General features: G+C 37.2%; 1 pseudogene; it reads left to right on the top strand.

Moving 5' to 3' along the window:
* The first annotated feature begins 83,594 nt into the window (after positions 1–83,594).
* Positions 83,595–84,375, top strand: LOC149218569 (potassium transporter 7 pseudogene; annotated as a pseudogene).
* Positions 84,376–144,179: the final 59,804 nt, after the last annotated feature.

Here is a 144,179-nt window from a genome sequence, read left to right on the forward strand (position 1 = left end):
AGCAAGCCAAAATGCCACTACTATTTACTTTTATGCATAATAATGATTGTGTGCAGCTTGTTATTCATGCCACAATCCATGGTAATCAAACTATTTAATCTTTATTATGCCATGCTTTAAATTTCATGTTGATAGTTAGAGAATAAAACCTGACCAAACTATTTAATCTTGGCAGATCATTAGATAGGTAGAGTAAATAAAAGGAGATCAACTATTTAATCTGAGTCCTAGGATGTAATAAGGTTAGATTTAGTTAGTTTACTATTGTAAAGAGAAATGAAAATGTTTTACAAGGGTTTGCTAGCTCAAATGCACCCTAATAAAGAGAAGTGAAAATGGTAGGATGAGTAGATGGGTAAGTAGAAGAAAGGTTGCAGAAGTATGATGATTGATTAGACAAAATCATATTTATCATTCACATCATAAAAGTTCCAGATATCAATGAACAATCAAGCATGCAAATGATTTACAAAGTTAGTTAATTAACTTCCCCCATTCATTTTACCCCTTTCTTTTACTAATTTCCCATTATAAAGTTCTAAGTACTTGAAAACCCTAAGTCAAAGAGGCTCAGAGAATTTCTTTGACTTTTGGAGGGACCGGACCCTCGGCTTAATGACTTAAGGATAACAAGTACCATATTCCCCCTACAAAAAGTCATTCCCCCTTCAGTTCATTCATTTTCCATAATAATACTCCTTTCCTAAGGTTAAAATACTTTTACCTAGGAAAAGTATTTATCCCCCCACATAAATCATTTTCATATCAAAAACCCACAAAAACACCTTATCCTAAGTATTTATGTTAATATTGGAAAAGCATTAAAACGTGAAAAATCATTTACTTAGGGTATTGTGCCCCTTTCCACTCATTTTATTAATTACTAATTTTATTTATTAAATCTCGATAAAAACTCATTTCCCCGTATATATTTAACTCCTACATATAAGTTAACCCTATCCTTAGTTTAAATGTAAACTATAATTTCACCCAAACCCTGAAAACCCACTAGCTAATCGGTCTGTGATTAAGTTAGGCAAAAATGTAATTAATCCCTCCGCTTATGATCCCGATGCCTTAACCTTGCCTTAATCCGTCATTAACTCAAATACCGCCACACTTAATCACCCATCGAGCCACCCCGGTAGCCTATGTGCAGCTTCCCCCCTTGATCATCATGCGATCATCTTCCTTCACATCCGACAACCCTTATCCATATAAGGTTGACCCGACCTTCGAACAATACCCGCCTGATAAAGTTATTTTCCGTCGGGCCCCCAATGCTATGTGTCGTTCAACGTATGGAATCAGGTGGCCTCCCCCCAATACCACCGAGCGCCCAAAAGCGATGCAATGGAAACTATTTACCTCCCACCCACTACGCGACAAAATAGTTATTGTTCGCCCCGCTACATGACAAAATAGTTACTGTTCACCCCGCCACATGACAAAATGACCACTGTTCACCCGTACCCGCCAAAATTGACTTTCACGCATAAAACCAAAAATCCCCAAATCATTTGTTTTTATCGTTTTTTCAACTGTAAAGCTCCATGCATGCACCTGCGAACATTGAAGCTATCAACCTACGTCCAATTGCACCCTAAAGACTCCACAGAGCACCCAATTTTCTTTCCAACCTACTTAGAGCCTTTTCAACCATTTGCAGTTGCCAGTCACCCTATTCAGAGCCAGTTTTCCTTAATTCCAGGTATATAAACCATAATTTACTGGAAAACCTTGTTAATTTCAGAACCAGTTACTGAGTTTCCTTAGTTAAGGTAAAATATTAATTAAAGAAACTCTAGCAACTCAAACCTACTCTGTACTGAACCACCATTGCCCTAGAACACTGAAAATCACCTCCTCCATACTCAAATCCACAAGAACTGAGAATGGCCGTCCCAATTGCCATGGATGTGAGACCCATTTCTACACCCCACTTAGATATAGACCACCTTTCCCTGGCTGATAGGGATTTCCAGATAAAGGACACCACTATCTATGAATCCCCACTCAAAGTATACTGCCAATGTAGGGATAGATACTTGAACCAGGCTGATGAAATTGGTCTGTGGGAGTCCAATTTGCCTAAGTACCAGTTCCCCAAAGTCCACATTTTTCCAAAAATTGTACATTATTTCCATGCCAACTATGTCCCTAGTCAAAGAGCAGTCATGCCCACTTAGATATAGACCACCTTTCCCTGGCTGATAGGGATTTCCAGATGAAGGACACCACTATCTATGAATCCCCACTCAAAGTATACTGCCTATGTAGGGATAGATACTTGAACCAGGCTGATGAAATTGGTCTGTGGGAGTCTAATTTGCCTAAGTACCAGTTCCCCAAAGTCCACATTTTCCCAGAAATTGTACATTATTTCCATGCCAACTATGTCCCTAGTCAAAGAGCAGTCATGTCCCCTAACCAGGCATTTCTTTTCGCCATCACCGCTGAATCTATAAATGAGATGCTACAACTCTAGCCTGGCCAAAAATTGACTCCCCTCTCCATTGGAGACCTGTTGGACTTATATCCTAAACTTAGCCCTACAAGATTGGCTCAAATAATCCAAACCTTCATCGTAGAAGAGAAGTATACCCCCAAAGAACCCCCTCCATATGTAGCAGCTTTATTTTCTCCATGGGGCAGAAGTATTGTGGATATGATATCTAGAGTCCTGGGTTATACCACCAGTGAATATATTGATGAGATTATTTTAGCCTTCATGTCCATATACACTCTAGGACAGCCTCCTGCTATCATATATGACTGTGCTCAATTCATAGCTGACAGGATGCATGAACAGTTCCTTAGAATGAGTAATGAGAGAGTCTTCAAATACTCCTCGGTCTTGTATCACCTTTTCCTATATTACCAGTTAGACAAATTCCCACTTTCCTTGCAAAATTTGGACACCAAGGGCCAACCAAGATCAATTATCTTCTGGACCCCATTGATTCATCAACATCCCTCCCCCTATTCATACAATGAATTCATTGATTCCTTTGTCCACCCTATGATGACCATGCTCACTAGAACCCCTCCACCAAGAATCAGTCCTGAAATCAGGAGAGTCCTTCATCTAAACATCAATCATTAGGTGGGAGATTGGTACCTATACCAAAACCACACTGAAATCAGGATTTATGGCTGTGAGTTGGCCCCATACAAACTACCTAAATACCTCCCAATGAGGTTATTTTCCCTGGAGTACTACAGGAAAATAATAAATTCAGATGAGGTAAAATTTGTTAAAGCCAAAAAGAAAGCCCAACTCAAGATCAAAGACCAATTGGGTCCCTTTATTTGTAATAGCAGAGAAGCTGGAAAGGAGGCAGACCTAATCCTTCAGAGATTAAAACTGAAACAAAGCTTCATATGGAGATATGATCCCTTGGACTTCATCTACAAAAGAAGGTAGAAGAACAAGATGGCCCCCTATATCCATCAGCACATCCCTGAGATAGAAAATTATGCCAACCAATTGCAATGGGTGGAAAACACTTTAGAGGACAGGGATAATGCAGAAGTTTTTGTGGAAAACACATTAATTGATCTAGAAAAAAAAATTGATGAGGATTCTTTCCTACAGGTGCCAGAACAGTCAGATAGGCCAGAACAATCAGATAGGCCAGACGAGTCAACTAGGACAGAATCATCAGAAGTACTAGATCTCTAAGAGGTGCCAGATCAAACAGAAATACCAAAGAAAATAGATAAACCATAAACCACCATGAGTACCCCTATAGTTCTACAGACTCCCCTAAATGACGATAAACGCCTCAAAAGAAATAGGGAAAGGGCCACTACTTCAGAAAGAGCAACATCACAAGCCTATGCAAAGACAAGCTAGGCTAAGAGACAAAGAGTGAATCATGTCTCTGAACGGGAATATACAGAGGAGACAACTGAGGTTACAACCACAAAAAGAGATATGAGCAGGCTTGCCACTCCATCTGGAGGCATCCTAGAACCTTCCACATCACACACCCAGATTTTGGAAAGGTAGCAAAGTGTTGAGGTATCCCCTTTTAGAATTCTAGCGGATAAAGACCAAGATATTAAGGAGAGATACAAAGAAATAAAGGCTAGAAATGAGAGGTTGAAAGCTCAAACCTATGCACAGTATCTGAAAATGACCCCTACCAATCAAACAAGGATTATGTCAACCTTTGATGTCAAAGAGGAGAAAATGCAGATGACCTTCATCAAGCCAACCACTCAGTAGCCAAGGACAACAATAGATTTTAAGAGGATGGATTTCAAAGTACTGGTAAGGGATATTGATCCCATTGACCAAATTGAACTGCACAAGCAAACATGGGATATGGTATACTCCACATTAACAGGGAAGGCTGTCACTTCCAACTAATTACAGAACTCCCTGAACAATATATCAACCCAATTTCAGTTGGAGAAAGCCTCCTCACAAGCTAAAGGTAATAGAATCAAGTCCTTAGAGGACTTAGTGATTAAATTGGGACACAATCCCAAAGATGTAAAAGCTACAGCGCAGCTGATCAAGAAGAAAAATGATGACATAGATGCACTCAAGAAGCAACTAAATATACCCCAGCTACATCACCCACAGACACAGGAAGTCCTAGAAGCACAACAAGGACATGAAGAGCTCATGGACTTGGTCCTGAAGGTAAACGATCAACTCAAGGAGATAGAGAAGGAGTTGGACACTTTAATTCAGTCGAAGCAAAGTGACTTGGCCACAACTTCCAGAACTATCATCCCCAAAGTATCAACAACAATTCCTTCAACATTAGAAGCATCATTGGCACCTACAGCTCCACTTGCCACAACACTGCCAATTACAACCGAGTCCACTACAACAATAGGTACATCAACTGAGAAAGGAGAAAAACTGGTAAAAGCTATGGAGGAGATGTCGATCCAGGCTACAAAGCTCAAAAAGTTTAAGGTGAAAGTGGAAAGTTTGAAAACTGACTGTAAACTTGCCCAAATTCAGAAAAGAGAAGAGACACAGAAGGCACAAAGGATGGGTGAGAAAATCAAAGTCCTGGAGAAAGATTTGACACTACAGAAACCATTAGGACAGACTAAAGAGATGCTTTGGGCCAATATCATTGACTTTGTCAATGATATTTGGCCATCAATCCAAGTTATATTTGAGCAGACATAATTAGTGAAGATAGCCACTAAAATTGTCCAGAAAGTAAGAGAAGAATTAGGAGACAAACCTGAGGATGAAAATCGACTCATCCACTTCCTAAACAGCAAGAAGAGATATGAGCTCAAAGAGCTTAACATAGAAGACAAGACTAAATCCATTCTAGATATTAGAAAGGTTCTTTCCAAAAGAAACCTCATGCACAACTTAGAAGAGAAGTGCCACAACATGCAAGTAGCCATTGACAGGTTCATGGCTAAGTTTCAGATTTTAAGGGACAAAGGTCTTCCCAGTCCCATGGTCATCAATGACAAACTCATGACCCAGTTGGACTATAGTGATAGACTCAGGAAATTTGCCAAGGAACAAGCCAGCTCTTCAGATATTAAAGCTTTGCCTACAGGCAAATTATTTAATGATACATTGGAGAACCTGTTTTTCCTAGAACATGAGGTAAAACATTTATTTCTCACCAAGCCCAATTTTTCAAAATACATAGAGGGAGATGAAATATATAGAAGAATGGTAAAAATAAAGTTGCATGAGGCAGAAAGGTGGGAGAAAATGACAGATTTACTATGAAAATGTTTTACATCAGAAAGTTAATATAATAAATTTGAAGGAAACCAGGTGAAACAGGTAAAAGACAGATCAAAATGGTCAAAGAGTAAAAGAGTCAAAGAGTATTAATTAAAGATCAAAGTAAAGAATATTCCAGCACAGAAATACCACAACTAGCAGCCAGCTTAAAGAGCTCAAAACTCAATAGAAACAGCTAGCAACACCACAATAAAAGGGACAGCAAGAAGTAGTTCTACATCTGTCTCTATCTTCATGCATGAAGATATTTTATTCCCTAGATTAAATCTCAAATTGTTATGAGATATTTTGTAATTATTTTTTGTATAAATGCTTCACATTTTGAAGTATGTAGGGTGGATTCCAAGACATTTCTATAGACATTTTCTCTCAAATCAGAGTTCTATTGTATCAATGAGTGGATTGACTTGCTAGATCAAGGAATAAAGATCACATATTTTACAGGATTCTTGTGTAAAGAGAAATACAAATAAGTATTCTCTCATGTTCATTGTTGTTTTTTCTTATGTTTTTTCATAATCTTACTTGTTTCTCTAAAAATTGAAATGTATAACAAGGAATGATATTTCAGAAATTGCTTGAGTGCACTCTATCTTGACTATTTTACATTCTGAATGTTTTCTCCTAAACTATCTTAGCTAGGGAATTCTTAACTACTCCTTAGCTTCCGTAGTTTCCTCTCTGGTCTATCGCAAAGGATTCTTAATTTCCCTTTGTTCGTGATCACACTTTGTTCTTCATTCTGATCCCGGTCCAAGGATTCTTAAGTTCCCTTTCACCCTGGTTAGAATCATTTCACACAATTTGCCTAAATATTTGCATGTCGCTTTGCTAGCCTACCCTATGAACATTCCCTTTAATGATCTGATCTAGTTATGCTATCCATTTATTAACTCCATAGCCCAATGGCTTGAAGACCTAGCTCTATCCATCTACTCCAAGAATTCCACCGCCTTACCTTCAATCCAAAATCAAAACCCCATGAACACTAAGAACTAGCCTAAAATCTGATAAAAGCAAAGCTAAATTATAAAGAGAGAGCCTTCTCTGGACTTAGGTTGGCTAGAGCCTAAGCCTAAAAGATTGGTTTGTGGTTACCTCAGTCTTTTCCTTCTTCTGATAACTTCTAGGGAAAATTTCTGAGTGATAACAGACATGTGGAACCTCTGATCTGTGATACACTATGGGTTAAGGACCTGTAATCATCGATTGTGATTTGTGATATTGCGATCATTGATTTCACTGACCCTTTGTACTGCGTTTTGAATTCTTTTTTATCATGGATATGTCGTGCCTTGGCCCTTTGAATTTTGTGATTGCCAGTTTGATCAACTCTCCCCTACTGTTGCTTTGCTAATAATCTGATTTTGATTGCGATGAGCCTCCCTTGGTCCTTTCTCTTTGTTTTTTAGCTTTCAAAGGGTAACTTCAACAGGCCTTATCTTCTAATCCAGAAGTCAAATTTTAGACTTCCACATACCGTTGGAAAGCTTGCTCCAAAGATTATGAAAAGGAGAGGGTCTGATTTAGATTTGAGATTCTCTGTTGCTTGAAAAATGGATTCAAAATTCAATTTTATTTGGCACTTGGGACAATTGAAAACTCGTAATGCAGTGAATGACAACATTAGCTCCAACTGGGGATAGTGTCTTGTCGGCAAGGTGATGACAACTTGCAGACTAATATCCTTCACCATTGGGCATGTAGTGAGAAGTATAATGAATCAATACAACCAAAAAATCTCCATGGGACTTTATTTCTTGTGGGTACTTTCCTCATCAAACTAAAATGTATGAAAATAAAAATTCTAACAACTGTAAACTAAATGCTCAGCTAGTGAGTTTATTTATATACATTCCTACTTATGCACAGGGCTCAATTCACCTAAGTGATTTCAACCCTCCAATGGAGCCAAGACAACATTTGGGTGCTGGACCTAATGCCTTCATGCTGCTGAAATTTAAAAATTACAACCAACATGCACCATAAAAAATCTTTGGACAAATTTTTTGGTATGTTCCCCACCTTGGTATTTGATGCTTAGCCCTTTTGATATCCTTCATGAACATTCTAACGGGTTTGGGTTCTTGATAATGAGTAGAAAAAATGTCCATGCACCCCATAAGAGCTTTAGACCAAAGGTTTAACACGTACCTTAGAATAGATGTACACTGTTGCAGGCCCAAGAAATATACCATGTAGTCAGCGACTGGATCATGAAACTGATGAGGAAAATTAGTAGTTGTTTCCCTCTCTTGAAAAATTTTCATGGATGAATCTTTCTACAATAGGTAGACATAGATCTTGCTTTTCTCATCAATTTTTGTCTCTTCTTGAAAAATATGTCGCTGGAAGTCCTCTCTCCACTTGTTTGTAGGTAGATCTCTTTGATAATCTGTGACAATCTCATCCTCCTGAGAATCGTACGCATCATAAATAGGACGAGATTCTTGAACTTGTGCTCCAGTTGAATGATGTGCATTGTAAAATGGAGCCTCTTCTTTTTGTGCATATTCCCATCACTGGAACTACTATAGTTATGCATTGATTGAATTCCCATCGGAGTCATACTCATCATAAGAAGGAGAATCATCAAATTCAATTGAATAAGATCTCTGAGGGTTTATTTGCAACTCAATGATGTTTCCTTCTTTTCTTTCTTGATGACTGGGAAATGATTCCAGATGTGAGTGTATATCTTCTTGGAATGGAGTCTCACAAATATCTTCAACAAGATCATTACCCTCAGGGATATTTTCTACATCAAAATATGTACAACAATCTTCAAACATAGCATTCGGTGGATATGATATTTTGCAATAAAGATGGAATGCTTTATGAAAATTTTTTAGGGAGGATAGGTTTCACGAGGTATTGCACTGTACCAAAATCTAAAATCTTCTTCTAAAGAGTACAAGAACAATTTCATTTGCGCACATTCAAAATAATACCCTACTTCTCCTTGAATTCATGAAAATACTTAAGGTGTTGGTTGTAATTTCTATTTGTGTTTCCACTAAATCTAGGCAAGTATCTATTCCATTCATTAAATGAAGGGACATGACTGGGATAACCAGCAACAGAAGAAAAATTCAGTGGGGAAAATTGGTTGGCTAGGAATGCAAGAATGGCCATTTTGAAAACCCCCTAGGTGAGTGATCTCAGTTTTAAAGGTAGGGAAATCTTTCGGCTTTTTTAGAATTAGAGTGAGTATGGGGTTGTTTGAAAGCCAGGGTGATCAAATAGAGATATGGATAGTGGAGTTGCCAGGATATTTACCATAAAATTCAAACAGTGGAGTCACCAAGGTGAGAGATCTTCAACCCACACTGCCCTTGCTGACCTAACATAGGGAATGTAAAAATGTGTCGTACCCAGGGAAAAATATTCTAATTTGTTCCTCGACAATGACACTAGAAATATGTTGTCGATTTTAATGAGACCTATAGTAGCAGTGCTTCAGGGGACATACAAAGCTTCCTAGAGACATCCTCTAGGTTGGTTGTAGACCAGTTCCTAGGACATCTTAAATAGAGGAGTGTATGGAATATTATCTCTGAAGGGGGTTTGAGCTGCACTCCAATTGTCACGTAATTAAAAGAGAATAAAGGGGGTTTCATTCAATAGTCTATCATGCAGGTAAAATCAAGCCAATACATGGATCAAAATGCTTTGGGGGTAAATCGGGCCAACCTCAAAGAAAAATGTATGGTTCTGGTGGTCGACACAGAACAATAGGAAGCTTTATATTGAAGTTGTAGTAAAGTTAAGAGGAGGAAAACAAGGAGGGAATTTAATGCAAAGGGTTATAAATAGGAAAAAATCCTAAGTAGCAATGTGCCAACCGAACGGTGGAATTTGATACATAAGGTTGTAAACAACACAAAATATGAAGCAACAATGTTCCAACAGAAATATGGAAGAAAGAGGAGGTGGAAAAGTAGAAACATCAAACTTCTTATTTAGCTTTCATACCAAGTATAACATGGGTACCTCTATCACCAAACTGTGTGAGTAAATATGTGCTCATATAGGTACTGCGGGTTAATGTAATAACACAAGTAAATCTATAATTACTACAGCTATTGTAGGCTATTGAATAAAACAAATAAATTTGTAATATAAACAAGTACTATTCTCTATTTAGCAGCTTGGATAAATCCATGAATTAGGAAGAAACTGACAGTATCATTACTCTATTCAGAGAATGAAAAACATATATGAAACGAGATTATAGAAGGGAAAACATACTGCACATTGATCTATGGTTGGCTCCAGTATTGCAGCAATAATGCTGCAACTCCTGGGACTCACTTATTTACTTTTATCAACCCGGTAGTTCGTAACAAACTTGGAAGCGACGGTGCTATATGCACAAGTACTAGCTCTTGCCGCAGGCTGTCACTGGATCAGCTGGCACAAGTCCACTAGGAGCTTAAGCAAACTTCTATGAGCTCTTATAAGAAGCTTTTAACGGTGATGGACGAAAGCTAACTCAAAGGAAGCTAGTCTACTTGTAGAAAGAAGATGAAAGTGGAAAAAGAATGCAAACCCTAGCAAACCCTAGTTTTATAGACTAACCCTACCGGTGCAAGAAAAGAGATGAAAGCAGTGGAAATGGATGCCATTGACTTCTAGAAATGTAGAATGCATGTGACTAAGCTACTCTTGTAGTGAAATATGCAAAGGAATGTCTTTTTGTATTTTTGAGTAATCTTGTAGAATTATTATGCATGTGCTTAACTGTTTTGACTGTGCATAGGTTGATTGATGGAAGGAAATGGTGAGGGTGCTTGCAGGAGGTTGGGAAGGTGAGAATAGGGTCTAATGGGTTACTAACACCCTTCCAGAGAGTTTCACTATGATTGGATCTCGAAAAACCACTCTCGTGATCTTCTACAGGAAGTCCGCGAGGGTTCTACAGGATGTTCCAAAAGGAGATTTTGGAAGGTTAAAGGTGGAAGAAAGGTGGAGAAGTGGAGATGGAGGTTGGATGAGTGTGCGAAGAGGTTTAGAACCTGGAAAATGACGCTGAGAAGTGATGAGGATGGTTGGATTTGTTCAAGGATGGATAGAGCAATGTTGCACAAAAATATGGAAATTAGGTCAAAGTGAGAAAATGTGGCAAATGAAGGGTAAGAATCTGAGTTAGGGGATGGAACAGGCTGCACTGATGGCAGAAGGGTAGGTAGGGAGGTATCACAGGTGTTCTGCACACTACTTCTTGAAACTGACCAAACAAAGACCATGCAAACCAAATATCTAGCTATTCTAACCTAATTTGACCTAGGAACCAGCACCCATGATGAACAGAAATTCATTGGTAGAAAATTATGTAAAATAACTTATGAAAACCAAGCAGGAATGGATCTAAGCATGTAATAACATCTGGTATCAACTTTTTCAACTGAGAAACTAACACTATAAATTGCATGAAGAAGCAAAAATAGTGTTTTTGTGGCAGCAAGGACACTTGGGTCTCAGCTCATGGTCCCAAGGAGGGAGAGGTGAGATCCAGGGTTGCTTGATGGCCTTTTTCAAAGATATTTTTTGTTGTCAACCTACCAAATCACTCTGAACCATGAAAAGCTCTTTCAATCATCAAAAATGACCTAGATAACCAAGCAAAATTCTAATCTCCTCACAGAAATTATTTTATGAAGACAACAAAAAACATATATACACAGAGGAGGCCCTGGCGCTTGGGTTGGGCCCAACCCCAAGAGCTACAGGCTCCTAAAAAGAAGCTCAGAACTAATGCAACATGAAATTGGTTTTCATTACTCAAAAAACAACCATGTCCAAAATGTGTTACAGCAGAAGCTCCAAAATGGGCTGAGAAACAAAGCAACACTATAGTGCGAAATACAAATGTTCAACAAGTAAACTACGAAGGCTGGAAGCCTTCCTACTTATGCACTATGAGGTCCTCCAGCAGTCCTCCTTAATTCAAGCGGCTTGGTTGCTCAAAACTGCAAGTACTTAGCCACTTTACAAAAGCTGCTCGGCTGCCCTTGGAAATCAACTTTGGTGGGCTGCTGAACTCCGAGCTGATGGTGGAGAACTCGAGGAAGGGGCCATTTAGTGCAGGAGACACCCTTCCTATGAATCCTCAGCCTTGTCCCCTCGTATTTGGCTATCAAATGGCCCATAAATGCTTGACCTTGGTCCAAAAGTTGTCCAAAAATCTGCAACAAACACGTATTAGCCTTCATGGTCAAGTGACTATTCTCATTCATTCAATTAACATAAACATACTTCAAAAGCATACATAAACTATGAAGAATGGTGGATTAATGGAGAACAATAGGCAAAATGAGCCCAATAAGTTACCCATTTTTGGGGCTCATCATCACCCCCCTACTAAATGGGTTGCTCATCCTCTGAGCAACTAATCCAGCTCATCATCTTTGATTGGTTTGACTGCCTCTCTCACATCCCAGGCTTCCAAGGTGATGTCTTCTTCTCGGTCATGAAATCCTGCTTTTATTTCTACTTCCTCCCACTACCTGTGTTCTTCTTCTTCTTTGACTCCTTCCAGCAATCCTAAAAGCAAGGGAGGACTGAACTTTAGGCCGATCCAGTTGGCCTGCAGATTTTGCATTGATTTTTTATAGAGGGGTACCCTTGCTAAGGCCTCCCTCATCCTGGTTGGGGAGTGGTATTCTCTTATTTTCAAACTGTGGGGTAGTGTGTTCCACCTCCTTGTGCAAGCATGAATGCAGTTATCCCCCAACAGTCTTTCCATGTCCTCAAAGTGAGCAATGGCTTGAGCTTGTCGTTCAATGTAATCTGGTAAAACCTGAGGGTTGTTGGCCAGGTGTTGATGGGCATATATTAAAGCTGATGTATCCTTTGGTTCTGCCCTGATCATGAGTGGTTCACTTAGCTCCCTGTTCATAATATCCCGAATCTCTGCTGCCCTCTTTTCCTCATGATTTAACCAAGAGGCCATGGCCATAAGTTGCACATCTCCCAATGTAGCATTGGGGTCCCAAAGAGTCATGTTTGGAAGGGCCAAGTTGTGTAAATAGAATTCGGATAACTTGGCCTTATCTTCTGCTGAGCTGCTATCACACAAAGTCATGAATTGATGGTAATTTTGAAATGGAATGGTGCCCCTTTGGGCCAAGGTGTTAATCTGGAACTGCAACCATTGATATTTAAGATATAAGGCATATGACTTGGTAGGTTGCCTACACTACAAGGCCTCTACTGCCCAGCTGGCCATGCAGGCTAGTTGGGCTTCCTTTTCTTGTACATGTTGCTTTAGAGACTGTATTTCCTCTGCTGCCTATGACTCCTTCTCCTATAGCTATTTTGTTAGTGCCTCAACCTCGGCCTGTAGCCTGTCCACTCTCTACTATTCATCAAAGGTTTCTTTGTCTGCTAGAGGCTTTTCCTGTTGCTATTGTTCTCCTAGAATGGAGGGCTTGTCTTCCTTATGAATTCCCTGTAGTCGTAGCTACTGTTTCAGCAGCTCGTTCTCTTCCTGTAGTTTGGCCCTTTGACTGCTTTCCACATGCTTCACCATGGCCAATTCTCCCCTTGACTCCTTGAGTTGTTCTTCTAGGTGGCCTATGTCTGCCACACCCTTGGACTTGGCAATCCTCATCCAAGTGTGAGTCCTAATTCTTTCTTCTTCCAGTGCAAAGAAGAGTGACACTGCAAATTTCTAGGGAATTATTTTCTCGGCTTCTAACAGGTTATAGTATGAGCCCAAGCTGGGCTGAGGGATTGGTTCCAATATTTCCTCTGTCTTTTCTTCTTCCCGTGATTGTTTGGCTACCTTTTCCTCCAATTTCTTGGTCTCTTTTAGCTTAGCCCGAGTTTCCTGTAGAGATTTCTCAGCTTCCTATAGAGCTATCTTTGAGTCCATTGTCTTCATTCTCTCTCTCTAGGTGGAGTTTTTTGGGCTTCCTCGTTCATAGGTGACGGATATCTTTGAAGGAGACTCTTCTTTTGGTTTAGGTGTTGTGTCCTCAATGACAATTGGCTCCTTTGACTGCGGCTAGGCTCTACCTACTTTGATCCGTGTGCTCGTTCTTGCTTTAAAGTACATGGAGGTTTGCCTCTTTCTCTTCCCTTTTTGTTTTGGAGGTGTTCTTAAGGTGGCAAGCACAACTGCTACCTCCCTTGCCAATATTTTAGGTGATTTTCCCCTTTGCTGTTCTTTTTCCATGCTTCCTGTAGAAGTCCCCGTGTCAACTGTTTCTGTCTATATTGCGGCCATTTCAGGATTTGTCTTTCCCTTTTGTTTCTATGTGTCTGCTTTGGCTATGACAGCCTTCATTTGGGGTTTTTCTGCCTTCTCTGCTCTCCTCTGCATTCTCTTTTCCCTTGGTGTTTGTGTTGTTGTTTCTTCCTCTGTTTTAGGCTCAACAATCTGGCCTTCTCCCCCTTTTTCTTTCTATCCTTATTGTGCTTGAATGTCCTGTGTTCCTTCACCATTGGTTTTCTTACCTTCTTCAGTGTGTTCTCCCTCCTCACTGCTGGATGAGGTGATGTCTTCGGCCAGAATTCTAATATCATCATCCAGGACATGTTTCGGAAGATTTCCCAAGATATGGGGATAGTGTAGGTGTGCAGGGAATCTTCCACTAATAGCTTGATGAGCCCATGATGTACCAACTGATCTGGGATCCCTTAATTCAATTTTTTACCACATTCAATTCGTGACTGAAGAAGAAAATAGGGAATGCTCAGCTTCTGGGCTGGAGGTGAATCAATCCCATGCCTTGGTTCACACAACAACCTGAAATGATATCCATAGACAATGCTAAACCTCCCCTCACATGTAATGTAGTTTATAGTTTGGAAACGGACCTCACTCCAGAGAGGAGGCAAGATGGTTCTCCTAACCCCATTTTTGTCTTCTACAAGATGTTCCTCGGGTAGGAAGAATGTTTTCTTGGCAACTTGGCCCAATGACATCTCTTCTTTGCTCCAAGGGAGCCCTAATGGCAGACCAGTAACACGACTAATGAGCTCAGGGGTAAGTTCTAGGGTCGAACCCCTAAAACTTACTGTGGCCTGTGTCTTTGATTGAGGTCTCACGGACATAAAACATTCCTCTATTATCTCCTCGTCATGACCCCGAATTTTGTCAAAAAATTACATCCAATTGGCTCAGGTGAAAAGGTCTACCACCTCAGGATGCTCGTGCAATTTGCTGGTGTCTGAGGGTTCTTTCCTTATGAATCCCCCTAGCATGGTGAGAGTGCTTTTTTTTTTTTCTTTGATCAGAAAAAGGAATGTTGTTTATGGTTTTCCCCCTGAACTCAAGAAGGGATTTCTCGGGTATCAATATTAATTAGCAGCTATTCCCTGGTTTTCAAGACTGCTGTTGCCCAGATCTCTGCTACCTATTTATGAAAGGAAGAATTTCGTTTCTACAGACAGGGTACAAATCTCAATGTTTCTTCTCAGCACATATACAGATATACAAATTCAAAATTTTCATACACAGGTTGGCCCCCACAGTTGCATATCTTCCCTACAGGAGAATTTTAAAAATAGGAACGTGGAGGAGAATCTAGATGCAGAAACAACTGAGAAACCTAGTGCAACACGCAGGCAAATGTTTTACTCCCAATCCCCAGGAAAATTTTTCTCTGGTTCCCTAATCTGATACCATTCAATTCATCACATTTTCAAATCATACCATGCATAGAAGAGTTTTTTGAGCCTACCTCGGTTGGAGCTCCAAATTCGATGAAGAGAAATCCCAGGCTTCTCTGCTTCGAAAAGCTATGCAGGCTTTCTTATACAACCCTTCCTATAGAAGACTCCCTGGTTCCTGTAGAATGTCTCTATGCCTCTAAGTGAGCCGATATTTGGGAGATTCGCGAGAACAGGTAGAAAAACTGGTGGTAGATGACTGGTTAACAGTTTTTGGAAGCAGAGGACGTGTACTTTAGTCAAGGACGTTGCAAGTGCAAATGAACAGAGGGTGGTGTGAGTTTCAGCCGAGCATCTTTTAATTGCAGCGTAATTCGTGGTGAGGAGATGAGGTGGCCAAACCAAACTGTTGATCCAACATCACAGCCATAATTTCTCTACGTGTTTCTAGCTGCCATCACCTTCCCTCTGCCGTTAACCGCCGTCACCACTGCTAGTCCCGACGATTTCTCCCTAAATGGACACTCCACACGTGTTTGTTGCACGTCTCATTAGCAATTTTGAATGTAACTGAGCTTGTTCGGATCCCACGAGGCTATGTAACTGGCCGAGGGTGGCCAGTTGACTGGCCACTGATCCCATTCTATCCGAACCATTTCCATAGGCATGCAGCTTTTAAAATATAGTTTACGCAATTGACGAATGAGTTTAGGCACTTACCTGTGAGGTCACAGCCGCATTGTGCGAACTTCGGGTTTTGGAACCATTCCTTCGTTTGCTACTGCTTCCTGCATAGGTTTTGGAACCCATTCTTTCATTCGTTAATGCTGCATGCACGTGTTTCAGAGTCCATTCCATTGGTTGCTGTCGCTGCATGCTCAAGTTTTGCTTGGTTTTGTCTGCTGATGATGTTTTCGCATTCACGATGAGCTCTTTGCATGTCTCCTTTGCTATTTTTCGGCTGTCCTCGTCTCTACAGTATGTCTTCCAAAGGGATCAGCTGCTACAGGATTCTTGTAGGATGTCCTGTAGTTGCTTCTCCTCCTGGGATGCAAGCTAAATGAGCAGGGCTATACTACAGATGAGGGATTCGGCTGATGAGGAGTCCAGATGGAGATTGATAGGTAGGGAGAGAGAAACACCACTGCTAGATTTGTCACTCAAAGTTCTTGCTGGCAGTATGAGGAAAACAGGGTTTTTTTTTTGTGTGACTGTGCAGGAATAAATAACAGAATGGGTGCAATGGAGGTGTAAAGAGATGAAATAGGGTGATGTATGGTGATGGATGTAAACTGGGGTGGTTGCAGGCCTAGCAGGCAGATTCCAACCTTCAGATTCCCTTCCACGATCAATTTTTGCTTGTCTGGAGGTTCTACAGGATCTTCTTGTAGAAGATATAGAACTTCCTGTAGAAGATCCAGAACTTCTTGTAGAAGGTGAAATCTTAGCTTGAATGTGATCAAATCCTAGGAAAGGGGGGTGGTCATGGAGGAAGTGTTTGTGAGGGATGCTTGCAACCTGTTGCTAACCTCTGTCCTTGTTTTGCACAACCCTACTAACCTGCAATGTCTTCCTTGCACCCTGCAATTATTCAACAGAAATTAGGCCTATTTCCATTTTTATTTTTATTTTTGGTGAGATAGCTGGGGTGCCTCCAGGAGGTTTTCACCCTCACTGTCTGCCCTGGGTGCCTCTAAGAGGTTTTCACCCAAGGATATCTTTATTCTTTTCTGTTTTTTCTTCTTCTTTTCTTCTTTTTTTTTTTGATGATCAAGGTGTGGGTGGAGTAGAGACAGGGCCCTACTCCACTACCAACACTAATTTATCCAGATTTTCAATGAACTCCTGTTTGGAAAGGGGCTTCTGGTAGATTTTCAATCAATTCCTATTGATGAGCATGGGGATGGCTTATTCATCAATGGTTTTGATAAGGACTGAACCATTGTCGTTACATTTCTCCATTGTATATGGTCCCAGCCACCTTGTCCTCAACTTCCCTTTGAAATCCTTGTATCTTGAGTCATATAGCAGCACCCAATCTCCTGGCTGAATTGCTTTGCATTAAGGTGTCGGTCATGCCATAAATTTCTCTGGAGTTGAACTACTTCTGAGTGGAAGAGGGCCTACATTCTCTGTTCATCTAATCCATTCCGCTGTAGTAACCTTTCCTGTTGTGCATGGCTAAGATCTAGGTCCAGCTGAGCTGCCAACCATAATGTGTTGTACTCGAACTCTATGGATAGTAGAGCCTTCTTCCCGTAGACTAGCACATAAGGTGTGAAAGCTGTTGTGGTTTTCCAAGTGGTATTGTAAGCCCAGGTGGCCTCAACCAAGCGATCTACCCAATCCTTTCTGCTGCTGCTCACCACCTTAGTCAAAATTTCTTCTAAAGCCCTATTAGTGACTTCCACCTACCCATTTCCTCATAGATGATCAGGGTTGGAAGTTCTGTGCTTGATCTTGTGATGAGCGAGCAGGTCTTCAATCAGGTTAGAGGTGAACTGACTTCCTTGATCTGTGACTAATTCTCTTGGGTAGCCAAACTTGTAGAAGATATTTTCCCTTAAAAACTCAACGACTTTTTCTTCTGTCGCTGCCTTGATTGCCTTTTTTTCTGCCTACTTTGTCAGGTAGTCAGTGCACACAATGATGTAAGACTTTTGCTTTGAAGGAGGGTTGATAGGACCCACAAAATTCATGCCCCACTTCTCAAATGGCTTGAAAGTCACTTGAGGTTGGAGGGGCATTTCATCCCTCAGAGTTGGTTTCCCCATCCTTTGAGATCGGTCAGATTGGCTGATGTATCTTCTGACATCTTGATGAAGAGCGGGCCAATAGTAGCCTGCCTGTAGAATTTTGAAGGCAGTCCTTTTTGCTGCAAAGTGGCCTCCACAGGGTCCATCGTGACATGTTAAGAGAATGTCAAAAACTTCCTCCTCCCTAGCAAAACGCCTCAGGATATGATCTGGGCCGAGTTTGAACAAGTTGCCCCCAATCCAAGTAAAGGGGGCACTTTTCCTCACAATTCTGCTCTTCTCTTTCCAGGATAGGTGTGGAGGGAACTGTGCTGAGACCAAGTAGTTTTCTATATTAGCAAACCATCGAGAGAGTACTAAAATAGCAAACAGGTGTTCATCTGGCATTTGGTCATCCACCATCCCTTCTTCACCTGTAGGCAAATCTAATCTAGACAGAAAATCAACAATGACATTTTTCTTTCCTAGCTTGTCAACAATGGTTAAGTGAAATTGTTGTAATAAAAGTAACCATCTAATGATACGAGCATTCACATCAGCTTTATTCATCAAATACCTTATCGCAGCATGATCAATGTGTACAAATGTGATCCAGATTTAAACAGGAATGCAACAAATTATAGAGATAACCATAAATACAGAGATGATATAACCATAAATACTGAGATGCAGCAGAAATAATACTTCATTTCATTAATGGAAAATACTGAAATATGCTTACAACCAGAAATGGAAATAAACCAGCTAGGGCGATGGTAGCTTATCTCTGAGAAGAGATGTGGTGGCTACATGCCTCTGAACTGTTCTGAACCATGTTACAATGAGGCTCGAAGGCCTATTTATTGTTGAGAAACAATGGAAAACCCTTCACATCCCGAAACCTAACCCTAGAAGATGAAACGCCAAATTGTGGGCCTCGTTTGGGTAAATTGGTACATCAATTTCCCGGGGTCGTAACTTTGGCATACGATCTCCGTTTGACGTGTACGATAGCTTGTTAGAAAGATCTATACAAGTACTACCACTCTCAGAGGCAACATCGGTCCCATGGACCGATGTTGCCCTAGATTCCCAAAAAAACTTCGTTTAGGGCCTCAAAACAGCTCCAGAAGTTCAGGACCCGAAAAACTGCTAAAAATAGTAAACTGTGCTACAATTTAGGAAACTGAAAAGACTGAAAGAGATAGTGGGGGTCCAAATGGGATAGGTGGGTGGCCACCAACATCCACCTGGATCATTCCTCCCCCCTTAGGAAGCAATGGCCCCCATTGCGTTGAGTTCCTCCATCTGTTGAACTTGTCCTGCAATCTCTGATGTGTCCAGTAATGGTGGGAAGCATGGTCGACGATGGTCCATATTGAACACTTGGTGCAGGCAAAGGAATGGAGGAATGATGTGCTCCAAAGCATTGTTCCCCACAGCCTTGGTATTGCTGTAAGGACCGTGTCGGAGTGGTCTGAGTTTCTGATGGGTTCTGGTAAGGCGTTCTCTCTGCAGGTGCAACCAGACTTTGTTGCCCACCTGAAACTTGTGTGGTATCTCTGTGGGTGAGGAGAAGTTGTTCCTGTGTTTTGTCATGACCGTATCCCTTTGCTGCTGCTGCTGCATGGAGGAACCCTTTGCAGGGGTCATGGATGTAGCAACGATGTTCCCCTTACTTTGGGAGTGAACCAAACAGATAAATTTCCTGGTCTGGGAGATGAGCTTGCTACCTTTCTTAGCAGTGATCAAGGATGTGGCAGTAGGTGGGGCTACCTCCGGTATCCTGTATAATGAATTATTTAAAGAAATAATGACAGCACGAGGCCTTGACTCATACACAGCATGTCGCCTCCACAAGTATGGTTGGCCTAATACTACATCACAAACATCCAGAGGTGTAACATCACACAATACCTCGTCTGTGAAGGGCTTGATGCTGTAGGGAAGGCGGCACTGCTGGCGAACTTTGAGATCTCGTCCTTCATGAAGCCACCCGATACTGTACAGCTGTGGGTGTGGTGTAGTTGGTAGGCCCAACCGCTTCATGACCTTTTCTGAAACGAGGTTCTTTTGGCTGCCACTGTCGACAATGAATTGTAGCAGTGAACCCTTCACCCACATCTGTGAGTGGAAAAGACGCTCCTCTTCCTCTGGATTTTCGGGCTCATCTTTCTGGATCTTGGCGGTGGCAACAGTGGCACTGGGATCCGCATCAATGATCTTCTTCCCTTTGCCATTCCCCTTTTCGGGTTCTGGCTTAGGGTCAGAACATGCATCTGATTCGGAAGCCTTCAGCTCAGCCACCAATGACTGCTTAGTCCGACACTCACTTGTGTTATGAGTGGGACTCTTGTGGAACTCACACCACTTCCCTGTGTCCTTCTTCGGCTTCATGGTGTTGTTCTTTTCTTGCGGCTTCGACAAGTTGTCTTGGGTCACCCTGCCTTGGCTTTGTCCTTTGGGCTTCAGATTTGCAGATCCAAAGTCTCGCTTCTTCTCTTTGAACTTTTGCTCGATTTTGACAGCGTATCGGTATGCTGTGCCGAGTGAGGGGATGTTCAAAAACACCATCTCTTCCTGGATGTATCTGTGCAGGTAGCCACGGTATTTGAGTACCAAATGCAGCTCAGAATCTTTGATACCCAACTGTGTGCGAAGGGTATGAAAAATGTTTGTGAACTCCGGCACATCTTGGTCTCGTCCCTGCCGCAGTGTGGTCCGACAAGGTAGTACTGCTCCTTGATGGCATCCCGGAAGTCATTCCAAGTGGGTGCGGCTGAAAATAGTGAGCCTGTACTTTCATCCTTCTGCTCGCAGTAGGTTTCCCACCAGTCCTTGACGTGGGGGGCTGCTTTGAGAAGAGCGAAAACAATCTTTTCCTGACTTGAAAATTCGTGAACAGAAAATTACCCATCTAGTATATTTAACCATTTATCTAGGGCATCTGCGTCTATTTGACCCTCGAAGATGGGGATTTCAATATTAACTTGTACCTTAAATGGTGTGGCGTTTCCAGAGTCGCTGTTGGAAGCCGATGCGTCGCCTCTGGGTAGCCGCTGAAGGATCTGCGCAAATCTATCCATCATCGCGTTCCTTTGCCGCTCGAGCGCTTCTTCGAGCAAGATTTTGATAGGATCTCCTGCCCCCTCATCTTTCTTCTCATCCGCCATGGGAGGCCGTCGGGATTTGCGAGGCTGGTCTTGCAAAGGTTCGACCAGTTCAAGCCCTAACTCCTTATATCTCGACCTCGTTGGGGACATGCAAAGAAAAACAGAGAAAAAGCAGACCGCTCTGATACCACTGATCCGGATTTAAATAGGAACGCAACAAATTACAGAGATAACCATAAATACAGAGATGAGATAACCATAAATACTGAGATGCAGCGGAAATAATACTTCATTTCATTAATGGAAAATACTGAAATATGCTTACAACCAGAAATGGAAATAAACCAGCTAGGGTGATGGTAGCTTATCTCTGAGAAGAGATGTGGTGGCTACATGCCTCTGAATTGTTCTGAACCGTGTTACAATGAGGCTCGAAGGCCTATTTATTATTGAGAAACAATGGAAAACCCTTCACATCCCGAAACCTAACCCTAGAAGATGAAACGCCAAATTGTGGGCCCCGTTTGGGTAAATTGGTACATCAATTTCCCGGGGTCGTAACTTTGGCATACGATCTCCGTTTGACGCGTACGATAGCTCATTAGAAAGATCTATCCGAGTACTACCACTTTGGGAGGAAAAATAGGTCCATGGACCCGTGTTGGCCTAGATTCCCAAAAAAACGTCGTTCAGGGCCTCAAAACGGCTCCGAAAGTTCAGGACCCGAAAAACTGCTAAAAATAGTAAACTGTGCTACAATTTAGGAAAATGAAAAGACTGAAAGAGACAGTGAGGGTGCAAATGGGATAGGTGGGTGGCCACCAACATCCACCTGGATCAAAATGTTTGATAACCAGTGATGTGGTGTCTGAACTTGTTTAGGGAATGGACTATAGCTAGGAGCTCTTTCTCAGTCACAGTATAGTTTAATTCTGCCTTGGACAGGTTTTTGCTGACAAAGTATATGGAATATGGTAGCTTCTCTTCAACTTATCCTAAGGCTGCCCCTATGGCTTTGTTCAAGGCATCAGTGTGGATGTGGAAAGGTAGGGCCCAGTTTGGACCTCTCAGGATTGGGGCAGTTACCAACTTATCTTTCAACTCATCCAAAGCCTCTTGGTAGTTGTCAGTCCATTTAAACTCAACATCTTTCCCCAAAAGACCAAACAATGTTGAGGCTAGCTTACTAAAATCTTTGATGAATCTTCTATGGTATCCTGCTAAGCCTAGAAAACTCTGAACATCTCTTACCTTCTGAGGAGGTGGAACCTTTTGGATGATAGCAATTTTGTTAGGATCCACCTATAATCCTTGCTGAGAGATTGTATGACCTAGCACGGTCCCTTTAGTCATCAGGAATTCACATTTTTCAGGACTGAGGGATAGGTTCATCTCAATACACTTGGTTAAAACTTTTCCCAGGTTATTCAATGCTTCTTGGAAGTTGGACCCATAAGGAGTAAAGTCATCCATATAGATTTCTACCGAATCATGAACCAGCTCAGCAAATATGCTCAGTACTACTCTCTGGAAAGTTGCAGGAGCGTTGCATAGCCCAAAGGGAAGGACCCGTTAGGCAAAGGTACCCCATGGACAAGTGAAGATGGTCTTATCTTGGTCCTCCGGGCTGATTTGGATCTGATTATACCCGCTGAACCCATCTAGGAAAGAAAAGAACTTCTTCCCTACCAGCCCATCTAGCACTTGATCTATGAAAGGCAAAGGGAAATGGTCCTTCTTGGTGGCTTTGTTAAGTTCTCGATAATCTACACAGATTCTCCACTTCCCATTTTTCTTGGGCACAAGCACCAGAGGAGAAACCCATTCATTGTCCGAGATGGGGTAGATGAATCCTGCATCCAACAACTTTTGTAATTCTTCTTTAACAATGTCCTTAAGGGCTGGATTCATTCTCCTTTGAGGTTGCCTGACTGGTTTACAATCCTCTTTAATGTAAATGTGATGGGTACAGACCGACGGATGGACTCCTTTCATCTCCTTATAGCTCCAAGCGAAAGCCTCCAAATGGCGGTTTAATACGCTACATAGCTCCTTCTCCTAAGAGGGAGATAAGTATGAGCTGATCTTCAAGGTTCTTTCAGGGCCAAATTCCACATTCTTAACTCTGGGAGAAGTCGAATTAGCCACATAGAGGTCCACTAAAGCTCAGGCTTGGGTACCTTCCACCAACTTCTCTAATGGCAGCACACCGGGAGGTGGATTTTGAATCAAATTCTCAATTAGGTCATCCTCAGTTTGAGGACCTCCCCGGGTGGCTTCCATTGTGCACATTGGTGCAGAGTAGACTTCATCCTCATCTTCCTCCTCCAACCAGAGAGGTAAGTCATGTTCTATCAAAGGTTGGGCAGGAGGGTATAGGACTAGTTATTTGGACATAGGCACATTCTTCATGGTCATGCTCCCAGCTTGACAACTAATGTAAGCATCTGCAGTAGCTAACCGAGGCCTTCCCAAACTGAGGGGGTATCCAGTGAGTTTTTCCTTTGGCTGAAGGACCAAAAAGTCTGCAAGGTACTCCCAAGAATCAACAGAGACTAGGACATCCTCCACAATCCCTTTGGGAGTCATGGTGGAGCGGTTTGCTAACTGCAGTACTGTCGAGGTCTTTCTTAAGGAACTCTGAAGGTTGAGCTTGAGCATAGTGTCCCTAGTCATCACATTTATGGCAGCCCCTAGATCGATCAGGGTGTGGGGGATTATGGTGCCATTGATGTGGACATCAACTACAGGACTCCCAGGATCCAAATATTTTGGACAGATTATTTGCCCCAACATCAGATCGGACACTTGTCCTATGACATTGATAGTTGGGGCATCTCTCTTGCGCCTGCTTGGGTGCCTAAAACACTTCTCCTTGATCAATTTGTTGTAAATTGGTACATCTTTTATAGCCTAGAGAAGTGATATTTTCACACACAACTGTTTAAGTTCTCCCAGAAGTTCGGTCCCCTCTAGGTTTGGTTGCGTGGCTACTATTAGTCTCTCAGGAAAGGGTGGAATGGTTTTGGGTTTACTTTCCTGTTTCCCTTCCTCATCGTCCAAGGGAGGAGGTTGGCAATCTGGAAGGACCTTTCCAAATCATAGGTTGATCTCGTGAATCTCCACAACATAGGTAGGGCATGTCGTCTCTCCAGTGTATACCTGCTGGGCCTGTCTATTGTTGGGGTTCAGGTTCGGTTGAGCAGGCATCTGAGGTTGTCTTGGAGGAGCAGGAGGTAATGGTTGTGGTTGAGCAAGTGGTGGAGGCAAAATAGCGGGAGGAGAGTTGTATTGGGGCCTCCACCCCAGTTGAGGTGCATTCCACTGAGGTTGTGGCTGAGCATGAGAGTGAAATGAATGAGCAGCAGGTTGAGTATGGTATTGAGATGGATAAGACCAAGGAGGAGGTGCAGACTAGGAAGGATGAGCAGGGGGGCCCCAAGAAGGCATGTGAGTGGATTGGTTGGGGTTGTAATAAGTTTGGGATGTTCCTTGCATCCCCTGCTGGTAAGGTCTAGATCCATGAGGCCTCCTTTGGTTGAGTAAGTAGAGTGGCTCAGTAGCCCCTTGGTACATGGGTTTAAGTACGGGTAAGGTTGGGCACTGGTTTGTGGGGTGGTATTCCTCACAAATGAAACATACCTCCATTGAGTGCAATGGACACTCATTCTTAGGATGCTTCCTTGTACATCTGGGACAAAAGATGGCCAACGCCTTCTCAGCTTCCTCTTTCTTTTGTTGGATTCGGAAGGTATCCAGTTGCATGGCAATGGTCTGTCTCATCTCACTTTTGAGGTCTTCCATCTAATTTGCAAACTCATGCTTGGAGAAGGTAGGACTAGCTGAAAGTGGATTCCTCCTTCCTCTTTTCTGGGCTACCCTAGAGTGGTTTCTAAACACAGTCTTTATGTCCTCATAAGGTAGTTGGTAGATTTCTCCTCTAGCTAGCAAATGGAGGGTATCTAGAAGGTCTTTAGGGACTCCTCAGAGCAGAACTAGCTTCAAAGATTCGGGGTCTAGTGTGCACCTGGCCCTTTTATAACTAAGTTGGAACCTTTCTTCATAATCTTCTAAAGACTCATCACTTCCCATGGTCATCCGAAGGATCTCTCCATTCGTTTTCTTTGACCTACAGTAGTCCCAGTATTTGCTGTTAAAGGCTTGCTGCATCTGAGCCCAAGCTGTGATATTGTTTCTAGGTAACCCCATGAACCAGCGTAGTCCTGCATCCTTGAGGGTAGAGGGAAAGAGTTTCAACTTTTTCTCATCTTCTGCATAGTCATAAGTTCGACAAAGGATAGCAAACTCAAATAGGAAGGTATCAGGGTCTTCAGTGGTTAATCCATGGAAGTGTGGTAGAGCTGAGGGACTTACGTTTTTCATTTTCATGTCCCCATTGGTCTCTCGGATCGGAAAGGCACCTTCTATTCTCTCCTCATCTTCTATACCGTTTCTGTGTTCAGCCATGGTCTCAAGACGAGTGTTTTCTTGCTCTTCTTCTGTTATAGGATCTTTGTATATCTCTGGAGGTTCACCTATAGGTTCTTCTGGATAACGACGACTAAAGAAGAGAGAAGGGTGACTCAGTGATGTGGTGGGGGTGTTGGGTAAGAATTTCCCTGTATTGTCTCTATTCCTACAAGGCATGAAATGGAATTTTTTTGGTGGTGTTTTGGTTTTTTTCTGCTTCCACCTGCAACTAACTAAAATATATCTTGCTAAAACGAAATTGCAGAAATGAAATGCTAAGCTACGCTTGCAGAATTGAAATTGTGGAATTGAAACGCTAATCTATGAAAGCAGGAAATATCTAATCTATGCTTGCTGAACTGAAATGAAAGTAGAAAATGTCTAGTCTACTTTTACGGAAATGAAATTACAGAATGGAAATGAAACAACTACTCTACTCTTGCTGAAATAAACTACTTCACAGAAGATTGAAGTAGAAAGTAGAAGAAAAGTAGCAATCACAAATACTCCGACGCTTCCCTGGCAATGGTGCCAAAAAGATGGTGGGCTCTAGTATTGCAGCAATAATGCTACAACTCCTGGGACTCCCTTCTTTACTTTTATCAGCCCGGTAGTTCGTAACAATCTTGGAAGTGACGGTGCTATATGCACAAGTACTAGCTCTTACTGTAGGCTGTCACTGGATCAGCTGGCACAAGTCCGCTAGGAGCTTAAGCCAACTTCTATGAGCTCTTAGAAGAAGCTTTTAATGGTGATGGATGAAAGCTAACTCAAAGGAAGCTAGTCTACTTGCAGAAAGAAGCTGAAAGTGGAAAAGGAATGCAAACCCTAGCAAACCCTAGTTTTACAGACTAACCCTACCGGTGCAAGAAAAGAGATGAAAGCAATGGAAATGGATGCCATTGACTTCTAGAAATGTAGAATGCATGTGACTAAGCTACTCTTGTAGTGAAATCTGAAAAGGAATGTCTTTTTGTATTTTTGAGTAATCTTGTAGAATTATTATGCATGTGCTTAACTGTTTTGACTGTGCAGAGGTTGATTGATGGAAGGAAATGGTGAGGGTGCTTGCAGGAGGTTGGGAAGGTGAGAAGAGGGTCTAAGGGGTCCCTAACACCCTTCTAGAGAGTTTCATTGTGATCAAATCTTGAAAAACTTCTCTCGTGATCTTCTACAGGAAGTCTGCAGGGGTTCTACAGTATGTTCTACAGGATGTTCCGAAAGGAGATTTTGGAGGGTTGAAGGTGGAAGAAAGGTGGAGAAGTGGAGATGGAGGTTAGATGAGGGTGTGAAGAGGTCTAGAACCTGGCAAATGAAGCTGAGAAGTGATGAGGATGGTTTGATTTGTTCAAGGATGGATAGAGCAATGTTGCACAAAAATATGGAAATTAGGTCAAAGTGAGAAAATGTGGCAAACGAAGGGCAAGAATCTGAGTTAGGGGATGGAACAGGTTGCACTGATGGCAGAAGGGTAGGAAGGTAGGTATCAAAAGTGTTCTGCACACTACTTCTTGAAACTGACCAAACAAAGACCATGCAAACCAAATATCTAACTATTCTAACCTAATTTGACCTAAGAACCAGCACCCATTATGAACAGAAATTCATTGGTAGAAAATTATGCAAAACAACTTATGAAAACCAAGCAGGAATGGATCTAAGCATGTAATCATATCTGGCATCAACTTTTGCAACTGAGAAACTAACACTAGCAATTGCATGAAGAAGCAAAAATAGTGTTTTTGTGGCAGCAAGGACACTTGGGTCTCAGCTCATGGTCTCGAGGAGGGAGAGGTGAGATCCAGGGTTGCTTGATGGCATTTTTCGAAGATATTTTCTGTTGTCAACCTATCAAATCACTCTAAACCATGAAAATCTCTTTCAATCATCAAAAATGACCTAGATAACCAAGCAAGATTCTAATCTACTAGCAGAAATTATTTTATGAAGACAACAAAAAACATATAACAATACATAGAGGAGGCCCTGGCGCTTGGGTTGGGCCCAACCCCAAGAGCTACAGGCTCCTAAAAAGAAGCTCAGAACTGATGCAACAGGAAACTGGTTTCCATTACTCAAAAAATAACCATGTCCAAAATGTGTTACAGCAGAAGCTCCAAAATGGGCTGAGAAACAAAGCAGCATTATAGTGTGAAATACAAATGTTCAACAAGTAAACTACGAAGGTTGGAAGCCTTCCTACTTATGCACTACGAGGACCTCCAGTAGTCCTCCTTAATTTAAGGGGCTTGGCTGCTGAAAACTACAGGTACTCAGCCAATTTACAAAAGCTGCTCAGCTGCCCTTGGAAATCAACTTTGGTGGGCTATTGAACTCTGAGCTAATGGTGGAGAACTCAAGGAAGGGACCATTTAGTTCAGGAGACACCCTTCCTATGAATCCTTAGCCTTGTCCCCTCATATTTGGCTGTCGAATGGCCCATAAATGCTTGACCTTGGTCCAAAAGTTGTCTAAAAATCTGCAACAAACATGTATTAGCCTTCATGGTCAAGTGACTATTCTCATTCATTCAATTAACATACACATACTTCAAAAGCATACATAAACTATGATGAATGATAGATTAATGGAGAACAATAGGCAAAATGAGCCCAATAAGTTACGCATTTTTGGGGCTCATCAATCTGCTTGGAATCACTGGGGATTTTAACTAATACTTGAAGGGAACAAATACCAGTCCATTACATTCAGCAATGTATGAGTCAAGTCCCTCATTAAAAAGAAACTTAGAACCAAACATGGAATCGCAGAATTTGGACCTACGGGTGCAAAATTCTTGAACCTTTGTTAAGTGTTTCTCCCCCTTATTTATACAGAGAAAGGGGGCTTTGAATCAAAAATTGCAAAATATCTCATCCAGGGCTAGCTGTCTGATTGACTAGATGTCTCGGCCTGTGATGGCTCTACCGCCCAAAATGATTACAATCAGGATTTGATCCCTTTCTTGAAAATATGGAAATTACAGAAGTAATAAGGAAAAGGAAAAACTAAAATATGATGGAGGAAGTGTCCCTCTGTTGTTCCAACAAAGGCTCAGTCAGGCCACGTCTCTATCACTGTGCGTCCCTCTAGCTGCTCAGCTAATTTGTGTCACTTTCACCTTAACTACTTGAAGCATTCGTTATTTAAAATTGGGAGTGGGCAATTGTCAGTTTCATGGTGCAATACAAAAGGAGAGGAAATCTGGGCATTACCTCATCTTCCCTCTTTAATGAGCACCATGCTGGATCATCGAGTCTCCCTAACCTTCGATGTCTTCATTTACTATGTATACGTCGACCCTGGTTTCGTGTCATAGTGGGCCTTTCTGGGTCGACCCATACCAATTTACTCCTGCACCAACTTCATTCATTGCTTCAGATTCCAACCCATCCACCTTCAAAACCTTGTACCATACTTTATGACAGTGAGACTTTTACTCTTAAAAGTGCTACAGAATGACAGGTTTTGATGCTCCTTGGCCCCCTTTGGTTTAGCCCCTGTGTATATTTCTTCTCATATAATCAGGGGGTTGTGACTAGGTGCTTAGTCCTCGGGTGCTAGGGCCTTTGGCAGGAGAGAGTGAGAGGATGGGTAATTTTTGTAGGGGGCATGAGCAGTAAGTGGTAAGTGAGGCGGGGGGGTGCAAAATAATATGAGAGGGAAACGTAGTAGTGGGGTCCAATGGGGAAACCAATTTTTCAAACCCCCCTCCAATAAAGGCAGACATGGTGGGGGGGATGAAAAGGCTTAGGAGCCATCGATCTGGACGGATTTAATCTAGGCCGTCTAGAGATGGGGGATGTTTAAATCACATGCAGTCTTTGAAAGGGAGGGACCTGACAACGCATTAAATTTATTTTATAAAATATCGCATCTGGGAGAGTTCCAGCATATCGTAATCACAAGCCAGAGACTTTTAGTTGGAGTAGAGACCCTTTAAATTCATTAATCACCGATCTACGAGAATGTCCTTTGGTGATGTCATCAATGCCATGTGGCACTTTTTGAGTGGTGACATGTGTCACCCAGATATGCCCTGATAGGACCCCTAAAAATGCCAAATCTGTGTGCCACGTGTCCTCCTTACCACCACGTCATCACCATACTGCCACATCATGGTAATGTTAGCTACCCTGTGTCATTATCAAATCCAATGTTTCTCTGCCATGTGGACCCCTGAGGAGAGAGAAAAAGGCCTGCCTACCCTTGGTTTTGCAACTGATTTCCTTTGTAAAATACTTTTCGGCCCTCTCAGTGCTTTAACACTGAAGGCACAACTCTTAGAGGTTTTGGTATTATTATCAACCTTCAGTGGTTTCATAATCCCATATTCGGTCATTCCCTACAGTACTGGTGACCACCGATTTCCATTCTCGCTCTAGACCACTGATGTGTGGAACCTCTGATCTGCAATACACTATGGGTTAAGGACCTCTGATCGCCAATTGTGATTTGCGATATCGGTGATCGCTGGTTTCATTGACCCTTTATACTGCATTTTGAGATTTCGTCGATGACTGATATGTCGCGCCTTCAACCTTTGAATTTTATGATTGTTGTTTTGATCGAATCTCCCCTGTTATTGCTTTTCCAAGACTCTGATTTCGATTGCGATGAGCCTCCCTTGGTCTTTTCTCTTTGTTTTCTAGCTTTCAAAGGGTAACTTCAACAAGCCTTATCTTCTAATCCAGAAGTCCATTTTCAAGCTTCCACATACCGTTGGAAAGCTCGTTCTAAGAATTATGCAAAGGAGAGGGTATGATTTAGATTTGAGAGTTTATCTAGATTGAAAAATGGCTTCAAAATTCACTGTTATGTGGCACTTGGGACAACTAAAACTAATAATGCAGTGAATGACAACATTGGCTCCAACTGGGGACAATGCCTTGCTGGCAAGGTGATGAGAACTTGTAGACCAATATCCTTCACCATTGGTCATGTATTCATAAATATAATGATTCAATACAACAAGAAAATCTCCATGCGACATTATTTTTTGGGGTTACTTTCCTGATCAAACTAAAATGTACGAAAATAAAAATTTCTAAATATTGTAAAGTAAATGCTCAACTAGTGAGCTTCTTTATATACATTCCTACTTATGCACAAGGCTCAATTCACCTAATTGATTTCAACCCTCCGGTGGAGCCAGTCCAACATTTGGGTGCTGGATCTAATGCCTTCATGCTGCTGAAATTTAAAAATTACAACCAACATGCACCATGAAAAATATTTGGACAAAATTTTTGGTATGTTCCACCACCTTGGTAGTTGATGCTCAGCCATTTTGATATCCTTCATGAGCATTCTAATGGGGTTGGTTTCTTAATAATGAGTGGAAAACATGTCCATGCACCCCATAAGAGCTTTAGACCAAAGTTTTAACACATACCTTAGGATATATGTATATTGTTGCAGGCCCAAGAAATATACCATGTAGTCAACTGCTGGATCATGAAACTAATGAGGAAAATTAGTAGATGTTTCCCTTTCTTGAACAGTATTCAGGAATGTGTTTTTCTACAATAGGTAGCCATAGACCTTACTTGGCTCATCAATTTTGGTCTCTTCTTGAAAAATATGTCGCTGGAAGCCCTCTCTCCACTTGTTTGTAAGTAGATCCCTTTGATAATCTACAACCATCTCATCCTCCTAAGAATCATACACATCATAAATAGGAGGAGGTTCTTGAACTCGTGCCCCAGGTGAATGATATGCATTGTAAACTAGAGCCTCTTCTTTATATGCATCTTCCCATGACTAGGACTAATGTAGTTCTGCATCGCTTGACTTCCCATCAGAGTCATACTCATCATAAGAAGGAGAATCATCAAATTCAACTGAATAAGATATCTGAGGGTTTATTTGCAACTCGGTGATGTTTCCTTATTTTCTTTCTTGACCACTGGGAAATGCTTGCTGATGTGAGTGTATATCTTCTTGGAATGGAGTCTCACAAACATCTTTAGCAAGATCATCACCCTAAGGTATACCTTCTACATTAAAATGTGTGCAGAAATCTTCAAACATAGCATTTGGTGGATATGATTTTTTGCAATAAAGACGAAATTCTTTATGAAAACATTTTAGGGAGGATATGCTGCCACGAGGTATTGTTCTGTAGCAAACTCTAAAATATTATTCTAAAGAGTACATGAACAATTTCATTTGCACATATTCGAAAATAATACCCTACTTCTCCATGCATTCATGATAATCCTTAAGGTGTTGGTCCAAACTTCTATCTATGTTTCCACTAAATCTAGGAAAATAGGTATTCCATTCATGAAATGAAGGGACATGATTGGAATAACCAGCAATAGAGGAAAATTTCAGTGGGGAAAGTTGGTTGGCTAGGAATGCAGGAATGACCGTTTTGAAAACCCCCTAGGTGACTGATCTCAGTTTTAAAGGTACGGAATTATTTAGGTTGTTTTAGCATCAGAGTGAGTATGGGGCTGTTTGAAAGCCAAAGCGATCAAATAGAGATATGGATAGTGGATTCGTTAGTATATTTACCATAAAAATAAAACAGTGGAGTCACTAAGGTGAGAGATCTTCAACCCACACTTCCCTTACTGACCTAACATAGGGAATGTAAAAATTTGTCATACCCAGGGAAAAATATTCTAATCTGTTTCCCGACAACGATGCCAGAAAGATGTTGTCGCTTTTAATGACACCTGTAATAGCAGTTCTTCAGGGGACATAGAAAGCTTCATAGAGATAGCCTCTGTGTTGATTGCAGACCAGTGCCTAGGACATCTTAAATAGAGGAGTGCATGGAACATTATCTTTGAGGGGGCTTCAGCTGCACTCCAATTATCACATAATTAAAAGAGAATAAAGGGGGCTTGGTTCAATAGTCTATCATGTAGGTAAAATCAAGACAATACATGCATAAAAATGCTCAGGAGGTAAATCGGGCCAACCTCGAAGAGAAATTTTTGGTTCTGGTGACCGACACACGACAATAGGAAGCTTTATACTGAAGTTGTAGTAAAGTGAAGAGGAGGAAAGGAAGGAGGGAATTCACTGTAGAGGGTTGTAAATAGGAAAAAATCCTAAGTAGCAATGTTGTGGCCGAAGAATGGAATTTGACACATAAGGTTGTAAACAACACAGAATCCTCAGCAATGATGTTCCAGAATAAATATGGAAGAGAGAGGAGGTGGAAAGGTAGAAACATCGGAGTGCTTATTTAGGTTTCATACCAGGTATAACATGGGTACCTCTATCACCAAACAATGTGAGTAAATCTATGCTCATATAGGTACTGTGGGTTAATTTAATAACACAAGTAAATCTATAATTACTACAGGTATTGTATGTTATTGAATAAAACAAGTAAATCTGTAATATACACAGGTATTGTTCTCTATTTAGTAGCCCAGATAAATCCATGAATCTAGGAGAAACCGACAGTTTCATTACTTTATTTCAGAGAAGGAAAAACATATATGAAATGATATTATAGAAGGTAAAGCATATTGCACACTATAACGCTTGGAATCATAAGGGAGTTTCATTAATACCTGAAGGGTCCAAATACTAGTCCATTACATTCAGCAGTGTATCAATTAAGTCCCACATGAACAGACAACTTAGAATGAAACATGGAATTGCATAATTAGGTACACTGCGGGTGCTGAATTCTGAAACCTTTGTTAAGTGTTTATCCCCCTTATTTATATAGTGAAGGGGTGATTTGAATCAAAAATTACAAAATATCTTAGCCAGGGCCAACTGACTGATTGACTAGTTATCTTAGCTTGTGATGGATCTGCTGCCCAAAATGATTACAATCAGGATTTGATCCATTACTTGGAAATATGGAAATTACAAAAATAATGAGGAAAAGGAAAAACTAAAAAATATGGAGGAAGTGTACCTTTTCTATTCCTATGAAGGCTCTCGATTAGGCCATGTCTCTATCATCGTGTGTCCCTCAAGCTACTCAGTCAGTTTCTATCACTTTCACCTTAACTGCCTGAAGTATTTGCTCTTTAAAACTGTGAGTGGGAAACTATCAGTTTCGTGCTGCAATACAGAAGTAGACAACACCTGGGTAGTACCTTGTCTTCCCTTTGTAAGGATCACCATGCTGGATCATCGAGTCCCCCTAACCTTCCATGTCTTCATTTACTCTTTATTCATCGACCTTGGTTTTGTGTCATAGTGGGCCTTTCTGGGTCGACCCATACTGATTTACTGTTGCACCAACCTCATTCAGTGCTTGAGCTGCTGAAATATCCACCTTTAAAACCATGTACCATACTATTGGGGCTTTATGGAAGCAGGGCTTTTACTCTTAAAGGCATTGTAGAATGACAGGTTCCTATGCTCCTTGGCCCCCTTTGGTTTAGCTCCTATCGACATTTCTTCACATATAACTGGGGGGTTGTGACTAGGTGCTTAGTCCTCAGGCGCTAGGGCCTTTGGCGGGAGAGAGTGAGAGGTTGAGTGGCTTTCGGAGGGGGGGATGAGTGGTAAGTGGTAAGTGAGTGGGGGTGAGAAATAATATGAGAGGAAGATGTAGTGGCGGAGCCCAGCAGGGAAACCACTTTTTCGGACCCACCCCTCCATCGATAAAGGGAGACATGTCAAGGGGGTCGAAAAGGCTTGGGAGCCTTCAAGCTGGGTGGAGTTAATCTGGGTCATCCAGATATATGGGGTGTTTAAATCACATGTGTTATTTGAAAGGGACAAACCCGACAACCCATTAAATCTGTTTTATAAAATATTGCATCCAGGAGAGTTCCCACATATCATAATCACAAGCCGGAGACTTTTAATTGGAGTAGCGGCCCTTTAGCTTCGCTGATCATTGATCTATGGAATCTTATTTGGTGACATCATCAATGCCATGTGGCAATTTTTGATTGGTTACACATGTCACCCAGATATGCCCCCATAGGACCACTGAAAAATGTGAAATCTGCGTGCCACGTGTCCTCCTTACCACCACGTCATCACTGTACTACCACGTCATGCTAACGCTAGTTACCCTATGTCATTATCAAATCCAATGGTGCTAGTCCACGTGGCCCACTTAGGAGAGAGAAAACAACTCGCCTGGCCTTGGTTTTGTAACTGATTTCCTTTGTAAAATGTCTTCAGCCCTCATGACGCTTTCACACTCAAGGCACAACTCTTGTCGATTTTAGTATTATCAGCTTTCGGCGGTTTCATAACATCGTATTTGGTCATTCCCTCCAGTACTTGCGATTGCCAATTTCTAATATTTCTCTAGAACACTGACATGTGGAACCTCTGATCTACGATACACTATGGGCTAAGGACCTCCGATCACTGATTGTGATTCACAATATTGGGTATCGCTCATGCCGATTTCACTGACCGTTTGTACTGCATTTTGAAATCTCGTTGATCACATATGTCGTGCCTTGGAGATTTGACTTCTTCGATCAATAGTTTGATCGACTCTCCATTGCTGTTGCTTTTCCAAGACTTTGATTACAATTGCGATGAGCCTCCTTTGGTATTTTCTCTTTGTTTTCTAGCTTTTAAAGGGTAACTTCAAGAGACCTTATATTCTGATCCAGAAATCCATTTTCAAACTTCCACATACCGTTGGAAATATCGTTCCAAGCACTATGCAAAGCAGAGGGTCTATTTTAGCTTTGAGAGCTCCTGTGGCTTGAAAAATTGCTTCAAAATTCTACTATGTGGCACTTGGGACAACTGAAAACTCATAATGCAATGAGTGACAATAACGGGTACCAAAGGTGAAGCACAATCACTAAGAACTATCAAAGTGGTTGAGGAGGAACCATTACAAGAACCTACTATTGAAATTAACAAGGACATAATGAACTATGGAGAAAACCAAGAGAAGGATAGAAGAGAAGAACAAAAAAATTTGGATACAATGTTGATTGATGAGGCAATCAAGTTGTTGGAAAGGATGTCAAGTGAATTTGGGAGCGAAGTGTTATTTCATTTAACCCAAGTAAATGATGTTGATAGGAGATTTGTGGAGAGTCTCATAAAGTTTGTGAAGAGTGAAGAACGACATGAGGAGTTGATGGCTAAAGTAGTAAATGAACCCACATTGCCTTATGATTTTAAATTTGACAATTCCTGTATAGTTTCAAGTTTTGAGGAAGATCGATAACCATCTATCCTTGTCACAAATATAGAGGAAAATAAAAATATGAATTATGTTACAAGTAAATAAGATGTAGGAGTGATTTTACAAATAAATGGGGAAATACATTACCATAATCCTATGATGGCTGAGAATCAGAGAAGACAAACTTTAAATTCTATTCAAAAATAACTTGAGACAAGATTTTCTGAAAAAGATCATATGATGAAGGCTCATACATAGTGAAAGAAAGAAATTTCTAAAGGAGAATTGCATAAATTTTTTAGGACAGAGAATAGAGTGAAATTAGCTCTTAAGGACAACCAAAAGGATGACAAAGATGAAGAGAAATGTACAAACGTAGTGCTCATAAGGGATGACGAAAGTTTTATGTAAGAGGAAGAAGATTTAGAATTTGAGGAAGAAGCAAAGCTCTTAGAAAAATGGTTGGCAGAGGACACAAATGATGAATATGGAATGAAGCTTACAAATTCCATTCAAGATCATTTTACTGATTTGTGTGAGGAGTTGAAACTTCTTGAGAAAATATTAGTAATTTAGAAAATGAAGATTTATCTTGTAAATTTGAAACTAAAAGAAAAAGAAACTATCTCAAAAGAAAACAATGAAGAAAATTTGTAAGGCATGAGAATTTTGTTTTGAAGCAAATGAATAAACCTGATTTTTTTTAACAGTCTTGTAACTCTTTTACACAAGGAATATGGGCATCAACAATTGAGAGATGAAAGTAAATTTCTGCACTCGAGGACAAAGTTAGATGAGGAAATTGATAGGTTGTTGATGTTGATGAAGAAAATGATTAGAAGGCACAGCAAAAGGAAAAGGACAACCAAAAACAAAGTACAATTGATTGAGAAACTTTGCAACATAAAGGCAAGTGGACGAGAACAACATAGGAATTGGAAGATTGTATAAGTGAAGGAAACATCAATAGTAGGATAATAACACGATGATATTGGCGACTAGTTACATCATAAGTTTTGTTATCCTAAGAGATCTAGGAAATGATGGAACATGACCAAGAGGGCATGAATTTTTCTACTTTGGGAATCTAATCCAGGAGAATCCTTACTTCCAAATCATCAAGTCTTTTGAGGACAAGTGAAAAAGAGGGGAAAAATTCCTTTATGTAATTAAATATATGCTTTAAGTAATATACAAATATTGATAATTAGGGAAAATAGAAAAATAAAATATTTGATCTCTTCATTAGGGATAGTTAGAGTTACAATAGTTATTCATTGAGTCTTAAAAGAATTAGTTAGTGATGAGAGATTGTAGGGGATAAATCTCATATATAATCTAAACTAAATTAGTTATCATTTTTCAAAGTTAGAAAGAAAACATTGCAAGACTATGGGCATTAGGAAAATAATAGACAAGGAGGAAGTGTGTGAACAAGAAGAGGGCCAAGGTTTGCATTCCTGCATTGAAATCCAACCAAGTATTAATATGTATATCTGAATCTGGTTAATGAAAATCATTTTTCTATGCTCTTAGATTGTGACTATATTTGTATATTCTTGACATAGCAATGATTTCCTTTTCATTGTTAGGTGTGGAGCTGCATTGGACCCCAGTTCATAATGTGGTGGCAACGCCACCTGTAAATGTGCGCCACGAGGGAAGAAAAATGGAAAGAGGAAAGAGCCCAGGATATCACAGTAAGTCAAGGAAAGGAAGATCCAAGTCTAGATCAGGGATAGTGTGCTGGAAATGTGGGAAGAAGGGACACCTGAAGAAAGACTGCAAGTCTTAGAAGGGAAAAGAAGGAGACACACAACACGAAAACAATCATGAAGTGAATGTGACATGTGATGTGTTGCAAGATGCTTTGATTCTTTCATCAGAAAATATTATTGATGCCTGTGTGGTAGATTCAGGGGCCTCATTCCATGCCACACCTGATAGGAAACATTTTCATGATTATGTTCAAGGAGATTTTGGTCAGGTTTGATTGGGTGATGATAAACCCTGTAAAATCATTAAAATGGGTACAATTTTCATGAAATAGAAGAATGGAAATCAATGGCTATTGAAGGAGGTAAGGAACTCCAGATCTGAAGAAAAATCTAATTTCAACAGGGTAGTTGGGAGGTGAAGGCCGTGTGATTACTTTTACAGATAAAACCTAGAAGGTCACTAAAAGAGTTGTGGTAATAACAAAAGGAGAAAAGGTTGGTACATTGTATTTATGCAATGTTATTTCTAATTTTGTTAATTCTTTAACCTCTACAGGAGAAGATATGCCATGGTGGCATCATAGGCTTGGGCACATGAGTGAGAAGGGGGTGAAAATTCTCCACTCAAGAAACTTGTTGCCAAGTTCGAAGCATATTGATTTAAAATTCTGTGAGAATTGTGTTTATAGGAAACAGAAGAGAGTCAGATTCCTTAGAGTTGGGAAAGAAAAGAAGAGCGAAAAATTAGAGCTTGTGCATACAGATGTATGGGGACCTTCTCACGTATCATCTCTCGATGGCTCTCATTATTATGTTACTTTTATTGATGATGCAACAAAAAAACTTGGATGTATTGTATTTGAAATAAATCTTATATATTTGATACTTTCAAGAAATGAAAATCTTTGGTTGAAAATGAGACAGGAAAAAGGTTGAAGTGACTTAGATTAGACAATGGAGGTGAATATTGTAGCAAATAGTTTGATAGGTACTGTTCAAAGAATGGAATTCACAGAGAGAAGACAGTTCTAGGAACACCACAAGAAAATGGTGTTTCAGAAAGGATGAACAAGACAATCATGGAGCATGCAAGGTGCATGAGATTGCATGCAGGATTGCCTTTACAATTTTGGGCAGATGTTGTAGATATTGTTGTTTATCTAACAAAAAAAGGGCCTTCAAGTTCCTTTGGTGGTGGTATTCCAGGGGAGGCATGGACAAGTAAAAAGGTAAACTACTCATTTTTAAATACTTTTGGTTTTGAAGCCTTTGTCCACATTAATAAAGAAAATAGAACAAATCTTGAGGTAAAATCAAAGAAATGTACGTTTATTGGATATGGTGTTAATGATTTTGGTTATCGATTTTATGATTATGAAAAACACAAAATCATTAGGAGCAGAGATTTCATATTCAATGAAAAGTTTTTGTATAAGGATCATATGCAGGAAAAGAAACAGGAAAAAGGAAAACAGAGAATACACAATGCTTGATGAGATCATAGAAAAAGTGAAGGTGCCTAAAAATCCTAATGATCAACAGCCAGAACAATAACAACAACCATGACAACAACAAGCACTTAAAATTCTTGAAAGTGGTGTTAGAAGATCTACCAGGATAAGGAGACCCCCTAAACGACACTCTCCTTCATTATATTATGTATTGTTGACTGATTCTAGTGAACCAGAATGCTATGAAGAAGTAGTTGTTACAAGTCTATTTGGCTACATCACTCCTGACAATCAAATCAGTACAATTAGAGCTCATCAAACCCTAATTCAGTTGCTACATGCCCTAGACAAGTCATCAAATTGAATGCTTTCATCCATGGAATTTTCCTACATTGAAATCGTGCTAAAATGCCTCCTTGGGACACCGGCGTAACCTTTATCAGGGGTAACTGCGTTGCAGAGTAGGTAGCCTCATTCAGGCCTGTAGTGTAGTACACTTAGGCCCACTTTGACCTGTGTTGGGTGAGGATGAGCAAAATTGACATAGGATTCTAGGAATATTCCTTGATTATAGAGCATCCTAGAAGGATGCCCAGCTCTTATCTCATCCTATGAGGTAGACTTTGGATAGGCTATGGACCAATTATCCCCTTGTCCTCTCATCCCTCTTTCCATGGAAACTAACTCCAATTTTGGAAAACCATTCAATACCCTATTTATGACAAAACCACCTGCATTTCCCTATAAATTGACCACTCATCATAGTGATCAGAGGCTGGAATTTGAAGATTGTAGAGAAATATTATTGGTTTGAGACTTGAGTTCATTGTCAAGTAATGTTATGCTGCTGGATTGATGTGATATTGGTGTGATGAGGGTTTGGACTGAAGCTGGATGAGTGACTCGGGATCGAACTGCATTATGTGTAACTCTTTCTACAATCAATAAAGTTATTTGTTCCTTTTCCCATATTCTTGTTCATATCTATGATGCATATATGTTTCAATGTTGTTGATTCCATTTGTTTATAGTATATAGATCATATTCTTTGATCATTGTCATCTTTTATATCTGTTGATAGGTACCAATTGAGTGAATTTAGTTTGAGTGAGAGCGACGAGAAAAATTCAAAGGAGATTAAAGGAAGAAAAAGATCACAAGTAGGTTCCTTCATCTCATCTATCTATTGCAGGAAAAGGTCAAATCACTTTCTTTCTATTCTTATTTTAGGGAAGATGTACTTATTCGTAGGTACCTTCATTCCTGGTAATTTACACTTATCATATTACATCCTAGTAGACTTTACTTGACTTCATTGATCTCTTTTTAGTTATCTTGAAGTGCTTTTTGGTCAAAAAGTGTGCTTAAATGTATCCTGATTGGGCTCTCTAGCACCACCACAGTGTTGGTCTTGACACAGTGCATTGCAGAGTAGCCTTAGATTAGAGACAGTGCTCTATAGTGCATTATCTCCCACTCAGGGCTACGCTGATACTTGTCAAGCTAAAAAACCCATATTTTGCTTGGTTTTTTCCAAATTTGCTTCTGATGTTGTTTGTTGAACGATTAATGTTTTCTATGGCTTTGAAATCAATTTGAATTCCTTCTCCTAGCCCTAATTTGACATTGATTGTTTAGTGTTTCTTAATATATTTCTTTATCATTATCAATTCATTTTCAAAGTTAGCTTAGATCGATTAGTCTTTTCTGAAAAATAATTGTCGTAAAGTCTTCATTTCTTTGAAAAGAAATTTTCGTAAAGTCTTTGTTTCTTGTGAAAAGCATTGATTGATTGTTTGTGCATTTACTTTCCTTATGTTCATTTAAACATTAAAGGAATGAAAAGAAAAACATTCATAATCCATTTAGAAGTTTGTGTGTGCTTGTAGGAATGGTATAGGGAAAGTTGCATTAGATGTGCTCTATGCTCTTTGTTTAAAGATTATGACTTCTCTATCCCTTTTAGTTACGGTTTTCATTGTTTAAATCAAATGAAAACAATGTTTCTCATTTTAGTTGCATTCTAGGAGTTTTAGAAACATCACGCGGTGAACCTGAAAGGCAAACTTTTAAACAAGATCAACTAAAATTTATCTCAATTAACCTAATGGAGCATTGTATCTTAACACAACATTTAGAGGTCTCGGCTAGAGACATGTTCTAGCATCCTTAAACATAGTATCTATTGCTAATGGTCTATGATGCATTCTGATTGTGATACCTCATTCCACGTACTTAAGTATATCATAGCTCATCCACGTACTTTCGGGTATATAGGGTGGTGTTATAGTATGAAAACTATAAAGTAATGCTCTCACTGTGCAATTTCGCATTAGACAATGCTAACATGGATTGGGCATCCACGTACTTTCGGGTATATTTTAGAGGACTACATTAGGTTGTTATCTATCCATAGGTAACCAAGTCAGTCGCCTTGTATACTGTAATACATCGAAAACAACATTCGGGAAGATTGCCTGCACATATGTTAAGTCCTTGGCTTACTGAGGCAGTATATTACAGTTCAAAGTTACTTGGTAATATTTTTGCCTAGATTATCCCTCTTTTGTTTTGTTATGTTATTTTAATTAAAATAAAATTAATTGACCACAGATAACATCCTCCATGTCACTCCTTAGTTGATCTTAGGTTGAGACATATGGCAACAACTCCTGAGTCCACTGATCAAGGAATTCGTTTTGATGGTAATCCTAGTCCTTTTCCTCTTCTTGGAAATATGGTGCTCCTTATATGGCTACATTGTCCCTTCCAGGACTTACCATCAGCTTGCGAGTATGGTTGTTCTCAACCTCCTTGGCCCCACAACAGAATATTCCTACAACTAGACAAAATCAACCTCCAGTTGATCCTAAAGTTGACCCTTTATCTTCTCTGTCAGTTGTTTCTTCCTCCCCTTCTTCCTCTTCACCTGGTGAAAGTATTAACACTAGCAGTTAGGTAGATAAGAAGAAGAAGAAAGGGAAGAAGAAGAAGAAGAAGAAGATTCAACAGGGGGACAACCAAGCAACCATTTCTTTGAATGCAACTTTTGAAGAGAAACGATCCGATAAGCCTCACAAACTTTGATATCCTTGCAAACTTTGTATGGGAGACCATATTCTTCAAAATTGTTCTAGTATTCCTCAGATATTTGAAGAATGGTCTTCTCATTCACATAATCCTGTGTCATCAACTTCTGGAGATCATGCTAGTGACACACCATCAACTAGTGGTAGTAAAGTTCATGGAACTAAATGGTAAAGTTAAGTTTCCTTGTAGGTTATGTGAAGGGAATCACCCCATTCACCTTTGTCCCTATCTGGATGAAGCCCAAAAATTGTTGGATAATTGTCATGCTTCTTCATAGTGACTTCCATTTGGTTACATGAGACTCTCCCTTAATACCTCACTAGTTGATGAAGTGACTGACCCAAATCAATCGTTGGTCAAAGCCACTCTCTTTGAATGTGAATCCCGTGAGTCTATACTTGACCAATCACAAGTCAAGGAAACAGTTGACCCGATTTCACCTTCAGTTAATCGTACCTTTCCCATAGAGAGTGAGTATGATACCACTCAGGTTCTTTTTGTTTATTCATATTCCAATGAGCTTGGAGGCAAACCTCCTATTTCATCAAGACAGGAGGAAAATCCTCCCATTCTCGTAACTCAAGGGGCTAATTCTCTCGTTCTTATAGTACCCCCTCCAAGTAGTCTAGTCACTTCCTTTGATTGGAATCGACTGGCAGGATGTTGTCTTCCTTCTTATGTGCCTTTCGAGATCATACTATAGGTTTATAATATGATTGTATCTTGCACTATTATATATGAAGATGCATCTGTGAGTATCCTTTCCTCCACCACTTGGCAAGCGCTCGGTTCGACACCACTTGTGCCTATTACCCAGAATCTGTTGCCTTTTAATAGAGGAGCCAGTCAACCATTAGAGATCCTTCCTCAGTTACCTATTATTTTGGGAGGAAAAATTGCATATCTCAATGTGATGGTAGTCCCAGGCCCTTTAGATTACAATTTACTTCTTGGGCGCGACAATGTTTATGACATGGGAGCTATTGTTTCAACACTCATTCGAGTGATGTGTTTCTTGCATGAAGGTAAAATTGTGACTGTTGACCAGCTTTCATTCCCCGGTCCAAATATGGCTTCCAGTCAACCATCTTCCCTAAATGGTCCTTTTGTCCCAATGGTATATTCCCTGCCACAGGTCAATTATGTGGCAACCCGTTCCATGCCTACATCAACTAACAATCAATTCTGTGATGTTTTACATTATGTATTGGGGGCATTGGAGCTAGATCTCTCTAATGGATTCCTTGCTATGTATCCCTTCCAGAGAATTGTTCTCCCATCTGATGAGAACCTCTTGGAAGTCATGACCTCTTATGGGTCGTGATCAAGGAATCAAGAGCATAGTTCCTTGTATTGTGTCAAGCTCGTTAAAAAATGAAACAAGGAATATGAGGACAGTTCTTTTACTGTGTCAACCTCATTAGAAAATGAAGCAAGTCCCAAAGCATAGTTCCTTGTCTTGTGTCAATCTCATTAAAAAATTAAACAAGAACCCCTATAGCAAAGTTCCAATTCAAGTCTTTGATTAGATCTTGTAAAATCCTAGCGAGTCTTTCACTTGATCTCCTAATTGAACCTTCATTCGATCCACCTGATAGCCAACCACGAGTAGTATACTTAGGTGAATGTAATGAAGCTTGGGGGGCATCCACCTAGAATTGAGTCATCATGTTGGGGGCATATAAACCAATTTGAAGCATAGTTTTTGTTTCAAGCTTGTGTAAAAATGAAACTGAATCCAAGCATAATTTCTCGTTTCAAGCTTGTGTAAAAATGAAACTAATCCAAGCGTAGTTTTTTGTTTCAAGCTTGTTTAAACATGAAACTGAATCCAAGCATAGTTCCCTATGGTTCAAGCTTGTGTAAAAATGAACCCATCTCTATTTTAACTAGTGTGGAAAAGGTCGGGAAAAAATCAGGATTAAATCATTAAAACACGATTTTTTTGGCTGGTCAATTAAATCGGCCAATTTTTTGCCGATTTTTTCCCAGTTGAAAAAGTTGGGATTAAATCGGGACTTTTTCCAAAAAATTGTGAATGAGGTAGTTTATTTAACAATTTTTTAATATATATTTTTTTTAAATTGGGATTTTATTGAAAAAGTCGGGATTTTATAAAAAATGATTTTTTTTGTATTTTTTTTTTTTTTATTTTGCCAACTTTTTGCTGATTTTCTCAAAAAACTCCTGACTTTAATGACTTTTTCAATTTCTGGACCCTTGCCGATTTAATCCTAACTTCGAATTTTTCCACATTGATTTTAACCCTCGTGATTTCCATTCTATCATCCTCTTCCGTCAGATGAGCCTTGATTTTTCTCCTTCCATCGTCACTATCGGCTTGGCCGATCATACTCTTTCACTTGGTTGTTTTACCCCTTTTGAAGAACAATTGCAATGAGTGGTCTTATTATCTAGCCTCTTCACATAAATCAACATGTTTTGATAAGTTCCAACATCACCAGAACTAGATGCTATCCTAGACACCAGTCGCTATTCTAGACACCATTCATTCCTCTAAGTGGAGTCCTCTTTCAAACTCTTTTCCAACTCTTTAAACATGAAAATATTGCCAAGTGCTTGTCCTTTTTAGGTCATAAATGGATTGGAAATGACATCTACTTAGTATAAGTTTAACCCTTTTCCGAACCGAGATAGATTACTTATGAAAAAGGAATACGTTGATCGAACATGGTCAATAGGTTCTCTCTTGTATTATTTACACTTTTTCAGACTTGAGAGAAAAATTTATGAAAAAAAACTTGTGGAGTTTTCTTTTTGTCCCTTTCAAACTCTCTAATCATGAAAATGACTGAGTTCTCATTGTCGTTAAACTCCTTAAAGCATCAAATAGCAACAAACTTGTCCATCATGAAAAGACCGAGTTTCACCTTCGCTAGACTCATTAAAACATCACATAGTGATGGATTCACCTGAAGGGTGGAATTATATTACAAGCATATGTTATCCTCCTCAAGCTTGTTTAAAAAAATAAAGAGGTACTAGTCAGCAATGACTGGGGAAAATGGGAAAATGGATAAATCACTTTGTCGTAGCAAGTCGCTCTTGAACATGACACTTTCACTTCATCTCTATGACTATTTGGGTTGGGTTATCTGCTTGATGGTTATCATACCTATGTTCTATCACACCATCCAACACTTTGGTTTTGGGTCAATGCTGCTAATTCATTCAGTGTCCCCTCCATGTTCAAGAGAAGTCACTCAGTAAACTTCATCCTTTGCAATACTCATAAACCTTCATTTTTGTGACCGCCATTCCTTAACATTGTGCCGTCAATCACATTCTATCTTCAAAATCATTACACTTGTTTTGTGTCATTGATGGGGGATACATCAAGGCCCTCCTGCAATGATTCACTTCTTGTCGACATGAGCACATTACCCAGGAAGTTGAATTAGAAACACCCTTCTGGTACCTTGAGACTTGCATACATCAATGGAAAGTTTCACACTTATAGCGACACGTTGACATCACTGGCCTTCAACCAAAAGACTTTGTATGGTGTTCAACATTAAAACATCTATTCACACCATGCAAAATGTACTGTAGTACCTTGAGAATCATTATCATTATCGGTGATTTTTCTTGCATGTGTTAACAACTTACATCATTGGCTAGTAATCAGATGGTGTCTTCCCATGTTCGACTTCAGATCACATTTTCTCATGGTTAGACTCGTACTTGAGCGAATGATTGGATGAGATAGAAGACCCGGATCTAGTTTCATGCATTTGGGTTGCGATTTTAGGAGAGAACTAAATCATCTGTACGATGGCTTTACACAAATGGTCATCCAATCATGGGTCTATATCTGTGGACGACTATCTAATTTATGTACATGTAATGAAAAGTTTATATGTTGAGCATGGGTATGCCTTCCATCAACAATTCATGAAAAAATCAAAGATATCATGATATTATGTATTGTAATCGATACAGGTCATTGTCCGCTTCAAATCCTCCTCATCACATCATAAAGCATGTCACTCAACATTATCATTTTCGACTTCATGCTTTAGGGGGAAACTATTACAGGTCAATTAGGGCACATCACTCCCAATAATTAGATCAGTACAATTAGGGCTCATCAAACTCTAATTTAGTTGCTACATGCCCTAGACAAGTCATCAAATTGAATGCTTCCATCCATGAAAGTTTCCTACCTTGAAACCCTACTGAAATGCCTTCTTGGGACACCAACATAGCCTTGGTCAGTGGTAATTGCACTGCAGAGCAAGTAGGCCCATTCAGGCCTGCATTGTAGTACACTTAGGCCTAGTTTGACCTACGCTGGGCGAGAATGAGCGAATTTGACATAGGATTCTAGGAATATTCCTTGATTCTAGAGCATTCTAGAAGGATGCCCAGTTCTTATCTCATACTATGAGGTCGACTTTGGATAGGCTATGGATCAATTATCCCTCTATCCTTTGATCCCTTTCTCCATGGAAGCTAACTCTAATTTTGGAAAACCATTCAATCCCCTATTTATGACAAAACCACCTGCTTTTCCCTATAAATTGATCACTCATCATAGTGATCAGAGGCTGCAATTTGAATATTGTAGAGAAATATTGTTGGTTTGAGACTCAAGTTCATTGTCAAGTAATGTTATGCTACTGGATTGATGTGTTATTGGTGTGACGAGGGTTTGGACTGAAGTTGGATGAGTGACACGAGATCGAACCGCATTGGGTTTAACTCCTCCTTCTACAATCAATAAAGTTGTTTGTTCCTTTTCCCATATTCTTGTTCATATCCATGATGCATATATGTTCCAATGTTGTCGATTCCATTTGTTTATAGTAGATAGATCATATGCTTTTATCATTGTCATCTTCTGTTTCTGTTGATAGGTACCAATTCAGTGAATTTGGTTTGAGTGGGAGCGGCGAGAGCAATTGAAAGGAGATTAAAGGAAGCGAAACATCACAAGTAGGTTCATTCATCTCATATATCTATTGTATGAAAAGGTCAAATCACTTTCTTTCTATTGTTGTAAGTGCAACTACCCACTTAGGGAATATGTGCTTATCCATAGGTATAAATTCCATATAACAGTAGTGCAGGTAGAAACCAAGAAGAAGTGGGAGCAAGCCATGAATGAAGAGATGGATTCCTTATCACATAACTAGACTTGGGACTTAGTCAGGTTGCCTGCAGGTAAAATAGCATTGCAAAATAAATGGGTTTATAGGTTGAAGGAAGAAGATGGAGGTAGAAAAAGGTATAAAGCTAGACTTGTGGTGAAGGGGTTTGCACAGAAAAAGGGTATAGAATTTGATGAGATATTTTCTCCAGTTGTTAAAATGACTTCAATCAAAACTATTTTAATTCTAGTAGAAATTGAAGATTTGCATCTTGAGCAGTTAGATGTAAAGTCAACCTTTCTCCATGGGGATTTGGAGTAAGAGATATGTATGCATTAGCCATAAGGACATGAGGACAAAGGGAAGGAGAAACTAGTGTTGAAGTTGAAGAAGAGCTTGTATGGCTTAAAACAGGTTCCAAGGCAATGGTATCTAAAATTTGATAGGTTTATGTTTGAACAAGGTTATACTAGATGTCACTCTGATCATTGTGTTTATCTCAAAAGGAAAAATGATGGCAACTATATTATATTGTTATTGTATGTAGATGACATGCTTGTTGCAGGTTCTAACATGTAGGAAATAAATGTGCTCAAAAGAAAATTGGTGAACTCATTTGCAATGAAGGATTTGGGTGTTGCAAAACAAATCCTTGGTATGAGAATAACTAGAGACAGGAAGAATCGAAAATTAACATTGTCTCATAGTGAGTACATAGAAAAGGTGTTAAAAAGATTTAATAGGCACAATGAAATACTAGTTAGTATACCTTTGTCTAGCCATTTTAAACTAAGGAAGGAAATGTGTCCCAAGACTCAGGAAGAAATGGATTATATGTCTAAAGTTCCATATGCATCAACAATTGGAAGATTAATGTATGCAATGGTCTGCACAAGCCCTGATATTGCACATGCAATGGGAGTTGTAAGAAAGTACATGAAAAATTTAGGAAAAGAAAATTGGATGGCGATGAAGTGGATTCTCAGGTATTTGCGAGGTACCACAAATCAAGCATTATGCTTTAGTGTTTCAAACATTTCTTTACAGGGATATGTTGATGCATATATGGCAGGTGATAAAGATAACATGAGGAGCACAACAGGGTATGCGTTTATTGTAGATGGAACAACTGTTAGTTGGGTTTCAAAACTACAAAGTGTTGTTGCACTCTCAATGATGGAAGGAAAGTATGTTGTTTCTACAGAGGCTAGTAAAGTAATGATTTGGTTGCGAAGGTTTCTGGATGAATTGGATAAGAAGCAGGAGTTGGGCAGGTTATAAAGTGACAGCTAGAGTGCCATACATCTTGCAAAGAACTCTACATTTTATTCCAAGATGAAACATATACAACTCAAGTACTATTTCATATGGTCAACGTTGGAAGATGGACAGTTGAAGCTGGAAAAGATACATACTAGCCAGAATCCTACAGATATGTTAACAAAATTTGTAACCAGGGAGAAGCTGAGATTCTGCTTAGTTTCAATTGGTCTTCAAGTATGAGGATGATGATGAGAAACAACCAGTTCTAATGTGGAGTCATTGTCCAACAAATGAAGCAGCGGTGGAGTTGCTATAATTAATCTCCAAGTGAGAGATTTTTGGGTGTGGAGCCTGATTATCTTCTTTATTCAGAGGTATCGACACATTGGACCCCAGTTCATAATGTGGAGTCAACGTATCCCATAAATGTGTGCTGCCAAGGGGGTCTAGAGGGGGTGACGACGATTATTCAGAGCCCCCCCTGGGAGGGGACCGGGGATGGCGCCCCCGAAGCTAAAATAGATGTAAAATTGCCTTTGTAAAATCTTGTAATTTCGTAGTCAATGTGGGTCATTCATTAGGCTGAGATCTGACGGTAGAAGTTATGTTTAATTTACGGTTTTTTCCCCTAGAAGGAAACCCCTCACTATATATGAGGAAATTGTATTGTGTCTATGTAGATTTGTATTCTGAGCGAGAAAGAGAGAGGAGTTTGTATGAGAGTGAAGAGGGGATTACAATGGATCTATTGTGGGTTGTATCTCTTCACTTTTCTGGATAATGTAAAAGGAAGGAATGGCTATTTCTCCATGGACGCAGCCCAAATTGGGTGAACCACGTATATCTGTGTCTCGCTTGTTTTATGTGTTTTGTGTGTTCATATATCTGCAATATTTTGTGTGTTCCATTGTTCTGTAATATATAATTTTCTAACATTCATAAGCAACACTCTATGTAGATATTTTTCCTATATTGGAATTGTGATGGTATCTTGTAAGGAAAATTGATATCAAGTTCCTAAAGTCTAACTTTGTTGTTGAATATGGGTTTTACTAGTATGCATTGAGAGTAAATGAATACCTTGTGAAAAAACTGTATGAACAATCTATGTCAATCAAATTCCACATTGAATGTGGTTTTGTTGCGTATTGACAAGTTAACTCAACCGCAACGTGACAGAGTTCAAGAGTATAACAACCCTCGGTTAAAGTTTCAAGTAATAAAGGACAATAAAGGAAAAAATAATACCAACATCATGGGACACATATTCCAAGTTGAATGGAGAGGGAATTAATTAAAGTGGCTATCACTTGTGGTTTATTGGATATGGAAATTGCTTGGGCATTAGAAAAGGAAAAAGGCAATAAATGGAAATTAATTAAAATAATAAATGAAAATATTATAAAAGGAAGATGAAGAGACAAGAATATGCACACAAGGGAAATTAGAGAGAAAATGAAGGAAAAGGAAAGGAAAAGGAAAAAGGAAAGGAAAAGGGAAAAGGAAAGGAAGAGACATGAGACATCAATGATAAAAAGGCATTTGAGAAATAGTCAAGAAATTTTGGTGAATTTAGCTTTTGATCACTTTGAAAAATAGAGCTATAGGATAAGAGAGAGATAACAAGCACATTGGGATAGGGAGGACTCAAGCACGCAAGAAAAGGACAAGAAACTGAAAGTAGGGGAGTGAAGGACAATATGAGAGGACCGGCTACAATAGGAACATTTTGTAGGTAGCAAGTTGCATGTTTAATTTCCTTGTTGGGGTTTGAATGCATGGTGCATGAATATGGTTATTTGGTTACTTTGTTGTCATTGGCATGGGATTTTCCTATATTGACAGTGGTTTCAACCTTGCCTTTCCATTTCCTAAATAGACATGGTGTGATGAGACTCATTCTTGGTTGAGCTTTGGATTGCTGGAATATTTTGGATTCGGTTGAGGTGGTCCTAGGAATATCCCAAGGGTTGGGGATGGAAATATTTTTCTTTGGGAATCCTTTGATAGGTTGATGGAGAAAACAAAATTCCTCTAGGTATAGTGAAGAAATTCTGAGGCATCCAAGCTTGTGTTGGTTTGGTGATTTTTGGACCGATTTAGGTGAAATCACTGTGGTTGAGGGTTGAGGTGATTTTGCCTCTAGATTCCCTAGTTGGTTTTGTTCTATTTTACCCCATGAGATCCCACATTCATGGTTGAATATGGAATGAGGTTGATTGGCTGAAAGAGAAATTTGGTTCAACGGAATCTATGGTTAGGTGTTATGTGGAAGTCCTTGGCTTGGTTAGCATTTGCATATGTTATTATGTATTGATTCTTAATGAGATTAATGATAAAAAATTCTAGTTTTACATATGATTTTATGAATGGTTTCTCATGGTTATATTCTGATTAAATTTTGGCTAAGTGCATGATATATTTCCTATTTTATTGTGTGCTCTTGTTGTGGATCCATTCCACAGTTTAATGAGTTATTAGGTACTTGATGTGAATTCATACGGTAATGTATGTTGTTACATCTAGTAAAAGATGGAAAAAAGCCTTCTTGATGATTCTCTTATGAAACGATGCATTTATGGCCTACATGTACAATGACTGCAAAGTGTTTGTCTAAATGATTTTAATGTATTTGGAAAGTTTAAGTAGGAATTTATTCAAGAACTAGGAGTAATCACTCATATAGGTGATTAAGGTGATTCTGGAGAATTTTGTGTAGTTCTGGGCAGTTGGCTTGGAACTGATCCTAAAAATATGGATTAGGGTTTCTAGCCACACCTTCTGAACTAGGAAATTTTGGCTACAAATGCACAAAGGACGGCATTTGCATGCGGCTCGAGCCCTCTAGCCACATGCACAACTTGGAATGCATGTGGTTGGGCTATGAGGTCAGCTAAAAATAAGTTCCAACTCAGGGTTAGATCAGGAGTAGATGTTGTCTGACATCTGCATGATTAGGTGTCCCTCAAAGGTATCAGTAAGTTTTTGGTTAGTAGACCCCACCTCCATAACTGGAAATTGTATGTCAGGTCATGTCACAGTAACTATGAGCTCATGTTTACCCTGGCGAGCTTGTAAAAGAAAGTAAATGTGGTTTGAAGTGGCATATAGTGGTATTGGAGCAGTTACGGTCCCTGTAAACCTTTCGCTGGTACGAATGTTATATAGTGGTATCTGAGTGAGGTTTATAGTATTGGATCTCGGGTTACATGCAGATGGTTATGGATATTATGCATGAAGTTATTGTTATAGATTTGAATTATTGATTCATGCATGATATTGAATCCCAATGTTGATATATTATTCCTATATATATATATATATATATATATATATATATATATATATATATATATATATATATATATATATATATATATATATATATCATGCTAAGTTGAACTAACTTGTGTAGATGAGATAGCCTTCCCTAAGATACAATGAGGTATGATTTTAATTATGTCTTCTATTTGGTTTACCTAACAAGGTATGTTTGCAAGAAATAGTGTTGAAGAATAAAGGGAAATTCTATGTAGTTTGATTCTTCTTGACTTGGTAACAATTTGTAGAGTCTTTTTACTTTTCTTGTGAGCTTAATATTCTTCTTCTTATTATTAATGCATGTGTGTGTGTACTTCATCAAATTTCTACCAAAAACATAAGAACAAGAACACACGATTTTGGCTCTCTGGCAGGGCCAAAACCTCTCTTCTCTTGAGAGGAAAACCCTTTAGTAAGTTTCTCTTATTGAAGCTTATTATTGATTAATGCCAAACCCTAGACCCTTTACTAGAATTTCCTCCAAGAACAAGTCAATTCATTTCTTCTTTCTCCACTTTTTTCCCCAACACTTCATCCTCCTCCTTCTGACACTTCATTCTTCTTTCAACTATTGGTAAAATTTGTTGCACTTGTTCTAGATAAGATTCTTATCTTCTATACATAAAGATATCCTTCACTTATGTATACACCTTCCTTGAAATGAGATCCTTCTTGAGATGTAGATGTAGACTGAGGTGACTATACAACAGCCCTAGATTCTCTCACGTGTGGGAAGTTTACTAGATGTTGTATACCCTTCTCTCCTTTGCTTGAGTACCCTTATGCTATGCTTGAGTAGGATGCATTGTAGGACTAGATTTAACCCCAAACAATGAGAGATGGTTGACTGTTTGTTTCTGTTGTCATAATTGTAGGGACAACCTTTCTTTCCGCACACGTGTGATTGTAACTAGCCCTATAATAGTCCTCCTAGGCTTGGTTATGTATCCTTCGTCTTCCCTACACTTGGAGACCTCTTCTTCATCCTTCGTTACCCTTTACTTGCCTATTTACTTCACATATTTAAGAGATATGAATGCATTGTCTTTGGAGGAGTGCAAAACCTCTATATCTAGAGGACTATCCCTCCTTTAGGCCGACTTGAGGGTCGAATTGCTATTTGTAGGCTGACTTGCTATCTTTTCTTTGGATGGATTCTTTGGTGTTGTCACATGCTTGGAGGAGACTTGAATTTCCCTGGAGGGTTATTCTTTGACTCTTATACAAATGTATACATGGTGTAACATGCCCTGAAGGTCTTCAACATTTTCTTTTGACCATTTGACTCACCTATATCACTTTAACATGTGCTAGACCTATTTCAATGAGCAAGAAAATCATTGACATATATTATAAAAATAATATTTCTTTTCTTTAATAAATACAAATATCAAAAGTAAATTTATGAAGACTGAACCTAGTTACATCTCCTTCAAAAAACCCTCTTCACTAGGGAGGTATTCATACAACATTACAAGGTGTTTGGCTATGTTTCAAGCTTCAAGAATTCACATAAGAGAAACCTTATTGATAATCCATTTGTAATAGCATCATAGTAACCAACATTGTCTCCACAGCAAGGCCTTGACTAGCAGCTTTATCTCTCAATAGATCAAAGCATAATGTTGGCGAACCAATGACTTATAGACACATTAGTCATTGTCACTTAAGGTACATACCCTCCTAGGTGTTCACTGAGTATTACCTTCTAGGAATATTCTTGTCTTGGGTTCCTAGCCCTCAAAGAATATTGGTCCTCTTGCCTACTCTTGTCTTGGCCCTACAAATCCTCAGCGAGTATTGGATGCCAAATGATTACCCAATCCTCCCATTATTTCTTCCCAAGTGAAGACAAGAATGTTGTGTCAATCACTTCCTCTCAACTCAAGAAGACATGCCCAAATATCCTATCACAATGTACTTGTCCAAGTTCCTTTGTAATTGGGAACTTGTTATAGCTCCCTCTTAGCTAGGGACTTGTCCATTCATCAACAACTTCTTCTTTCTGGGTCCTCCAGCTACTTGAGCTCCTTCCTTCCTTTGATGTCATGAAGTATTTGTTCGAACTTCTTCTTGGTAGGGCACCATCAGTTGACCACTTTCCTTCCTACTTTTCCATTTCATTACTTCCTTCGTGGAAAGTGGACTTCTTGTCATATATCAGGTTCTCTTGTCATATGGTTATTTCTTTTCATCTTGTCTATGCTTCCAAATACTCTTCACATGGATGCTTCTTTGTACTTTGTTCTTCCCATGCTTTGATCTAGTAGCCTTTCATGACTTCATCCTGATATTGCTTCAACATTAAATAGTGCTTTTGTTGGATGAACTCTTCATCATGACATATTTGTAGAGTAGAATCAGTTATTTGCGCCTTTCATAACTCCAAATCCTTCATAGGTGTCAAGGGTCCTTTGATATTTTTCTTCCTTTATAAGATTTGTCGTGCCTTCTTTCGGGAGATCTCTTCAAATTATTTCTTCAGATAATTATTCTTGGTGATCATGGTGTTATTGACATGCATATCTCTTTCTTCATTTGCTTCTTCTTGAATAGATTGATCAACCACCCTATGCTCTTTGTGGGAGCACTTCTTCATTGCTTGCTCCTAGTGCTAGTCAACATTTCTTCTACACTAGCTTCTTAGTTAGCAATATTATACTCCTTATGTGAGTATTTCCTTTTGTTGGCCTTCATTGCATTGTAGTACATGCCTTTGAGCATGTCATTGGTGAAAGAGATTCTTTCCTACTTGATCAGGTTATAGAAATATTCCCATGACTCTATAATATACATATGATAACATGACTAAAATTTGATGCATACATACCTTATCTTGATTCTCGTTTGATCATCCTATCTTCATTTGATTGTCCATGCTGTGGTCCTTCTCGCTTCATCTTAGCTTGCCTACATATCATCATTTTCTTGAATCCCATGAATGGGACTCCTAATGAGACATCTTCTTCTTATTATGAATCTTATTTTGAATATTCCATCATAGGATCTTGAAGACCCTTACCTTGCAAATGTGTCTTTCCTTTTGATGATGTAGGTCTTCTAAGATTGTTAATCATGATAATTTTTCTTTCATTGTGGATGAGGTCCTATACTAGGTTTTCTCCTTCTACATGAATATCTTGAGCTATATCTACCATGCTCCTATATTCTAGAAGATATTTCTAACCATGCATTTTGTTCTATTTATAAATGCTCCTTCTACATGAGTATTTTGAACTCTATGTACATAATTCTTCTAGATTCTAGAATATGTTTCTAGCCATCCAATTTTATTCTATTCCTACATGCTCCTATACTACTCAAAACTTTGAAAGAAGAATTTAAGTAAAGAATTTGACATAGTCATAGTAGAGATCTGAAGGATCTTCCTTATTTTGCTTCTTCTCTTATTCTTTCACCTCTTGAGTCATGTGAGCTTCTTCCCTTTTTATTTTGTTGCAGTTTTACTTTTTAAGTTTAGGACGATTCCTTTTGTAGTGTCCATATTCTTGGCATCCATAGCATTGGATTTTGGACATATCTTTGTTGTTTATTCTTCATGGACCAAATTTGCCAATTTTTCCCTTTCTCTTGGCCATGGTAGCAAATGCTTGCTCCTTTAATCCCACATCTTCATTTGTTTTATGTCTTGTTTCCTCTATCTTGCATACAGACCACATTTCACTTAGTGGGGTGGCTTCCTTCTTTCCATATATGATTGATGTGAGGTTTCCACAATCCTCAGGTAGATCATCGAGTGATACAATTGTCATTTCCCTGTTAGACATAACTTCCCCTAACTCTTAAAGTTAATTCCTCATCTCAGAGATATTCATGAAGTAGGGAGCTATTCCTTCCTTTGATATCTTCATCTTGTACAATTCATTTCATATAGATGGCATTTCTCCAACTGTGGCTACCAAGAATAGCTCTACTATTTTGTCATAGATTTCTTTAGATGTATACAACTTGGAGACATAAGGAATGAGAGAGTATTTTATGGATTCTATTAGGATCCTTTGGGCTCTTGTCTTATCCTTTTTCTACTTGGATAAGGCTTGCATTTATTCCTTAGTAGGGATAGCGATATTCCGTTTGATGTCTTCTAGAAGTTAATTCTCCTTGAGAAGTAAATCGGTCGTCTTCTTCCATGCAAAAAAGTTATTGGTACCTACTTGTGGAGTATTGAAGAAGGTATGTTTTCATTGACTATTTTGTCATCTTTTCTTGAGAACTCGTAAAATCTTTTCATCATGAACTAGGTAGATAATGGGAAATCATGACAAATCTATGAAGATTTATATGTAACCTGAAAACGCTAATAATTTCCATTTCTTATGCAGGAAAAGGGAAAACCTAAAGATTGCCACTCCAAAGAAAAAGAGAGGGCCAAGCTAACCACTGTCCCTTTGGCGGGGAACCATATCCAAACAAGACGATCTAAATTAAAACATCTCAGCCAAGGAAAGGAAAAGGAGATATCGACTCGGTGTAAGAAAACTACCGGATAACTAAGGATTAACAGCTTGGCGAATCCCTCAGGATCCTTTGATCTTGAGGGATCGCTGCTTAACTATTTTTTGCATCCTTGATATCTCTGCTTCAGCTGTTATAAGTAGGGGCATCACTGCTAGCCCAAGAGATGGTTAATTTTTCATGTAACTTTTCTCTGTATTCGAAACTTTGATCATCGACTCTCTTTGAGAAGTGATCCACTGTAACTCTGTCTTGATGCTTTAGTATAAATCTGGTTGCTATTCTATCTGTGATTCTGGAATAACTTCAAGCGGTGTATCCCTGGAGGCTAAGGGCCTAGCCCTGGTGGAACACTTGCTCCTGTATCATTATCCTTAGTTTGTGTGTGGTTTGTATTATCAGCTCTAATTGGTAATCTGGTGTGTTTCGTTATCTTATATCACAGCTATGTTATATTTTTATATATCGTTCTCTGCAATAGGAAAGTTGTATTGTGCATTCTGATCTTACAATGCATTGTTATTCCTTTACAATCATTAATATAACATCACTGTTCTTTAAAGAATGCTATTGCTGTTCAATTGCAAAGTAACCGAGTTGTAACTTTCCTAAGTCGGTATTATTGTATTCGCCTATGGTTTATACTGATTGCTGCTCAATTGACATTGCCGTTCCATTTTGAATTGCGATTGTTATCCTTTCTAATCAGGATAAATACTTGCAATATCAGACTCAGATTACTATTTTTCTTAACATCTCTGCATGTTGTGTGTATTATTTCTTCGGTACTGTATATTCACAACCAGCTCTAAGCATTGTTCTATGTTTCATTGGTAATTGGTTGCCGTTCCATTTCTATTTACTATCCAATTTAACCTTTGAGTAAAGATTGACATTTGATTTCTGTAGGATAAGATTATTGTACCTGTTTTTGTAGATTAAAGGTGTTGTTGTTCATCAAATTTAGTTGTCGTTCCGTTTCTTATTTACTGTTCCATTTCCTGTTATTTGCGTTACTATTGCTTTGGTGTGCAGAACGATCTGAAACTGTAGTGAGCATTGGCATTTGTTGTTTAGTCCCCAGATTGATGATCTATTCTTTGATTACTTTTAGTTACATTAGATTCCAAAGGGATGAGTTATTGTTACTGGACCCTTGACTGATAAATTGCTTAGCTTTCCAATTGTATGATTTAAGCTTCAAAGTATTTTTCTGTAAGTAGATTTCCTTTCAAGAATCTGTTTACTCTTGTATTTTCTTGAACACTATACTACTAGCATTACTTTGACAAATGACAGCCTCAAACTGAGTACACTCTTTGAGATAACAAATCGTTCCTGGATTGACAAAGTTAATGTGAGGTAACTAGAGGTGAAAAAGACCCTTTTTACGGTTCAACATTTTGACGCCATTGCCGGGGAAGAGTGTAGCCATTCGTTTCTTTTTCGGAGTAGTGTAAGAACTTGTTAGGAAAGAACTGGGTTTTAAAAACGGAAGGTAAGAACCTAAGTAAGGAGTATGTAATAGCCCTGCTCCCCTGCTTACTTTCCTGCAGATTTGTTACTGTTTTGTTTGGGTAGAACCTAGTAGTTGATTTGTGTGCATGACTAAGCAGAAAAAGCCAGAAAAGAATCCCAAACCTCTACCCAAGCCCGATAAAGCTAAGGGGCCAGCGACCCTTGGCCGATCGACCTTTATAGACGAAATACTTAAGAAAGCAGAATCTCAGCCTTCAGTAGGACCTAGAAAAGTTACTTCTAGATAGCCTACTAGTTCCCTTCAGGCCACAGGATCTCCATCTGTAGCCTTTGCTGAGGTGCATAGTCAAACCGAAGAGCAATATTTTCAAGAAATTGAAAATTCTAGCCCAAAATCATTGTAAGAACGGAACCTTAGCAATATTTGTGAAGGAAGGGGAGAAACAGGAGAAGCGAAAGAACCAAAATCTCATCTTAGGTTAATTTAGCCATTAAGCAACCCAGATAAGGGAAGTTCTGCAAAAATCATTCATAACGAAATTCGAGAACCTGAATCCCCTTAGACATTAGGCACTCTCATCATCCCAGACAAAGGAAGTACTGTCAAGGCCATCCCCATTAGAACCATTCCCCCTCGACAACCTAGAAATACCCTCCTAGATATCCCAGAAGGCTATTGGCACATATTTGACCAAATGGCCCAGAATCAGCCTAACACCCAAACCTCTACATTGCAATACCCCATCGTGGATACTGCATCCAATGCACCTATGAAAGAAATTCCCCTCCAGCATATCCCTACATTCCATGGCCTTACATTAGAAGATCCGGATGCATTCTTGTTTGAATTCGACGTGCTGTGTAGAGGATATGACTATACCACCGATCCCCAAAAACTAAAATTATTTCCTTCTACATTAAAAGGGGTTGCTTTAAGATGGTTTATGGGATTAGGTGGTGGTGTTATAAATAATTGGGATCAAATGAAAGAGTCTTTTCTAAAAAAATATCAGGATTATTGCAGGTCTCGAGAGTTAAAAGATGAAATATTTCAGATGATATCTAAACCAAATGAAACATTAGAAGAGTATGTTGAACGATTCCAGTATAATCTTCAAAGATCTCCTTATGCATCATTACCCTTACCTAATAATGTATTAAGAACAACATTAATTAGGGGAATGAAGGAACAATGGATTGAGACATTAAACATTATGGGGAAAGGAGATATTTATCAAGAAAATTTTGCTGACATTATTGATTTATGTATCAGGAGTTCAAGAGGCAGCACAAGACTAAAAACAGCAGAGCATGATCGATTTGTAAGAGATAATAGGATTTCGGCAAAAGGAGTAACTCATGCAAAAATTGGAAATTTATTAGAAAATTTTAAAACTGACATATTGGGGATGCTGACAACACAACTTGATATTATGCAGGCTAAACAAAAGCAAGTAGAAGCATAATAGAACTTGGCAATCTTTTGTCCCAGATGCAAAAAGAAACACAACCATAAGAAATGTCCATTAGATGTAGTTCAAGTTTGCGCCATTTGTACAACAGACCACTCTACAGAGAGCTGCCCTTCACTTCCTGGATTGAAAGCAGTATACAAGGAAGCAGAAGAAGAGCCAAAACCAGTGTATCTACTTAATTAGCGCCGCCAGTGGCAGCCGTGACAAACAGACATGTTTTTAAACCCAGATTTTTCTTTCTAGCCTCAGCAATACCATGCTCAACAATATAACTCAATGTGGAAAAATCAACCTCCCTTCCTGAATTGGTCACAACAATCATTCCCTTCATCATCTCCATGGCCGAGTCAAGCAAGCCAATCCAATTGGCCAAATTTTCCCTATACCCCACCATATTGGCAAAACAATGTTTTTCCACCACAATGGACTCCTCCTACTTCACAGAGTCAAACCTGGCATACAAACTGGCAAAGACCAATGAATCAACTAGTAGGAACCATCCCAATCCCTCAACCTACACTGCCAGCCTTACAACAAAACCCCTAGTCTAACTTGAGGCCACAACTCCTAGCCCAACCCAATCCCAATCCAAATAACAGACTAGTCCATTCCATTCAAATAATTGAAATAGCAGAGATAGGAACTGATCTAAGGGAGTGTAATGACCTTCAATTAAGATCTGGGTGTATCATTGAAATAGAGCGAGATAAAACAGCTCAAGTTGAAAATCAGTTGCCTGTAGAACAACCATCACACAAAGAGGATGTGACCAGACAACAAATTCATGATCCAGCAACCACATCCTCTCCTCCATTCCCAGAACATTTAATCATACCTCGACCTATACAATATCCTGATTTTGACATTCTAGGAGAATTACAAAACCTGTACATAAAAATCCTGCTCCTCCAAGCCATTCAAGACATCTCGATATATGCAAAGACTATCCAAGAACTACGTCTAAAGAAACCAAGGAGTAAAATAACAAATAACCCAAAAGTCCAAGTAGTTGGCACATTATCTGACTTATTATCAGGAAACGAAGCACCGATTAAATACGAAGACCCAGGAAATCCAATAGTAATAATACAAATCTATGGTCAAACCTTCTGAAATGCCTTAGTTGATCTAGGAGCTGCAATTAACATCTTAACAACCGCTACTTGCCAAAAACTGGGAATTACATTAGTAGAACCGACCTCCACTTTATTAGAACTGGCTGATCGATCTGCAGTTAGGCCAGAGGGCACACTATAGGATGTCATGGTATCTGTTGATTCCTAGGAGTATCCGGCCGATTTTCTGATAATAAACCCCAAAAACCGACTTGATGGACATCCATTGATCTTAGGCAGACCTTGGCTCGCAACTGCCGATGCTTATATTGGTCATCGACAAGGTAATATGACCATTTCTAGGGGGACAAATATTAAGAATCTAGCCTTATACCCCCCAACACAGCCAAATGTCATGATAATAAAAACTAACAAGCACCCTGTATCATATCTTGATGAAAATATTAGATCTCCATTAACCATACAAGAGGCCCTCAATTTCAAAGACCAAATAGAAGACGATGCCATTAATAATTTCATTAGCCTAGCTGAACCCAGATCCCACGTACAATGTCACATGACAGAAGCAACATTTGATAATGAATCAGAAGAGGATCTTCTTAAAGATACACATGATCAACCAATACCTACTACCTCTATCTCGAATAGCAAAATTGTGGAAATTGAGCCATGAAAGACTTTAAACATTAATGCCAACCTGACTTTAGAACAAGAAAAGAAACTCATCAAGTTATTGAGGAAACATAAAGAGGCATTTTCATGGGACTACCCTGATATGAAAGGAATTGATTCCAGTTATGTACACACCACATTTACATAGAAAAGGATGCGAGACTTGTTCGCCAACCACAAAGGAGACTTAATCCTCATCTAAAAGACATTTTAAAAGCTGAACTCCAAAAGCTTTTAGATGTTAACTTCTTCTACCCTATCTTCGATAGTAAATGGGTCTCTCCACTTGTTGTGGTACCAAAGAAGAATGGAAAGTGGAGGATTTGTGTAGACTATAGAGAATTAAATAAAGCAACACAAAAAGACCACTTTCCCCTTCCATTTATTGACCAAGTATTAGACACTTTAGCAGGAAAGAAATTCTTTTCATTCTTAGATGGCTTCAGTGGATACAATTAGATTCAGATTGCCCCTGAAGATCAAGACAAAACTACTATTACTCATCCTTGGGGAACATTTGCCTATAGAGTTTTACCTTTTGGCTTATGCCATGATCCTGCCACATTTCAAAGAGTTATCCTCAACATTTTTTCAGACCTAATAAATGAGGGGCTTGAAGTCTAGGTGGATGACTTTACACCATACGGAGATGATTTTGATCCAGCATTGGACACACTGGAAAAAGTCCTGCAGCATTGCATTGCCACCAAGCTTTGCTTAAGCCATGAAAAATGCTATATGATGATGACTGAAGGACTTATTCTAGGCCATTATATCTCAACAGTTGGCATACAAGTAGACCTAGCCAAAATTCAAATAATTTTTCTAATTCCCACCCCTACCACTCAAACAGAGGTACACAGTTTTCTTGGATTTTCTAGTTATTATAGAAGGTTTATAGAACATTATTCACATATTGCTGCACCTCTATATGCACTGACAGGGAATGTTGATTTTCCTTGGACAGAAAAATGTGACCATGCCTTTCAGGATTTGAAGAAGTTGGTATCCACAGCTCTAGTCCTTCGAGGACCAAATTGGAACCTGCCATTCCAGATTTCGTCAGATGCCTCAGATACAGCTATTGGAGCAGTACTTGGGTAGGAAGAAGATAAAAAACCATATGCAATATATTATATTAGCAAGAATTTATTCCCTGCTAAATTGAATTATACTGTTACTGAAAAAGAATTTCTAGCTCTAATACATGCTATCAATAAGTTTAGGCATTACATTACTGGATATCCTATTATTTTATATACAGATCACTTTGCCATAAAATATTTAGCAAATAAACCAATCACAAATGGTAGAATAACTAGATGGCTGATTTTATTGCAGGAATTTGATATTACAATCCAGAACAGACCTAGAAAAGAAAATCTTGTAGCTGACTTTCTCTCGCGAATGCCAAAACTAGTGGATGCAGCAGCAGCTGAAGATCAATTCCCAGATGAGCATTTGTTTACTATCACTGTTAAAACACCCTGGTATGCTGATGTTGTGAATTAATTAGAAGTAGGTAAATTACCAAAACATTTAACCCCCAATGAACGAAAATAGATTGTCCAGAGAAGCGTTCGATTTTCTTGGATTGGGGGCTACCTGTTCCATACAGGATCAGATATGCACATCAGGAGATGTGTCCGGGAGGATGAAATTTCTTATATTTTGAAAGCTTGTCACGACGGACCATGTGGCAGACACTTTGCCGATAAGAGAACTAGACATAAGGTGCCACAAACAAGGTATTATTGGCCTACGATCTTCAAAGATGCAAAGAAGTTCGTTCAAGCTTGTGACAGCTGTCAAAGAGCAGGATGCCCTGGTCTGGCCGATGAAATGCCCCTAAAACCACAACTGGTTATTGAACCATTCAAGCGATGGGCACTTGATTTTGTTGGTCCAATCAACCCATCCTCGAATCAGAAAACATATATTCTGGTGGCAACAGAATATGTCACCAAATGGGTTGAAGCAGAGGCATTACTGAGAGCTATAGAGGATTCTGTCATACAATTCCTGTTTCATATATTTGTGTGATATGGGCTTCCAAGAGACATAATTACAGACGATGGACCACAGTTTGCTGGTAATAAGATTGCTGCAACACTTAAAAACTATCATATCCAGCATAAAATTACTACTCCATATCACCCACAAGCAAACGGTCAAGTAGAAAGCAACAACAAAATAATAGAAGCAATCCTGACAAAAACCATTGCATCACATAGACGCGATTGGGCTGCAAGACTACCAGAAGCCTTGTGGGCCTACATAACAACGTGGAGAAGCACTACTGGCTATTTTCCATACCAATTGGTGTTTGGGAGGCAACCCATTTTCCCCATAGAATTCAAAATTCAAACACTGCGAACAACACAAGAAGTCGGCCTAGATCTAAACGAGGCACAGATTAATAGATTACAGCAGATCAATGAGTTAGATGAAATTAGGCTCTCTGCCCTTCAACATACTACATTATTCCAACAGAATCGAGCTAAATGGCATGACACTCTCATTAAAAACAAAGTCTTCCGTGAAGGAGACTGGGCGCTCTTATACAATTCCAGGTTTTAGGATTTTCTCGGGAAACTTCAGACTCACTGGCTGGGGCCATATGAAATCCACAAGGTACATGATAATGGCACCTTAAATTTAGTCACTATTGATGGATCTAGACATACCTTTAAAGTAAATGGCCACCGAGTCCGATTATACTGCAAACCCCTTACTCGGGAATCCTTCTGTCAGCAACTACGCGAGGACTCCGATATGCAAATTCTACAAGAGGAAGAGCAATCTTCCTCACCTGTGATTCATTAATTGATTCACCTTTTTTATATTTTGTACATAATTTCTTTGTTCTGTATATATTTCTGTATTTGCTTTTTTTTTTCTTTGTTGTTCCTTTTCTGAAGGGACAACATTTGTGTGCACTTTTGCCATCTCTACTGTTCCGTTTTCCAAAGAGACAACATTTTTTTTTGTTGTTCCTTTTTCAAAAGAACAGACTTTTTGTTTTAGCCATCCCTTTTTCATTTCATTTTGCTGTTCCTTTTCCAAAGGAATGACATTTGAGTGTTCTGCTATTCCTTTTCTAAAGGAACAACACTTTTGATTTTTGTCGTTCCTTTTCCAAAGGAACAACACTTGTGACTTTTGTTGTTCCTTTTCCAAAGGAATGACATTTGGGTTTTCTGATGTTCCTTTTCTAGAGGAATGACACTTTTTGATTTTTGTTGTTCCTTTTCCAAAGGAACAACACTTTTTGATTTTTGTTGTTCCTTTTCCAAAGGAATGACACTTTTTTATTTTTGTTTTTCCTTTTCCAAAGGAACAACACTTTTTAGCACTTGCGTTTCTGCTGTTCCTTTTTCTAAAGAACAACACTTTTGGTTTTCTACTGTTCCTTTTCTAAAGGAATGGCATGTTCGGTTTTTGTTGTTCCTTTTTCAAAGGAACGACACTTTTGGTTTTTGCTGTTCCTTTTTCAAAGGAAAAACACTTGTATACCTTTGCCCTACCTTTTCCAAATGACAAAATTCTTGTATTCCTTCTACTTATGCCTAAAGATACTGGTTGTTCCTCTTGTTTCAGGTCTTTTAGAGCACAACTATACACTCATGCAATGGATACAAAGCTAGAGCATACTGAAATCAGAGAATTATATAAACTTGCTATTTTTACAAGAAATTTTTGTGAATTGATAACGAGGAACGAAGGAAGGACACAATTATTCATTACTTTTGCTGTCACTACCCTACTAATACTGACATGATTGGTCCTCTTTATAATGCTGGTTCTTTTTAAATTCCCATAATCTTCTTTGATAATTATTAAGGAATAAGAACAATGGGTTTATATTTTTCTATTGAGATGTTAAGACTTCTTCCACCATTCCTACTCTTAAGGAGGGTCAAACCACCCTTTGTGTATAAATGGGAAATCATGTTATAAAAAAAGAAAGAAAAAAAAGACGAATGTTTTGAATTGTCAAATGCAGGATAGGGGGTCTCATCAAGAGCCAGCCTACCATGATCGTGAGGAAGAAAGTGAAGTGGCATTCCCACTATGGCCACCACACCAAGGATATGGTCCAAGAGGCACATCAGAAAAAATAAAGAGTCCTTGGAACAAGAGGTCTCATCACGAGCCGGCTTGCCCACCTTTCACTCCTTCCTCGTGAATGGCATTATGATTTAACTAGTTACCAAGCCAGCATAATGACCTCCATTTTGACACTGCATAGAACTTCCTACGCATACACAAATGATCATGGTTCCATGGGTGAAACAAATAACTCTGCGAAGGTTATGGACACCTGTCGGCAGCAGAGCTCTGTTAATGGTATTGAAGTCACATTTCTTATATGCCAATAGTAATCATTAATACCCTTCTTGCTCTTATACCTTTGTAATTTGTCAAATAGGATTATGCATATCCCTTCTCCAAACCATTAAACGCATGAAAATCCATTATAACTAATCATGATGGAAAAAGTAGACAATGACCGCAGTACACTCATTGTGCACGTCAGCTATCCTATCCTCCCAGGCTCGCATGATGTAACCTCATTTTCTTATTTATTAAGCAATCCGATTATACACCTCGATTTCGGTAACCTGCTAATTTTGTAAACATGGCATCATTTCATACGTTGTTCCTTTATGACCCTGTACCAGAACAAACCGGCCTGCCGCTCCTTCATTTGACGACCGAGGATGGCCTATCACATTGCGGGGGGGGATGACTTCATAATTTGCTGACATACGTGTCAGGCTATCACTCGTCAAATTCTTACTCGGGAATAGCAAGGCTTAACGGTATCTCATTTTTCAATTTGCATGTTGTTCCTAAGATATTTCCGTCTACAACAACTAGGAAGATTTGAACGAGCCTTGCGATTTTACTATTTTCTTCTGTGTTTCTAACAGTTCGAATAGCTTGCTGTTCCATTGCCATTTCTGTGTTTTTACAATGAGCTAAAGCATGGGAGGAAGGTCAATTCAAAGAGAACCACAGGTATTGACAGTTTCCGACGCTGCACGGGAAATCCTGGCAAGGGCAAGATGGTTAGTCTATCTTAATCACATTCAGGAATCCAACGAGACCGTGGCAATAGAATTCTTGCAGAATTTACAAGAAAATCATTCCACAGTAAGGGGAAAACATATAGCAGTCACCAATGACGTAATTACAAAGGTCTCGGGACTTCCAGCCACTAGACCTGTATGGACCCTAAAGAAGGAGAGATTGCAAAAGATCATGGAGATCTTCCAGGATGAAGGCCAGAACCTAACAGTCAGAGAAAAGGGAGTCCTACCAACAGCATTAGGAGAGTCGTGGGCAGAATTAGCAAGGATCATCCAGAGCTACATCACCTGTGAAGGCAGGAAAGACGTGGTAAGACCACGACACCTTAAACTTGTAGCTGTATTAAAAGAGAAATGCTCTATGAACTGACCTACATTTTTAAATTCATTACTGCATGATGTTGCCCGAAGCATGAAAAAGTCACAACACGTGGAATCGGTAGTGAGTCACCATGGACTGATACGGATGATAGTTAGCCACAGTTTGGCTTAGCAACAGAGCAGCTGGGAAGAACTAATTGCTATAATAGATGGGGCACCAACTTCGCCAGCCCCAAAATGAAAACATATTGTCAATACACCAGAAAGACCATCAAAATAGAGAAAATCAGTTAGATTGGCATGGATTAGAGGGAGATTGGAAAATCCCCAAGGGAGTACCAGCTAGCCTGTGGAGATAGACAACTCAAGGGATGAGCGACCCCTGTAATTGGAAGGAGAAGAGAATGAGAAAGAAGTGGAAGGAAATGAGGAAGGAGAGACAGAGGAAGAGACGAAGCAACCTCAACAGGTGGAGACGGAGGCAGAACAACGTGACGAGAGTCCATTGCAAAATCCAATGCAAGAGGAGGAATTGGCCAAAATTCTAGCCAATATGGGTGAATATGGCCAGCCTCTCGGCCTGCCAAGCCTTCAGATCGAGGAAGAACCCAAAGAGCATTTTGCTCAGGATAAAAATGCACCCGAGGAATTACACGATGGGGAAGAAAACGAAGAGAATCGTTCTGCAAATATGAAAGGAAAAGAAAATGATGAAGATATGGGAGGGGAACAATCCCCTCCTAGCCAGACTACACCAGAAGAATTGCATGAAGAAGGAGGGGTGGACAAGGAAGTTACCCAGGAAGTAACAGAGCCAGCTAGGGTTTCTACTCCTAAGCAGCCTGAACCAAACATTGAGGGAGCACCCCAAGAGGAACTAGAGAATTGGCCAGGATAATAGTCCAGACCCAAATAAATAGGCAGCTGTTCCTTCTAAGGAAACAAAATAAATCAAACGATTACAAAAAGAATAGCAAAGGTCGTTAAATGTGATAGCTCGACTTCGACAAAAAATTAGGATTTTAAGAACGAGAAAAAGAGCAAAGAAAACTTCAGGGGAAAGACATGTAGCTACTCTAGTGAGACCCCCAAAGAAGAAGGTTCGAAAGACCCTTGTTCAATCTGCTGTTCAAACCACTGTCGAAGCACGGTTTGCTGTTCAAACCACCGCTGAAGAACAATCTACTGTTCAAAATTTTGTTGAAGTGCAGACTGCCATTCAAAAGCAAAAGGAATAGCATTCCACTGTTGCTCATGTTGAAGTGCAAATGGACGATATATCAGCCTGTGACAAGGAAGTTCAGACAGAGGCACAGTCCTTTGAAAGGATACAGACTATAAATACAAGGCGACACAATAGGAAGATTCAAGTAAATCTTCCACTAGCCACTACTATGTGTGACAACGATCCAAGGATAGTAACCCTACGAGAGGGTTTGATGCAAGCTCAGAAAGCAGTTGAAAAACTCACAGAACAAACAGTTTCTCAAGAAAAGTATGAAGAATTACAACAATAGCTAAGGAATGTCAATTTATCCGAGAGCCAAGCCTTTGAAGGATGGCGAAAAGAACAAGAAAATGTCGCAAAGGTAACTCATAGATTAGATGTAGTCAACATACAGATGGATACCTTATGCTCTTTGTACACTGACGTCCTAGCATGTAGAGCCCCTGCTAAGAATTATGCCTTGTTTTCAATGGAACGATATTTGTAATTGAAAATTAAAGCCATCAAAGCAGGAGCCCCCATCCAAATTAATACCATTGATGATTTTATAAATTGGTGTAAGAATTATGGAGTGAAGGTTCAAAGACTACTGTGTGAATTCTATCTGCATAACCTTGTGCTAGATCAAGACACAAAGCAGAACCCTAGCCCTTTCGTTGGGGATATCCAACTGCAGGCATTTATTTCATTTGGGGTTAATCAAATCAAATGGCTTAAAGCCTATAATTCCTTCCAAAGACAAGAAAACGGATTAGACTTATGGGTAAGCGCTGAGCCTAGAGATCCATTACAGTTATGGAACAAGCACAGGAGCCTTACGAGGACTCCAGGTGTGATTGACGTGTTAAAACCCATTCATATAGCAACCAATTGGTAAGGGATAGAATACTTATTTAGCATTAAGGACCTTGCCATCGTAGCTGTTAAATTTCGATATCACACCTCTAATCCGAACATCCAACTTAGGGAACCATTTAATTACGAGAACTTTAAGTTAGCCGCTAATCGTTTGAACCTCTATGGCGAAATTATCTTGAGGGCAGGGCCATCTTGGTTAGGATATAGGTTTCGAAGTCCGATTATTTGGCACCTTGCACTTGGATACCAAGCCCTGTATGAAATGCTTGAGGGTCAGACAGGCCATCTTTTTGAACACCTAGTTAGGCATCATGGCTGTAGGCCACCACATGAGATCCCATATCCAGCCTACTCTATCACTACCTTACATGTCAACTACAATGTTTTCATGAGGGCATGAAAAAGGGTAAGCAGGGGGGTGTGTGGAGTATTGAAGAAGGTATGTTTTCATTGACTATTTTGTCATCTTTTCTTTAGAACTCATAACATCTTTGCATCATGAACTAGGTAGATAATGGGAAATCATGACAAATCTATGAAGATTTATATGTAACCTGAAAATGCTAATAATTGCCATTTCTTATGCAGGAAAAGGGAAAAACTAAAGATTACCACTCCAAAGAAAAAGACAGGGCCAAGCAAACCGCTGTCGCTTTGGCAGGGAACCATATGCAAACAAGACGATCTAAATTAAAACATCTCAGCCAAGGAAAGAAAAAGGAGATATTGACTTAGCACAAGAAAATGACCGGATAACTGAGGATTAACAGCTTGGCGAATCCCTCAGGATCCTCTGATCCTGAGGGATTGCTGCTTAACTATTTTTGCATCCTTGATATCTCTGCTTCATCTGTTATAAGTAGGGGCAACACTGCTAGCCCGAGAGATGGTTAATTTTTCATGTAACTTTGCTCTGTATTTGAAACTTTGATCATCGACTCTCAATGAGAAGTGATCCACTGTAACTCTGTCTTGATGCTTTAATATAAATCTGGTTATTGTTCTATCTGTGATTCTGGAATAACTTCAAGCGATGTATCCCTGGAAGCTAAGGGCCCGGCCCTGGTGGAACACTTGCTCCTGTATCATTATCCTTAGTTCATGTGTGGTTTGTATTATCAGCTCTAATTGGTAATCTGGTGTGTTTCGTTATCTTATATCACAGCTCTGTTATATTTTTATATATCATTCTCTGCAATAGGAAAGTCGTATTGTGCATTCTGATCTTACAATGCATTGTTGTTCCTTTACAATAATTAATATAACATCACTGTTCTTTAAAGAATGCTATTGATGTTCGATTGCAAAGTAACCGAGCTGTAACCTTCCTAAGTCGGTATTATTGTATTCGTCCATGGTTTATACTTCATACGATTGCTGCTCAATTGACATTGCCATTCCATTTTGAATTGTGATTGTTATCCTTTCTAATCGGGATCAATACTTGCGGTATCAGACTCAGATTACTGTTTTTCTTAACATCTCTGTGTGCTATATGTATTATTTCTTTGGTACTGTATATTCACAATTGGCTCTAAGAGTTGTTCTATGTTTCATTGGTAATTGGTTGTCATTTCATTTCTATTTACTGCCCAACTTACCCTTTGAGTAAAGATTGACATTTGATTTCTGTAGGATAAGATTACTGTACTTGTTTCTATAGATTAAAGGTGTTGATGTTCATCAGACTTAGTTGCTGTTACATTTTCTAGTTGTTGTCTGTTTCTTAATTGTTGTTCTATTTCCTATTATTTGCGTTACTGTTGCTTTGGTGTGCAGAACAATCTGAAACTGTAGTCGGCATTGGCATTTGTTGTCTAGTCCACAGATTGATGATCTGTTGTTTGATTACTTTTAGTTACATCAGTTTCCAAAGGGATGAGTTATTGTTACTGGACCCTTGACTGATAAATTGCTTAGTTTTCCAAGTGTATGATTTAAGCTTCAAAGTATTTTGCTGTAAGTAGATTTCCTTTCAAGCATCCCTTTACTCTTGTATTTTCTTGAGCACTATACTACTAGCATTACTCTAACAAATGAAAACCTCAAACTGAGTACACTCTTTGAGATAACTAATCGTTCTTGGATTGACAAAGTTAATGTGAGGTAATTAGAGGTGCAAAAGACCCTTTTTACGATTCAACACTACCAATTTGTTGCTTTCCTTGCAAAAAGACATTGATGTATATTCATAAGGGTACATATACTTACTTGATAGATTTTTGAGATGTAGTGGACTTTCTTTCTCCTTGAAGACTTTATGGCTTTCCTTCCTTAGATCTTGATGTTCTTCAAGTTGCTTTCTCCAAGTGAACATGACTTGATGATGAGATTTTCTTGATGACTTGTAGCTTGATGTAGGTCCTTCTTTGATTTTCTCCTCTAGTAGGTGCCTTTATACACGGCTCATCTTCTTGATTTGTAGTCTTCCTTGATGAGTGACATATGGTAGAACTTCTTGTCCTTAAAGTGATTATGACATCTTGGCTAGATGCTTCAACTTTTGTAGATGTCCTTCCTTGATTAATCTTCCTGAGACTCCCTTTCCTTGATGTGTCACCTTAGCTCTGATACCATGTTGAAGAGTCAAGGGCGATTCTATGTAGTATGATTCTTCTTGACTTGATAAAAAATTGTGGAATCTTTTTACTTTTGTTGTTAGCTTAATATTCTTCTTCTTATTATTATTACATGTGTGTGTAATTCATCAAATTGCTAGCAAAAACATAAGAACAAGAACACAAGATGTTAGCTGTTTGCCAGGGCCAAAGCCTCTGTTCTCTTGAGAGGAAATCTATTTAGTAAGTCTCTCTTATTGAAGCTTCTTATTGATCAATGCCAAACACTAGACCCTTGACTAGAATGTCCTCCAAGCACAAGTAAATTCATTTCTCCTTTTCTCACTTTTTTCCCTGACACTTCCTTCTTCCGGCACTTCATTCCCTGGCACTTCATCCTCTTCCTTCCAGCACTTTGTTCTTCTTTCAACTATTGGTAAACCTTGTTGCACTTCCTATAGATAATATGCTTCTCTTCTATACTTAGAGATATCCTTCACTTATGTAGACACCTTCCTTCAAATGAGATCCTTCTTGAGATGTAGTTGTAGATTGAAGTGACTGTACAATAGCCCTAGATTCTTGCTTGTGTGGAAGGTTTACTAGATGTTGTATATACTATAACCTTCTCTTCTTCGCTTGAGTACCCTTCTGATATGCTTGAGTAGGAGGCCTTGTAGGCCTATATTTAACCCCAAACAATGAGAGATGGTTGACTAATTTTTTTTTGTTATCGTAACTGGAGAGACAACCTTTCTTTCCTTGCACGTGTGTCTGTAACTAGCCATATAACAATCCTCTTAGGCTTGGTTATGTATCCTTCTTATTTGCGTCACTTGGACACCTCTTCTCCGTCCTTCGCTACCCTTTACTTGCCTCTTTACTTCGCATATTTCAGAGATATGAATGCGTTGTCTTTGGAGGAGTGGACAACCTCTATATATAGAGAATTGTTCCTCCTTTAGGTCGACTTGAGGGACGACTTGTTGTTTGTAGGCTGACTTGCTATCTTTTCTTCGAATGGATTCTTTGGTGTTGTTACATGCTTGGAGGAGATTTGACTTTGCTTGGAGAGTTATTCTTTGAATCGTATACAAACATATACATGGTGTAACATGCCCTTAAGGTCTTGAACATTTTATTTTGACCATTTGACTCAGCTATAACACTTTAACATGTGCTATACCTATTTCAATGAGAAAGAAATTCATGAACATATATTATAAAAATAATATTTCTTTTCTTGAATAAATACAAATATCAAAAGTACATTTATGAATACCAAACCTAGTTACATTTCCTTCAACAAATAGAAGGCCAAAAGATGAAGAGAATAATGATGGATTACAGTTCACATCACTCCCCATACATGCCTGAAGTGAAATCAATGGACTGGGAAGAGTTAGTTGAGCAACAAGGAGAGGAATATTCTCTTGACGTACCAGACACAAAGAGGAGTTTGAGGAAACTGATAAGAAGATGTAAAGCAGATAATAACTAGTTGATTGAGGCACCAGAAAGACTTGAAAAGTCTTAAGAAAAGCAAGATAAAGTCAATGCAGTGATTATTCAAAGCCTTTCAGGCTTACAAAAGTAGGGATAACTCGCGATTAGTCATGAAGATATGAAATAGGAGAAGACTAATGGGGAAGCTGGAAGTAGGTCTTAAAGAAGGCACAGGTTGGATAGAGATGATACAGTGAGGAGTGAAAGACTCTTAGATACATTTGACAAGAGGATTGGTAGCCATGGGTTTTATTCTATGTCTTCTTCCAGGAGACCTCATCATCATCATTGCCAACATCATAGGAGGACCAAGTATTCGTTAAAGAAATTTTGAGGTGAAAAATGGATCTTACAAAAAATGTACAATAAAAATCAACTTTATAAGGACCAATAGGACTCAATATGATGATGTCAACCATGGGACATGATTTACCATTTTTGGAGTAACATGGGAAAGAGATAAAAGATTAAAAAATTTTAAAAAATACTTTTTCAACTACCATTTTACTCAAATTTCAAGCAAGAGGACTCGTTGGATGCAAAATTCAATTTTGCATCCAAGGAGTATTCATGTTGCATACTTTCGATAGGCCCAACTACACGAAAAATGTGAAATACATGAAAAAACGTGATTGCAATCATGTTTTTCATGTATTTAACATTTTTTATGTAGTAGGGTCCATTGAAAGTATGCAACATGCACTGGTAAAAAATGATGAGATTAGTGATTAGGTGACTAAAAAATTTAGTCACCGCAATTATTTCAAGTGAATTACTATTAATCTTGAGCAATTTTAAGTGACCGAACTAAAAATGACTAACTTAAATGACTAATTTAGTCTAGGATTAAAATATATGACTAGATAATACGTGACAAAAATAATAATGATTAGCGTAAATGACTATTATAGTCTAAGAATAAAAATATGACCAAATAACAAGTACAACAAGGATATGAATTAGCATTTATGTTAGTAATTTTTTATTGTGTCACTTGAGAAATGGAAAATTACAATTTTGATACCGAAGTGTTACATTTTACTACAAGAGTATTTGAATCCATCTACAACATTAAAATTTAGAGACAAAGGCATCTCTAAATACATATACAATGTTAAAATTATGAATACCCTTTTGTCTCTAAAGTTTAACACTACAAATGGATTTAGAGACCCCCTTCTTTGAATCCATATGCAGTGTTAAATTTAGAGACAAAGGGGTCTCTAAGTCCATCTACAGTGTTAGAATTTACACACCCTCGTCTGCAATGTTAAAATTTAGGTAGATAGATTCAAAGACCCCCTTAAAGGGGTCCATGAATCCATCAATAATGCTAAAATTATAACACTTTTATACAATCAGTACTAAACCAACATAAAAGTTGCTATTAAAATGATTAACCACAACACATATTAACATTCTCAATAGGGGTGATTTTAGGGGCGAATGTTCGCCCTTTGGCGAAATTAAGGGGTTTTAAATTTTTAGTGGGCGAATATTTTGTATCATAGTACATTTTTACAAATCACCTCAAATAGCCCACCTTATTTTAAGGGAGAGGGTAAAAAAGGTAAATTTAGCCCTTGAAATTAGGAGTTACAACCTTCCATTCGCCCATTTTCAAGAATAGGTTTTATTTAAGTGAATCCTATGGGCCAATGGCCCAAATACCATATTTATAAAAGAGGTATGGTAAATTAATAAAAATATAAGTAAATGAGAGGTATGGTAAATAAATAAAGAATTTTTTATATTTACTCCATAAGTCACCTTATATACATGCAAGGGTGTAAACAAATAAAAATATAAGTAAAGTGGAGGTATGGTAAATAAATAAAACATCTTTTTATACTTACTCAAAAGGTATGGTAAATAAATAAAAATATAAATAAACTAGACGCATGGTAAATAAATAAAACCTCTTTTTATATTTAGTCCATAACCCTCGTTCTATTTATGAAGGCTCAAGAAAGAGGTTTTATTTAAGTGAATCCTATGGGCCAAATACCATATTTGTAAAAGAGGTATGGTAAATTAATAAAAATATAAATAAGCGAGAGGTATGGTAAACAAATAAAACATTTTTTTATATTTACTCCATAAGTCACCTTGTATTTATGAATGGTATGGTAAATTAATAAAAATATAAATAAACTAGAGGTATGGTAAACAAATAAAACATTTTTTTATATTTACTCCATAAGTCACCTTATATTTATACTATGGGACAAATACCATGTACTAGATTGTTATTAATACCATGCAAAAAAACATTATTAACCCTAATATTAGTATTAATAAAAATAAAAATGGCACATGGTATTGACCCATGGTATTCACTTGGAATGTAGCCTATTTAAATGGGGGAATTAAACCAGCATAGATCCATATTTACTCTAGATCTACTAACCCCCGAGAGGTATCAAATATCGTGATATGCAAACTAGCATAGAGTGAAAAAATATTTGATCCAATCAAGAGTAAAAATGGATGTTGTAATTTAATGTATGTTAAACATTTTAGCTTGGTTAAAATAAAAATAAAATAAAAATCAACTATTAATTCTATTAATTTTTATAAATTACTAATATAATTTTTAAGCTACAGGTTTATGATAACCCATGGTATTGACCCATGGTATTCATGTGAGCATAGACTATTTAAAGGGGAAATTCTATCTTAGATCCATCTTAATTCTGGGTCTACCAAGTGCTCAGAGGGATAAATAGATTTCATCCCCCTAAGAGTGGTAGATGTGGAGTTAAGATGGATATAGGTTGGTTTTTATGATAATGAAGATATTAAATAGACTTAGGAAATTATATTGTAAAAACATCTTAAGGTGAATGGTTAAAGCATAGACATTGGAAAAATATATTTGTATACTTCTGTTTTAAACTAAAACAAATCCAGGGCTAAAAGGAATGGATTGATTGCACTAGTCATCCTTCTATAACTTTCCAACATATGCTGGAGTAAACAGATTGTAATTTGGGTAATTTTTCTAATTGCAAAAGGGAACATACTTGTGTATTGGCAGGGTGGTTACGAGGTCCCTAGAAGTGGAGTAAACAGATTGTAATTTGGGTAATTTTTCTAATTGCAAACAGGAACATACTTGTGTATTGGAAGGGTGGTTACGAGGTCCCTAGAAGTGATGAATTTGAATTTTTCTTGGTTTTATATATAGTATTAGGTTTTTTCTCATGCTTTCTGTGAATGGCACGGGTGAATTTTATCCTACACCCACTAGGTTATCGATATGTAATTTCGGTAATTTTGATTTCAAAAGATATTTTAAAGAAATGCAATGATTTCATTTGTGTATTCAATAAACACAAGATTTTATAATTGAGTAAAATATTCGCCATGCCTGGTGAGAGATTTGCCAAAACATTATATATACATATCATATTATTGATAAAATCGCCTTCTATTTTTCCTATATACCATGGAGATTCGCCCATTTATTATACATGTAAATTTAGGGGGGGTTCTTAAAATTTTCCCTGATTCTCAATGATTATTATGACCACCACATTTTCACTGTAATTTAGTTTTTAACAATTCAATATACAAATATACATAAAATGAGAAAATATGTGTATCAATGTGGAATAAACACTTGAATATAGGAAATTGGTCCTTTTTTACTATTAACATATGGGGTTGGTAAAGCTATAACAAAACCATCTTTATTTCCTTCCCTCCATATTTTTTTAGTGATCACAAATTTATTTTATTTTATTTTAAATTTTTAGTGATCACATTTATTTTATTTTTCATTTTAAATTTCCCTCTACACATTTACATTTATTTTTCATTTTAAATTTAGCTCTGCACATTTACATTTATTTTTTTCATTTTAAATTTCCCTCAGCACATCCCCGTGAGATCAGGTGGTGCTTCTGAGGCCATTGACAATCACTGAATGGACGAGTATCAAGTGAGAAAGAGAGGCAGACACAAGTGAAACTACTACAGGTTGAAGTTGACACAACCTTGGGTCCAATAATTCACAAATTGAAGCAGGATGAAATTAATGATTTGGACCCTCAATCATTAAATGGTCAAGTATCAAGTGAGAGAGAGAGTCAGGCGCCTTGCTGGATAGAGTGAAACTACTATAGGTTGAAGCTGAAACAACCTTGGATCCAACAGTTCACAAATTGAAGCAGGATGAAATTAACGAGTTGGACCCTCAAAGACTTCTCATCGATTCAATGTGTCGAGTTACTAATGAAACCAAATATTTTAGAATAACTATTCTTCATGGATCCTACATTGATTCCATATATTCATTCATGGACTATGAGTCATTGAAGGCTCCTCCTAGACTGAGCTGAGGGGCTGGGGTTCTATTGTTATGATGGAAGCCGAGAGTTTGTGGAACAAACACTTGTGGAAGTGAAGGAATTCTCTGTACCCGACATGGTCAAGTCAATGGCATGGTGTGGGGACAACCTTTTCCTAGGAATTATACGTTATTATGAATACTTTAACTGGAGCCTTCTTCGAGATCTTCCCTTATGGTAGAAGTGCCCGTCCTCTTGTTGTGTCTCTTCCCTAGAGAGAGCTTCTCTTAGGCAAGGTACTCCCCTTTCAAATTCACTTTTCTTCTGCTCTCTAAAAGAATTTCAATCTTATAATATCAACATGGATTCTCAACCTGATTGGATGTAGATTATTGCATAATAAATTAGGCCTACATATTCATCATAACTGCAAATTCCATAGCCACTGCCATGGCCCTGTACCCACACCGCAAATTCATTGCCTCATGCATGTAGGCATTTAGTATGAAAAGGAACTTCTCTACTCATGTCCAGAGCTTCCACCACTACCTTATATGCTAGGAATTTTACTAATGTAGCTTATTCGATAGAGGAAAACAATGGCTTTAGACAACCTATTTGCAAAGTTGTACATAATTATTTCCTTCCATAATCACGGTTAACGGCTCTATATACTAACCTAATACCAGTTACGACTTTTCCTTGGAATGCCACTGTATACTAGTGGTTATATTTAATTGAATATAGAATGGGAGAACATATAAGGCTCCCTGGCATGTACACTACAGAAAATCAAGCCATCTTATATCGTACATTTGCCAAAAGATCCTTTTTATTCACACTATGTTCCTAATATGGTGTTGCAATGGTCATTGGCCTATTAAATTCATTCAATGTTAGTTTGTTGTTGTTATGACCAAAGGGTGTAAGGAGACTTTCTCGTAAACAACATGGCTCAACATTATAGAAAAGTATCTATTGGCAAGTACTGTCACAAAAAAGAAACACAAAAACACATTCTGGTCCCTTTTTTGCTCCCAGGAAATGGCCTTTGGTTCTATGCAACATTTCACACAAGAATTTTCATTTTTTTGTTTTGATTCATCCTAAAACTTTGAATGTACTGGGAACAAGTACTGAGTGGTCATTTCCAATCTAGAACACATGTTTTCAAGGATTTATATATATTGTTACTTTAATATTGAGAAAGTGGTTCTATGATTCTGGCTTGAAGGATTGTTTTTATGTTAATCCTCTATATTTATACTTGGTATTTGGTAGAGACATCAAGATTTCTGATGTCCCTTTTACTATGCGGTTAGAGGTGGGTTTGTCTGCCTTTATTGGGAATTGAGGGGTTCCCTAACCTCTTAATTCCTCCATCTAGAATGAAGATGCCTATCTCTTGGAGGTGTTAGGGCATGTACCTAATATCTTATGAGGACATCCTATAACAAATTCCATCAATTATATCGCTTCCTTCTTTCCTTTGGTCCCTTTTGCAGTTCTGTTGGTGGTGGCAGCTGACAAGCAGAGACCTAGTATACTTATGGCATTAGATCTGTGAAACCATGGATCTCCTCTCCCTCTTAAGCTAGTAGACCGACCACCATGACTCTTGAGGAATTTGATTTCCTGATCTTAGTAGTGAGTACAAGATAGTTGCTCCTACCCCCCACCCCACATGGTCTCTCATCACTGGGTTCGTTTTGATGGCCTAGATTATTAGGAGATTATCGGCAGATCATTCTATATTTCCTTGCAGGGTTTTATTGTTTGAACCTCTCAGACATGGAATCCCTCTTGAGGACATTCTCAGATAGTGTATTGGCTCATTTTCCACTATCAATGATCCTATAGGGACATTTCCATTTTCTTCGTCCTTGATGTCCACCTCTATATCTGTTATGGGTTGAGGGCTTCCCCCTTCCCCCTCTCATTCTTCTCCTCCTTTTGGTGACGCATAGCATTTTATCTTATTATTTTGAGGGCCATGTTCAGTAGTTTAGTTTATGTTGTTTTATGTTTGACCTCTAAGAGATTATCTTATAAGAGTTTCTCTGGCACTCCTATAGTCTGTCACCACTAGTTGCACCCTTTCATCCCATTGACCTACCCTTTTGGTCATTCATGGACATTAATAAAATTATCTTATATCATCTTTAATGCCAACAAATGATTTTATGTTTCTGTATTCCAAAAGAATCCCAAAATACCTTGACAAATTCCTAAACTAGATCCTTAGGTATAACCTAATAACTTCCTGAATGGAATTCCCAGGTATAACCTAGAAACTTCCTAAAACCAAATTCTGAAGAATAACCTAACAAATTCTTGGAAATTCAAACTAACAATTGTTGGAATTAACAGATTATACTTTTAGCTAGTGAGTTGATATTGTGGGGACTATGTTTCCCTATAATTTGGGTGCCATCTATCAACCTAACTGTTGTTTGCGAATTCCACCCTAGAATTGGCGTGTTGTAGAATTAGGAAGAATTTTGCAACTTCCCTAAGGAAGTGATTTTGGAGATTATGCAACCACCTTTAATCATTCTCTATAAGGAGTTATGTGGTAGGTGTTAATTCTGCACAAAATGTTGATGAACACCAGTAACCTTCAACATATCATAATTGGTGAGAACTAAGACATTTCATTCAAAATCTTCATAGAGAAAGTCAAACACATTAATTTGCAATGAACTACTTATTTAAAGCCAAATTTCTATAATAAGGTGGTTAAGAAATCTAGAAAATTGGTTGTGTTAGGTTTTCTATGGTCATGGAAATGTTAGTAGAAGATGAGAAAACCAAGACATCTATGAGGTTCAACATCACCCCCAAACTAAAGGAATTGTACACCCTTTTGCAATAAAGTCACCCATGTAATACTTATCTAATTTCCCTAAAATCATAAATTTCAAATGGGTTTGTGAATTTTTTATTTTATGATAACCCATGATTGATTCAATTTACTCCAATTGTTCACATTCGCTTTCTGCATTTATTGGACCAGTCCTCTTCTAGTTCAAAATAGGATAGCATAGCAAGGGAAATCTAAACCCAAGTCGTATCCAATGTATTTCAAGATGCTTTACAAAGCTAGTGTCAAGGTGAGCCCTGAATATAGCTGGTTTGAGCTTTGGAATTGAGTTGGATTCCCTTATATTCAATTCTTATGTAAGTTCATTCCTTCTCATTTCGGAATTCATAGCATGGTCATTTCAAGTACCAACAAAGGCTTTGAAATGCTCTAATAATTGTTGCTATTCCATTACCCATTGGGTCTTAGAGTGTGAATTGTTTTATTAATTCTCATAGATAGCCTCTGAAGGGGCATGATCTCTGCACAAACAAGCAACTCAACCTTGAATTTGTAATTGTTATAGGCAGACAATTCTTCAAACCTTTGAATTTCATTCTACATAGTAGAGATAAATGATTTAAAATACCATCCTCCATAAAAAGATGAGGAGTCTATCTGGTGAGCTTATGGAGGACATAATTTTGTAAATATAACTTGAATTCTAAGTTCTGCCTCTCAAGAATGCCTATGAAATAGACAGAAAATAACTGGTTCATCCACATTAACAATTGGTAGATTTGAAGCATTCCTCTCCAGTAAAATTTGAACCAATTCTCCTTAAAATATAAGGCATACACTTTGGCAGGTGGCCTACATTTTATCTCAAGCCCTGATTTTGGACATCCAAATTGATTCCTTTGATCTGAAATACAATTTGAGAGCTAAATGCGTGCTTACATTCAATGGCTAAAGCTTGTGGTTGGTGTGACATATTAAACCACATGCCCCTGCTGAATGGTAAGCTAGAGCAACATAACTCCCATGTCTATCCAATGTATGAAGGTGCCTATTTATAGTTTATATACCTTTTACAATCAATTGCAACTAATTCAGGAATGGTTCCTTTAATGGAAAGCATGAGGGTGTAAGCATCACCGGAAGAAGATTCTAAGTAATTGTTGTATGCAACACAGGAAGAAGATTCTACGTAAGCTTCTCATGAGGTTAGAAAGTTACTATCCAAGTGTTTAAGCATTCAAGTTAAATTTGTTCGGGAGGACCTAGAATTTTTAGGCTAGAGAATTTATGTTGCATTAATGGAGGCATTCAGAAGGTTCATATTTGTTCACTTCATGTCCAAAAGAATTGACAGTAGGATCCCTTTACCTTTAGAACTCTTACACCTACAGGATTATATCTGGGATTTAGATAGAATGAGGCCTTTTGAAAACAATTCAACCTAATCCAGATCAGGTCATATTCACATGAACTCACTCCAAATTCAACCTCACTCTATATCGAGGAGTCCTTGATGGTGGAGGGAAATATCAAATAGAAATGGGGTCTTCTTCGGAAGCTGAGTCAGTTATTGCCATTTTTCGAATGATTGTGAGAGTTATAGTCTGTCTCTTAAACCTCCTATCTATAGAGTTATTGATAAATGTTCATGTTCCTTAGCCTTATTTTGTCCTAACTACCCTTTGTGGGCCCTTCTGTTAATTCGAGGAGGAGGTTGATAATACTCACATGCTTGATGTTCCCATGACAACACCTCACAAATAAAATGGGCTTCCTATAACAACACATAAGGAATATGGTTACCCATAACGATGGTCAGTACATTCCTACTATCATAGTTTTCCATATTTTACAGTTGCTTTGAGAAATGAGATTCGATTCCAACATTGAAGTGTTTGCATCACTCACCTCAGGTTTTCAGGGCAAAGTGGATTTAGTGATTCGATTCAAGTTGCGCACCCAAATAGAAGATATTTTTCCTCTCCATTGGATGAAACCCGCATTGTGAAGATAATAAGATGGATGGCCCATACCGATTAGAAATTCTACTATTTATATAGGATTTCATTCGTAAAGAAGAGAAAGTAAAGTTGACTGGTTAGAGATATTGATTGCTTCAATTGGAAAAACCTTAATTTTGATTCCTAATCAAGTTGTTTTACTCTTATCCAAAAATAACTAAAATTTGTCACATTTATTTGAATCCTTTTGGAAGTATTACTCAGAAGCAACAAATTTGAGTTATCTGCACTCATCAGCCAAAATGGCGAGGGTGGAGATAGGGATCCTAGTCTAGTCTAGTCTAGTTACTCCTTGCGGCTCTCCTCGCAGCATTTGCTTCATGGGAAAAGTTATTTTTTGAGTGCAATCCACCTTTTCTTTTTTTTCTTTCTTATCATCGGGGTTCAAATAATTAAATGTATTTGTTTTCCATGATAAATGAATGTAGAGTCTGGTAGATCTGCCACAACTCTTTTCATGGGAAAAGGTGTTTTTTGAGTCAATCCACCTTTTCTTTCTTTACTTTAATGACGTGATCAAAATTGATCTCGATGCACTCAAAATTGATCTCGTTGACGATATTTCAAAAACCCCTTTGAACTTTAGGGATGGTTCCCTTAAATTTTTGGCATTTGGAGCTCCCACTATGGCTCATTTGATCCTCTAAAGATCTTGATTGGAAATGTAATTTCAATTTGCCTTCACTCCTATTTTTTCATTTACTCAATTTTGCTACATTTCAAAGTGTATGCATAGGATATTCAATGAAGTTGCCATGAATGTTAAATTTTATTATGTTCTGAACCATCATTCATCACAGTTTCGAATCCTTTGGATCATAAGCCATGGCAGTAAGACTTTGGTAGTTCAATTTTAAGCACGCTCGCTGCATGGTTTTTTCTTGCGCCTTTCAGTAATGTAAACCCCTTGATCTCGTTGATGATTTTTCAAAAACCCCTTTCAAATCTAGGGCTTGTGCCCTTAAATTTTTGGCATTTGGAGCTCCTACTATAGCTCATTTGGTCCTCTAAAGCTCCCGATTGGACATGTAAGTTCAATTTCCCTTTGCTCCTATTTTTTCATTTACTCAATTTTGCTACATTTCAAAGTGTATGGATAGGATATTCAATGAAGCTTCCATGAATGTTAAATTTTATTGTGTTCTGAGCCATCACTCGTCATGGTTTTGAATCCTCTGGATCATAAGCCATGGCAACAGGACTTTGGTAGTTCGATTTTAAACATGCCCGCTGCAAGGTTTTTTCTTGCGCCTTTCAGTAATGTAGGATGCATAGGGTTTTCCACTCAATGTGGTTTTTTTTACTGATCTCCAGCAGTAAAGACCATTCAATTCCGGTCAAATAGTAGATTGTCTAGAAAATATAAGGGAGAGTTTTAGTTCTCAACTTTTCTTCTTAAAGAAGTGTTCAACAGGAGAAGTAAAGGCCTTTGAACAGGAGGACATTCATCAGGAGTTCATCGGAGTCTCAAGGTTTTTTTTATTTATGATCTAATTTATTTAACTGCTAAAGCAGAGAGAGTAAATTACTAAATTCAGAATTGGAATGATAACACAATATTAACATCAGTAAGATTTTGCAAGAGGGAAATGACTGTTGTCTTCTTTCTTTATTCTCTTTTGGCCACAGCAAACCAAAAAATTCATACTATATAGAATAAAAAATAAACGAAATTGGTAGACAAGGGAATGCAATAACCAAAAAAAAGAGAATTCAAAACATTTGAGAAGAGAATTTGACAGTTAAGAGAAAGAAGCCTGGAAATTAGATTTGAGAACAAATCTAACATGCATATATGTTTTCCACCATGTTCAAAAATAAAATTTAAAATGGGCAGATGGAGATGCTGGTCTTAGTATATCATGTCCGCTACACTGGAAATTGTTTTATTCCCTTCTATTTGTATGGCATTTGATAGCTTGCAGTTGTTGCTTTTATTCTAGTTCGGATTGAAATCATTGCCTTATGTACACAAAAATTGTCACTGGGCTACCAGAAAATTTTACACATTTTGTAACAAATCTTCCAGCGTTCCATCAGGTGCTTGTCTTTATATGCATTAAATCAGTGTCAGTGTCATATGTTCCTCCGGAAGAAAGATTTCTCATTGGTCGCGTAGGGCCTAATTTACTAAAGAGTAAAGGTTATACAGATGCATTGTTCGATATGGTTACCACGATGTCCATGGGGATACTGATGGATACTAATGATTTTGAGGATCAACTTATTCTCACCCTCAGAGAGTTTATTCATTCAGAAGCAAAAAATTCTTGCTCAAGTGACAATTACTCTGCAGACTCTGCAGATGGAAGGATGGATGTGATTGGAACCTTTGTGAAATGCTTGGTGAGAATTATAAGTTACGAAACAACAGAAGAGAGAATATGGTCTATTAATCTATCCCATCTTCCATCACAAACCATCCAAAGCGTACAGGATCTTATAGAAATTAACTCTCCTCATCTAACTCAGAGGAGAAAAGTCCGATTTCTGCTGCTAGCAGTCCTGATATTGATTCAGATGTAAAGGATGAGCTGCAAGATCTTTTTCAGGCTAGGGAATCTGGAATATCCTTTATATTAGGGCACCCTTACGTGAAAGCAAAAAATGACTCATATTTTTTAAAAAATATTGCCATTAATTGTGAATACAGTTTTCTCAGAAAAAAAATTGCAGGGGACCTTCAGTGGCATTGTGCATTCCCCATATCTCACTTTTAGAGGTTGGTATGGTTTATCTTGTTTGATTCAGGATCTATATACCCTGTTGCTACTTCTAAAGGACATGGGCATCACCTGGAAGTTTTGATCTCTTTTCTTAAGTTTGGCATGGTTTATCTTGTTTGGGTCAGAGTATCATTGTACCCTAATGTAGTGCCCCATGCACATATATGCAGTCTAAGAATTTTCTAATGCGTGTAGAGGCAGTACATCTTCGAAATTGGTACAAATTTAGCTTAACATCGATGCATTATAAGAATCAAATTTAGAGGAAACAAATTCATCTTTAAGAGGTCTGAAAATGTAACAATGTTATAAAGCTTTAATGCACTGCATATTTTCTCAGAACTAACATTAATTAGAATAGACACATTAGTGAATTTATTGGAATGTAAGTAGCTTGTTTACATTTTGCTCGGTAACCTTGAAAATGAATTCTAATGGAGGTTTATTTTTTGGGATAAAATGCTTTGTTTAGCTACTAATAGTATCCAAAATGTGCATGGAGTTCTACCGAAAACCTTGGCTTCTTAGTCACTCACTGTAAACATGCCAAAAAATAGGAGGTTTCAACACAAAAATGCCCATGAATAAGAGTATGTTAGCGTCTTGTGAAAAATATAGACCGTTCAGTTGTCCAGGGCATGAAAAGAAGTATACATGATCACGACCAGCAAGCCCACTAACATGGAATTACATCTCAGGTACACGGTGGTAAAATTATATTCTATTTGAATCTAGAGTAAAGTTTATGCTGGCTGTTGTTCTAGTTGGATGTGACGAATGTTCTCTTTTATTTGTCATTGAAATAATCAAATGTATTTGACGTCGATGATAAATCAATGCATGGTATCATAGATCTACCACAGCCAAGACCCCTGTGAACCATCTTAGTGTACATTATTCTTGAAGTGAATCTTAATTTTAATGGCCATTTTTCTTCTCTGGTTTAAATATTAATGTTTTTGCCTTTGTTATTATGATTAATGGTAGTTTTAACCAAATTTTGATATGGAGTATGGAAAATAATAGCTTCTAAACCATATTCCATCAAACCCCATTCCAAAAATTGAATCAATGTTGGTAAAATTAATTGCATAGTTGAGTCCATGGGTTGTGGTATGGTTGAATCAATGTTGGTAAAATTAATTGCATAGTTGAGTCCATGGGTTGTGGTATGGGCACACGTTGAGTAGTTGTTGTCACTGAAGTGACTGGGGTTTAAATTTGGACAAGCAGTCAAGGGTAGAAATACTGTGTCCACATCCAATATTGGTTAAAGTCCCAACAACATTGATGAGCCAATGGATGTCATAAATTAACATGCAACACAACTCTAATTGTTGGCATCATTGCTAGCAAACATCATGCACCACACAGAATCCTAATGATGTTTTCCTGGTCCTTGCGAATGGGCAGAACTATGCACACAACAAGTTGGAATTGTGAATAAATGATAATTCAAAACTTCAACCTACCCATCTCCAGGCTGTTGGAAATAATACCAAGAAAGGGGGGGGTGAATCAGTATTAGCAAATCACTAACTTTTTCATTTCCATAATCAGATTCATATATGCTACTTTAGTTAAGGGAACCCACGTGTACTCGCAACTGTGTTTAATGCAACTAGCATATATCTAGTAAACTTATGATTCAATTAATCCATTATATGTTGATCTTTAATCAGTGCATCCGAACTTCATTAACCATATAAATAGTAAACAGGTGCAGTAAAATGGAACAAATCATCACACATAAAAAACACACATGAACACCATGATATAAGGTGGAAACCCAATGCGGGACAAAAACCACCTACTGCCATCTTGCTTTAATGTAAGAAAAACATGTTTACAATCTTGTACTGGTGCAGAACCATACCAGTATCCAGGAATCCACTTGCAGAAGGCTACAACCTTATCTCATTCTCCAGCTACTACTGGAAGGGAGCTATAACCCCCTGGCTCTTGTACTAGTTGATATGTTTACTAGTACGTAGGCACTGGCCTATTGAATGCTCCAACCTTCACTCATTTTCCAACTGCTACTGGAAGGGATCTCCAACCCCTGGCTCTTGTACTGGCCGATATGTTTACCAGTACGTAGGTGCCAGCCTATAGAAGGCTACGACCTTCTCTCTTCCTCCAACGACCACGTTTCATAAATTTTCATACTGGATACTCCTGAAGTACAACACCATAATCTGAAGGCCACGTTTCATCCAATTTTCATACTAGACCCATCAACAACATTGAAGCAAAAAATTAATCACCACTACAATACACCCATCATCTACACCTGCATCATTAATCTCTGAATCACCCAACACTGAAACAATGAAACCTTGTCAACAAAACACAGTCACCAGAACACAGAGCATACCACAGAATTCTGTAACAACAACCAAATCCAACTGCAACCTCAAATATCATACTTCATACTGTATATGCTACTCTGATGAGCCGAACTATTGTGTATACACACTTTTACCAAAGTGAACCCGTGTACATATCTACAAATATTTACTCATAGCTTTGGAGCTATTCCAGACATTAGTCATACCCAGATCACAACATTTATACAATAAAACATGTGTCAATAATTTAGATCTAGTCTATCCATAATCAAACCACATAATGATAATACATTCCAAGCCTTCTGATCCCGATCCATCATCCATCATCAACCGCATAGGTGCATCCTTGGTTCAGATCAAGCAAATCATTACAAACCCATAACCAGCATACTAGATCTCACACTTCATCAGATATTCATCACTTGCACACTTGCACTTTTTCCTAATGATCTTCTTCTGCTTACATAAGTTTAGGCCTCTCTCAATACCATGGTCCAAAACCACGTAGGACCAATACCTTGGACCCAATACCTAGGGCCAATACCTCAGACCAATTACCATGGATCAATACCAAGATACCATGGTCCAAATACCACGGACCAAAACTTAGTTTTCCAACATGTATGCACCTTTCCTTCTATGAAAGTGCATGTGTACGTTATACGCGCCTTTGTACATAGTGAACCTGCGTGTATACACGACTTGGTATATGGTGAACCTGCGTATACCTTTCTTTCTTCATTCTTGCTGTTTACCTACTATACTATGATATTTCCTCTAAGAGAGTTGCCATCAAGGACAACACTTGTGTCATACCTGTATCATAATGCCAACAATCTCCCCCTTTGGACTTAATGGAAACAACCACACCAAGTCACTCTCCCACTTTGACATCAAGGGCAAAGAGTGAACTAGGATATTCTCTCCCTTCATATACATTTTTTTGTCCATACTCCCCCTAAGTACATGATGAAATCTCTGATCGAGCTCTCCTTTTGTACATGCCAAGACGTACCAATCCGTCCATGCTCCCCCTGAGCACATGCAGAGTCTGCAAAAATATTTTTCAAAAGAATAACATGACTCTACAACTCAACTGAGTGAGTATGACCTTCCTATGACTCATACATGCCTCAATCTTCCAACCAAGTGGGGATACACCATTTTGACTCATCCACCCAACCAAGTGGGGATATACCAAATGTTTATACATGACTGAAATACACATTATTACATCATCCTTCTCATGCGAATTGGGGTTACAAATTATTTATTTTGATAACCTTTACATTAAATGATATACATGACTTTTATAACAATGACCAGCAATCTAAACAGGACCATGATAGTCATCAGCAACTATGATACACCATATATGATCTGCACCATAAGCATCTGTCACCAGCATCGAGACCTGTAACCTACAATACCATTTTCTTGGCCAACCAACAGTCATTTAGCCACATAAGCCTCATCACCAAAGATTTCTAACCATAATGCCAACAATGCATTTATTCAAAGCATATGCTCCCCTTGAACCTGTTCCATATGTTCATTGTCAGATCTGATCATGCATATATCAGAAAGAAGTATCAAGGCATCATCATAATCAAGTTAGGATCAAAAGCACTTCTAAGCAACATCTTATGAGTACTAACACATCTCGACACATCATCAGCAGATTGTAACCATTATCAAACAAAACAAATAATTGACTGAATCATATCAGACCCTTTTTCTCGAGTCTATCCCACTGCTTTTCCTCAAACCAACATATACACGATTGTGTAGCTTCGAACTTGCATATAGATGCAACTTGTCTTTATGAAACTTGCGTATGATATTTATAACATTGAGGTTCCACACCATCAGCTTCCTCTAAGTCTGTCATGTTTGTATACTCTACTATGCCACATCTTTCTGACTGTACTTCCTTTTTCTTCCATATCTTCGACTGTGATGATGTTTTCTCTTTTTGGTATGGTGCCCAAAATCTTCTCCTGCATTCCTTTGCTATATGTCCAAGCTTGTTACATGCATAACATCTTATATGTTTCATATTCATTCTATAGCAGTCAATGGCTTTGTGACCAAACATATTGCAAGCAAAATAATATCCTTTAAAGTACCTGGAACATGATGATGTTTCTATGTGATGGTCTTGAACCATTCTACTTCTGCATCTGGCTACAACATGCCCAAAGTTATGACATATAAAACATGCAAAATTATTCATTGGAGGAAATAACTGTCTATCACTTCTATAGTTAGGAGTAAAGGATTATCTTTGAAGACTTTCTTTCTTTGTTTGTTGATGGGGTTGACCTCTCATCTCCTTGTTGAGCATTTCAGATTTTGTATTAGAGTTCCTTGCCTCACCTTGTGAGCTAGATTCACCTTCAACAGATTCATAAAAACCAAGACCAATTTTGATAGCAAGTACCTTTGACTACTAAGAATATCATCTAAAATCTTAGTACTGTCTTGAAATCATAATAGTTTATCTTTTTCTTCTAATTTACCTTTCAAGATATTTACCTCAACCTGATGTTGTTCTTCCTTTTCTAGATATTTCTTCTTCAAGATTTCTTCAGAATTTCTTCCTTCTTCCACTTGTTGTCTTAGTTTGAGAATCTCATTTTCTTGCTCTTCATTCTACTTCTGCAGCATTTGACGTACTCTGAAGACACACTCCAGCTAAGCTTTTAAGCTGATAACTTCTTCTTTCAGGGCACTCTCCCTTTTGTTAAATAGATCTTGTCGATCTATGATTTAATATGATGCTTCATTTTCCTGTTCATCTTCAATTTGAGGTGATTCAAAATATGAATACTTGCTTCCACTTAACGGCAGGCTGCCACTGTTCCTTTGAGCCGTCTTCTTCTTCTGATGCACTTTCTTTCCCATTGTTCTACAGATCTCCTTCAAGTGATCAAGCCTATACCAAAGGACCTACTTTGATTCCAATTTTTGGAAACAATACTGAGAGGGGGGCTAAATCAGTATTAGAAAATCACTAACTTTTTCATTTCCATAATCAGATTCATATACGCTACTTCAATTAAGCAAACCTGCGTGTACACGCAACTGTGTTTAATGCAACTAGCGTATATCCAGTAAACTTATGATTCATTTAATCCATTATATGTTGATGTTTAATTAGTGCATCAGAACTTCATTAACCATATAAATAGTACACAGGTGCAGTAAAATAGAACAGATCATCACACATAAGAAACACACATGAACACCATGATATAAGGTGGAAACCCAATGCAGGACAAAAACCACCTGTTGTCGTCTTCCTTTAATATAAGAAAAACATATTTACAATCTTGTACTGGCGCAAACTCATACCAATACGCAAGCAGCCACCTGCATAAGGCTACAACCTTCTCTCATTCTCCAGCTACTACTGGAAGGGAGCTGTAACCCCCTGGCTCTTGTACTAGTTGATATGTTTACTAGTACGTAGGCGTCAGCCTATTGAAGGCTCCAACCTTTACTCATTTTCCAGTTGCTACTAGAAGGGACCTCCAACCCCCTAGGTCTTGTACTAGCTGATATGTTTACTAGTACGTAGGCGTCAGCCTATAGAAGGCTATGACCTTCTCTCTTCCTCCAGGGATCGTGTTTCATAAATTTTCATACTGGATACTCGTGAAGCACCACACCATAATCTGAAGGCCATGTTTCATCCAATTTTCATAATGGACCCATCAACAACATTGAAGCACAAAATTAATCACCACTACAATACACCCATCAACTACACCTGCATCATCAATCTCTGAATCACCCAACACTAAAACACTGAAACCTTGTCAACAAAACACAGTCACAAAAACACAGATCAGACCACAGAATTCTGCAACAACAACTAGATCCAACTGCAACTTCAAATATCATACTTCATACTATATACACTACTCTGATGAGTCGAACTAGCGTGTATGCGTGCTTTTACCAAAGTGAACCCACGTACAGATCTGTAAATATTTACTCATAGCTTTGCAGCTATTCCAAACATCAATCATACCTAGATCATAACATTTATACAATAAAACATGCATCAATAATTCAAATCTAGTCTATCCATAATCAAACCACATAATGATAATACATTCCAACCCTTATGATCCTGATCCATCATCCATCATCAACCACATAGGTGTATCCTTGGTTCAGATCAAGCAAAGCATCACAAACCCATAACCAACATACTAGATCTCACACTTCATCAGAGATTCATCACTCGCACGCTTGCACGTTGGCCTAACGATCTTCTTCTCCTTATATAGGTTTAGGCCTCTCTCAATACCATGGTCAAAAACCACGTGGGATCGATACCTTGGACCCAATCCCTGGGGTCAATACCTCAGACCAAATACCATGGATCAATACCAAGATACCATAGTCCAATTACCACGGACCAAAACTTAGTTTTCCAACATGTACAGGTCTTTCCTTCTATGAAAGTGCATGTGTACGTTATACGTGCCTTTGTATATAGTGAACCTGCGTGTATACATGACTTGGTATATGGTGAACCTGCGTGTACCTTTCTTTCTTCATTCTTGTTTTTTACCTGCTATACTGTGATCTTTCATCTGAGAGAGTTGCCATCAAGGACAACACTTATGTCATACCTGTATCATAATTCCAACACAGGCAACAATAATTAATAATCTACTTGGTACTTAAGGATTGCTGCTATGCTTTATATGTTTGTGCTTTGTAGTTTAAAGAAAATATACTCAAATAGTGAAAATTAATCATACTACTCAGCATTATGTTTCTTTTGAAGATCATGGAAGCTTATGTGCTTCAAAAAGAAATTAATGCCTCCAGTCCTTTCCAAGTGTAGTAGACTAAGATTTTACTATTAATTGAACAACCCTGCCATATTAAATAATATACAAAGATTAAAAGAATCATATGCCCTTGTTGAAAAATGGATAGGGAAATAAAAACACAATTTGTCAAAATTGCAACATGATATTGATGCATTCCTTTTGAAAAATAATTTCAGAGTAAAATACTTCTAGTCTGACAATAACATTTTAATCGCACTAACGGGCTAGCTAAAACTGGTCAATTTCCTCAATAATATTTAACACTTTACAATGGAGATATATATAAGCTCTTATAAATTTTTAGTAATTCAGAGTTGATAGATTAATATATCCAATTTATCTAAGCAGGATTTATACCATCTTTGCAAATGTATCAGTGCCTCCAAACATGAATGCCTCTAGCTACTCTATGCAAAAAATGTTTCTGATGGGATCAATAGTCTTCAGATGATAGCTTTGATTTATAAACAAACTAGACATCCATCAAACAATGGTTTTCCTTAGAGAGAGTCATGGAAAAAGTCTTGTCTAGGACATCGTCTCTCATTACTCACATAGGAGGATGCAACAGAAACAACTATGTTGAGAGAGAAACATAAAAGTTTTATCAAACCACATTACTAAAGTAAAGCAGCAAATATCAAAAGCACAAATTACACGTTGAAAAGGACAATGAAATTTTCCCAAACCTATTGACCCCAGTGCATTGAACTGCCTATACTAGGAGTTGTTGTCAATTCAACCTCATGGTTAGCCGGGCTAGAAGGAGTTCCCTGGGAAGGCCAAAAACACAAATTTTGGTTTTATGAAATCCAGTCAACTATGTAAAACAAATAAACTAAAATTTAGAAGCATTATGGACAAAACTAAAAGGACTATTATAAAATCCAGAGTGCATGTGACGCAATCCATTTCCTTGACGATAAAAGGAGTGCCAAATACTTGATTTTGATGAAGATTGTTCCAAAGAGATGTCTGCACAAAATGTTTCTATCCCTTAATTCCAAGAAACACTTCAAGATACTTAAGCAAAATCAAAAGAATACATAAAAGATACTAAAAGGATATATAAAAAGATACTAAAATACCCACTACAAAAAAAGGTACTAAACTTTCATGAGTCTAGACAATGTCTAGGCAAGCAAAGCAAGTAGAGACAAAATACAACACTTTAAAATGAACAAAAGCCCCATTGTCAAAAGATCTAAACACTCTAGAGAGTCAGGACCTTATCAAATGAAGTTCCAAAATACAAAACAATTTAGCGCAGTGAAAGAATCCTAGGCACAAAATCTAAATGACCTTAATCCTACTCGATGGAACCTTAATACGACTTATACTTAATTAGTACATATAACACATGAGAAAGGGTGAGCCTAGCACCTGTGAATGCATAAAAACGTGTTAAAATACTCTATTACTCTACTCAGTAAATCTAGAATTAGTGTACTAGGCCTGAAACTTATTGCTTATTGGATTCGTGCATTACTGGTATAACAGAGTGAACCACATAGTTGTATTCATGTCATTCATAGTAGGCTATTATTTTAGTGCTAGGTGATGGAATAGTTAGTCGTGCTAGTTATAAAAAACTTGTTAATTGGTAAGCATGATTTTTCTTGTATGCCACTCATTGGGAAGTGCTCATAACATTAGATAATTAGGCTGGAAAGAGTAAGTTCGTGTAACTTCTAATTTCTACCATTATTACCCTCATAATATGAGTGAGGTAGTACTATAATTTATAGATCATTGTATTATGTTGAGTAACATAGTGACACTATCAAGTTGATTAACATTAAATACATGTAGCATGGTGTCTACAATAACGCACATACATGAATCAAAGCATATTACCTTGAAGAGTATAATGCAGATGGCTAGAGTTTCACCATCCTATTTGCACCACGTGAATTGGCCAATATTTTTTGTACTAACCTGAATCTGATATACTCTTTCTTAATTACCTTAGTGTTTGTCCTCACATTACAGGGTAATGAAATACATTTAGCCACTATGTAATAGGAAAGCTCGTATACATACTAGTAAGAGCTATTATGTTGTAATATATACAAAGTTCTTCAGCCCTAGACTAAACCTATCATACTCTTTTAGCTTAAGAGTGTATTGGTGAAATAGTAACTGTAACTAGTAAAAGCACTATGAACTCATGAATACTATGTTATCTATCCTTGTTGTCATAGTAAGATTCAATATTCTACTGAGTAAAGTTTGAATGTACACTAACAATTTCATCTAGAGTGGCTGTGAGGCAATCCATTTCTTTGAAGAAAAAAGGAGTGCCAATTACTTTATGTGGATGAAGATTGTTCCAAAGAGATGTTTGCACAAAATGTTTTACTGTCCCTTAAGTCGAGGATACACTTCAAGATATTTAAGCCAAATCAAAAGCATACGTAAAAGATACTTAAAGGGTATATAAAAAGATACTAAAATACCCACTACATAAAAAGGTACTAAACTTTCATGAGTCCAGACAACGTTTAAGCAAGCAAAGAAAGCATAGACAAAATGCAACACTCTGAAATGAATAGTAGCCCCATTATCAAATGATCTAAACATCTAGAGAGTCGGGACCTTATCAAATGAAATTCCAACATACAAAACAATTTAGTGTAGTGAAAGAAACCTGTTTATACTTGTCAAAATTGGTTTAAAGTAATCATGAGAGAACTTTTCAATAAATATATAGTGGTCTTACACTTAATCTTTTCCCTAAAAATCTCCAATGCACAAGCCAAGGCCCTTTCAAGGAAATGATTTAGAAAAAAATGTGTAAAGGGTGCCTACCTTTGAAGGACTACATCCAAACTTCAAAGAAAACTTCAAATGTGAATCCTTCACAATGAATATACTCGTAAGTCCAATCCATGAGATATATTAGGATGTGCCAATCTTGTAGCAGTACCAATGTTGAGATCAAGGAGGGAGGCTTTATATCTCAGGATGTGCCAATCCTGTGGCAGTACCAATGTTGATATCAAGGAAGGAGGCTCTATATATTAATAAAGACAAGACATATTATCATCAATATAAATTATGTCCCAGAGAATAGGTAATGGTTCAATGGGTACTATATTAGAAGCAATTAATCAAGCATGTAACATGAAAGAATTAAGACACTTATAACCTTTCTAATTTAGATAGTTTGCAAATTTACTTCTGAAGGTTTTTAACAGGTTTTGGAGTTCTGAGAAATAGATTATAATATAGATTAGGCAAAACTTGTGGACTCGAACACTTCTCAAGAGATATTGTAACTTTTTAGATACCATTGATGTCAGTGGGTGAGATAGACTACATATATGTCTATTAGATCAATATCACATGTTATAAGGTGAAAAAGAGAACATCCTTATCAACATTTAATATAGATCCTAATATATGGAGTTGCAGACTTGACATTTGAGAGGGACTTTCATATTTCTTATTACCTCCTTTGAGGCTATGGCCTTGACTACACCTATTGGGCAGGATCACAATTTTGGGTTTTCAAAGGTCTTATGTCTTGCTATGGTCATTTTACTGATGGATTGTCTCCCTATTTTCATGTATACTTTTGATATTCTTGGACATCTTTTGTTGAATAAACATGTTATGACCACGTTCATCATAGATGACATATACAAGTAATATATCTAGGTCTCTTTTCTTGAACCACTAGGATGATTGAAGCCTAAGATGACCTTCTATGCATTTCTTAGACACATGTCCTCTTTGTTTGATCCCCTTGTTGTGAATTAGATGCATGCACTGTAAGATATCTCTGGGATAGTTTTGAGCGGGGTTACATAGGCTTTGGTGGAGGCTAAGCAATAGATTCCTTAAGAGAATAGGTGTTTCTAATTGTCATATAGAAGATATTGAGATGGAACATTTTGTTTTTTGTTAACTTATATACTACAAGATATAGGGATGGTTATGTCGCCTTTTTAGTGAATATCAAAACCATCTCTCCATCTTTTTTGGTACTTGGATCAACAGTGCTTAGCATTTTTCATGAGGAAGGCATTGGTCCTCCAATCTTCCATAGGCCACTTCTTTATCAGGCATTACTTGGAAAACCACATCCTTTTATTCGGTGTTCTTAGTAGACAAATGCTTCGAGCAGCAGAGCCGTAATACCCACTAGCGAGTGCAAAAAATTCATGTGTGTTTTGTAGCCCCACTTGGTTTTAGTTTGTTTTACACATAAGTTTTAATGCCCACATCCCATGCCTAATTTCTGATATAAAATGAATATAAAAATCAAAAGAAACACTGTTAGGCTACCATTACTCTTTCACTTATACACAAATTTTTTGACTCTAGTTTTTGGTCAATCTCAATCCTTGGAAAAACCCCAAAGGGGAAAGCCAGTTTGAAGGAGTATTTTATTTTTCTTTTCTCAGAGAATTAATTAAATCACATAGAGTAATTATCCCTCCCCGTTGTTGTCTAGGAAATCATGCCATTGTCCTTGAAACTCGTTCATTATCAAACAATCACTACTTTGGAATGTGTTCCACTGACAAAATTTCTTTGCTTAGAAAATCATCACTGACCTTGAAACTAGAACCATGAATTTCATGCCATTTACAGACCACTATCTCTTGAAATTCATGCTACTTCTTAGAATTTCCTTGAAATCTATGACACCGACCTACAAATTTCTCCTTGAAATTCATGCTAACATAACTAATTTTGTTCCTTGAAAAATGGGCTATCAGACTAGGATTAAATGTCTAGAAATGCATGCAACCAGACCACCTTTTCAGCCTAGAAATCTATGCTTGAAACCTCTGCCTATTCCTTCTCAAAATTCGTGCTTCTCTTCTATCCTATAACTGAACTTGTTGATGGTAGGTGCCTCCTCAATTTGGTGTTGTGGAATCTCTCCAAGCTGTTATAGGTCTCTCCTTGAGAAAAACTCTGCTATCTCAGCCTCTTCTCTTATAAAGTGCCACTTGTGGCATCATGAGTAGAACTTTCCATCAATAGTCAATGTAGAAGGCTCCATTTGGAAAATCCCAAGGTAGAAGTACAATCTACAAAGGAGAAGATGAAGTAAAATTATCAATGAGTGGACATCCTCATCATAATAGCTTGGAAATGTGTGCAAGGTGACTTCCTCTCATATAAGGTGTCGTCTCCATTGACTAACAAACTCCTCAAAGGGGTAATGACCCTCAAAATATTTGTTGAAATTGTGAGTGCCTTATAATCATATGTTTGGCCAACATATCAATTGTTTTCCTTGATGAACAAATCTAAAACAAGTGTTTGAATTCCTATTGGAGATGTAAGTAAGACTTGAACATTAAACTAGATTAGAGAGAAATTCATATATTCTTCCCATAGGTAGAAAAATTGATCACTCAACATTCATAATGCATGTATGACTGCTACTATATTTCATGTTACCATATTTGTTCTAAATGTTGAGTATAGTTTGTTGGAATTAATTAGCTATTCACTAGTGGTTTGGCCTCTTCAAGTATGTAAAAACACATCAAATTGTCCTCAAATATTTGCTACAGGTTGTATAAATTTGTTGATTTGTAAGTAGTGATGTGTTAAGTTAGAAACAACCCCCCTACACTATTTTAATTTCCACATTTGATGAAGTCAAATTAGTATGGGGCTTCTTCATTTTGTTTTGGATTTCTTAGCCTACATGAACTTTGTCTTACTTTTATTTTTTTACTTTGAAAATTTTCATGAAATTTGCTTTAGTTCTTTTTTTTCAGAACTCATTAGGCTCTAGAAGATGTGCATCAATCTTCTCCTGCCATGCTTGAGATTTCATCTTGTTTGTAGAAAATTTCCAAAATTTGGCAAAAACTCTCTTTTTCACAGCGTGTAGAAACTTACTTATCTAGTCCATTCAGGCCAATGACTTACTTATCTAGTCCATTCTATGTTCTGGGTGAAGGAGTCACACTTCTCAATTTTGAGAGAGATTCATTTTACCCTTGGGCAACCAGTCATGCTTCCTTAGCAGCCAAGTTGGTCATGGATTCATATTTTGGAAAATGGACTTGATGTAATTATCTTGTGGGATACTTATTATCCATTGCATCATTTTATGCAATTGAATCCAGCCTCATAGTTTCTAATACTTTTTTCTATAACATGCTTTGGCATGTATTTTACTGAAGTTTATATCTGCAACTCTCCAACACCTTTCTGTGACCTTCCTACTTTCTCCAAGTCACCAGACAATGTGGGTATTCTAATTGATGTTATAGGAGAGGCACACTAGCAAGCATTTGCCTCTTCGATGTTGAAATTGTTGAATAGATTCTTTGTCGAAACAAGGCTTCAAGTAGAAGGCCTTATTAGCTCATCGTTCATGTCTGCATCTTGTAGTTTACTTTCTTAAGGAGACAGTACATTACAAACGCCTTGTTTCAACTTTATACATTTAGCATCATCATCACTGGACGCAGAAATAATTCCTATTAAGAAGCTTGTACATTCAATGGACCACTATTTATGATTCGTCCATGGGTGCTTTCCTTTATACTTTATATGCCATATGCCCTAGATGCATTGTTGAATGTACAACTAAAGAGTTGCTCAATGGTAAGTGTGTTTTCTCAGACATTTCAAAATACAAGCATTCATTCTCCATTTGGTCATGTCTCCAAGATTGATTCTCTCTGAAGGGATTTTTGGCTCTATGCTTTGCTTCCATTGCATACATTTTCTTTGCTATTATTTAAGAATCCTAGATGAAAAATACACACTAATAGTGTAACATAGATTTTCACATTGAAATTGTATATTATACTATATTATAGAATATGTTCCCTAAGGAGATGATTTTGTTGAACTCCAACTAATATAATCCTCATCTCAAAGAAATTAATTTGTATTCCCACCAACCTATTCATGGTGTTTTTGAATTTTAGTTGTGCATGTTAATGTACTATAATCTCAATTCAATCCTACAGTTTCTTCCTTATTAGCAAAGCATTGAGCTAACTGAAATAATCACAACATTTGCACAAATAATCTAGTGGAAATTATCTATGACATATTTTATTTTCTTTTCGGTCACATGATGACCCATCTCCATCACTATGGTTTATGGGAGGAAACATCCTCTTTCTGTGGGAATTTTCCTATAGAGCATGGGATATTTTTCCCTATGCCAAGGATGATTGAGGAATTTCCTTGTCGTCCATCAACTATCCTAGGGATGTTGAGTAGTCCTCAAGGTAGTTGGGGGAATGATCTCCTTGACAAACTCTTCTAATGAAGGATTGGTCCATCAACTCATGCACTTTTGGGTGCCTTGTAACCATAACCAGCAACCCTCCCTTTAGAAAATATAACAAGCCTTAATTTTTTTTAAAGAAAACATTAAAAAGGTGTCCAACCTAAACTAAATAGTGATCACTAACCTAAACCCTAACACAATAGCTAACTTGAGTTTCAATTAACTTGTGGCCTTTAGGTTTTTCCTTTCTTTATATAAATCATTACATGTTATTCCAATTTCAAAATTTTTGAATCTGAAAGAGTAATAAGTGTTCAAACTTCATATTGACTTTCTACATTCCTTGAATCTAAAATTGGTCATCAATTGAAGTGGAAGCCTCATTCTGGCAAACAGAACCAATGAGCATACATAAATTTTTAAGCCAGTGATAGAGAAAATAGATGTTTCCAATCCAAAGTGCTCCCACTATAAGGATAATTGTTTCTTAGGTTTCCCTGCCTCATGTTGTATTTCAAGTAAACCATAGGTCAATAGTAGAAATAACATAAGGACTAGATCTCTGGGGATTTTATACATTCCATTATGGAATAAGAAATGAAGTCCCTACAATGTTGTGAGGGGTTTTGATTACATGGAGAACATGTGTTAAGTATGCACTGTGGAAAGTTCTGAACAAAAAAGATGCTATACTTTTTATTGTGAAGTATTTCCATGTCCAGTCGTAGCTATTTGATCAAATTGCCATAATTCCCTTAAAATGATCTATTGACTCTTATGTGTCACCTTAACTTAGGATTTCACAGTTTTGAAAGCTAAATATGTTTTGCATTCTGCATTTGACATGCCTTTTAAGACCTTTCAATAATTGTTCAAAATTTCATGTTTCTTGTCATTCCCTTAATGAATATTGTTTGATAAGTACCATGCATTGTAACTACACTATGCCAATGAATAATACTTGTTTTGAATGTGCTCTCTAGTGTCATTCTTTTATGATCTAGATTCCAAAGTTATTAGCATCACAAGGAAACTAATTATTGTTAATAATGGTTTGAATATCATCTTGTTGTGCATTGTTTTCTTCTTCCTTTTTATCATACAAAAATTATAATTCACTGGAAGGAAAATTTAATATGACTAGTGAGAATACACAAGAAAATTATTGTTTTCTCTCTTGCCTTCATCCCTTACTCTTTCGTGTGCAATTTGCATGTGCCTCACATTGCTTGGGCTACTAATGTATATGAAAAGAATTTTGTGTATGATTTAATGGGATTCTTAGGTGTATTCTATGTTTGATATATGTTAATGAATTTCATGCATTACCTCATATGGCATGCAAATTATTCTATAAGCAGACCACATGATGATTCTTTCCATACGACTTAATTGATGCCTGTAAATCTAGCATAACTTACTTCTTGAAAGTACTCTTGTTAGTAAACATATCTATCTCTTGAATTGGATGAATTTTAGGATTAAACAAGCAACTAAGTAGGATGGTCAAAGAAGCAACTTTGAAATCATCTCATTGTGCCATGGATGTGCTTTATGGATTATGCCATCTTTACTTCTTTAAACAGTCTAAAGACAACATAATGGAAAGGCATTTCCTTTTTTAGTGGTAAGAGTACAAGCTACTGAGAGGTCACTTTTCCTCTCTTAATCTCTTCTCAACTACCATTACACATGGTCGGTGCTATACATACATTTATATGATATTCATAGACAAGATTGTGCTTCAACTACTTTATTATATTAGATTATGACATATATTACCAATCAAAATCCTATTTGATTTCTTTAGCAACTAGAATCATGTTCCTTCAATTGCGGAGAAGTGCATTACATCTTTTTTAGTTGCATTTCATGTCATCATATGGGACATGTTGATGAGTAGATGAGAGCTGCAAGAATTAACAAGTAACTTTATTTTTCAATACAATTTTGTCTTGTTATAATTCCTTGTTGTTGAACATATATATATTTATTTGAACAAGGAAAAGAGATCGAGAGTCAACAATATATGTACTCTTACTAATAATATTTGTGTGGCTTTCTTCAATTTAAGCTTTCCATTTTTTCTTTAAAGGACAATTTAATAATAGAGATATTTTTTTTCTAGTTTTGAAAACAACCCATGCCTCAAGGGTCCTAAATTGCAAGGGGGAGCAACATATGATTCAGGATGTTGATGGAAGAAAGTAGGATGCAAGGAAAGTTTTGTGGAGATGTCATTTTGTAAACAAGGAAAAATTTCATTCTCTCATATATATTCTCCATGTTTGATTGAAAATAAATTTCTATGGTTAATGTTCCTTTGTATGCAAATACATGTAGAAAATTCCCACCAACTTCTAGACCTACTCTATTGGTCTATGCAATATTGTAATTGAACTAGATATGAGCTTTACAAGAAACTATAGAAAACATTTTCAGATACTATGTCTAAGCAATACCAGTTCTTTGCCATATATTGATGTATAAGACATGAATGCTAATAGATAATTAAAATCCTACTACATTAAATGCATGAGAACTTGTGCTCCTATTGTTATGTGTTCAGTTGCAATTACAATCTCTCTCTGAAGAAAATCATTTAACTCTTCATTTTTTCTTGTCCTTGGTGACATCAAACATGGAATGTGTATTTTCTTTAGCTCTAATGATAATTCTTATACTGGGCATGAAGTTGTTTGTCTCCAATTATATGATTAAATCAGCTAATGGAAGTGATGGAGCAACGTTAAGGTAAATAAATTGCTCAATTCAAAAGCATCTTGTAGTTGTGAAGGAAGCAACATCTTTTATTCGATTTTAAATTTAAGTGTTACATTAATGTAGACATGCATTTTTGATGATCACATTGAAGTCAATTTTACAATTTCTTGTATTATTTAGTGTCAATTTATTCCAAAAAATCAGAAACTGTTTTCCTAAATTGTATGAATTGTGGACTAATAATACTGTGGTCTCATATAACTACGAGGTAACAATATATGCAACCAAAGATATAAGTAATAGGGGATTTTCATCATTTTCATTATTTCAATATGCATGTCATGTTGATCTGTAGCTTGTGCAAATCATGTGACATAATTTAGTAAATAATAGATTTCATTCTAGAATCTAGGGCATGGTAACCTATTTAAGATCTAATTTTTTGTTTAATACATTATGTTATACGAGGATATCCTATTATTGTATCCTTTTTACTTCATTTCATTTTATTTTAGACTCAGGTTTGGCATTTTCTAGGAGTTTTGTTTGCACTAGCACATTGTATAAGTAATCTACAACTTGATCTTTTTAGCATGTAACTTAGTTGGCATGATTGTGCCTAAGCTTTCCTTGAATGTTGAATACTAAGTTTACTAAGGTGTTATTTTCTATGGTGGCATTTTATTTTCTTTGTTTATACAGGTCATCTGGCCACATGGTGGGCACTATTGCCCAACTGAAGAAAACTTGTTTGAGTTTCTTTCTTTTATGTGGAAAAATGGAATTGAAAATATTGCTGATGTTGAGGTATATATCATATAAATCATTTATAGTATGTTTTAGTTTATATTCCAGTATTCATCCTCTTTCATGTCTTATACTCTACATTGTATCTTAAATCTTTTTTCAGAAAAGGAACTCAGTATTGATGGTAAGAAGCAGGAATTGAAGAAAGAGGAGAGCAATAATATTGAAGTAACAAAATGAAAATTAAAGAGAGAGTGAAGAGAACTCATCTAGTGGTGCCCATAGATCCAATATCCCTCATAAGAAACACACATAGAGACTAATGGTCAAGTCCTCAGAGTTGGTGAATTCACCTGCAATGTCTTGACAACACAATGACAATGTTTTGAAGTGATGAAGCAATATTTAATGTGTAAATTGTACTCCAACCAATATTAAGTTAGAAACTCATATTGTAATACTGTACCTTTTATATAATATAATTTATGCGATTGAAATTATTTATAGTTGCACTTGGTATTATTTTGTATTGTAATTAACATATGTAACTTTGTGTTTTCATATTAGACAAACATAAACATTGTATGCCATTTTTCTTTTAACTTAGTTGCAAAATCATATTAATTAATTTATGTTGATTAATAATGAACACATAAAATCAATCTAAAACTACTAAATTAGTAGTTTATGTTGATTAATGATGAACACAAATAAAATGAATATACGACTAAATTAGTTACTTATAATCATTCTTAATGAAAGTAAACGAAATGAATATAAAATACTATAGTAGTCATTTATATAATGAATATGAAACTACCAAGAAAAGATAAATGACTTCTGCAAATGATAAATTTGTGATTATAAACGACGACTAAATTTTGCATATATATAACTATCAGTAGCTAGTTTACAGTATCTTATAACATGACCAAAATTTAGTCATATTTCTTTGGTCATTAATTGGTTTCAAATGATGACTAAAATTTCCATATATATGACTATTAGTAGCTAATTTAGAGTATCTTATAATATGACCAACATTTTGGTCATATTTCTTTAGTCATTAATTGGTTTTTTCAGGCGCTCATTTAGTAATATATTTTGTTGTATATTTGGTCATTAATTATGACAATTAACAACTAAATTAATGAAAAAATTAATTGGATTTCAGAGATCTGTGGTTTGAGCTTTTTGAATTTTTGACCGGAGAACCCACAGTAATGGAATTTTTACACCAACGTTTCGAATCCCAAATGGGATCCATCATCAGGGTAAGAGAAAGATGATAGAAGATGATAAAAGAAGAGCCGGAAGGAAGAAATAAATACTAATGAGGGAATAATAAAGGAGCAGCACAGGTCGGCTATAAAATGAAACCTAAAATTAATATTAATTTTAATCATTATAAATTAATAACTATTATTTTAATTTTTAATTTATAAATTTTTTTTTTTTTTATTATTTAATTTTTTATTAATATCAATTATTTAATATCAATAAACCAAAAACTCTAAACTAAAACCAATATTAAAATTAATATCTAAAAGACTGAAATAAATATTCATATTAATATCAAAAATCTATATATAACCTAAACCCTATATTAATATTAAAAACAAAAAAAAAACTAAAAAACTAGAAAAGATGCTAAGGTCCAAAAATATATATATATATAATATTAATATCAATAACATTTATATAACTAAAAACTAAATTAATATTACTAACTTAAAACTAATAAATATTTTAATAATAATATCATAAAACCTAAAAATTATATAACAATAATATTAAATAACCTAAGGCCTATGAAATTTTAAATTTTTTAAAACTAGATCATTGTAAAACCTTAATGATAGAATAACCTAGAATTTATCTAACTAACTTAATAAAAATAATAAAAAAGAAAGTTATATCAATAAAGCTCAATCTAAATAAATTAGGAAAACTAAATAAATTAATATTCTATATTTAAAACTAAACTATATTAAAACATTTAAAGAGAGCTCTAATAGAATATAAAAACCTAATACCAAAATTAATATAAAGATCAACACTATCCTACTAACTATAATAGTATTTAAATTCATATGTAGACTTATATTATTATATATATTAAACATCTTACCTTTTTGACAACTTACCTGGGGCCGGGCAGACGCTTCTTGATTTCACTGATCAGTGGAAGCCAGCTTCCGCTGATCTCCAAACCGCTGTCTCTGTTCAGATTACACGGATGCTTCAAGATTTCGAGGGCTTCTCTGATTTTCCGTCTCTGATGCTGCTCTTCTCTTGCGATAATTGATGCGTTTTCTAAGCAGATGTGGTGTTTAGTCTTCGAGGAGTGCTCTGCCAAGGCTGAGGTACGGGATCTTCCATTCCTGATGTCAGCGCCATGTTCTTTCAGTCTTGTCTGGAGGGAGCGACCAGTTTCACCTATGTAGCTTTTTCCACATGAACAGTCTATTTTATAGACTCCTTTAAGCTGCTGTTTGTCAATATCATCCGTAACAGATTTTAAACTTTGTCTGATGGTACCGGGAGCTGAGAATTGAGTTCTAATATTTTTCTTTCTTAGGATCTTTGCCATTTTATCTGTGACCCCATGGATATAAGGCCATCCTGAGGTTGATTCTCATCTTTAGGTTTGGGAGATGACAACCTCCTTTCAGCTTTCTTTATGGCTTTCTTAATCTCATGATCCTTGTAGCCAATATTTTTGAAAGTTGAAACCAAATGCCTCTTTTCTTCATTTATGTGATCTGAGTCAGAAATCCGGAGGGCTCTAATGGCGAGAGTGTTCAGAACGCCAAGCTTTTGGGCTGGGTGATGGTGGGAATCTGCATGAAGGTAGCTCTCCGTGTGAGTTGACTTCCTGAAAACCTTATGGCCCAAAGAGCCATCCTCTTTTCTGATGATAAGAATGTCCAAGAAAGGAATGCTCATATTTTCTTCAAGCTCCATAGTGAATTTAATATCAGGGGAGATGGAGTTAAGGTGATTAAAAAACTTGTCGAGTTTTGTTTTACCATGGGTCCATTTTATATTGGTGTCATCGACAAAACGCTTCCACCAAGTTGGTTTTAAAGGATAAGATTCCAAGGCCTTTTTCTCGAAGTATTCCATGTATTCTTCAATTTTTCCTCAAGGCTGGAATCTGAGATAATCTTTTTTACATCCTTCATAATTTTGGCCATGGGATTACTGTTCAGCTTCTTATAACTGCCACAATTTAGGTGATCATTCATTTTCTTAACATAGTCTTCTTTGTCAAGGATAACTGCTGCTCCTCCTTTATCTTCTTTAAGAATAACTAACTTGTCATTATTTCGTAAGGATCTGAAAGCCTTTTGCTCTTCTTTACTCAAGTTGCTTTTGGGGGCCTTGGCTTTTCTCATGATGAGGGAAAACTCTTGTCTTAATGCTTCTTTGTCTTCAAGAGGGAGGTTGCTAATTGAGACAACCAATTAATGGCTAAGCTAAAAATGACTAAAAGTTGGCCGCGTTATAAGATACTGTAAATTAACTACTATTGATCACCAATCGAAAACTAGTCCTTTATATGCAAATTTTAGTCATTTTTTTAGTAATTGATTAGCCATTTTGTACTAGTGATGGGTACTCCTTGGATGAAAAATCAAACTATGCATCCAATGAGTGCTCTTGATCGAAATTAGAGTAAATTCGTAGGGAGATAAGATGAAAATATGAATTGTAAAAATAGTTTTTTTATTTCCCTCCAAAACTTGATGAGGTAACCTAATATTATTTTATTATTTCCACTCTTATTTTATAATATTCCTTAGGAGGCCCATTTTAGACCACAAAAATTATCTAATGTTCCAAAGGAGTTCAAGAAAATCAAGTCTCTTACTTTTGATGGTGAGTTAAAGAAATTAGAAGATGCAAAAGCATGACTGCTTGGGATGCGAAAATTCTTCAGATTGCATGATTATTAGAAGAACATAAAAGCCAAGATAGTCACCTTAATTCTCAAAGGGAAGAAGAAATCTGGTGGGAAGATATTAAGAATGTCAGAAGCATTAGATAAAAGAGGTTGATGTAAGGTAAGTTTGAAACTGTCTTCAGGAAGAAGTACAAGTCTGAGAGATATTATGATGGAAAGGCCAAGACATTTTATGAGCTCAGGATGGCTTCCATGAAATATGAAGAATACAAAACCAAATTTATAGAGTTTTTGAGATACGTGCCCTATCTTAGGGATGAGAAAGCGAATATCCAAAGGTTCATCAATGGGTTTCTAGTAGCATTCAAAGACCATATTGAGTTTGGTGAGCCTTGATCATTGGAGGAAGCCAACAAAAAGTTAAAGCATTGTTATGAGTAGTCAAAGTGCAAGCCTAAGTTCAAGAATGACTAGAAGGGAAATGAGAATATTAAAGGAAAATGACTCAAGAATCAAGGAATATCTCAGGATGTTGATGAGAAGGAAATGCAACCCCTCATAAGAAGTTTAATGTAGTTGAGAAGGGACATGGGTCTCAGTCTGGAGAGAAGCTGAATAAAGGCAATGAAAGGGAACCATTGAAGTGTTGTATTTGTAACAAACATGATCATAAGAAGGATTGTCCATTGTACCAGGGTGGTAGGCCACAAATCAGCAGTGCTTAAGAGGTGAAAACTATTGGAGATTTGGTTAGAGAATTCCATAGATCTATGCAACAATTGATAACAAGTACAAAAATCATCAGACATCTATTATTAAGATGGAAGGTAAGATTTGTCATCAAGTTGTTTCCATTTTGATTGATCCTAGATTTAATTATAACTATGTTAGTCTTGACCTGGTGGATCAATTTCAATTGAATAAATAAGTGCATGAAAAAACTTGGTTGGTGCAGTTGGTTATATGCTCCAAGAGAAGAGTTCATCATTGGGTGAAATCTTGTGCATTTGAGTTGAATGTCATGCCTACAAAAACACACCTAAATGTGCTTCCTTTGGGTTCATATTACATGCTTTTGGGCATGGACTAGCTATTCATTCATAGAACCAAGGTAGATTGCTATGACAAGGCCACTGAGTGCCTGGATGATGATGAAGAAAAGATAGTCTTGTAGGGAAAGAAGAAGCCTATGTTAGTGAGAATAGTTACATATATGCAAGCTAAGCATAGTTGTAGGAAAGGGTGTGTATTGTTTGTATTTCATGTTTCCAGTGACAAAGGCAAGGATGTTGAGGATGATGAAGTCCTAAGGAAGTATCTTGTCTTGTAATAGTTTCAAGATGTGTTTCCTGAAGAGATTCCAGAGTTGCCTACCCATAGAGAGGTGGATTTCTCTATTGAGTTGATGCCAAGAGGAACACCAACGTTGAAGGCATCATACAAGATGAGTACTCTAGAGCTGATGTGTTACACATCATTTTATCACAATTAGGAAAATCACTGCCAATCTGTATCTATCGCTATCCGATGAAGTGTTCCAAAGCAATCCACTACAATGTTGGAAGAAAATCAATCCCAAAGATAATGAGAGTCTTGGATTACATTGCTTAAAAACCTATTTTCAGACACTTGCACACTTTCTCCAGTTAGTATATGTGCAAGTGTAGTTTTTACCATTGTGGCCTACACAATCCTTCACTTTGTCTTCCACTAAAAATTGTGAAAATCTCTTAACGAAGGTAAAAATAAAAAATGATTTCTAGAAGTTTTGCTAGAGGAATATTTCCCAACTGAAGGCGTCGAGCCCTTGATTACTTGGCCTCATCTCTCTATTCATGGAGAAAACTCCCTCTCTTTGTGGAACCATAACCTCTCCTGTTACAGATCGCATAACTTGAGAAGAGGATCTGAAACCCCCTCCTCTTGGCCTATAAATCAAATAGAGACTAGAGGGTGAGGGAGACTTTTGGAATGTAAACTTATGTTGGTGGATTGAAGATGGAATCTTATGATTGAAGGAAGGATTTGAGACTATTAGAAAGAGGCTTGTAACATCAAGGATAAGGTTGTATTGCTCCTTCTTATTCAAGGTTAATACAAGCAGTTGTTGATTTCCTATTTTCACTTGTTGTGATGCCAATTTCAAAACTCCTTGATCTTTTGCATAGTTAGTAATTTAAGTATTGAATTCATGTTATGATACATGCTATGTTTCAATTTCCATATATATTGTTTTTCAACTTTTATCTATGTTATGATTTTATTCTTTATTTGTTTATGTCTATGTTGATCTTCTTTTGAAGCAACAAGGAAGGGATTTTGAAAGCTCCCAAGGGCCATCTTCAAGAATTTCATAGAGAGGTAAGAGTTTTTTCACATTTTATATATAGTACTTCAATTATAGACTAAGGAAAGTTTATAGTTTCTTATTTGTTTGTTTCTAGATTTGTCTTTCAATCTAGGGAGATCATTCTTGTGTGCAAGAGCGATTTGTCTACCATAACATGGTGGAACTGAAGCTGTAACTTAAATAGATGATTGATAAGGGATACATAAGTCCAAGCATGTCTCCTTGGGGTGTACCAATGCTTTCTGTAAAGAAAAAAGATGTTACTCTCAGATTGTGTATTGATTATAACTAGTTGAACAAGGTGGTGATCATCAAGAACAAGTATCCATTACCTCAGATTGATGACTTGTTTGATCAGCTGAAGGGAGAAACAATATTTTCAAATACTGATATGAGATTAGGATATCATTAGGTGCACATCAAAGGATAAGATATCTACAAGACTACATTTCGTACAAGGTGTGGGCACTATGAGTATGTGGTGGTTCCTTTTGGTCTTACTAATGCTCTATCCACCTTCATGTGTTTGATGAACAATGTGTTGTGTCGTTATCTTGACATGTTTTTGATAGTCTTTATTGATGATATATTGTAAATTCAAAGAATGAGGAGGAGCATGAAAAGCACTTGGTAGCAATGTTGATACTTTTGAGAGAGCATAAGTTATATTCCAAGCTCAGTAAGTGTAGTTTATTTCAGTCTTAGATTCATTACTTGGGACATTTTGTTTCCAAGGAAGGGATATCAGTGGACTTGGAAAAGTTTAAGGCTATCATGGAGTGGCCAGCTTTGAAGAATGTGGATGAGGTCATATCATTCATGGGACTAGTAGGTTACTGTAGGAGGTTCATCAGGAACTTCTTCAAGGTTGGTTATCCTATTACATCTTGGTAGAGGGAAGGGAAGAAACTTGAATGGGGGGAGGAATGCACAACTAGTTTTGAGTAGTTGAAGCATTTACTTACCAATTCTCCAGTCTTGAAGTTGCAATTCCTGATAAGGAGTTTGTGGTTTGTACAGATGCATGTAATGAAGGACTTGGTGGAGTCCTATTATAGGAATGATAGGTGGTTTGCTATGAATCAAGGAAGATGAATGAGCACGAGTAGAACTATGTGACTCATGATCCTGAGTTGGTTGTGATCATTCATTCGTTAAAGATGTGGAGCATTATCTCCTTGCCAAGAGGTTCATCTTGATAAGTGATCACAGTGGAATGAGGTATTTTTTTTACCATCCAAATATGAATGAAAGGCAAGATAGATTTTTGAATACTCTCAGTGAGTTTTATTTTGAGATTATGTACATCAAGGGAAAAGAAAACAGGGTTGTGGATGATCTCAGTAGGAGAGTGCAGGTGAATCATATTTCACCTGTGAGCTCTTATGGGACAGATTTATGGGAGAACATCTTACATGCAGGGAAACATGATGAGAAGTGGCAACAGTTGAAGCAGATATTGCAACAACAAGGTGAAGGTGATAGGTATGAGGAGTATCACCTCACAATAGATGACTTTGTAATATTAAAAAGAAGGATTTATGTGCTAGATAGAAGTGATTTAAAGAAGCTTATTTTGAGAGAATTTCACGTCAAGCCATATTCATGCGACCCAGGATTCCAAAAAACTTTGACAATTGTTAAAAAAGTTCTAATATTAGCCGAATTTGAAGAAAGAGGTGGATCAGTTTGTTTCCAAGTGTTTGGATTGTCAATAGGTAAAAATTGAATGCAAAAGTCCAACTGGTTTGTTGTATCCTATTCTGATTCTAGTATAGAAATGGTAGGTCATTTCCATGGATATCATTATAGGATTTCCAAGGGCATCAAGGTAGCATAACTCCATCATGGTTGTCGTTGAAAAGATGAGTAAGGTAGCTCACTTCATTATAGTAAACTCTACTAATTCAGCTAGTGAAGTACCCCAAGTATTCATTAAGGAGATAGTGAGGTTGCATGGAGTTCCCAAGAAGATTATATTAGATAGATATGCTAAGTTTCCTTCCAAGTTTTGGAAGGAGTTGTTTGTAGGATTGGGGACAAAGTTAGCCTTCAGTACAACTTATCATCCATAGACAGATGGACAGAAAGAGATGGTTAACATGATTTTTGAGGATATGTTAAGGATGTATGTCTTGCACTAGTAGAGGAAGTGGGAGGAGTATCTTCCACTGGTAGAATTTTCTTATAATACTAGGCATGAAAAATCCTTGAAGATGAGTCCATTTGAGGCTCTTTAAGGGTAGAGTTTTAATGCTCCCATCAGCTAGAGTAATCTAGTGAACATGGTGTTGATTGGACCCTATGTGTTGGAAAATATGGAGCAGGAAGTGCAGGTTATTAAAATGAATTTAGAGGTAACACAATACAAGAAAAAGAGTTATGTTGATCAGCATAAAGCATTCAAGGAGTTTCATGTTAGGGAGCATGTGTACTTGTGCATTAATCCCAAAAGGATCTCCTTGAGGATTGGGTCATGTGCTAAGTTAGCACCTCAATATTGTGGTCCCTTTGAGATCCTTGAGAGGATTGGACAAGTGGCCTACAAACTTGCTTTGCCGCCATCACTTAGAGTCCATGATGTTTTCCATGTTTCATTGCTTAAGAGATATTTCTAGGATGTTTATCATGTGATTGATTGTTCTATATTGCAAGTGGAACCAGAGGGAGAATTCCAACCTTATCCACAATGCATAATGTAATGAAAATAGCACATGCTCAGGAACTGAGCAATAGAGCAAGTTAAAGTGCAGTGGAAGCACTTTGGGCCCGATGAAGCTACATGGGAGATGGATGATCATATGTGGGCATTATATCTTTCTTTATTTGTTGGTCACACGTGTAATAGAGTTGTAAGTTTTATTTTCAGCAAGTTTTGAGTCATACATATAATAGAACATCGAGGAAGGTGTTCCCCCAAGGGGGATGGGTTTATAATAAACCTAGGTTAAAGTTTCTTCTAATAAAGGACATTAAAGGAAAAAATAAGACCAAGGTCATGGGACATGTATTCTAAGCTCAATGGAGGGGAAAAACATTAAAGTGGATATCACTTGTGGTTTATTATTGGCTATGGAAATTGGCAAAGTCAAAAGGCATTAAATGGAAATTAATTAAAATAATAAAGGAAAATAGGAGAAAAAGGAGATGAAGAGACACAACTATGCATGCAAGGGAAATTAGAGAGAAAGGGGAGGAGAAAGTAAGGAAAAATAAAAATGAAAGGAAGAGACATGAGAAATCAATGATAAAAAAGACATGTGAGAAACATATGACAAATTTTGGTCGGTTTAGATTTTGATCACTTTCAGAAATAGATCTCTCGGAGAAGAGAGAGAGAACAAGCACTTGGACACAAGGAGGACACAAGCAAGCAATCAAAGGACAAGAAAAGGAAAAGCAAGGGAAAGCAAGGGAGTGCAAGTAGAATATTAGAGGAGCATTGATAACAAGAAGATTTTGCAGGTAATAGGTTGCATGTGTACTTTCCTTGTTGGGGTTTGAATGCATGGTGCATATATATTGTTATTTGGTTACGTTATTGTCATTGGCATGGTATTTTCCTAGATTGGCAGTGGTTTCAACATTTCCATACCATTTCCAAGGTAGCGTTGGTGTGATGGGATTCTTTCTTGGCTGAGCTTTAGGTTACCAGAAGATTTTGGATCTAGGTGAGGTGGTTTGAGGAAAATCCCAAGGTTTGGGGTTAGATATGGTTTTATCCAGGAATCCCTTTACAGGTAGCTAGAGATAGGAAAATTCCTCTGGGTATGGTCAATAAATTCTGAGGCATTGAAGCTTGTTTTGGTTTGGTGATTTCTGGACCAGTTTAGGTGAAATCACTATGGTTGAGGGTTGAGGTGGTTTAGCCTTTGGATGCTCTAGTTGGTTTTGTTTTGGTTTATCCCATGAGATCCCACATTCATGGTTAGAATATGGCATGGGGGTGATTGGTTGAAAGAGAGATTCGGTTCAGCCCAATATATGGTCAAGTGGTGTGTGGAAGTCTCTAACTTGGTTGGAATTTTCATATGTTAGTACGTATTGATTCTTATTGAGATTAATGAGCACAAGTTCTGATTTTATGTATGGATTTATGACTAGTTTTTCATGGTTTTATTATGATTAAATGTTGGTTACATACATGATATATTTCCTATTTTATGTTGTGCTCTGTTTATGGATCCATTCCATGGTTTAATGAGTTATTGAATACCTGATATGAATGCATAGACTAATGTATGTTTTTTCATCTAGTAAAAGAGGGAAACAAGCCTTCTTGGTGATTCTCTTATGAGACTATGAATTTACGACCTACACGTACCTGTATAGAATTTTTTTTCTAAATTATTTTTGTGTATTTGACAATTTTGAGTAGGAATTGAGTCAAGAACCCTGAGTAATGACTCATGTAGGTGATAAGGTGATTCTGGAGAATTTTGGGTAGTTCTTAGTAGTTGGCCTAGAAGTAATCCTAAAACTTTAGATCATGGTTTCTAGTCGTACCCTCTGAACTGGGAAATTTTTGTTGCAACTGCATAAAGGAAGGTTTGTGCATGTGTTTGGATCCCTCTGGCCACATGAATAACTTGGCATGCATGTAACTAGGTGATGAGGTCAGGTAGAAAGAAGTCCCATCTTAGGGTTGGATCATGAGTGGATGTTGTTTTACATATAAGAGATCCCATGTCCCTAAGAGGTATCAATAAGTTTATGGTTAGTAGACTCCACTTGTGTAAATGGAACTTGGATATCGAGTCATGTCATAGTAACTCTCAGCTCATGTTTACCCTAGAGATCTTGTAAAAGCGAGTAAATGTGGGGTGGGATGTTACAAAGACAATAGAAAATGTTTCAAAGCATGCTCAGGGAAAATTGACATTGTATGGGGAATATGGGAATTGCATTGTAGAGAGTTGTGGTAGTGTTTAGTCAACGAGATAAATTGTTTCTTGATGATTTACATTGAGTTAAGATTTCAGTCTTCAATGCAAAATTGCTGAAATTATTACTGTAGTGGTTGGTATTGGTTGTGAATATATTCTGGGTTGGAATTCCTCTCAAAGGGAAGAAATTGTCTCTGCATTAAAGATTTGAATGTATAAAAACAATTCTTGTTCCTAAATTTAGAGTGTGAGGGAAATTGAAAGCATGTGAGCTGACCCAAGCATGATGGATAAGTGTTGAAGCTTATGTTGAATATTGGTGTTTATATTATCAATAATAAGATTAAATTTATGTATGAATTGAAGGGGAATTGTCTTTGTGGGAATAATGCATTGTGTAAATCAAACTATTGATAATGCATTAAATCTTTACTCATGGTCATGAGGGTTGAATGGTAGTCTTAGAATGTTTTTTACTAATGTGCCTATGAATCAGAAAGAGAGGTTTGTTGAGTGATTGATTTGAGAGATAATTTAGAATGAAGATTTATTAGATCTGATAACCATTGTGGTGTACTACAGGAACAAAAATTTCATGTTGTCATAATGAATGGCTACTGGTAATTCCCTATTCATTTAAAAAAAACCCATATCCTGAAGTGTTATGAGTCTATGAATAGGTGAAACCAAACTAGAGGATTTCGGGGAATTTATTTGGCTAACACATTTCACTTTTTGTTACATGTATATAGTTCTCATTACTATAATGGGGCATGTTCAGTCTTATTGGTTCAAATTGTATGTGATGAAGGTGGGGGTGTTTGGTGAAGGAATTATCATTATTGATTGAAATTTGAGTCACACATTGATCAATTGGGATTAAAGGAAACATGATCATAGTTTGGTGTGCATATATATTGAGAAGAGTTAATGGTGATGGCATCGATGGCCTACCAAAACTAAGAGCCGACATTGTGTAAGTATGCCCCCAATACCCAAGAATCACAACCCATTAGAATGACATGCAACATCGGGGGTTCTCATATCTAGAATATTGCTTAGACCAAAAAACATATTTTCTAGGAGCATAGTTTTTGGGAAATAAGAAACAAGAATAATGCACTATTTTGAGATGGCTCATGGGATTAATGGCCAAAATTAGCTTAGAATGAACAAATCTTCCCAACCAGGGACTCAATCATCTCTAGGGGCTAGATCTTCATTGCACATTTTTGGGACTCATCCCCCTACAATTCACAATGTTACAAATCTATGTCATGTAAGGAATGGATTTATCCTCACTCCCAAAATTAATGCACAATTATCAAGCAAGAATTAACAAATAAACGTATTGTGGTTCAAGAGGGAAATGATATTCTTCACTAGGTTTGTTGTCCTTTAGGAAATTTTAACCTCAAAGCTTTTTGTCTTGTTACAAGAAACAACAATGAGGAGGATCAAGGAAAATGGCATAAAATATGGAATCTCAAACATTGGCCAAAAATCACTCTTTTTATGTGGCTTCTCATATTGAAAAAACTGGTTCATGGAATAAGATTTAAAGTGTTGGTTTTCAAGGCTCCTCACTCTGTCTCCTTTGTTTCTCAAACTTATAAAATTCCAATCATCTTCTTAGTAGTGGAAACCTTTTTTCTTCTATTTGGGATTGCCTTGGTATGCTCTTCTAACATAATGACATAATACAAAATAATTTTCTCTCAACTCTACAATTCTAGCATGACTCCCATTTTACTAATCCCATTTTCAATGGGGTGTGACAATTCATCGTAGGATTCATCCTATGGAAGATTTGGAAGGAGCTTAACAAATGAACATTTAATAATATCAAGGCCTCCAAAGATTTTATTTGACAAGTTATTCTAAATAAAATAAGGGAAATGATTTATTCTCTTCCTTGGTCCTCCAAGATTGGGAATGAAATCAACCTGAAAATGCAATTCAAACCAAAATGGGTCTCTCCCCTATCCCTTATAGAAAAATCCCTCTATGCGTAATTTCTTCCCTTCCAACCCTTCCTTTGACTCTCCCCCTAAGGAGGACTTCATCAAACCTAACTTTGATGGGGCCCCAAAAGGAAATCAAGGCCACACTAGTTATAATGGAGTCTTTCGTAACACTAATGGTAATCTTCTACATGTTCATGTAGGTGCCATAGGCCTCAACAATAATATTGTGTTGAAATATGGGCACTAAAGCATGGTCTCTTAATTGCTATCTACAAAGAATTCCACGAGCTCATTATTAAAGGAAATTCCAAGACCACTATCAACATCTTCCATAAAATCTAATGTGGATCAGATCCTTCCAAAGTCTTTAAGAGTTGAAGGTTCGAAGCTTCAATAAGTAGTATTCCAAAAATCTTGGAAAAAGTTAGAGCTTCCCTCCTCTCTCATCTCTATAATGAACACAACAATCTGGCTCACAAGCTAGCAAATTTTGGTTCCAGCATAACAGCTCATCCCTTTTACTTATATTGGAGTAAGAACATTCTAGAATCCATTCGAATTCACTATCAAAAACTGGCTATTAAGAATTGTATCTCCCAAGGGGGGTGTCTAGGAGTGGGCATTCCCCCTGCCTTGATATGATGGTAGCTCAGATGAAAGGGGGTTGCATCTCCCACTATACATGGTGTATTACAGGTGTTCCTATCAGTTCATTGACTATGGCATGAAGTTGACACAAGGCTAAATGTCATTTGAATATTTCAGGTTACATAGGGAGGTACAAGAGGGCTTAGTAAGAGAATTCTATCATATTGATAGAGTTCGAGGAAAACTTTGAGAATACAAACCCCATGCTGACCATTATGGCCATTAGATCAACCAACATCTCCTTCTCCTCGGATTAGGGTAGTGACCAACCATCTTGTATGCTTCGAGATTCTACCAAATAGTTGTGATGACTCATTGGTCTTTTGCTTGCAACACAAGTAGTTTTTTGTGTCTTCTCATATTGATGTATGACAAGGTCTACCAGAATCAATCTATTTTTACAAGTTTTTATTTACAAGATGCTCTAATTAGATGAGGTCTTAGAAACCTCTAGAGTTTGAACTTATATTACTTGTTTGGTTTCACTTCAGACATATCGGTAGTAGAAACTTTGTTGTTTATGTAACCCTCATTTGGCGTAATGCAAAGTACCTAACTTCAAAAATAAATTAATTAATTAAAATTAAAATATTAGTAATTTCACGTTCATTTTGTATCCTCTGTTTCTTATTGGTTGAGAAGCATTGTAGGGTAGATGTTACCCTGACCAAGAAAATAAAGTATTAAATTAAATAATAACAATAATAAAATATAGTGTTGGTGCAATAAATAAATAAAAAGATTAAAATATAATAATAATAGTAAAATAGTCCTAGGGGTAGCTCAATCGGCGATGATAGAAGTCATGTGAAATCTGTGAAGATCCCCTTGGCTGTGACCCAATGTACGGAGAGAAAGATATGCCTTAGACCGCCAGAGATTTACAAGTAGTTATGTGTTTGTTTTTATTAATAATATTACAAAGAATTTTTGAATAAAAAATCATAATAATCATATCACATTAAAATAAATTTAAACAATAATGACTTATATTCATAAAGATACTATTTGAGAACATATAATTTATAAACATATAAAAAATTAAATGATAAAATTCTATATATAGAATTATGTAATATATATAAATAGTAATTATAAATTAAAATTCGTCATGTAATTTAAAATAATGATTATCTCTAAAGAAGAATGGGTAATTCAGCCATTTCATGACTCCAAGTTAAGTTCTTATTGAAAATGGGCCTTAGCCGAAAATCTCCTCACTTTCAACCATTGGATCCAACTCCTTACAACTATATGATATTTTTAGTTATTATATTCACATGAATATTTTTAATTTTATTGATTGTTTTAAAAAATAGAAATATAGGTAGGAAAAAGATTTTTTTAATTATTATATTTAGAGATTATTATTAAATAAGTTGAATAAATATATATCTCACACACACATGTGGGTAACCTAACTAGTAGATAAAATGAAGTTTTTCCAAAAAACATTTATGGTCAATTTTAATCAAAATTTGGTAGAGATTTTTAAAAACTTAGAGTTTAAGTTGTTTAATTCACAAAATTAAAATGCCTCAAAGGTAACAATAAATTTATTTATATATAACAAACTCTAAACAATAAAAAAAATCACAAAATCCCCTATACTCTAGTTCTATCAACTAAACAACTTATACTAATTAAACAACTTATACTAATTGTTTTTTAAATCTTCACTAAATTTTAGTTAAAATTAACTAGACTCAAAAACATACCATCAACAATTCTTCATCGAAAATATTTTAACTTTCACACTTTCAATTTCATTCCGTTAAAAATGTTTTAAACATAAATATTTTGACGTTCTCTTTAAAAACACAATGCTTTTAAATAATTCAACCCTTTTTCTATGAAGCTTCAAAATAAATGCTCCGAGATTTTCGACAAATACCTCGCTGAATAGATTATCCCAAGATGTAGTTGCCAACACATGTGCATAACTTTCCCTGTTGTCTTTAAAAGCCTCGCATTCTAAAATGAAATGTTTTTATGTTTCCACTTCTCCTTAACAACAGAAAAATGCATACTCTTTCCTCCCACACTTCTTTTGGCCTTTTCCAACGACCTGTTTCACAACGGAGTTGATGAGAAGTAGTCCTTAGTTGAACAATAAAAATTTTGACTTTCCAAGAGATATTAACCTCTATGTATGCTTTTGGTTGATTAATTCTTATTTTTTTTAAAAGGTGAAATAAACTAGTTTTATTAAACTATATTAATATGAAAATCGTTGATTTGAACCATGAATTAAAGATACTAAGCGGTTGTACACACCATGCTTTTGTACATTGGTCACCTGTCCTGTTTGTGTCACGATTGAGAAGAACAAGACCATGACGTAGTTAAGGAACTACGGAACCCCAGTGAGAAAAGTGGGAGGACATACTTATCCGTATGGAAATACTTTATTTGAGAATATCATTGAAAATTGGAAGTGTGTTCATCACCTCTACAAGTGGAGATATTTTTTTATTTAAGGTTTGTCCTTTTGCACACTATAATTAAAAGTTATGAAAGTCCGGTGAAGGTCCGGCCCATGAAGTTACACTGTGCCTTCATTTATTTGACTTTTAAATTTCGACTAATTAGAGAAGGAATTGTTTGGAAAAAAATCCAAACAAATGCCATTGATCTAAAGTCATATCTAACTGTTTATTAGACCCAGTCACAAGGAGTGGTTAAGTTTCCTCGAGGAAGTACGCTACTACGCAGCCCTGCATGTCATTTTCTTTCAAATAAATTATAGTTTTGTTCATGTTCAGTTCTTTCTTCCACAATTTCCTGGTTTCAACATAATCTTCTCTGAACTTGCATGTTATAAATTACAAGATATCGCCCAGTTTGTAAGTCATAGACATGTATTATTTAAAAGCTTTGTGTCCTATATTTAATGCCTTTGTGCAGGCAGGTGGAAACATGTTATTAAATATGGATTTGGTGGAAACTTGTTAAATAAGGTTCAGCTTGATGTTTTCTATCTTTATAAATATGATTTTTTTTCTATTTACCATAAATTGAGGTAGAGGTGTCATTCTTCGGTTTCCAATATGAAAGATGCTTCAAACGATCACGTCTTTCATCCGTTTAATTCGCTTGAGAAATTGTAACATGTTTTATTATTTACTTTTAACGTGCAGAAGTTTATTTTACCGCATAGAAGGAAATGAAGAAAAAAACACACCATCTTTTCATTAAAAAAAAGTTACAACACGTTACAAAATGGTCATCCACATCATTAGCATAAATCCCCCATTATCTAATAGACCTCCTAGTTTATCGACGACTTAGAATTTTAATACAAAATTTGCGTAGTCTAGAGAGACTAGTTTCAAAACTGACTAACAAAATATTTAACATAAAGAGAAAAACACCTAACACGAAAAACAAATGCAGACATCTTCATTATCCGTGTCTGCCATCGAAAAAACGGAAGCATTAGTCCCACTGTTCGCGTTGTCTTACAGGATGTTAATGCTCCTTGCATTTGATAAAGATCCCTGGTCGAAAGCAGGATGTAAAATTTGTTTAGTGATTGACATTTATCGTTTTAATTCACAAATAAGAAAAGTATATGAATTATAATAACTCCATTGAGGTTATCAATTGGATCACCGATCCCTAAATTGGTTGAGATTTGTTGATTTGTTTTATTTCTACTTTCTTAAGCTTTAAAGAGGAATTCTATAAATAAATTTGTAGCATTTTTATGGGTTCCTTTTTTTTTCCTTGTTGTAGCTAATTTGTTTATGGAGAACCTTGAATCCAAAGATTTGTTCTTAGCTCAATACAAACCAAAGTTTTGGAAGAGTTTTCTAGATGACACCTGCATCATCTAGCCTCATGGTTAGGATAAGTTGGATCTCTTTCTCCAGGATCTTAATAATCAATCTAGCTCCATAAAGTTTACTATTGAATGTTAAATCAACGGGAGCATTCATTTTCTTGACGTCCTTATTTCAAAGAAGGACGATGGATCATTCTCACACCACATCTTTCGGAAGAATACTCAGACAAAGCACTGTTTTCATGTTAAGTCCCATCATTTCCCTGCGTAGTGTTCTGAACAATTTAACCACTTGCGCGTTTAGAGTTTCTCATGAAAGTCACCTTGAAGATGAGAAAACCTATCTCCTCAAGATTTACAAAAATAATGGTTATAATAACATCCAATATCTTAGGGATTTCCTTAAAGCTGGGATGGGTTCCAAGATTACAAAAGAACCCAAGGATCGGTTTACACCTTCCTTTTATACAAGGAACCATCGTCAAGATTATAAGGGTTCTAAGAAAGTAGAAGGTTCCCTCAACCTTTAGGCCCCTTAACGCCATTCAAAGTTCCTTCATATTTGTAAAAGACCCAGTGGACCCTAAGAATATGGAAGGTATTTAGGTAATCCCATGTTTATGCGGGACACCCTATGTTGGTGAAATTGACTGCTCAGGTATTTAGGTAATCCCATGTTTATGCGGGACACCCTATGTTGGTGAAATTGACAGCTCAATAAATCAAAGGATTTAGGAACATGCGGCACACATCAAATATGGGAAGACCCGCTCCTCAAAATTAGTAGAACATGCAGAAAAGACAAAACACCACATATGCATTGAAGACACCCAAGTCATTGCTAAGATAGATCATTTCCGTCGCCGTAAGATTAGGGAAGCTATAAAGATTCAAATGAGGCCAAGCAATGTGAATAGATGTGATCGCTGGAAAAGACAAAACACCACATATGCATTGAATACACCCGAGTCATTGCTATGATAGATCATTTCCATCACCATAAGTTTAGGGAAGCTATAGAGATTGAAAGGAGGCCAAGTAATCTGAATAGATGCCATGGCAGGAAAATTAGAAATTATTGGATCTCTGCCATTTCTTTTTAAGTTTTTTATTTATTTCATATTTCTAATTTCTTAATTTTTATTATTTATTTATTTGTATTTTTATCTTGATTACTAATTATATTTACTTTATTTTCTTCATTATTGGTTTATTTGTTACCTTATTTATTAAGTTAAATTATATATATATATATATATATATATATATATATATATATATATATAGTTTTAACATTTATTATATTTATTTATTTTTAAGTTCTTAGAATTAATTGTTTCAATTATTTAAGTTTGACTCAAATATTATATTTAGTTTAGTGTTTTGATTATTTAAGTTTGACCCGAATATTTTTTCTTTACGTTTGACCCAGATATTATTTTTATTTTTAGATATTCATTTCATTAAAATTTTCTTTTTGATTAATTATTTTCCTTAATTCAATATTAACATCTACATTCTAACAATTATTTCTTTATATATATATATATATATATATATATATATATATATTCTCTTCATTTGTTTAACTTGATGTCAAGATCCGGTTCTTCATCTTGTCCTCACGATAAACCACACTAGATGGTTTAAAACACTTTGACAGAACTCGGATGATGTCATTTTTACCAAAAATTTTCTTACTTCCCATTTTTTATGTTTATTGAGTATATTTATTGGTTATTGGTTGAGAGGTCTTTTACCATCTGTTTGTTTCTTAAATTCTACTTCAAGTTTTTATATTGTAATTTTATTTATATAATAAATTACAATTATACTAATTAATAAGAATATAAAAATTTAATAATTTTAATTAATAAATATATAATAAAAATACAAATTTTCTATATATAAAAATGTGAAATATATATAAATTAATATAGCCATATAAATTAAATGGATGGTAAATGCCTATAAACATCAAAACACATACCTCATCATATATATAGCTTTAACAAGATTTTTAAAATCACAAAAATCAAATAAATTATGACTTTATTTCAAAATTGTGATCAATTAAAGAAATATGTAACTAGTTTCTTAAACATGGAGGTCATTGTCACTTTACTATGGAGACTTTTAACATGTCAATAGACTTTGTTACAAAATCATGGCCAATACCATTACTTATTAATACCATATATCTAAAAGGTCATAACTCATGTTCACATGACATTTATTTTAATTAATAAATTTAAATTAAAATAGTAGAAATGTCATAAATACTATTAAGATAAATCCCAACCTATGATTTGTAACTACTAGTAAAAATATTCTAAAATATTTTATGAGGTTAGATCCCTACCATCCATCTAATAATTATTGATAATGAAATTAAAATTTTCCAAGGCTATTCCCAAATAAGTGCCTAGTAAATGTAGGCATCAATCCATAATAAGCATCAAATCACTTATTTCAGTGTACATCTCATGTTATTAATAATAATAATAATAATAATAAGAATGAACTAAATTGTAACATTATTTAAAAATTTTATGATTATTATTAACGATAAAAAGAAGCAATATATAAATTAAATATATGTACATTTAAAAAAATATATCTAACAATATTTTTAACCATGGAAATTCAGCCCCATTTTATCATGGAGATTCTTACTTTTCAAATAATCTTTGTTATAATACTATGACTTATCAATACCACATGCCCAAAAATTAATAATTCACTTCATATGACACTTCTTCATATGCCATTTTTTCAATTAATGAATTTGATTAAAAGGACAAAAAAAGGCATACCTACTTTATATATAAATCCCAACCTTTAATTTGTGTATAATACTAAGAATATTCTAAAATATTTGATGGAGATGTTGTCGATGTTACAACACCATCCAAAATTTCAATACATTCAAATTTTGGAGCCTACTTTACTATCGTATTTAGTGTTGCCTTGGTCATCAAGTATCGTTTCATGCTAATATTTATTCTTCAAGTGTTCTTGAGTTTTCTAAAGTTTCATCGCATTGATTAGAACATTTTCGATATATTTCTTGGTCGTAATATCTTTATTGTTGTAAAACAAAAAAAAATGGTTGCAGTCACACACACCTCACCTGTTGTACTTGGAGAATTCATGTAAAGTGGTGTTTTGAAGTATATTTATCATTATCCAAGATTTTATAATTTTTCTTAATGAGTTGTATGTATCGTACATGGTTTATGTCTAAACTCATCATGCTTTCCCATCACCCTATATTCCAGACTTAGACAAATTTCGGTTGCAAAATGAGCTCGTCGAGGTTAGGATGGCAAAAGAACACTCTCAAGCTTTGGGCAGAAATCCTTCATTGTTTGAAAGTGCACCATGCACCCTCCAAGAGCGCAATGCGAACTCCCTAATCTCTTTCCCCTTCCTTGTTCTAAACTTCGCCCCTCCGGAGACCAAGTCTTCCTTTGAGTGCACTACTTCGATTTGAGGAAGTGTGCCCTCCTTGAGCACATGAGCACAACCTAAAGGCCTTAAGCTCTACCCTTTAGCCTTCCATAGTGTGCCATTCACCCTCTTGACCCTTTGAGTGCATGAGTGCACTCCCAAGGCATGAAGCTTCATGCTTCAACCTTTAGACTTGTGCCATTTTCCCTCGTAGGCATCTTGAAAGAATCCATGAGGAATATCATACAATCAAGCCAAACAAAGGGAGCATTTAAGAATAAATAACACATTGAAATCTTGATGATCAAAGCACCCTGAAAACTCCATTAGATAAAAGACATGAACGATCAAAGCTGCATGAAGAACAAAGACACAAGTGGCAGCGATGTCACCACTAAAGAAAGTCCATGTAATTAGTCACTATTAGTCCCAATCATGAAAGATATTGACATGTCACGTTTTCATCACATGATGATGTGGAACTTATGATGTAATGTTGTAATCATTGTAAAGACAAATAAGTGAAATTCCAAGAGTCATGTATGGACAAAGGAGTCATGGAAGTCTAAAGGACATGTAATAGCAAGAGTCATATGGAATTCTAAAAGTTATTTGGAAGTCCAAAGGTTGTATAAGTGTGAAGTTCCTTAGGATTTGGAAAATGAAGAGTCATGGGGATGTGAAGGTCATGCCTCAAGCTATAAAAGGATCCTCATTTCTCATGTAAAGGAATTTTAACCTTGGCTTCTCCCATAAGGCATTAGAGAGATAGAGTTAGTACTTTTGGGGAGTAAGTAGTGGCTCTAATGCTCCACTGTCGGAGCTAGTGATGTTCATTTTATTTATGTATCTTGGAACTTTTTCTTAGTATCAAATCCTTTGAGGCCAACACATTTTCACACATGCATTTTGAATTCTTCTAAGACTATTCTTTGGATGTTTATGGTTCATGTTTGATTTCACATGTACTAGAGTAATTGAACTATTTTGGTGACTTCAATGCTTAAATTATTGGAATTGTGTTGTAATATTTATAACGATTGTTGCATTTATGGGAACTAGTCACTTGATGTGAGCCTTTCTCATTCATGCATGTCTCCATTAGGGTAGTACTATTACTTCTATCTTAGAGAAGCACTTTATTTCCCTCTGCAAAAAAAAATCCTTGATACATCTGCAATCGAACATTCACAAGGTACACTCGCTTGCTCATTAAAAAGAACATATGTGCTTCTCTCTCATGCTAACAACTAAATCCAAGGAATATATTTAAGTAAATGACAACTGGGTCATATTCCTAATGTAACAATCCTCGTGAAAATTCCATATAAGAAAAGTTTAAAAAAATAACCACATATGAATGGGACACTTATTCCAAGCTAAATGTTGGCCAAGACATCCTATGGGGTGTTCATTTGGTTGTTTATGGCTAAGGAAATGGATAAGGCATTAAAAGGAAAAAATGCATTTTTAGCACAATTATTTATGAAAATAATGGAAATTAGGAGAAAAAGAAGGTGAAAAGTCATAGGTTGCATGTGAGGAGGAAAATGAAGTAAAATAATGGAAAATGAAGAAAATAGAGGCCTCATTCATAAAAGGCCTTTGAGGATCAGTTGGTAACCTTTTGTTAGTTTAGCTTTGGAGCACTCTCATTATTCTCTCTCTCACATACTCTTCGACACTTAGAGTTTTCTTGGAGCACTTTGGCATTGGAGAAAGAAAGGAAAAGAAGGCAAGAGGAAGAAAATATGAAGCAAGGAAAGGCAGGATGAAGCAGCTACAACATGCTTCATTGTAGGTATCGACTTGCGTTTGTATTTTCCTTTCTAGATTTGGCATGCATGGGATTGTATGCGATTATTTTCTACCATGACCACATGTGATAGTATTTTTAGCCTAACCTTGCCATTTCCTGATAGCTTTGATGAAATGGGTTCTCTCATTCGGTTTATGTGGGATGGATAGATTGGATTCGAAGTTGAGTGGGGTGGATCTCCAAATTGACAAACACATGGTGTAGGGGTCCCTAAACCAGACTAAGGATACACGAAGCCACTAGCCTATTAACTTCTGAAGCAGACTATGGGTTGTAGTAAACCTAGATTGTGTGCCTCAGTGGGCCTAGGAATCCTTGCTTATGAATGGCAGGATATATCGTAAAGCCAAGAGGTGGATTTTCTCTCTGTCAGGCCTAGTGATTTCAGGATGGAATGCATAGTAAATAATGGAGTGTATGTCTTGGTGTAGGCCCTAGTGATCCCTGGATCAGACTGCAGTTACACGATAAAGCCTGAGAGAATAGGAGGAACTCAAATTCCACACAGTGTAGGCGAGAACTCTGGTGGAGTCCACATTGATTGGTGTTGTTGATGTGTTCTATGAGGTCCACATTCATGTTTGGAATATGGCATGGGGGTGACTGGCTGATGAGAGACATGGCTCAACCAATCTATGGTCAGGTGGAACATGGTAGTCCCATCTTCGGTTGGTTCATTGTGGTCATTAATGAGAAATTCATTCCATTTATTTTCATGTGTAAATTTACTGGTGTATATATGGATTTTGATGGGTAACATGTTTATTTTATTTCTATTCCTATTATGTTGGTTATATGTACATTTTATGACAACATCTATGTAAGGAAATCAACATGTTTCTATTTGTATATGAATGGATAATGTGTTTATGACCTAATAGATGAATATTCAACAAATGCCATGAGGAAACAATGGTTTATAGTAGTTCTTAGATAAGTATGAGATCGCTACACTTACTTATATTTTTTACACATGTAGATTACATTTCGATGATATGTTTGAGAAAATGCCTATCATGGCTATTGGGGGTGTCGTTAAGGTGTTATTTAGTTTATTGCATTTTCTTCATTGTTTACATGTACCTTTCTTGATTTCAAGCTTGCATTCCATTCTGGTAGTGTCCTAGGCTCTGGGCCTACAAAAGTGGTTTAAAGCTCGGGGTCTCTAGCATAGAACTAGCAAGTTTGGTCCACATTCGTTGGCATGTAGGCCTATGAGAGAGACTTTAGGTCTCTAGTCACTCCCTTGACCATAACATGAGAACGACTATGGCCTCAGAGGTCTTGAACAATAGTGGGACCCAAGGCCAAGTTGTCTGATTGGCTGACTTATCTCCTGAGGGTTTTGTTGATGATGTTGGATGACTGTGTGATGTTCCATTGATTCCACTTCCTTAAGGTTACCTAGGAGGTCGAATCTGATCATAGTAGCCTCTCGTCTCATGTTTACCCCAGTTGGCATGGTTACTTGGGTGGATGTGGGAGGACGGTGTTACAGAGTGGCATCAGAGAATTATTCAACTCTCAGATTGGATGGGTTGAATGTGTTAGTTATGCATGCATGCCATTTGCATGTTTGTCTCTTACAGTTATATACTTGTTGCAATTGGTTGATGTTGGATTAGGGTTGTAGTGTGGTTATCATGGAGACTTTTATGTTGATTTCGTGAAGAGTATTTGACATGAGTATGTGACTTACTGTATATGATTATTTGTCAGTTACATGTTGATTTTATGTCACCTACTTACATCCTAGTATGTTAGGTTACATTTTGAATATTTTGATTACATGTATTAGTCTTGTAGTTTGATTGCAAGAACTGATTGATTATGTTCGATTACTTGCATTTATGCGTATTTGTAGTTGGCCAGACATTGCTTATGCATATTTTCAGTTGCATGTAGAAATGTGTATAATGGAGTAATGGTTGTTTTCATGCATGAGGTCATAGAATGCATTGTTGATATGGCCTTGCATTGATGAATGGATCCTAGTTAGAGTGATGATTATTTGTTGATCCAATTGCTTGCAAATGTTTATACATTGTTATGATTATGTTATACATGTATCACGCTAATTTGGTGATCTTACAAGCAAGGTATCCTCCCTAAGCTATACTAAGGTATGGTGGTTTATTGTGATTTTGTTTATCTGACATATTATGCATTGTAGGAAGAGAAATATCAAATAGATGGCAAGATGGTTGACTACAAGGACTCTCCCTATGAATTCGAAGAGTATTATGGTGTTGGGAACTCTTCAGATTTTTCAGCTACATTGAGACTCTTGAAGGAAGAGATAGGGAGTTGTAAGGCAAATAATGATCAGATCATATAGGCACAAGAGAAGCAAGGAAAGGTGAATGCTATACTTCTTCAAATTTTGTCAAAATTGCAATGACAAGGGATGTTTTGTATCATCCAGGGACATTAGGATAGGAATAATGGAGCATATGGCAGTAGATCTCTTGGTAAACACAAGTCGAATAGATCTGACACAATGAGAGATGGCGGGTTGTTTGACACTCTGGAAAGGATGGGCGATGAGTATAGATATTATTCTAGTTGTGGTTCTGATAGATATCATGATCATCATTGCTATCATCCTTACAGGAGGAATGGTAAGGGACACTTATCGTGTGAATTCAAGAAATCAAAACTACCTACTTTTGATGGAGATTTGAAGAAACGGGAAGATGCATAGGCTTGGATACTTGGGATGAACAAATTATTTGAGTTGCATGAGTACACATATAACATGAAGGCTAGAATAGTTATCTTCAGCTTCAAAGGTAAGGAAGACATTTGATGGGAAGATGTTAAGTGGATTAGAGACATCAAGAAAGATGACTTGAGTTGGGGGGAATTCAAGAGGCCTTTTAGGAAGAAGTACTTGTCAGAAAGGTACTACGATAGTAAGGCTAAAGAGTTCTATGAGTTAAAGATGGTATCAATAATAGACAAAGAGTACACGACCAAGTTTCTATAACTATTGAGGTATGTAATGTGTCTTACTGATGAGAAGGCTAAAGCTCAAAGATTTGTCAGTGATTTTCCATTAGTATTTAGAGATCGGATTTAGTATGATGAGCCTCCCTCACTTCAGGAATTGATTGGGAAACTGAAGCATTGATATGAGCAATCAAAGTGTAAGAATGAATCTCAGCATGGATGGAAGGGAAAAGACAAAGGTAGAGGTAAATGGTAGCCTAGGGGACAAGGCCTCAACATGTAGATGGGAAAGAAAATATGGCACCGCAAAACAAATTTAATGTAGCTAGACAAGGACATGGGTCACAGCAACAACAACATAGAGGTGAGGGTACTGGTCGGTTGGAGTCTTAGACATGTGGTGAGGAACACCTGAGGATAAATTGTCTGTAGCATCAGGGTTGAAGGCCTAATATATACAATGCATAGGAGGCATAGAATATTGGGGATGTTGGCCAAAGTATTCCACGTATCTATGTAGCAGTGGACAATGGGAAAGCATAACACTAGACATCTATCATTCAGATGGACGGTAAGCTTTGTGATCAACTTATTTCTATTTTGATTGACCTTGGATCTAATTATAGCTATGTTAGTCATTACTTCGTGTGTAAGTGTGGTTTGAATAAGGAATTGCATGCAGATTCTTAGTTAGTGCAGTTGGCTCCAGGTACAATGAAGCGAATTCATCATTGCGTAAGAGCTTACATATTTGATTTAAATGGTATGCCTACAAGAGCACATTTGGATGTGTTACTATTGGGACCATACAATATGTTATTGGGAATGGAATGGTTGTATCGACATAGAACCAAGGTTCACTTCTATCACAAATATATTGAGTGTGTTGATGACAATGGAGAACCAAAAGTCTTGCAAGGTAAGAAGAAAGCCACATCAGTTAGGATAGTGATAGCTATGCAAGAAAAGCATAGTCACGGGCAAGGGTGCAAGCTATTTGTAGTACAAATTTCTAGTGATAAGGGTAAGGAGGTTGAGGATGCAGATGTGTTGAATAGATGTCCAGTGTTGCAGCAGTTTTATGATTTATTCCCTGAGGACATTACTGAGTTTCCAACTCATAGGGAGGTAGACGTTTCAATTGAGTTAGAGCCAGGGGAATCTCCAACATCGAAAAAAACTTACAAGATGAGAAGACATGAGTTGGTTGAGTTAAAATTGTAGCTAAAGGAAATGTTGGACAAGGGATACATTATGCCAAGTGTATCACCTTGGGGCACACCGGTCTTGTTTACGAGAAAGAAAGATGGTACCCTCAGATTACACATTGATTACAGGCAGTTGAACAAAGTAACTATCAAGAACAGGTACCCTTTGTCGAGAATTGATGACTTGTTCGATTAGCTAAAGGAAGCAACATTGTTCTCAAAGATTGATCTGAGATCTGAATACCATCAGGTACGCATTAAGGAAGAGGGCATTTACAAGACTACGTTCAGGACTAGGTATGAGCATTATGAGTTTTTTGTTGTTCCATTTGGATTATGTAATGCTCCAGCTACATTCATGTGTTTGATGAATAGTGTGTTGTCTCCAAATTTGGATAAGTTTTTTATTCTGTCCATTGATGATATACTGGTATATTCTAAAAATGAGGAAGAGAATTTTGAGCATTTAGTATTAGTGTTGAGGTTGTTGAGGGAGCTTCATTTGTATGCTAAGCTTAAAAAGTACAATTTCTTATAGAATATGGTACACTACTTGTGGCATGTGGTCTCCAAGGAGGGAAATACAGTAGGCCCAGAGAAGATAAGGGCCATAATGGAGCGGATAGCTCCTAAGAATGTGGATGAGGTGAGCTCTTTCATGGAACTAGCAGGCTATTATAGGAAGTTCATCAGGAAATTCTCACAGTTTGTTGATCTCATTACATCATTGCAAAGGAGAGGTAAGAAGTTTGAATGGATAGAGGACTGCAAGGCTAGCTTTAAGTAACTTAAGAAATTGTTGACACATGCACCAATGCTATAGATTTCCAATCCGGACAAAGTGTTTTTGGTATGCACAAATGCTTGCAAGAGAGGGATTTGTGGAGTCCTTATGCAGGATAGACAAGTGGTATGTTATGAGGCTCAGAAACTGAACGAGCATAAGAAAAATTACTTGACACATGATCTGGAGTTAGCTGTGATTATACATGCACTAAAGATTTGGAGGCACTATATTCTTGTCAAGTGGTTTGTGCTTATGAGTGATCACATTGGGTTGTTGTATTTGTTTGACCAGCCAAATCTGAATGCCAGGCAGGCTAGATAGTTTTCCACGATTAGTGAGTTTGATTTTTAGATCAAGTACATCAAAGGTAAAGATAACAAGGTGGAAGATGCTCTCAGCAAATGGGTACAAGTACATCACTTAGCATTTGTGAACTCCTATAGGATGGATCTACATGATAGATATTACAGGCAGGACAATAGGTTGTCAGGTATATGGAGATTGTGCATAGGTTGCAGCAGGGTGATAGTATAGGTACAAGTACATGTCTGTAGGAATTTACAGGGTAAGTTCCTCAGAAAGAATACCAAAAGGACACCGCTCACAACCCGATCTCAAATCAATACACCAGTATTTTTGACGTGGTTAAAACCCTCAGAGTGCAAGGAGGGAAACAGTGCACGGCCTGTCCCAACGTGGGTACTACAGGCAATTTATTAATCAAAGAATAAAAATTTACATAAGCTTCTCTCATGCACGGATTACCTGAACAATGACCCTCCATGCGCTTTAAATAGAACTCATGGACCAATCGGGTGTCAAGCCACGGATCAAGTGTCGATAATACCGAGGTGAGAGTGAACCGTCGGATCACTACATATCGTGACCGTCGGATTGTAAGTTACAATATGTACAACGGTAAAGAAACACACTTTACCTAACTCTATACCTAACTCTAAACTAGACCAAGTTGAACTTAACTATATCCTATGTGTCGGAATATCCTAACATCCCCCCTTAAGAACAACTTGGGATAGGATTGAAGGATTTACAAATATGACACAATAGGAGAAGGAAGGAGGCACTAGAGCCTATCCCCCCTTAGTGACAACTTCCTGAACTCCAAGCATATATCGAAGTTTAGTGAACTTCGCCTCTGTGAGAGCCTTTGTGAAGATGTCTGCAACCTGATCATCTGTTGGACAATATTGCACTTCAAGAACATGGTCATGAATGAGCTTTCTGATGAAGTGCATGTGTAGTTCAATGTGTTTGTTGCGCTGATGCTGAACTGGATCTTTGCATAGCTGAATGGCACTTTGATTATCACACCAAAGTGTGGTTGGATGCTGCTACTCAAAGCCAAATTCTGATAGGATCTGACGAAGCCACAAGGCTTCCTTACTAGCTTCCATGGCACCACGATACTCCGCTTCTGCTGACGAAAGAGAAATGGCAGCCTGTTTCTTACAAGCCCATGTAATAGGTCCTGAACCAAGAGTGAAGACATAACCGGCAGTAGACTTCCGATCATCAGGGTCACCAGCCCAATCAGAATCAGTGAAATACACCAGTATTTTTGACGTGGTTAAAACCCTCAGAGTGCAAGGAGGGAAACAGTCCACGGCCTGTTCCAACGTGGGTACTACAGGCAATTTATTAATCAAAGAATGAAAATTTACATAAGCTTCTCTCATGCACGGATTACCCGAACAATGACCCTCCATGCGCTTTAAATAGAACTCATGGACCAATCGGGTGTCAAGCCACAGATCAAGTGTCGATAATACCGAGGTGAGAGTGAACCGTCGGATCACTACATATCGTGACCGTCGGATTGTAAGTTACAATATGTACAACGGTAAAGAAACACACTTTACCTAACTCTATACCTAACTCTAAACTAGACCAAGTTGAACTTAACTATATCCTATGTGTCGGAATATCCTAACAATGTCATCGTACAAGTACATGTATAGGTATAGGTATAGGTACATGTAATGGTATAGGTACATGTGGCAGTACAGGTATAGGTACAGGTGTAGGTGCATAGGAAACGAACTACTGTTTTACAATAGATGGATTGGTCAGGTTACGAGACAAGATATATGTACGAGATAGCAGTGAGATCAAGAAGGTTTTCTTGAGGGAGTTTCATGCGAAACCATAGTTAGGCTACCCAGGTTATCGGAAGACACTCACAACAGTGAAGAGATATTATTATTGGTTGAATTTTAAGAGGGATGTAGCGGAGTTTGTGGTGAGGTGTTTCGACTGTCAATGAGTGCAATAAGTGTGTAAACATTCAGGTGGACTGCTACAGTCGATTGGGATTATAGAAGGGAAATGGGTGGTCATTTACATGGACTTCATCATAGGGTTTCCAAAGATAGTGAAGTAACATGATTCCATCATGATCATTGTGGAAAGGTTAACAAATGTTGTACACTTCATTCCAGTGAAGTCTATGTTCTCAGCTAGTGATGTGGCATAGGTGTTCATTAGAGAAGTGGTTAGACTACATGGTGTTTAGAAGAATATTGTGTCAGAGAGGGATGCAAAGTTCACTTCCAATTTTTTGGAGATATTTGTAGGTTTGGGCACTGATCTAAATGGAAAATGGCATCAACCCATGGTACTCATCCACCCATATTATTCATCGACCCATGGAATTTACCCATGGTATTGTAAATGGAATCCGCCCGTGGTATTGTAAAATCCACCCATGGTATTCATTCACCCATGGAATTTACCCATGGTATTGTAAATGGCATCTGCCCGTGGTATTGTAAAATCCACCCATGGTAATCATTCACCCATGGAATTGACCCGTGGTATTGTAACTGAAAAATACTATAAGTAACAAGTCACATTTTGTAAAAGGACAGATTGTCTGCCACAATGTAGCCTTTATAGTTTAGAGGCATGTAGCCACCACATCTCTTCTCAGAGATAAGCTACCATCGCCCTAGCTGGTTTATTTTCATTACTACTTTAAATAAAAGTTTCTTTGTGGTTTTGTTTATTGGGAATTCTCCTATTTTTCTTTTAGCAATGCAAGTTTTCAGATCTTGGGGGTCTCTCCCCCCAAGATCCATTTCAATCTTTTAGATCTTGTGGGCCTCCTCCCAAGATCCGGATCAGTGGTATCGGAGCAGGTTATGATTCCATGGGAACGAGGGTTTGATGCATGTTTCAGTTTCAAATTTTGCAGCAATATTCAATAAACTTCAGGCATGTGCTACAACCTCCATAGAGCACTTTCTTGGGTCAAGCAGGAAGAATTTTTCTTTTTTCATTTTTTTGCAGGATTTTTTTTTTTTGGGCGGCGACTTTTGCAGATCAGATCTGAAACATTTGGTACAAAATGTACAAAATAAAATACCAGATATGGATTCCTCTCGAAAAATCACCCAATTTCAAAAAACAAATGGGTCAAATCGGAGTCCGGATGTGGGAGATATCACTGATTTAAAATCAGCTATTTTATCAGAATTTTTGTGACGGCGGAACTGTTGTAGCACAAATCTGAGATCTCAAAGTGCCCAGATAAGGATTTCCATCACATGGGAAGATGCAAAATGGTCCTTCTACTTCCAAAAACAGGTTATAATAAATATTCTGAGTTATATTGTCCGAGTTATGTCCATTTTAATTCGGGAGCAGCATTCGGAGTGGGTTTCCATTGGAGACTTGCCCTCCCACCCCACTTTAGTAGGCACCTGCTTCACATTCATTAGTTTCAACATAGCAGCAATCAGCTTGGTTTATTTGGAGATGTGCCCTCCCACCCCAGGCTATGTAGGCACCTGCTACTTCATCAGCAACCAACATCACGGTTGTGGGTCATCCACAAACCCACACTTCATCGAAGTCCATTTGCTAGGCCGTACACTGTTAGTATCACAGTTGGTCACAAGAATTACAGGGTATCTCTATCCTCGGATCTTCGTTCTTCATGGTTATGGGTCATCCACAAACCCACAGTTCATCGAAGTCCATTTGCTAGGCCACACACTGTCAGAATCACAGTTGGTCACAAGCATTACAGGGTATCTCTATCCTCGGATCTTCATTTATCAGGGTTTTGGGTTAACCACGTAAAACCCTTATCTTCAGTGGATCTTCATATTCAACAAAGGCTTTGTAGGAGGGAACTTTACACAATGGGGACCATTGCTTCTTAAGGAGGGAGGAATGATCCGAATGGAAAATGGCATCAACCCATGCTACTCATCCACCCATATTATTCATCGACCCATGGAATTTACCCATGGTATTGTAAATGGCATCTGCCCGTGGTATTGTAAAATCCACCCATGGTATTCATTCACCCATGGAATGTACCCATGGTATTGTAAATGGCATCTGCCCGTGGTATTGTAAAATCCACCCATGGTATTCATTCACCCATGGAATTGACTCGTAGTATTGTAACTGAAAAATACTATAAGTAACAAGTCACATTTTGTAAAAGGACAAATTGTCCGCCACAATGTAGCCTTTATAGTTCAGAGGCATGTAGCCACCACATCTCTTCTTAGAGATAAGCTACCATCGCCCTAGCTGGTTTATTTCCATTTCTGGTTGTAAGCATATTTCAGTATTTTCCATTAATGAAATGAAGTATTATTTCCACTGCATCTTTGTGTATATGGTTATCTCTGTAATTTGTTGCGTTCCTGTTTAAATCTGGATCAGGCACAAAGTTGGCCTTCAACACAATTTATCATCCACAGAAAAATGGATAGAAAATGAGGGTCAATAGGATATTGGAGAACATGTTGAGGATATATGTAATGCATCAACAATGGAAGTGGCAAGAGTATCTTCGTTTGGTAGAGTTCACATAAAACAACGGTTGTTAGGAGTAATTAAGGATGAGTCCTTTTGAGACATTATATGGGCAGAGTTGTAACACTCCCATTAGTTGGAGTGATTTGGTTAGAAGAGTATTGATTGGACCAGATATGTTGGTAGACATGGAACAAGAAATGCAGGTGATCAAGAAGAATCTCAAGGGAACACAAGATAGACAGAAGAGTTAAGTAGATAGGAGCAAGTCATTCAAGGAGTTTCAGGTTGGGAAATAGGTGTACTTTCACATCAAATTGAAGAAGATATCCTTGCGGAATGGCTAATGTGCCTAGCTGGCACCATCGTTTTGTAGACCCTTCAGTATCATTGAGAGGATTGGGCCAGTAGCCTATCGACTTGCACTGCCTCCGACAGTGAAAGTCCACGTTGTGCTCAATGCATCTTTGCTTAAGAAGTATGTTAAGGATGTTGATCATGTAATTGACCGGTCTGTATTGCAAGTCAAACCAGATAGATAATTCCTGTCGGAGCCTTAGTGTATATTGCAGAAAAAGGTTCTCATGCTCTGAATTGATGAATCGAGCAAGTTAAAGTGCAATGGAAACACTTTGGGCCCAATGAAGATACACGGGAAATGGCAGATCATATGTGGACCATGTATCCTTCCTTGTTTTTTGGTTGAGGAAAAGAAGCTTGACGCAGAGGTTTGGTATTTGCTTTTGGTGGTTTGGTACTTGCTTATGGTGGTTTGGTATTTGTTTATGGTGGTTTGGTATTTTCTTATGGTGATTTGGTATTTTCTTATGGTGGTTTGGAATATGCTTTATGGTAGTTCGATATATGCTTTATAATGGTTTGATATATGCTATATGATGTTTTGATATGTGCTTAGATATGATGACTCGTATATGTTTGATATATGTTTGGTATATGATTTGGCATATGTTTTGGTACCTATATTTATGGTGATGTTGTTATATGTACACATGTGTATGGATGCAAATACTGTAATGAGTTGTGTTATAAAGCTCCACTATGCGATATAGGTGTCATTTCATTATGGTTTTGTTATCATGTTATTATGCTATCATGTGGTTATGTTATCATGATGTCACGTGGGTTGGAACTCAATAGAATGATCATTGTAAATATCGTAATGAGTTGTATTATAAAGCTCCACTATGCGGTATTTTATCATGTTATCACGATGTTTTGCTTTTGAGCAGGTCTTTCATTGTAAATACTACAACGAGCTGTGTTATAAAACTCCATAAGAAGTATGTCTTCTTTCAACAGGTTTTTGAGGTATATGAGTGATTGAACACCAGGATGGTGTCCCCCAAGGGGGAGGGTTCTTTAACATCCCTGGTGAAAATTCCCTATAATAAAAGTTAAAAAACAATAACCACAGATTAATGGGACACTTGTTCCAAGCTAAATGTTGGGCAACACATCCTAGGGAGGGTTCATTTGGTTTTTTATGGCTAAGGAAATTGGAAAAGGAAATGGCTAAGGCATTAAAAGGAAATAAGGCATTTCTGGCACAATTATTTATGAAAATAATGGAAATTAGGAGAAAAAGGAGGTGAAAGGTCATAGGGTGCATGTGAGGAGGAAAATGAAGGAAAATAATGGAAAATGAAGAAAATAGAGGCCTCATTCATAAAAAGGCTTCAGAGGATCAGTTGGTAACTTTTTTTTAGTTTAGCTTTGGAGCACTCTCATTATTCTCTCTCTCTCTCTCTCTCATACTCTTGGACACTTAGAGCTTTTTTGGAGCAGTTTGGCATTGGAGCAAGAAAGGAAAAGAAGGAAAGAGGAAGAAAATATCAAGCAGGGAAAGGCAGGATCAAGTAACTACAACAGGCTCCACTGTAGGTATCGACTTACATGTGTATTTTACTTGCTAGATTTTTCATGCATGGGATTGCATGTGTTTCTTTTCTACCATGTCATGGGTTATCCCAAGTGTGACAGTATTATCAGCCTAGCCTTGCCATTTCTTGATAGCTTTGATGAGATGGGTTCTCTCATTTCGTTTATGTGGTATGGCACGATTGGATTCAAAGCTGAGTGGGGTGGATCTATGAATTGAAAAACACATGGTGTAGTTTTCGATGAACCAGGCTGAGGATGCTCAAACCCACTTGCCTAGTAACCTTGAACCAGACTTTGGGTTACGGTAAAGCCATATTATGTGCCTCGGTGAGCCTATGAATTATTGTCAGTGAATGGAGGGATATATGGTAAAGCCAAGAGGTGGATTTTCTCTCTGTCGAGCCTAATGATTCCGAGATGGAACGCACAATAAATCCTGGAGAGTATGTCTCGGTGTAGGGCCTAGTGATCTCTAGATCGGATTGCAGATTCACTATAAAGTCTGAGAGACTAGGAGGCACTCAAATTCCTCTCGATGTAGGTGGAGAACTCCGGTGGCATCCATATTGATTGGTGTTGTTGATGTGTTCTATGAGTCCCACATTCATGCTTAGAATATGGCACAGGGTGATTAGCTAAAGATAAACTTGGCTCAACGAATCTATGGTTAGGTGGAACATGGTAGTCCCATCTCCGATTGGTTCATTGTATTCATTAATGAGAAATTCATTCCATTGATTTTCATGTGTAAATTTACTGGTGTATATATGGATTTTGATGGATGATATGTTTATTGTATTTATGTTCATATTATGTTGGTTATATGTAAATTTTATGATAGTAACTATATATGGCTCTCTGCATGTTTCTACTTGTATATGAATGGATAATGTGTCTATCAACTAATAGATAATATGCAGCAAATGACATGAGGTAACAATGGTTTATAGTGATTCTCAGATAAGTATGAGATCTCTACACTTAATTATGTTCTTTACACCTGTAGGCTACATGTCGATGATATGTTTGATGAAATTCCTGTCATGGCTAGTAGGGGTGTGGTTAAGGTCTTGTTGAGTTTATTTCTTTTGCTTCATTGTTTCCCTATACCTTTCTTGATTTCAATCTTTCATTCCATTCTAGGCAGTGGCTTGGGCTCTGGGCCTGAATAGGTGGCTTAGATCCTAGGGTCGCTAGCAGAGAACTGGAAAGTTTGGTCCACAGACACTGGCATGTAGGCCTATGAGAGCAACTCTAGGTCTCTAGTCACTCCCTTGCCCATATCATGAGAGCAACTATGACCTCAGAGGTCCAGAACAACAGTGGGAGCCAGGGACAGGCTATCTGAGTGACTGACTTGTCTCCTGAGGCTTCTTTTGATGATGTTGGATGATTGTGTGTGATGTTCCATCGATTCCACTTCCTTAAGGTTACCTAGGATGTTGAATCTGGTCATAGTAGCCTCTCGTCTCATGTTTACCCCAATTGGCATGTTTACATGGGTGGATGTGGGAGGAGTATGTTACACTTGATGGGACTCCTACACTAAATGGTATGAGTTCTAATTGGGACCTTATATTGGGGAGATCCCCTATATGTTGGAAGTATCAAGTACCGTCAAAATTCTAATGTTATAAGGAGGGTTGTTGGTTTTTTATGGTTGATAACTCCACAGACCCTAATTATTCATCTTTTGAACAAGGTATCAACATTATGAGCACCATTCCAACTCTTATTCCTGAAGTAGGAGGGTCTCCTTACCCTAGCTCGGAGTTGACATATGAGCTTACCTATGAAAAAATGAGGGACTTTGGCCTATAACTCGTTAGTTCGCTAAGGAAATCAGTTTACTTCTAGTTGTACAAAATATACTGCATTACCTGAAGAAGAAAGAAACAACTCGTACCACTATATTAGTTTCTACAATGTAAGATTTGGCTGTTGCCACTCTTGAAGAGTTAGCAGAATCCTCTAAAGACATAGTTCAATGACATCCACTTCCATCGGTTAACAAAGGGTATGAGGAAGACATTGCTTTTTCTGGCTGAGTTTTTGAGTTCAACAACGGTTTAGACAGTCACAGAGAAGGCTCCTCAGATTTTGAAATGGAGGAGGAACCTAGAGACAAAGACATGTCTAACCAGGACATCGATTGTATGGTCCAAAGGCATCTTGCTCTTCCAGATAATATTCATAAGATGCCCAGGAACCCAGAAAATATATTATCAAAGTTCGATCTAGATAAGAAGACAAAGGTAGAAGATCACATAGACAATTTTTGCATGCATCTACTGATGTTGTTAGTAAGGTACGATGATGTTGCTTGCAAACATTTTCCTTTTACATTTAGAAGATAGAGAAACAATGTAGTACCATAGTCAACCTATTAATTTGCTCCATAGTTGGAGGGAGTTTAAGAAGTTATTTCTAGAGAAATTGTTTGACGACAAGGCCATGTTATTGAAAGAACTTGGAAATAGTAAAATGGTGGAAAAGGAGAAAGTAAAATATTTTAAATCATTGATTATAACATGGTTAAAGATTTGAAGAGAGCTCGCGCCAATATTTCCATCTATGAGATCGCAAAGATAGCAAGACAACATGATTTTGTTCTCCAAACCTTTTCACAACCTTTGCCAAGTCACAAAGATTCTCACTCTAATGAGGCATTTGGTAAGTCTTTTGGTTCCCTTGAATTTGTAGTTAATGTTGTAACATTAGAATCTAAAACTCTCTTCCCTCCATTTTCATTAACGCTTGAAATTTTAAATTACAATGTCCATAATTGTTTAGTTGATTCTAGTGCATTTGTGAAAGTTGTACGATTATATGTTGCCAAGAAAATAAATGCAAAATGGGATAAAACTGATGCAAAAGTTATTCATCTAGACATATCTCTCGTCCAATCTATTGGTGAATTCAAGAATGTTTTTATTCAATTATCATTTAATCAACGAGTTTACCAATGTATAAATATTATAATTCTAAACATCCTAGAATCCTACGACGTACTCCTAAGGAGAGATTGGTCTAGTATGTTACAATGGTATTTTGCTACACATTGGTCACATTTATGGTTTCCATACAAGGGTATGAATAACCAGATTTGAGTGGAAAGTGAGCCATTCATGAAACACACTGTGACATCCCCTGAGGGCCATAATGATCCTATTGATTTTGTTGATTTGATTTTTGGAAATTATTTCCTTGAAACTAACCACTGGTGTTATCAAGCACAACTATCACCGGCCAAATAGATGCACAACTAGAGCTCCTTCCTTGTCCTCTAGTTGGTGCAAACGAATACTGTAGTATAGATGTACATAAGAATACAAAGAATAGTATAGGAAGAAGCTTAGTAGCTAATAATATGTGGACTTCATATTTTGATGATTCAAAGATGCAAGATAGCTCTGGAGCTGGTTTCATACTTACAGACCCATGTAATAAGAGCCATATCCTTTCATTCCATCTGGAGTTTGAGTGTACCAATAATACTATTGAATATGAAGCACTCATACTTGGACTAAATGATGAGCCTCACTATTGCAACAAGAATTCTACAACTCCCAAGGCTATGAACTTTAATTATCAACCCAAGGTTCGTACAAACTTAAGAGGTATTAGCACTATATGTGCAACATAAAATGTGTCCTTCCTTTGTTGTCATGGTGCAATGGAGTGCATGTAATGAACTCAAATCCTAAACTAATTGCAAAAAAATAAATTCTCAAAATGGAAACCTTAACCTATTGCAAGAAAGAAAATACAAGGAAAGAAGCCTATTCTAATTCCATAAAGTAAAGATCATGAACTAAATTGCAACCATTAAATTTTAAATAGTTTATATCCATTAACATATTTCATTAGATGTGGCAATCAAGAAAATCATCATTGTATTATCCAATTTATAAATTTGTCCATTAACCCCAATCACTTAAACGTTTTGCATGGGTAAATAGGCAAGTCCTAAGTGGTCTTTATCTTTCCTTAATCATTGATTTATATCCTAGGGGTATTGATTCAACCCTAACGGAAAATAACCAAGAATCTTGAGCGAATCTAGGCAAGTATATACATGTTGGAAGGCTACTACAAGAGATCCTGTAGTTACTACAGGAAACCGTAGATTTATTACAGGATACTATAATTCACCGAATGACCAATAAAATCAAATAGAAATTGGATGGGACAAATTTTGTTATGAAATAGGATGTCTTAGGTCTCCATTCCAATTGGAATCACTAAAAAATACCTATGTTAATCCATGTTAAAAAATAGCAGAAAATTACTAGTCTAAAAACTAGAAATTTGAGAACTAGTGGGGCCTGCTAGTAAATCTATCAAATGCCTAGTCGAATCATGTGAAAATGAAATGGGGTAATTTTTGTTATTAACTAACATTTTTTTTTGAGTTAACGCAAGTGGGATTAACTTGATTAAATCTCATTATCATGCTCTAAAAAATAGCAGAAATTTACATTTATTTGCCACAAAGGACTTCCAGAAATCTAGATTTGGGAATAAGAAAACTAATCCAAGTAACTCAATGATTACTATGACCTTCAAAAGTTGTTCCAATGATGAAATGATGCTTGTAATCCTGCAAAATAAATTACTTCAACCATTTAACCTGATCCTACAACAAGAAATGATTAATACTAAATGCAAAAATAGAAAAAAGACAAGAACATGAGATGCATGTGAATAAGAATTGAAAATAAGAAAAGTAAATGATACAAAAGGGATGTGAGTCTCCTGGGATGTCCAAGCCCAAGGAAAATCAAAGTCCTATGAAGGAGACCAAGATTTAGGGGCTGAACATGGTACCAATATTCATTATTTCTACCAATACAATTACATCGCTAGAAGAAATGAAAGTGGAGCTGCAAAAATACGAGTTTTGTCCATAAGAAGACTAAGAAAAATCAACCCCTAGAGGGAAATTCGACTTGATACTTATACAAAATTACTAGGAAGAATTCCCCATGAAAGGAGGAATGTTTTCCCACCAAAAGCCCTTAATTAGTGGATCTGGTTCCCAATACTAGGAATTTGTATTAATTGACAGGGAACACATTCCTAGATTTTCCTAATCATTGGAGGTCCAAAATCTATGAAATTATTTCAAAATATCTTCTTGAGTCATTATGTAATATTGATCCTCCTATTGTAGGGAGCAACTCCATAAATTATCTCTTCCTCCAAATCTTCATAAGCTTCCCAATATTCTCACAATATTCCACAAAAATAAATAATATTAGTCACAAATATGCAATTATCCATAAACCTTCCTAAGGAACATATTAACGTTAAAAATACATTATATAATGCAAAAAGAGAGGTTTAATGTGTTGAAGGATGGTTAGATGGGCCTTAATTTATGTCTAGTTTAGAGGCCCATCACTAAAGAAAGCCATCAATTTGAAGGTAGAGTTTCTCAAGGTAATTGGTGACTTAGAGGTGGTCACTCATTAGGTACGAGATATTATCCATTTTGTTTCACTGAATCTTGAAAAATACTAGCATGAGGTATGGCATTAGATTAATCATTTTTAATGTTTTGATATTATTTATGTTCCTAGGCTTAGAGATCATGTAGCAGATACATTAGTAAATGAAGTTGCTAGGATGTCACCATTGGAAAATAGTTTTTTTGTTGAAATTATATATAAACCATTTGTTCCTGAAAATGTCACTAATTTTTGTATTTTCAATGATGACCAACATATACTGCACTTTATGGCCAATGCTAACTTACTATTCAAAGATGTTGCTATAGAAGAGGATGAGCATGATTAGCCTTTTCATGAGACATTTAATGCAATGAATGGAAACACTATGCCCAAAAGTGTGGTATACCTGGAGAGGTTATATTACCTACAAGACTGATTTAGAGGACCAATCAACACAAAGACTCAATGTTAAAAGTTATCATCTGAACAAGTCAATATAGGAACTCAAGAATATACGAATCATATAAACCTTCGTACATGTTGTTCTCCAAAGGAACGACAAGCATTTATCTAATTATTCAAATAGTACCAAGATATATTTGCATGGACATATGGAACTTTAAAGACACATGATACTCGTATTATCCAGCACGTCAATCCTATAAAAGAAGGGGAAAAAACTTTCCATCAGAAGCTAAGGAATGTTCATCCATTGCTCGAACCCATCATTCAAAAAGAATTGAGAAAGATATTGGATGCTCTGATCATTTTTAAAGTCAGGCACTCCACTCGGGTTTCAAACTTGGTCCCAGCTAGAAAGAAGTCATGTGAAATAAGGTTATGTGCAGATTTATGCAAACCTCAACTGAGAATATGATAAAGAAAATTATCCAGTGCCATCTATGGAACAAATCCTCTTAACAATATCTAGGTCTATGATGTTCTCACTACTAGATGATTTCTCTAGTTACCATCAAGTTCTAGTAGCAGAACTAGATTAATTGAAGACTGCATTCAAGACCAAATGGGGAACATTCACTTCCAAGAGGATGTCATTTGGACTTGTCAATGTTGGTGCTACTTTTCAAAGACCGATGGACATCACTTTATGTGGCCTTATCATTTAGAGTGTAGTGGTTTATATGGATGATGTTACTATGTTTTGAAAGAGAAGATCAGATCACGTACGTCATCTAAAACATATATTTGAGCGATGTCAAAAGTATGGAATTTATCTCAATCCTAAGAAGAGAATCTTTGATGTGTCAGAAGGGACTCTCTTAGGGATCATCATTGCAAAAGAGGAATTAAAATTGAGCCCGAGAGGGTCAAAGCCATTACAAAAGCTTTTTCTAGTGAATAAGAATTCTATGCAATATTTCATAGGAAATATCAATTTCCTAAGAAAGTTAATCTTTGATTATGTGCAGATAGTTAATCCTATACAGGAGATGATTAAGAAAGATGAAACATACGAATGGGATAAATGAGAAAAGGAAACCTTTGCTCAAATAAAGAAAGCTATTGTTGATGTCTGTGTATTATTTAGTCCAAATTATGGAAAATATTTCCTACTTTATACCTTCGCTTTGGATTCGTCAATCGCAGTCGTACTGACTCTAAAGGATACTAAAGGAAATGAGCAACATATTTAATTTATGAGTTCTAGCCTATAGGGGCCAGAGTTAAATTACCCTACCATCGACAAATGTGCATATGTTGTATAAAAGGCAGTTAAGTATTTCAATCCCTGTCTTTTAAAAGCTCACACAATCATATTTGTATCTCATCCAGTGGTAAGAACATTGTTGTACAACACGAACTGGGTGAAAATATGGCTAATTGGAGGACGTGCTTACAAGAATATGATTTGGAATTCAAACCAGTTCATAACATAAAGGGTCACAGCCTATGCAAGCTAGCAGCCAAAGATAGAGATGCTCTCAAGCAAGATCTTTCAGGTTGGGAGTAGGAGATAGAAATGTATAATGTTGAATAG

Source organism: Pinus tabuliformis, chromosome Q (genome assembly GCF_031772625.1).
Source record: "Pinus tabuliformis cultivar Carrire ecotype Pingquan chromosome Q, CPIR1, whole genome shotgun sequence".
Classification (NCBI taxonomy): domain Eukaryota; kingdom Viridiplantae; phylum Streptophyta; class Pinopsida; order Pinales; family Pinaceae; genus Pinus; species Pinus tabuliformis.